The sequence below is a fragment of the Pteronotus mesoamericanus genome, unplaced genomic scaffold, assembly GCF_021234165.1.
Source record: "Pteronotus mesoamericanus isolate MK-2021 breed Mesoamerican mustached bat unplaced genomic scaffold, CSHL_Meso_final scaffold_167, whole genome shotgun sequence".
Classification (NCBI taxonomy): domain Eukaryota; kingdom Metazoa; phylum Chordata; class Mammalia; order Chiroptera; family Mormoopidae; genus Pteronotus; species Pteronotus mesoamericanus.
In genome coordinates, this window is record NW_026555308.1 from 29,435,197 (window position 1) to 29,579,375 (window position 144,179).

General features: G+C 34.8%; 1 protein-coding gene across 9 annotated transcripts; it reads right to left on the reverse strand.

Annotated features, from left to right (window-relative positions):
* Positions 1-3,009: 3,009 nt before the first annotated feature.
* On the reverse strand, positions 3,010-113,444 carry CSNK1G3 (casein kinase 1 gamma 3). 9 transcript variants are annotated; one of them, XM_054589890.1, is made up of 14 exons: positions 113,286-113,444; positions 83,931-84,356; positions 76,962-77,002; positions 64,633-64,702; positions 50,280-50,428; positions 48,521-48,755; positions 34,588-34,673; positions 34,379-34,463; positions 32,435-32,583; positions 30,887-30,982; positions 27,140-27,229; positions 15,215-15,321; positions 14,656-14,679; positions 3,010-5,797 (listed from the first exon to the last, which is right to left on the reverse strand). In XM_054589890.1, the coding sequence occupies exons 2-14, from the start codon at positions 84,106-84,108 to the stop codon at positions 5,743-5,745; spliced, it is 1,365 nt and encodes a 454-aa protein (XP_054445865.1). In that variant the 5' UTR covers positions 84,109-84,356; positions 113,286-113,444; the 3' UTR covers positions 3,010-5,742. The 9 variants fall into 9 exon arrangements, with proteins under 9 accessions (XP_054445865.1, XP_054445864.1, XP_054445863.1 ...); XM_054589889.1 differs by having other exon boundaries at positions 27,134-27,229; positions 32,435-32,580; positions 113,286-113,443; XM_054589888.1 differs by having other exon boundaries at positions 27,134-27,229; positions 113,286-113,443.
* Positions 113,445-144,179: the final 30,735 nt, after the last annotated feature.

Genomic DNA, 144,179 nt, shown 5'->3' on the forward strand with positions numbered 1-144,179 from the left:
TAGGTTAACATTACCAATACTGCCCAGTTTCTGTTTACTAGAAAAGTCAATGCTGAGTTTGAGGTGACTCAAGAATTAATTAGCCTCTGTGAATAGTCTTCATGGAACAACTACAAGAAAAAAATACTTTTAAAGAACTTGAGAAAACACCAATTCAGTGCAAACTGAAGTGGAATCTGCCAAGATGTGTTCCAGTTGAGGATGGTAAAAAATGTGTGTGGAGCAGGAAAATGTTTACTGGGCAAATTTACAAAACTTCTGAAAAAGTAAGATGATTAAAGTGAATACTTTATATTATTCAACACCAGGTATTTTGTGGAAAATATTTGAATTTGTCATGTTATTGAACTAGTTAAGTCAATGGTGAATTTCATTCATTCTAGTGGTCTTAGCCATCATCACTCCCCTTAAACTTTGTCAGAAACAGAAACTCAATATCCTAACTTGCCCAACTACAGAGCAGTTTAATGGCAGTGATAATTGAGCTCAACAAGAAGACTGACATTTTTCTGAATGAGAATCACCCTCACTGAATGGCTCTGGAAATTAGCTTTCGCTGCAGATTTGATGATGTTTCCCAATAAATTCAGCTCTAAAAAAGGCAGGCAAAACAAAACTTATATGTGAAAATTATACTGCAACAAAGTCATTTTGACGACATGTAATGCTATTTATATCACAAGTAATGTCAAGCTACTTTATAAACTTACCATGCTGGTGTCAAAACAAACAGCAAGATCTCCATTTTCCTGCACAAATGTGCAGTGGCTCTATTTTCCCAAATCAACTACAGTTCCAGCTGTATTTTTCAATCTCAATGCAAGTGCAAAGGAAATTTCCATATTTCAAAATCGAACTGTAAAAGTGAGGAGCACCAAACTATCTTTCAATAGGAAGTGATTATTCTGCAGTGGAATGAAATGCCAAACAGCAAATATCTAATGGAATTCTGTAAATACCTTCCAAATTATGAATATCCTCAATTAAAATCATGCACTGAAGGATTGATAACAGTATTTAGTAGTATCTATATCTGTGAAGACATTTTCAAAGATGAAACAATGTAAAATCATAACATAGATCAGCAAAACAAGTGAAATATTATCCCCTCAAAATAATTAAATTCTTATTGGCAGACCCATATTACAAAATTTGTACTCAAGTGTTAATATGTATTTTAAATTTCCTCAATTCAAAAATTAATCAGAATTTGCCCTGGCTGGTGTGGCTCAGTGGACTGAGTGCCAGGCTGCAAACAGAAAGGTCGCTTGTTCAACTCCCAGACAGGGGACAAGCCTGGTTTGTAGGGCCAGGTCCCCAGTTGGTGTTGTGCGAGGCAATCGATCAATATACCTCTCACACATCAATGTTCTCTCCCTTTCTCCCTCTCCCCCTGCCCCTCGTGTAAATAAATAAATAAATAAATAATTTTAAAAATTAATTGGAATTTTTCTTTCTCATTACTGAAGTATATTAAAGCCTCAATTTTGCCTTTGCACTACAGTTTCAACTTCACTAAAAAAAGTTTGCCAACCCCAAGCCTAGAGCAGTGGAGGAACGTTTTTCCATTTAAGTCAAGTCACAGTATGGTAAACATACCTATGAACAATTGTTCCAACAAAACCATTTTCATATCCCAGCAATATTACCTGCTAATTTTTCTATATGTAGTCCTTTCTTTGGTTATGATCCATGTAGTCTTTTGAAGTAAATTTCCTAAGAAAGTAACATGCAGCTCTTATTAGAGCTGGGCAGAAAAGAAACTAGTTATCCTGAACATCAGCAAAGCTTTGTAATTCAATTTATTTCTACTTTAGTCAAAAAATTAGCTTTTAACTCTACTAATTCAATTCTACCACAAAACCCTTAAAAACTAAACAAAAACATGTCAAATAAGGTACTTATAATCTCCATTCTTACCTAAGTCCGAAATATTTTTCAAATGTACTCAGTCACTGTGATTTCTCACAGGTTCAGACTTATAAAAGTCTCAATAATAATAATGGTTTATAAATTAAGGACAATTAGGTTTGCCTCTATGCTGTATTGTGCTTTCCTTATCATGATAAAGGATATCTATTGATTGTGCCTGTGCAGTATCCATTAACTCACCTTCTGATAATAATACTCTTCACTTCCTTTTGGGTAACATCCCTTCTACCTCATATCAGTCCAATGTGTCCTCCAAAGGTGGGACAACGGAGTTCCTTTGGCCACAGTAATTGGCTCAGGGATGGGCATATGAACCACTGAAGGAATGTTAGTCACAGGATTTCACTGAAACTGCTGACTTTGCCCCTTGTTCTAGCTGTAGAGAAGTCTGAAGCTGCTGGGTGGCTACTTTACCATCACACATGAAAAATATCTCCAACAATGAAAACAGCAGGGTAGAAAGCAAAACTGAGAGAAATGGAGAAACATAGATTCCTGACTTTGCACCAGGATCAAGCATTTCTGAAACCAGTTCTACCATTGGACTTTTCAGCTAACTGTACTATTGCATCAACCAACTCAGGTTTCTATCGTGAGCAATTCAAAGGGTGCTCACTAACGTAACTATGCAATCATTCAGATTGAATCTTTGATAAGATTTTTCTAGACAGGGCCTTTTAACCATTTCCTGAATGCTCAAGCTTGGTGTGGGTTGTTTTGCCTTATCTTATCTGTAACATCTTCTTGGTGTGTGTTGCTTAGCCTTATATTACCTCGAGCATCTTTTAGTAAACAGAACACCATTAATACACTTTGTGAAACCCCTTAAAGCATCCAGAATAATGATAAACTGTGAGATACTGTCACAGATACGTGCCCTCGATCTGCCACAATAGTAATTCACTTAAAGTTGGATTAGTAATTTCATTTCTATGACTATAACAGTATAACAATTCTTAAAAAGGAGTAAAATGAATCTGTTTCTCTTCTTTGGTTTATTAGTGGCATTCATTTTAATCAATTGCTCCATTAAGTAGTTCATAGAGATGTAAAAAAACTTTTTTCATACTTCCTGGCATGTGCTCTGTACAGGGGGGTTCCAACAAGGCAAAACAAACAAAAAAGTGTATTCCTACAGCTCCATTTCTCCCATATACTAAACTTAATGGACTAGATTTTTAAAATTCCTATCTCAAATTAGTGAGTGGCATTATTTTACCCATGATTAGAGGAATGGGGAAAGAGCAAGTTTAAAAAAACTACCTTTATTTTTATTTCTTTTTCAGTTACATACTTTTAAACAGGGATGTGTTTCATTATTCAGACATTCAGGCAATGTTGACTTCATTAGTGTTGACAGAAAAGAAGCATAAAAATGCAAAACCTTGTTGGCTTAACCTGAACATACCTGCATTACCTATTATTGACCAGTTTGTGTTGCCAAAAGATTTATTCCTTGGCATTAAAATGGAGCACTTAAAAATATTGCTAAAAAGCAAATGTCTACACACTGGTCTTTGCAGCAAATAAGGGTATTTATACCTTTAAAATATTTTAAGTCCATAATTGGATTAATATACACACCTTCTTATGTATAAGGAGTTCAGATCATATAAACACTGTACAGTCCAAAAACCCTACTGAGAATAAAACTAAATAGGCTTATGATAAGAAATACAGATATCGCATGTATTTACAAATATCATAGACACACAAATTTGGTCAAATACTGTAAAGAAAGAAGTGGTTTCACATTATAATGGCCAAAACATCCATCTGACGTTGCTCAAAGCAAACAAAAACAACAACTCAGTATGTGACTCCCGTAGTTTAAGACATCATGACAGTATACAAATAGATAGGATGGGAACTGTTGACCAAATTATACAGCAAATGTTTTCTAGGCTGAGGGTAGGTCTTTAAAATCAACAACTTAAAAAGATCATTCATAGGATTCAGAACAACAATAATAAACAATGTCCAGATTTCTGGTATTCATATGGGTGTCTAATTCATCAACAACGCATTGAACTTTTGGCTAATAAGAAAAAATAAATTACAAAGTACAATTAAATCCCTATAAATGCAATATAAAGTCAAAAATGTAAATTTATTTACTTTAATTACACATTTTAAATGTTACCTTGAGACAATAAAAATAAATAAGCATGCCTGGAGGCACGCACTTCAAGACAAAGAAGGGGTTGCATGGAAGGAGTAAGTAACAATTTTATACATGAAAGGTGAATATAAAATTTGAACAACATAATTCTCTTTCTAACCAGTCTTTTTGCTTTCACTCTTCTTGAAAATTCTGGCTGGAAGGATGTGACAAAAAAAATATGTATTTATGGCTTAAAACAAAGCATACTTGAAAAATGGAATGGGTTTCCTTTTACACAGAACCATAACTTTGTTCATATGCAGGCACTTTAAAAGACTATGGAGGCAAAGCACCTGACCCATCCTCTCCAACATACTTTTCAATCATCAAAAATATGCTAAAAAGTTAGGAAATTCTAGAGAACCAGCAAAGTTGAATCCAAGAGACTAATCTTCACAGAGGTCAATAAAGTAACCCCATTTTTATTGCTGGCATCTTTTTTGTCAAAGAGCAAATAATTAATAAACAGACACCATTGCATGGCACACGGAAGTTTTCTGCTTAAGAGAGAATATAATCATTCAGCAGTGGGTTTCAGTGGGATATCCTTTGACTTCAACCTTAAAATGTTACAGTAAGATTCACATTTATTTCTTCTCCTTAGTGTATTTAAAAAAAAATACTCCCACATATCTCATTTCTCAAAGTATTCATCTGTTGCTGTCTGACATACATAATCTGGAAGCATAAAGTTACTTTACACAAATATTTTGCATTTTTTAAAATAAGCGCTTTTGCCAATTCGGCAACACTGTAATTCACATAGTGGTGCAACAAAAACAGATCTCCTATTTACCACATTACTTGTGATTCATTTTACCACTACCATCTGCCAAACCCACAGACTCTATAGAGCTTTTCCTCAGTACCTCTGGGCAGTGACTGTACCATGATTTCACAGAGAGAATGTTAATATGACTCATGAAGCAGTACCATCAGTAATACTGATATCAATGCAGATGTCACACCAAAAATGAACTTCTTAAGGAATAACTTTTTTAAATATTTGGGCAACTCTGTTTTCTCTGTTGGGTTATCCACTGGGGAGAAAATTCCTATTTGATTATGCTCTTACTGAAGCTATAAAAAAACATATTTAAGTGTATAACTGGTTGACATTTAAGATACTGTACTGCTTTCTACAAAAGGAGAGCTTCTGAAAAATGTTCTACAGAACTGTTTTCATCAATACTACTTCATCCCTGGCTAGGTAGCTCAGTTGTTAGAGCATCTGTCCCGATACACCAAGGTCACGGGTTCGATCCCCAGTCAGGGCACATACAAGAATCAACCAATGAATACATAATTAAGTGGAGCAACAAATCAAAGTTTCTCTCTCCCCCCCGCCTTCCTTTCTCTCTCTAAAATTAATATTTTTTTAATTGAAAAAAAATACTACCTCATTGGTCCATTCCATTCACTGATGGGCAAAGCACTCATATTTTGACGAAACTTTAAAGCTTTCATAAGTTAAATTAAAAAAAATATGAATGTAAGACAACCACAAAATGAAGTATGAAAGCATGACATTTTCGTTTCTAATAGTGAGTCCTTGAAAATATATGTGGTCACTACAGAGATGATTTCAATCACAAGACTGAAGATGAACACGTAAGTAACTCCCCATGATCTGTCTGTGTCCAGAGTCATTTGTGACGCTGTATGGTTTTTCTTTTCCTTCGTTTGAAAAAACAGCAGCACCTGCAGATGGAGGGAAATACTTCTCTTATTATAAAAGTAATAAAATGTCACAAAATAAAGCTGACACTATCATATTAATTTAAATGGCCATAAAAAGCAAGAGACTAGTGCAAGATAAATAGTGAACATGCCAATGAAGCATAAATATTAGTGAAATTATGGCAGTTATTACTATTGTTCTATCAATGTGCCTTTTAGAAATAGCAAGACATTCTAAGCGATATTAAAGAGAGTCACTAAACTAACAGGCTTTGCACAAAGACTAACTGAGAAACTATGGGGTTCTGAATTCAAACTGGCCCACCACATTATTATTTTGGATACTCATTAATTTCTGGCCATGGCATGTTTTCAGAAAATTCATCTTATGTATTATCTCCCTTTCTTCTTTATATTTATATATAATTGTTGAAGCCATTGTTAGAAAAGCAATAACGATCCTAACACTGGTGATTTTGTTTTCACTAAGAATTACTTTTGATTCCAAAAACAAAAAAGGAAATCCCAAATACACTCTTCAGCAAACATTTTCCATCTCATTTACAAATTCGAAGAGAGAAAACACATTAAATAGACTAAGACTGTCAAGATTATCACTCTTAATTCTTTAAGTGTTAAAGAAGGTCAAGCTTATCCTAAGCTATTTTAATTAGAGTAAAAGTTACAGGTAACATTTAAAATAGCACAATCAAGGTGATTCAGTTTTGTATTTGAAAACTGACTCAGTTCTGTCGTCTGTGAAGGAAATACTGTACTGCTTTTTTTATTCCTAGGTGAAAGAAATCTAGAGATGGTCCCTGAGAGAACTAGTTTTTCTCACAGTAAAAATTACCCTAATCACAAGAAGGTGAAACACATGCAACACGTGGAGAGCAATGCTGAGGCCGATGCAAACTCGAAGTTCATAAGAATGAGAATCACTGATCAGCAATCAAGAAAACAAATACATACATTTTCAACTAAAAGTCAGGCATTCCTTTAAAGATCTACCTTTTTCCCATCTCACACTTAAAATAATTTCAATCTATCCAATCTATCGGAATATAAAGATGACAGGCACCACACAAAAAGTGGCTCCTTTGGTTTCCCCATTGAAGTTCAGTGTGTGTGTGCACGCGTGTGTAAATCACATTTTGTAATAAAAGCAAGACACAGTTATGTATATGGTGATCCCATCAACAAAATGCTGCCAATCCAAAGCCCTAGAATGGTAATCTTATGAAGATAATCCCTGTAAATCTTACCAGCCGACCTTCATAAAAGAATATTAACGTGACATGTTCAAGCTACACATAATAGAAACCATGTAGCTTCATGTGTCCTACCTGGCAAAAGGTTATGGAAGATGAAATAATTGCTAGAAATCTTTATATCTCTTTGTGAAATAAATGCAAACTAAAATCCACCCTGTCCAGTCAAATTATACAGTGTCTCTACCCACAATATTAACAATAATTTCAGATCTTTAGTCTGATTTATGCCACAATTATGAATCACTGTGGGGCATTCAAAACCAAATTACACATTCACAGAGCACAAAATGACTAGATTAGAAAAAGTGAGTAATTCAAAATTGTATGTATCACCTGCTAAAGATTCAGCTAGAAACATGTGTAATTGTTAATCTTTATGAATTTTACTTTTATTGAGGTGACTAGCAGAAATAACAGAAATAAATTACCCAAAGGCCTTCAAAAGAGCTACCACTATAAAAGAAGAATCTAGGTGCTATAGATTTTTCCTGGATTTAAAAAAATGAGTCAAGTTTATTTGTAACTGTCAGCTACCTAATACCTTCCCAAACCATTTATAAAAATAAAAAGCAAAACAAAAAGTTATTCAAGTCAAATACTCTCTATGAAATAAAATCCATTATTCCAAGAGAACCTTTCAATTAAAATTTGGAGTCAGAATATGTCCATACTGTAAAGAAAAAAAAATTATAAAATCGATATTTAGAAAAAACAGACCAAATACTTAGGATATTGTATAATAAAGAATATGATCATATTTCAACTAAAATTTATTGTTTAATATAAAGTCTACTGATAATGTTCACTGTTCCTAAACACTGTCACTTGACTATTCCAATTCCAAAACACATTCTTTTAAAAATTTCTACTGAAAATGTGTCTTAAGGTACATAAAAGCCTTTTAGAATGGGGAGTTTAAAGTAATACGTGTTCTGATGAACAAGTGCAAGTCCTAGATTTTTCATACTTGTGTTAGCAAGTCACCTTGCTTGCTTTATTTTTTGGTACCATTAATCCGCTTTCAGTTCTGAGAGCTGAGTTCTTCCCATTTCTTAGGTAACCATTCCTTCAATTGTGTAAGAATTATAGATCACAAAAAAACCACTCCCAAAATTTACTTGAGACTAAATAGGATTGTCAAATTAACTAAAATTGTACAAGGATTTTAAATTCAAAAGCAATCTAAAGAAGACATCTATTTTTCATAAACCAATCCTAATCCCACTGAGTACACCCTTGAAATAGAGTTGCAAAAGTAAAGTTGTCATGCTACTAAACTACCACCTGAGGGCAGCATTGCCTTATGCAATCATATGATTGCATCTACACAGAAAATGAGATGCTCTCAAGGTACACTTACAGAAGAGGAAAATCGATATTCAAACTTGCGGATGATTTCCTAGGATCATTACAAAAACAGCTGGTTTATAATCTTGGTGATTAAGAAGTTACGTATCATCTCAATTGTCTGCTGTCCCAGGGCACTCAATTACCTAAAACACACTGCTCCCATACCACACTCTGTCACATGACTTTTATTTTCCTGTCAGTACTTAGTACTAATCTGAATTAATTTTATTTATTTATTATCTGCCACCACATAGAATGTAAACTTCGTAAGATCTTGCTCACAGGTACATCTCACAATTGGACACAAAGTTGTAACTTATTAAATATTACTGAATAAATAAATGATTTGCCTCATAAGTGAAACTCCTAGAGTGAGAATCTAGTCAAGATTCTACAGCATTTTGTAAAGCTAGAGTTCTTACCCATGGGTCAGGTACCCTAGTGAAACCTCATAAAATGCAGATTTCAGTGCCTATGGAAGCTTTTCGGCGGTGGGGAGTGGGGAGAAATGGCTTGCACCATATTCTTAAAGGAGCCTGAATCTCAAGCAGTTCTGCTCTCCAGATGCAACTGCCAGGCCAGCACTCCTGCTTCTCCATTTCCAGGGAGGCCACGGTCTGGATGCAATGAGCTGAACATTGGACATACTGGGGGGACACTATGCCACCAATTTATATGAGTGCAGGCAAATAAGTAAAAAAAGACAATGTTATTTTAACACTTGGTACAATCGGAAGGGAAAAAAAGTTAGTGGTAATAACTGAAAATAACAAGATTTTTGGGAATTAGAGCATATATTAGTTCTCACAGATGATGTGGGCAAGTTATTTTTATCAATAAATTCAATTTTCCGGTCTTAGAAAAGTATTCACATCTTTAAAATGTTAAAATATATTTTCTGTCCTTAGCAGCTACATTTGCTTATCCATTAGTTCATTCCTCATTTGGGGTGGCTTCAGATCAAGACGACTGACAACTACCTTGGGGAAACTGATTAAGCTTACCAGACATGTAAATCATGTTCTTGTCAACACTTCTTTTTCTTGACTTTATGATTATTCCTTATGTGGTTTCAGTAAGCCAATTGGCTCTCACAAGTCAGGTTTATGCCGCCAACATGATCATTTGGTAGCTAGTCTGAAAGCTCTGAAGTCACACCTCTATTCTTAAATCCTTTGGAAGTAATGTTAAGTGCTGCTTCTCATGAATTCTAAGGTTGCTGCTTTAAATAGTGTTTTGGTAAGTAAACAGCGAACCATAATGAATCAAAGTCCTAAAATACGTAGAAAACACACTGGTAAGGGCCACGGCATTGCTGACATTACCCGACCATTTCTCCTTTAGTTATTATCTTTTTCTTCACTGAATTTGTCTTATTATCTTGGATTATGTTGTATACTTCTTCCTCACAACTGGGTATACTTCTACCCAGAAACTGAGCACATTTCTCTATTTGGATCTGAAGTTCTTACCTGTCCCTTCCACAATGACTCACTGGTTCATCCTTTGGTTGAGAGACTGTTGGTCACCTGCCAGAACCTACTCAGTCAGGACTCCAGAGTCTAGCCTTTCCTCATCTGAGTTGATGAGTATATGGAAAATACTTTTTATGGCATCTGATTTTAAATTCTTTGGCAAAGGATTTTTCCCCTTAAAATTTATACCTGATATGTAATTTCATATCTCTGGATCTCTTGATTTTTAAAAAGAGGAACTATTTAGTTAACCAAAAAGAGTTTAGATAAGAGAGCAAGACCATACACATAACTATTCCAACTAGGAACCTGCACAAACATCCTCGTCTTCAATTTCTTCCTCTCCATCCACATGCAATTAGTCCCTCGAGTCTGAAGTGACTTTCAAACTCTTCACATCGTTCATGCGCATTTAGTTTAGAACTTTATATCTCCACCAACGTTAAGAGCCTATTAAACTGACTTCCCAGTCTAAGTCTCCCCCTTCTCCAATCTGCCATCCAAAACTTCCCCATCATAAAAACAAGGCCGGGCCACAGTAGGTGTATAGTTTTAAGTATGCAAACACAGAGTTCATTCTTATATTATTATTTATTTATTGCGTTATTTTCCATATGAACATCTGTAACCCTACTTTTGCCCAATCCTGTATGGCCAAGTCCTTTTCTCTTAAATCTCAGCAACGGTTCTATACTAGAACATGGAAGGCCACACAGCTCTTAGAATTTGGTTCCAACCTTTTTTCACTCTCCTCTCAGTTTTATCATCCACGAGGCTTCCTTTCCAGGCGGCCTAAACTATGCAAGGAAGGAGGGAAGATTTTCTGCAATCTGGTGAATCCCAGGAAGTGACACAAGCCTCAAAATTGTTGCCAAATTAGTTTTCCTAAAATGCAATCTAATTATCATCACTTCTTGGCTTACCACATTCTTGCGCTGAGGAAGATAATGTCCAATTCTTTTTTAAACTGGCTATTAAGTCCCTTTAAGACTGGACACTTGCCCTATCCATCCCAGTTCCCATTAACATACTCCACACTGAATAGCCTCATGAGTTACTCCTCACACTTGCCCCATTCTTTTCTTGCTCCACATTGTTGTTCAACCTTTCCTCTCACTGCTACCCATCAACTTTGCCAAATCATTATTATCTTTAGTGCAAATATATCCTTACCCCTGAAGACTTCTCTTATCTTCTCAGCTACAAGTGAGTACTGCAGTCTCTGAACTACAACATCATTATATTCTATAGTGCTAATCTCTGTATTAGACTAATGATTCTCACTGCTGGCTGTTACTTAGAATCAGCTTAGAAGTTTTTAAAAAATATTGGTAACCAGATTCCACCACAGACCAATTAAATCAGAAACTCTGAGAGTGTGGCCTAAGTATTATTATATTTTTAAAACTCCCCAGAGGATTGTGAGATGTAGCCAAAGTACAGAACCACTATGTAAAAGTCACCAGTATACTATCTTCTCTAATGAAACATAAAGGCCTGAAATTCTCTTTATAATTATATTAAAAAACACACAATAACTGTTCACCAAATATTAGAAAGGGGAAAGAAAAATAAAGAAAAAAAAATGATTTCACACTATGTAAAAAACTCTATTAACGAAACTCAAGGAAGTCTTGTTTTAATTCCTGGGAGGAGTGATGAGGGTGCTATTATTTAACCTGCCTTGAAAAAAAATTCTCGGCTACAATAAAAAAAGGCAAAAATCTCATTACTAATAAAGGAGTCACTTTATTCTTGGGGGAAGAGAATATTTTCCATCATTCAGAAATTATATATTTACCCATGAGGTAGTATTCTAGAAAACTTAAGACTCTAATATCCACTGTGAAATACATTCTGATTAATGGGATGGAGTGAGAGGGATCTCTGCCAATCATAGGTAAAAAGAAAGAGAGGAAGTTGAAAACAGTTTCTGAAAGAGAATTCTAAGCTGGTTCCTAGCTACTTATAAAATGGTAGAAAAGAGAAGCATAAGATGCAATTTAGAACAAGAAATCATGCTCACATTTCTTAATCACAGACTAAAAGGATATGAAGAATGCAATAGTAACCTTGTAGGAATGTAAGAATAACCCTGATTAAAGGAAAAACAAAATTTTATGTTTAGTTTTCAACTAATGAAGAGTTAGGAAAGTTCTGAGGATTTCTGTAACCTATCTGGAATAAAGCTTTACTAAAGTCATGGACTGCTATCCATTTGTTTAAAAATCACTGCTTTAACCCTGGCCAGTGTGGCTTAGTGGATTGAGCAGCAGCCTGAGAAATAAAAGGTCACCATTTTGATTCCCAGTCAGGGAACATGCCTGGGTTGCAGGCTGGGTCCCTGGAGAGAGGCAACCAATCAATGTTTCTCTCCTTCTTTTTCTCCCTCTCTTCCCATCCCTCTAAAACTAAATAAATAAATATTTTTAAAAATCACTGTTTTATTAAGATATATTTCACATATCATAAAATTTGCCCTTTTAAAATGTATGATTCAGTGGTTTTTATATATTGCAGCTGTAATCACCACTATGTAACTTCAAAGCATTTTCATCACCTTATAAAGAAACCACACTGTCTATTAGCAGTCACCCCCATCCTCCTCTGCCCTGCGCTAGGCAATCGCTGTCAACTTTCTGTCTATATATATTTGCATATTCTGGACATTTCATATCAATACAATTATATAATATTTGGCTATCGTGTCTGCTTCTTTCTCTTAGTATAATGTTTTCAATTTCATTTTTTATACTGTAAATAGTCGGTTGTATGAATATACCACATATTTAAAGTCAATTATTTGGTAATAATTTATTGATACATACTGTTTTATGCACTGGGGATCTGAAAATGAAAAAGGCCTTGTTTTCAAGAAATTCAAAGCATTTCTAGAAGTGATAAATTGATAAAGAGAATAATATACTGATGGCAGAATGGAAGCAACAGAAGACAGATTTCAGAATGAAAAGTGGAGCTGGGACAGGCAGGGACCAGACTAGGAAAGATATGAAGGGCCTTGATGCCATCCCAGGCGATTTAGATTTATACTCCAAGTACCAGAGAACCTTTCCTTCAGGAATAACCTTCCCACCATTTACTTCCTTTTTTCTCATCTTCTGACGCCTACATAAAGAAACCCAAACCTATAAACATACATATAAACATACATCCACACCCATCTCAACTAAGTAAATTACTATGCCATTCTTCAAAGCCACCTCCATAAAGCATTCTCTGATTCCGTCAGTAAGTAATCTTTCTTTTTGTACCTTTTGCATAGTATTTATCATATACTGATATATGCTAATACAACCATCATCTTCCCTACTGGTGTACTTAAGAGTAAGGGTGGTATCACATACTTCTGAAATCCAAGCAGTAAAACTGCTGAATGAATAAATGGGAAAATGTAATAGATTTTGTTAAAAACAGGTATCTAGCAGGATGTGAACACAGAACAGCCAGTTTCAGTGAAGAGTTCTGAGTATGGAAACAAAATCATAGGAGAATGACAGAAACACAGCCTTGGAAGAACACAGATAAGAAAGGCCACAGGCAACTGGAAGTGGAGAGAGAAACGGGAGATAACAACTATGGAGTACCTGCCATCTGCCAGACAAAATACCAGTGTTTCATCACATTTAATTTTCTCAAACCTATGAGGTAGATATTATTAGCCTCATTTTACAGAAGAAACAAGCTTGAGAAAGGTAACAACTGAGCAAAAGTAGGATTCTACAACCTATATAACTGCAAAGGACACACACATTCCAATCTGCTACACTACCACCCTACTTCTGTAACTGTACTTAAGATGGCAGAAATTAGCATAAACTTTTTATTTTTGACATGAAAATGCATGAGGATGTAGTTGACTAATTATATCCTGCAATCCACTAAAGTTAAGTCATACTGTCAATAAATCCCAGAGTCGAAAGCAATTAAAATGGATACTTGATCATTGTTCTTTAAAAAGAAATATCCAAAAAAATTTCCTTATCATGCAGCCAGCAAAGGAAATTTAGGAAAATATGTAAGGTTCCTTTTAGATATGATTAGAACTTTCCAAAATTTATTAATCTAAGCAACTTTCTTTATTCACTCCAAGGCTGACTCAAAAATTGTCCAGAAACTGAGAGAAGCATTTTAGACACAGCATAACACTAAAGGCAAATGTCAGAAATGGTTAAATTCAACATTACTTCAACTACTAGAAATATTATCTTTCATAATATCTGCAATAAGCAGAAAATATTTAGATGAGGATTTTTCATAATACCCTTTCAACTATAGTTTATCATGAAATTTATCAATATATACTATATGTTACTCTGGCAATATTATTAGTTAATAAATGAAATAATGTTTTAGTGATACTACTGGGGTTGGGGTAAGGGGTTTACTATGTGTATTTAACAATTACAAAAAGGAAAAAAAAGGAAGTTTATCTCAAAAGCCTGCCTTTCTATCTAACGTAGCAAAAAGTCTCTGTATTACAAAGCAAATGCATAAGCACAAGCAGGGTTGATCTACTCAATTAAAAAGTGCCCCCATATCTATGTTACTTGAAGCAAAAGTTGCAGCAGGCAAAAGAGCTCCTCAAACAATTATTTCTTGCTTTTCAGAGCTAATGTAAATGATATAAAGTACTTTTGAACAACTTTAACAAATTATGTTTATGTTGAAAGGTATGTTTTTAAAAAACACGATATGGTGCTAAATCTTTGAAATTATAGTCAACGGAGCTATTTCTGCCTGCCTACACTTGAGAACTCACCACATGTTCAACACTTTCTGGCAGCTATTCACAAAAAAAAAAAAAAAAAAAAAAAAAAAAATACAAGGGGAAAAAGAGAGAAAGAGATCATCAGAAACAGCCCACATTGAAATTATCACAGTTTTTCATGCTTAATTTTTTTCCAAGCAGCATTATTATAATTTACTTTTACAGAAAACTAAATTAAAACTAATATTAATGCAAGCAGAATACTATAAAGTTAAAAATTATTTATTCTTATGCTTACAGAAAAAATAAGCATCCATAGTATAGCTATAACTTTCATGCATCCACACTCCTAAAAATAAAGAGCTAAAAATATGCTGTTGATTCTAAATAAGAATTTGATCATAGTTCTTAAATAACAAGTATTTTATATTAAGATATTTTTTAAAATAGCAGAATTCTAAACTTAGTGATTAAAATAAATATACCATTTATTTCACATGCACCTATTTCTTGAAAAAAATTCCTGAAATAATTATACATGACTATAAAATTTCAAACATGCACAGTTTAAAAACAAAAGATTACTAAAACAAGCAAAATGAATACATACTTGGTTTCATCCATCACTTCTACTTCCGTAGGGGCTGTGATGGGTGCATTTGAACGTCCTGCAGTAGGGTCATCTGTGTTTAACTCTCCATTTGTAGAACTTACAACCTGCAAAAACAAACAAAAAATTATATATACACAAAATAATAGTTTATATAATGATAAACATAATTAACCTAAAAATATTTAAATTAGAAAGTTAATATGAGGAACATAAAACAATATGGAGTTGTTCATAATGGAACACAGTAATAGGTCTAACACTTTAATAAAGATCAAGCTTATCTAATATTTGCTTTTTAACTTCCTTTTGATCTTGAAATTTCTGTTCTTCTGTCTCCTTCCCTTGGGTTTTTAGGACTAACTCTTACATTTTTCTCTCAAATGCTTTCCTCTTGTGTGCTCACTCTTTTGGTATCTTGCTTCATCATGAATTATGTCCCTTGCAAACTTCAATATTGCTTCTTTCAATTAATCCTTCATTTCAATGTAATCATGCTCAGGTCTCCTTCTTATATTGCCCATTCATTCACCTAGCTCTTGAAGGCCCAAATCCAAGAGTCATGGTGATTCCTCTCTTTGACTGAAATCCCTATCGAATCCATCAGGAAGTCCTTTTATATCATCTCCCAAAACACATTCTAAATCTAATTAGTTCTCCCCCTACTTTATTACTAACATTTCAGTCCAAGCCACCATTATCTCTTGTGTAAGAGCAAAAACCTATTAACCAGTCTTTTGCTTTTACATGTATGTCCTCCCCCATTAATCTATTAAACACACACATCAGCCAGGGTGCTCCTCTTAAAATGTAAATCAGATCATGCTTAAAATTCTTCAATTCTTGCACTTCACGTACAATAACGATCCATACTCTTTACACCAATTTACAAAGACCCATAAAAAAAATCTGACTCCTGCCTACCTCTCTGATATCATACCACTTTTCCTTTGCTCAGTAGCCTCCATTTAACAATGTCAAGCTTACTCCTACTTTTAGACCTTGGCATCACCTAGTCTCACTCCCTGCATAGTCTTCCTGTTTATTGGCTCTCTTCTTATCTTTTAGATTCTAAGAGAGTCTCTAAAACAGGGCTTTCTATCATACAATTTAAAACTTCGACACAGACCCTCTCTTGCATATCACATTCTATTTTTAATTATTTGTATAGCATTTATCCATATTTGTTTTTGATTTTCTTTCTTGACAACTGTGCCCACCTCCATTAAAATTAAGCATTACAATAGCAAGATCCTTGTGTTGTTTCTTGCTATATCTCCATATCTACCTGCAGCATACTAGCAACTAAACAAATACTTGTTGAAATAAATGCACACATGTATGAAATCCTAGAACAAGATAAAAAACATAACAGAATTCCCAAATTTGGTTGGTCCTATAAAGTCACCCTACTGTACTATTTCCTACCTTCCCCAAAATTTCTTGAAAACAAGTCTTAACTTCCCATTTCCATTTTTATAAAATTTTCTGTTCATTTACTCCTTAACTCCTTGCAATATGTACTCCATTCCTACAGCAGAACTCTTAAAAGTTTTCTTGAAGATTAACAATGATTCCTAGAAAATATATTCAGTAATATATTTGCTCAATCCTCATTTTCCTGTACATTTCTCATGACTTGGCACCAGTTGATAACTTTGGAGTAAAATATGTCTAGATTTAAAACCTAGCTCTACCACTTACCAACTACACATCCCTGGGAAAGATATCCTATCTCGCTAAATCTCAGTGTTCTCAACTATGAAATGGGAAACAGTATCTATTTACCAAGGTTGATGTGAGGATAAAATGAAATCAATATATAAAGTACAGTGACTGGCCTATAGTAAAGAACTCAATAAATGGTCGCCATTATTACTGTCAGTTTCACCTACAAGCATGGTTTCAACTATCACCCCTATGTAAAGGATTCCCTGAGCCTAACCAAGTTTGCCACCTCAAATTCAGTGTTTCCAAAACCAAAATTTATCATACTCTCTTAAATTTGTTATTCTTCTGATGTTTCCAACTTCTGTTAAAGCCCTACTATCTTCCCAGTCTTCCAGACTCAAAATCTAAGAATCATCTTTGATGCTTCCCCTCCCTGACCTTTTTATGAGAAAAACATGTTAACATCAAAAGTGTGGGCACCAGAATTGACAGCTGACAACTAAAGAGTACTATTTATAGAACCCCATATTTCTAAAACTTAATTAATTCAAAAGTTCTTACTTGAGAAGCTAAAAAAATGCCAATCGTCATTACAGGAACTTGGAATACTATAGTAAACAAGACAATCATCCCAGCTCTTGTGGATCTGATTTTCTAATGTAAAGAAATAGGCCCTTCTCTTCCCAACTTTAAGTAAAGTAACTAGAAATCAACCAATATACCTAGATTAATTCAAGAATTGTGGAAATTCAGCTTCCTACACCCTATGTGGAATAAGTACTTAGAAATGAACACTGCATTTCTGCCTACAGCTGAAAACACAAAAATCTTCTTGGATCATCTTTAAAGAGCCCAAGGAGAAGAACACTCCTACATTGAGGTCTACCTCTCTGCTTCTGGAGCACCTGCCTCCTCCTATCTGTCATTCTAGTGAGTTCTGTGTTGATTTTCTTTTCTCTTTATTTTTCCCTCATGCTGAAAATATTTGAAAATAATTATTTGGTCTAATTCTCAAACATAATTTGGTTCTTTAGTCTTAATTTTTTAAATGTCAGAGCCCCTACATTGAATTGGAAAGGAGCCGGAAAACAAAATTCTTACACTTTTGGATTCCCCATGAACTTTAACTAGCAGAGTATATTGCATGCAGTTGATCATCAAGACAGTTCACTGAACAATTTCCATTGCTGTTCCTTCCACATAATATTCAAACATCTTTTCTTCCTTTTTGTTCAACAGCCTTCGAGGATCTGAATGGCTCCAAGCTCAAATTGTAGGCAGCTCCTCTAATGTGTATTCTCTTACTTTAAGCAGCATAATTGAAATTTTAAAGCTCAGGTATTCTAAACTTCCAGCAAACAGCAACTATATATGCATTTAATATCATAATCTGATTTACTTCAGTTCATACACAGTCAAACTTCAATAAACTTCATTTTACTAAAATGTTTCAAATCCCATTCTACCTGGTTGACCAGAACCAGAACAAAAAGAAGTAAGAACTTCCATTATGTAATTTGCAAATGTAAATTTTCCCGGGCTTCCCAGATATTCTAAACCTTAGAGCAAAAGCCAATATCCCAGGGTCAGAATAAAATCAATGTGGAAACAGAGTTCTCCTGTAAAGTTAGCCTATTCAACACCAGTGACCTGAGATTGTATCATCACATTAAAATTGTTTTCACTTAAGAAAACTAGTAGTGTTTTTGCAAAGGGAATTTATAAATAACAGAGAAAATATTAAAAATAATGTATCATTATATTCCGGAAAACCTAAATCAAACAATTAATCAAAAAATATATACACGTAATTTTTATAAGTCAAATTCAAAAAAATGATTCCAGGGACTTCTGGCCAAGATGGAGACGTAGGTAGACACATTTTGTCTCCTCACACAACCAAAAGGACAGTAACAAATTTAAAAACAAAAAATAACCAGAACTGCCAGAAAACTAAACTGTATGGAAATCCGACAACCAAGGAGCTAAAGAAGAAACATTCATCCAGACCAGTAGGAGGGGTAGCCAGGGAGGAGAGGACACATAGCAAGGCAGCGGCTGGAGGGCTAAGCGGGCAAGGTAACAGCTGGTGGACCAGTTGGTCCCATATTTGCAGGAGGATAAACCATGAGGAACAACTGGGGAGAGAGACATAACGCGCAATCCAGGATTCCAGCACAGGGGAAATAAAGCCTTTAAACCTCTGGCTGCAAAAACCTGTGGGGGTTGCAGTGGCAGGAGAAACTCCCAGCCTCACAGGACTTGGAGAGACCCAAGGGGTCCTAGAACATACACAAACCCACCCACCAAGGAATCAGCACCAGAAGGACCCAATTTGCTTGCGGGTAGCAGAGGAAGTGACTGAAAGCCGGCAGAGAGCCAAGCAAGCAGCATTGCTCCCTCTCTAACCCCTCCTGCACACACAGCGTCACAACACAGTGACATGGGTTGCCCTGCCCCAGCAAATGCCTAAGGCTTCACCCCTCCCAGCATAACAGGTGCACTGAGACAAAGAAATATAGCCCAAATGAAAGAACAGATCAAAGTTCCAAAACTAGAACTAAACCATGAACAGAAAGCCACCTATCAGATGCACAGTTCAAAACACTGGTAATTTGGATGCTCATTAAATTGGTTGAATACGGTTGCAAAATGGAGGAAAAAGTGAAGGCTATGCAAAGTGAAATAAAGAAAAAAAATACAGGGAACCAACAGTGAAGGGAAGGAAATCGGGACTCAGATCAATGATTTGGAGAAGAAAGAAATAAACATTCAACCAGAACAGAATGAAGAAACAAGAATTCGAAAAAAATGAGGAGAGGCTTAGGAACTTTTGGGACAACTTTAAATGACCCAACATCCAAATCATAGGGGTGCCAAAAGGAGAAGAGGAAGAGCAAGAAATTGAAAACTTCTTTGAAAAAACAATGGAGACTTCCCCAATCTGGCCAAGGAAACAGACTTCCAGAAGATCCAGGAAGATCAGAGAGTCCCAAAGAAGTTGGACCCAAGGAAGCACACATTACCCAAGATTAAAGATAAGGAGAGAATCTTAAAAGCAGCAAGAGAAAAGGAGACAGTTACCTACAAAGGAGTTCCCATAAGATTAGATTTCTCAAAAGAAACCTTATAGGCAAGAAGGGGCTGGAAAGAAGTATTCAAAGTCTTGAAAGATAAGGACCTACCTCCAAGATTACTCTATCCAGCAAAGCTATCATTTAGAATGGAAAGGCAGATAAAGTGCTTCTCAGATAAGGTAAAGTTAGAAGAGTTCATTATCACCAAGCCCTTATTATATGAAATGTTAAAGGGACTTATCTAAGAAAAAGAAGATCAAAAACTATGAACAGTAAAACAGAGTGGAGGGGGAGGGAGAAGAATGGGGGAAAAGATACAAGGAATAAGCAGCATAAATAATAGGTAAAAATAGGCAGGGGGAGATTAAGAATAGTATAGGGAATGGAGAAGTCATAGAACTTATATGTACAACCCATGGACATGAACTAAGGGTCGGGGAGTGATGGGGAGTGGGGCGGTGCTGGGTGGGGGGGAATAAAGGACAAAAATAAAAGGGGGACAACTGTAATAGCATAATCAATAAAATATATATTAAAAATAAATAAATGAACAGGATATAAAAATACAAAAAAAAAAGAATGATTCCATTTAAGTGACATTTCTAGAATTATAACTCCAACTAGAACATAAAGATCTCTAAAACATTAGTATTCACCAGGCTGATTTCCTCAATGAAAATCTGTATAAATATGACAGAAGTTTGGGTTTACATTTCAAAAAATAATTCAGGCATTTTACAGGTTTTTTTGTTCTTGCTGTTCTTAATTTTCTCTCACTCTGGTAAGAAACAGTGTAGTTCTTATTTTAAGAGGTTAAAAAAAAAGGCAACCAGACTACAGTTTTACTGTTACTATATCAGAGTTTAAGGGAAGGGGATGGAGAAACAGCCTGCAGCTAAGTGCGGGAGAAAATGATGATTCATCTATTGGCTGCCTGCCCAATCTACTTCCAAAAGAAGTCATTCTCATAGGCTTTGAGTACAAAGATAACACATGGTATCTTTGTAGTCAATGATTTGAAAGGCCAACTAATATATTTCACAAATGCAATGAAGTCATACAAATTATTATACTAATTTCTATTTGCATTCTTGTAAGCATGTCACTAAGTGTTCAGTAGAGGCTCAATACACTGTTTAACCAGATCTCCATCTATCCAAAAAAATAGAAATATTAAAACATATATTTTACTTATAGACTCAGCTTTTCTAAAAGTCACCTATATAATAAGTCACACTAATAAATAAGATATAGTGAAAAGAGTAATTTCCAAAAAATGTATTAGATCTGTGCTAGGTTGCACATGTACTATAAAACCAACTTGCTTACATATTCTAAAAACTACAGATAAAGTTATAATTAATATTCTTGATACTCCCACTGAAGACCTGAAGGCATAAAACATTCTCATTCATTGTCTTTCAACAAATATAAACCAAAACAGATTTTCAGTCTAACTTTCACTTATGAAAGTATTAAGCAGAAAGTAATACAACATTTCGTATTTCTATCTTTCAAGATGTTACTGTAAATGTTACTATAAAAGAATATAAAAATAAATTCATAATACTGATTTGCCCCAATGATAACTAGACAAGGAATTTCCTAAACTAAGCCTATGGAAATGAGCTGGAAATTTCTTATGTAACAAAAGCATGTAACTACAGTAGTCTCCCCCTTCTCCACAGTTTTGTTTTTCACCATTTCAGTTTGAAAATATTAAATGGAAAATTCAAGAAATAAACAATTCAAAAGTTTTAAATTGCTTGCCATTCTAAATAGCATGATAAAATCTCCCCCCGTCCTGCACTGTCCACCCGGGGTATGAATCATCCCCTTTCCAGAGTATTCACACTGTATATGTTACCCATCTGCTTAGTCACTTAGCCATTTCAATATCCCATGCTCGTGGTCAAGTAGCCCTTATTTTATTTAATAATGGTCCCAAAGCACAAGAGTAGTGATGCTGGTAATGTGAACATGCCAAAGAGAAGTTATAAAGTGCTTCTTTAAGTGAAAAAGTGAACAGAATACAGTATTTTAAGACAAACCACATTCTCATAACTTTTTATTACAGTATAATTGTTCTATGTTATTATTAGCCATGTTTTTAATCTCTTACTGTGCCTAAGTTATAAATTAAACTTTATCATAGATATTTAAATATAAGAAAAAAATAGTGTATGTAGGGTTCAGTACTATCACGGTTTCAAGCATCCCCTGGGGGTTTTGGAATGTTTCCCGCTAAGTAATGGGGACTATTATACCCTCCTTTGACCTCCTTCACAATTTTTGGTACCCCAGAAAACTATGAAGAGAAAGATATGATTGTACTACTCATTAAATTTTTTTCCTTGTTAGTACCTTTGCAAAAATTTGATAGAGAAAACTGAAACTGTTCATTTGAAATGTTTTAGAAAGGTCAATATTAACAAGAATTAATATTAAGGTCAATATTAACAAGGATTAATATTAAGGTCAATATTAATGAAGAACCGGCTGAAAATAAGGCATCTATTACTCCTTTGACTTTTAACTACGTATTTTTTTTTATCATTTCAAGATACATTTGTCTAATTCCTTTTCTGTTATCGTCCTCTGATTTTGTTTCTGAAGATGTACTGACTAAAATATCAGACTGTTTATTAATGTTACTATTTTCATCAACAGTGCCTGGCTGCCCAACACGTCAGTACCATTTGTGATCCTGCCCTCTTTACCCCTAAGTGCTCAGAGTCATGTTATTACTTAAATGCAAACAAAAGATGCCCTGACTGGTGTGGTTCCATTGGTTGGGCATCAACCTGCAAAGCAAAAGGTCATTGGTTTGATTCCTAGTCAGGGCACATGCCTGGGTTGCAGGTTCAGTCCCCAGTCAGGGCGCATGTGAGAGAATACTGATTGGTGTTTCTCTCTCACATCAATGTTTCTCTCTCTCTTTCTCCCTCCCTTCCCCTCTCTCTAAAATAAATAATATCCTTTTTTTAAAGATATTATTTGTTTTATTTTTAGAGAAAGAAGGGGAGGAGAAAGAGAGGGAGAGAAACCTCAATGTGTGGTTGCCTCTCACGTGATCCCTACTGGGGACTTGGCCCACAACACAAGCATGTGCCCTGACTGGGAATCAAACCGGCGACCCTTTTATTCTCAGGTCGGTACTCAATCCACTGAACCACACCAACCATGGTTAAAATCTTTTTTAAAAAAATGCAAACCAAAGGCTGTACAACTACAGAGTTCCAAACAATTAGGAAGTATACCATACCATGTAAAGTAAATTTTCAGTAATTAGTATACTTAACATTTGTCTTCTTCCCTCTACTTGCAATTACCTCTCAGCTTTATAGGATCAGGTCTGCAGTTACCTTAGAGCTCAGTGGAGTTGTACAGTGGAATTAGCGATTAGCAATATCTCTTGCCAGTAGTACCTTTTAAAACTTAATTTTGGAGATCCTGATTTACCAGGTAGAAACATATCAAAAAGGGATAACTGAACCCTTCCTTTCCACTCAGCCCCCATATCCAACTAAATTATGTCTTCTTTATCTTTCATGTTCTTTTATTTCTTATCTCTACTACCCAGCATTTTTTCTCAGCTACAGACTTGATAGATGTGTCCCTGCCTTAGACTCACCTCCTTTTAGTCTAGTCTCCAGCAACAGAAATCTTTAGAAAACACTAATATAATCAAGTTAGTTCCCTATCTAATTCTCCTTACAACTTCCTAATATCCTCAGAATGAAGTCCAAATTAAATAACAAGACCTGTTAGGAACCTTCATAACTTACCTCCTGCCTACCTTTCAGTCTCCTTTCTCAGTGCACATCAGCTTAACTGAATTTCATTCAATTCTTCAATCTCTTTCTCTCCCCCTTAAGCTCTTCACTTATCACAATGCTTGTTCATTAGCCTTCCCCACTGACTGAAAAGTTCCATGGGAACAGGCACCATATATGTTATTCTTTCTTTTATTCAAAGAATCTAGCACAGTGCCTAGCCCCTAACAGAGAGATATATATTTATTCTGCTAAATAATGAATGGCCAGAAACTGAAAGTGGTAAGTCTCAGTTTCTCAACTATATTTATAACCAATGATTCTAAGGGGAGCAGAGAAGTCCACCCATGATTCCTCTAGGAGCTTTTTTGAAACATACACAAGTCAAGAACATATTCAAAATGAAGTCCTCAGATATCTGAATATTATTCTTAGTCTCTTGAGTGGGAAAAGTTTCTTGAATGTATAGCTGTATCATTCTAGGTCAGTAAATTAATGTGGTCACACTAAAGAGATGTCATTTAACAATGTTTTCTTTTGACTATACCGCTACAATTCTCTTCCTAGAGATCAATAAAAATACTAGTCAAGTTTCTTAACTTGTAAAAGCAATAGACGATTCTACTATTTAGTACTGCCTGTATATACTAATTCTAGAAAGACACGGAGCTCAAATTCACACTCCACGATTCAGTTCCTATTAAAATCACATCTGAAATAAAGACTATCAAAGGATCCTTCTGTAGATCAAAATGGCAAGGTTTCATCTTGCACGTCAACTGGAATCACCTTAGAGGTGATACATTGAGAGCAACTCTCATCAATTCCATGCAAAAGAGTGCAGTGATAGTACAAACTTCCAGGAATAAAATAATTGTCATGGGGATGTAATGTACAGCATCATGATTATAGTGAATAAATACCGAAAGTTATCAAGTGAGTAAATCTTAAAAGTTCTCATACAAGGAAAAAAATTTGTAACTTTATATGGTGACATATGGCAATGAGACTTACTGTGGTCATGTCTCAGTATATACAAATATCAAATCATTATGTTGTATACTCAAAATTAATGTTATATGTCAATTATATCTCAATTTAAAAAAAAAAAAGAGTGCAGTGACAGATAAGGGATGAATTCTACAGGCCCAAAATGGCACACTTCAGGTTACCATTGAGTATGCTTCTGAATGTCCTAAATCTGTACTATATTTTATTATCAGATAGCTATCTACTTATTATGGAAATGTCTTTCCTGAGAAATTATTTGATGAAATGCCTTTCATGTATTTGTTGCAGAAAACTTTTCCAGTCAATGTCTTAAATTTTGTCCAAAAGATGGTTCAATGACCATCACACAAAGAACCTCAAGGCAACTTCTCCTCATAGTTTTTTAATAGTAGAAAGGTTTTCCTCTCTTGAGCTCTAAGGCAATGAGAATGACAGAACACATTGTTTCCTTTCCTTTGTTCATTCAGAATCAAATACAATATTCAACTATTGTTATAAGAATCACATTAGCTTAGATTTTAGGCACTTTTCTGATTTTTTAAAAATTACAATGTCTTTAATCCAATTATACAAGTATCATAATTCTTCAAATCTGAAAGTGGGTAGGATATAAATTATAAATGTATTCAATATTTTGGGGTGGGGCAATATTCACGCATGATCTTGCTTAGGCTACTAGTAAATTTTTCATGACATTAAACAACTCAAACTTGTTTAATGTCCATCACATCAGGTTAGTTAATGTTGTAAAATATATTCAGGAAGCTAATGAATATAGTGTAATATTTATTGTTTTACCTATGTATTACTACAATTCTAGTAAGTAAAATTGATCACTTATTGAATATTAGAATGAAGCCAGGTATAGTTTTACAGGCAGAACAGTTTTAAAGAGATGAGGAGAAATTAGCAGAGTTAAAATACCTCTTTGGAAACATGTGAAAAAATAGAATATAAAGTGCTGAAATGATGAGCCAATATAACCAAACTCATTCACTCTTTGAGAATCCAAAGAGATCCCATAAGCTCCACTGGGACTTCCATAGAGCAAGAAGAGGTTGTTTTTGTGGTAATAGTACCAAAGGAGTAGGAAAGCTTTCCAATAGCATCTTAATTGCTGCAGATTTCCCTAAACACCCAGCAACACACTTGCTATAATATACAACAGTTAGGATCATGTAAATGTATACAGATACATACACAATACAGCTTCTGTTTTGCAAATTAAATATAATTTACTCAAATAACTTTTCCAATAATAGGAATTGGGATCATTAAAAGTTTTACAATTCAGGCAACCTTGCCTCTAAATCCCTCACTTTAAAGTTTTATAGAACTATTCAAATACTTCTATTACACATGACTGAAAATTCCAGAGACTACAAAGTCCTATAAAAACACTTGGTTATATAATTTAAATTACCTCTAAAATTTAATGGTGAAAAAAACATGAGAACTTATAAGACTTAATCAAGAAAGAATAAAATAGATTCAGTAGATTTAAAAATATATATATATATAAATAAAATTGTTCAGTAGAAATATGTGGAGGAAAAGATCCAAAATTTTTTTAAGTTTCTAAATTAAAATGGACTGAAATAACACTTATGATCTCAATTACTTTAAACCAGCATTTAGATGACCTTAAATCAACATTTAAAAAGAAATAAGAGACTGGATCCTTCCCTACTTTTACAATACATATAAAAGACTAAAATTTAGGAGACAAGAGAGGACAGAACATAGTAGCTATCTCTAAGTGTATAGAAAAGGGAAAGAACCACATCAAAAAATAAGAGACTGCTTTAAATTTTCATAAATACCTAGAAAATTGAGTAGAATAATAAATACTTGTTCTTGAAAATAAATTCCATCTGATATTTTCTACAAGTACAAACAAGATATACTTTTATAAAAATTAAAGTCATGCTTATTTGACTAATCAAAAAGTACATTATGAATATTTAGGATAAGAAAAGTTATATACCTACTTAACTGACTTAAGTTTGAAGGAGGCATGTCAATGAAAAGGAAAAGATATAAAAATATTCTATTACTTAAAGCTATTTAAAAAGATTAAGTTTATTGTTGGAAAAATCAAGTTTAACACATATTTCAAGTAATAGTTTGTTTTTCTAACCTGTTGTACGACTTAAATACTGTTCAATGTACTTGCAAAAATGAACAAAGGCAAAATCTTAGTATCCCTGCTGGTCTTTCTAGGCTATGTTAATTTTGCTTTATTGTTAAATACAAAGGAATAGAATTATGGAGAGTTCAGCAACAAGTTTTTCAGTAGGATATGAAATCATGCCATGAGTTCCAAAAAAGTGTTAGTTGTATAAATCTGGGAAATAATCACTCATGCAAAAATCAGAAAATACCTGTACCGAGCCACCATGTCTGTCTGCTGCAAGGTGAGCTCTCAAATGGTGGGGATTTGCCTGCTGGGAGTCCCAAGCTGCCCTGTGGTCTGCCGACTGCCATTTATTTAATGCATGTGGCATGGATGGAAGAAGAAAAACCCAATATGTTAAACATCTCATCCTTATAATATAGAAAACAAACGTATAAAAGGAATTTTAAAAATACCCTTACTATTCTGAGTCACAGATGCAATGATACTGCATGGGGATAGATTTTCATTAAATTGCTACAATTATGTAATGATCAACCATAAAATAAAATACAACCACAGAATTTCAGAAGTGAAAAAAACTTTAGGTATCACAGACTCCACCCTCTAACTTTATAAAGGAAGTAAACAAAGAACTAGGAAGGTAAAAATGATGTGTCCAAGGAAGCACTCCAAAGCAATCATGGGTGAACTAAAAAGACATCTACTGTATTTTCTGTAGTCTATAGAAGTCTCCATTGGTTTTCTGATGAGGAATAACTTCTATCAAGATAAGAAGAAAAAAAATAGTCCTTAAATAGCTATTCTTAAGATGTCAGAAAAAACTTTTCTCTTTTGGTTACTACCCTGTTTCTGATTGTGAGGGTAATATGAGAAAACAGAAAAGTTCTTTGAAAAGTAAAAAGTACTATATAGAATACTATGAGAATACGATAATATTTTTAAAGTAACAATTCTATGTATATATGGATCTCTTGACTTGCTTGATCTCTATCTGGTTCAAATTAAGGAACCCATTTTTCTGAAATAGGCTAATTCTTGGTGCTTTTAGCTAACGTGGCAAATTTGCATAGCAATAAGTACACATTAAAAGTAATCTACCAGCAGAATTAGAAGGGGTCAATTTCCACATTTCAGGAAAAGGTAGACAGCACTAATACAAAGAATGGTAAGAAATAACAATATTTACGTTTCTATGGCATGTTTGGTTATGCATAGGTGCTTCATATGTGTTATCTCATTCTGAGATAGATAGTATTATCCTCAATTTACTGATGAAGACACTGAGATGTTCAACACCTCCCTAACTCACAGAAGTATCAAGGAGTATAGCAGAGATTCAAACTCAGAGATTACTGCTCCTCCAATAACACTACCTAACTCCTTACCACAATTACCTGTGTTCTAAAGCCTTTAGTGCTCTTTACTTTCTTTTTTAACCAAAGTCAAGAAAATCTTGCCATGGAGGGGCAAGCATGTTGACTTATAGGGAGCCTAAGCATTTCAGTGGCCAGAGCACTCCTTTGGGGAAGAGATATTAAATTCAAATAGACACAATGAATAAAATAAAAGTTCAGGCACTAAGCTCCCTAAATTATAAACTGTACAATGCAAAATTACATATTGTGTGCCATGAAATATGTCATCAAAACAATTATGATAGTTTTATAGTCTTTTCAATAAACCCTCTGAACTCATCACCAGAATTTAGCAGATATGTAGTTTAATTAAATAAATTAGGTGAGATCAAATCTAAACAGGCTGTAAGAATGAAAATGATGCTAAAATTGAGACAAGTATGTAAATGATGCCTAGGATAACAGGTAACATTTGGGGGTTGTGGACCTCTTTAAGGAGATAGTGAAAGCTTTGCAACCTCTCCTCAGAATAAACATTTAAATGCATCTAACACTTTCTATAAACTTATCAGGATCCACTAAACTTCAACCATTGATTCTAGGTTACAAATTGTTTATCTTGGGACATAGCAAAGGTTTTAGTCATTTAAAGAATTAAGTTTTCTTCTTTTAGGATTGTAAACTATAGGTTTTTCATACAACTTAAAACTGTTTACTGCTTCACTGATACTTGATAATTTTTTCTAGATAAACAACTTTTCTATTATGATGATAGTTTGCATATCTGGTTTCAAATTTAGTACATAAGCTATCTTAAAGAATTTCCTGGAAAAAAATTGACTGCCTACACTTAGTGCAACAAGGACTATATGAATGAAATATGATTCCCGCCCTCAATGAGTTCACAATCTAGCTAGTTAAGACATGTCCGAAACACGTAGAAATTAAACTCTATAATATTAATATTTAAATTAAATTTAAATTCAGCAATAAAAGAAGTTTTACTTACTAGAATACCTAAGGGCTCAAGTGGGAATTGTCAAAGAACATGAATTATTGATTTTCTTCCAAAGTACATTTGAGAAATTAACTCTGATTTAAAAATCCAAGCTCTGAGTCTTGACTTCTGAGGCATTTCTTTCTATACACAGTGTCTTCTCAGAGTGCTGAAGACATCAACTAGTTATAATTTATACTTTGGATTCATTCACATACAAGACACTTTATTGTCCCAATTTTTCTAAGGCAAAAATTCTAAAACTAAACTTTTTAAATTGGCTGTACTGTAAGGAATACTGTTAAACATCCCCTAAATGTAGCATTTTATTTTGCAATGATTTTTAATGAGCCATGTTCTTTCCTCTGATTTTTGATCTCTTATTTACCCCCAATCAAACTCTGATGGGATAAAAGATATAAAAGTAAAAAGAGATATTGTACTATCCTCTAAAAATGGTTATAATTAAAAATACTAAAGACACTTTTTAACTCAGGGTGATAGCAACATTTTTTATTTCAAAGATGGCTTCAATAAAGCTTCTTTTTACAAAAAAAGAGAAAAGTGAAAACACTGCTCAAAAATTTCAACAGCCCTCAATTATCATACCTAGGAAATACAAACTCTTCACTCTCAATATAACTTCTACATGTTGTCTTGAACCTACTCTCTGCTCCAAGCAAACTGAACTGCTTGCTATTCCTCAAATTCTACATTTTTAAAATTCTGCTTCATATTTTACACTGTTCACTTTCCTTAAAAAACCCTTACTCCTTTATTTGCCTTTAAAAATTTCATTCATTCTTCAGGCTCATCTCAAAAACCACCTTCTCCATAGGAAAATCTTTATAGTTCCCACATATTCCAATGATCTTCCATGGCACTTACTACTAACATGCTTCATTCAACAGAACTTACTCTGCTTTGTAATGTAGTTATTTGTGAATTTATTACAATAATCATGATAGCAATATCGCCCACGAGAGTTGAGATTTACTGAAGGCTTACTATATGCTAGGAATTAGCATGCATTATTTCTATCCTATAAAAGAGAGACTGAGGCTTTGAGACATTAAGTACTTTGCCCAGGGTTTAACCATATCCAGGTGTGAATGATACCAGAGACTGAGGGAGCTCCTAGCCACTCATTACAAAATCATTTCTTATAGCTTATATTGTTTTTCTTATTTCTGCAATGTGTAGAATAGTAGCTTTCTAATACCAGAAACTAAGTAAATAATGTATTAAACTAGACTATAGTCTGAAAGAGCAACTGCTATTACAATTCATTCCAACAGGGTATTCAAATACTTCTAATAGAATGTCAAATGTTGCTCAAAATTATACTAATTTATAGCACTATATTATAAATTTATGATTAAACTAATTAGTTAACATAATGGGGAAATATGTATTTTCAATTGTTAGCATGTGTGGATATAATCTACTTTATCTATTGAGGGAAAATATGTAATTCATATTTTTAATATGTATATAGATGTGTATGTATACACTCACACACATGCAAATACACATACACATAAAGCAGTCATCTGGTCATCATAAAACACCAATACATTTATATACAGTCAGAAGGTAATACAGAAGCAAACTAAGACATTTCTTATCTAAAAGGGCAGCAAACCTGGTTTTTAGATTGTTGCATCTTATCTCTGTGTTGATGTGCTTCTCTGTTTGACGATAGAGCAGGATCTTGCTGAACTGCCCCTACTGGAGTAGGCTACAATACAATAACAATTAGCATCAACACAATCTATTTCAGAAATCTTATTTAATAACATTTAGCTGTTTAAAACAATCATGGAAAAAATAAACGACTGGAATAAAGTAAGGCCTTAAGAAAAGATGACATTCTCAAAATATGAAAGCTGACACGTTAGAGCAAAGGAAACATATCTACTCTTTATACTGTTTTCAAAATACGGGGTCTGGCACAAATAACACCATTTTTTTATTACAAAATCTTTTTATTACAAAATCTTAAGCATGTAATTCTGTAATATAACAATATCACACTCTAGCACACCATATGACATTTTAGGTGAAATGTTCAAATTAAAACTATAAATTATTACACCCATATCACTACCCTACCAACCACATTCAAGCAGGCCTTGCTTCTCCTGGACCCTATATTTAAATGCTTTATCAAGTATTTATTTTTATATCAGCAAAGACCTTCTAATAGTGGCATTATTTTTAAATTACTTTTTCATAACAAAAAAATGAAGTGTATCTGTTCATGTTTCTCATTTTCAAAGCTAAGGTATAAACAGAATAAATTATTTTTAAAAATTAAGGGAATGATTTTTATATAAGCTAATAAAATTGCTTACTGCCATTCAGAAGAGGCTTATAAAATTTTTAATTTTCAAATACAATTCAAAATATAATTACTTTATTCAAAGTTTATTTAAATTTGCATCATAGATACCATATATATTCAAATTACTTTGGATATATGAAAAATATAGCTTAATTGCTTTAAGTCTATTGTTCAAATATACCTGAATCTGAGGGTTCAGTGATTCTACACATGGGTAAAAATTCACTACCTGTGAGACACAACTAAAGAAAAATTTTGCAAAACAGTCTTACTTATTAAAAAAAGAATAGTGAGAATATTTGATCTTTCGCAAGTCATTGCTTCAAAGAAAAAATATATATAATGAGGTCTCTTAAGTGATGATCACCAATCCTGCAGTTATAATAAAGATACATTATGAAAACTTAAGTACAGTTTTGAAAACCTAAATACACTCCAAGTATCAATCTATTCTAAGAGATAACTTAAAACTGCTACAATAATTAAGATTTTTAAATTACAAATGTTCTTGAAAGATGAATAAATTAAACACGAAGCAAAACCAGCTGATCTTTTAAAGTAATCACTAGAATATTATACCAAAAAAAAAAGTATATTCAACATTAAGAATTAAATCAGGAATGAAAAGTTCAAAATAACTTATCATTCTAAAAAACAGTCCAAATGCAGGGTTGTTATAAAATTCAATGATTATTAATGTAGTGTGTAACCTGAAATACCACTAAAAAGGAAATTAAATGAACCCTTTTTGAAAAAGTATTTGTTCTCAACTATTTTCAGTTGAAGAAACTATCCTATGGAAAAGAAACACGATAAAATCTTTATTATATTTAATAGAGTACCCACCAGCTGTTTACCAATCCAGTCATATTCATAATCAAACATATATCCTTTTCGATCAAACAAGTCAGTAAATAGCTTTCTTAGGTAGTCATAGTCTGGTTTTTCAAAAAAATCTAGCCTTCTTACATAACGAAGATATGTTGCCATTTCTTCTAGAAAGGAAATAAAAATTATTCTGATTATACTTTCCTATATACTCATTAATAATAAAATTACTTAAATGTCTAAATGTACATAGGATTATAAAAACAGGAACAAGAAAATTCTATTAAAATTTAAAATTGTATAAATATAATTACAATGAATTTTTTTAAAAAGGTAAAGGTAGGAAAGGAAATAGAAACAAAGGGAAATGAAGGGTTTAATTTAACAGACATTATTTTTGCTTCATTTCAGTAAGAAAGGCTACAATTTTTATTTTACAATTTTTTAGATAAAAACTCGCAAGTGTTAAAGGTTGAATTAACAAATTAATGCATAATCATTTAATCACAAAGCACCATACTCAGCTCATTAGTTTTAAAAATTATTTAAAATATTGGTGGGAACTGATTTATATATATGAAAGCACATCATTAGTTTGCTGGACTCCTAAAGATTCAGTGACATAAACTGACTAATAGAAGATTCAAGTTCCTAATTGTGGCTATGTGAAGCATTCAAACCAAATGCCCTAGCAAAATAAATCTAAAACAAATCTCAGAAATATAACATAGAAGCTCAGTTTATTTTTTCTTTTAATTCCTGGTCATATATTTAACAATCATGCATGCCATTAAAATTTCCAAATGTAGTATATATTTTAAAAGGTCGTAATTTCCAGAGTGAAAAAGCCATAAAAATTAATAAGCAAAATGGTGATCAAAACAGTGTTTCACCGTAAGAGCACAAAAAATAGCACTGCAGTAAGAAATAGTAATTTACACCTAACTGCCTTCCTGATCCAATTCATTCATGGTCGCTAACAAGAACAGGATCACACACAGCCCAATGGGGAATGAAAAGTGGCACCCAGTAATCTTCCTCACGATTCCAATTTCTAGCCAATTATCTGGTTAATTTACTTAAGCACCACCATTTTTCCTGCAGAAATTTGTGTAGGCTTCATAACATGCACTCAATCTGCCTACACCTAAGCTCCTAATTCTAGTCTAAGAAAGAAAAACATATAATCAAAGTTTTCTGACAAAGAATAATATAGCAAACTTGAGAAAAAACTAGCAGAGACTACACTGCTGATAGTACAATAGTAATGCCAATATTGTACAGGAGAACCTCTGAGTATCGAAGTGAGATATAAATTCAGTCATCTATCTTCAAGTGTGGTTTTCTTTTTACTCAATGTTATTACACAAGTCACAGCAGGCATTTTTATACATTAGCAATACATTATTCTTAACTTTATTTTTATTTTTTAATTCATTTAGAAATCTTAAGTAAATTGCTGTTGGTTTAATTTGAGTTGCCAAAAATCTACATGAAAAGAAAACTATTTTCAAAAAGCTCCCGAATATAAAATTAGCCTAAAGGTAATAAGGGTAGTAATATTTTACTGTACTTTGAAAATCAGACGAAATCATACATCACATATCTACTTTGAGTTTGACAATGAGATTCAAATGACTAACATTATACACCAAAACTTTACAGTTGGTATTTTTTAGCAAGTATCTTAACTTACTTAAAGTACATCATTGAAAAAAATAAAACTTCAGCTAATAATGTCAACATTATCAAAGAATGGTCTTTTTTTCTATACCATCTTAACAAAGCAAATATACAAATTGTCCCTGTGGTCTGTGCATCAAAAGCTGACATCTTTTAAATCATATTTTTAGCTCGATTTTTTTAAAAACATGAAAAAAGTATTTATAGACTTAAACAATGATTAACATTTCTGGTCTTCTGTGTGTGAGCATAGGTATGAATGTGGCATTTATTCATTACCAGGAAAATTTTCACATAACACTTCTATGGGTGTAGCTCGTTTTGTATCTCCAATTTTCTGATACCTCTCTTTTAATGTGTCAGCCTAAAACAGGAGGGAAAAAAAAAACCTTGAGAAAGTGGTAATTTCAAAATTAAATACTTGCAAGAGAGGATCTTAATACATTAACAATTTATGAACTTCAATAAAGAAATACAAAAACAATTACCTTTAAACCTTGCCAAGGAAGACTGCCTCTAAGAAAATACATGAACATATGACCCAAAGCCTCTAAATCATCTCTTCTACTTTGTTCTGAAATACAAGAAAAACAAAATTTCACTTTTCTCTCCCAGTTAGGAATAAAAAATGGAGAACTGATTCTTTTGTTATGTATCAATTAATTCCCCAAAGTTCAGTATATAAATACAAAAATACAGATCTAGTGCTTATAAGCAACACGATTATGTCTAGTTAAACAATCATGATGTTACACTGAAATTATCGTGCATCTTTAATATATGCCACTACGTCTCTTGAGATGCTATTCACAATTTATTTCTCTCCTTAGATATCTATTCATGGAAGTATAAGGCAAGGGGGAAATGGTTCCATAATCAAATAGAGTCACTGGGTACTATAGCTCTGTCTTAAAGATTCAGAACATAGCCCTGACCATCCTGGCTCAGCTGGTTTAGTGTCGTCCCACACTACAAAAGGTCACCAGTTCAATTTCCAGTCAGGGCACATGCCCGGGGTTGCGGGACCGGTCCCCAGTTGGGGGGGTTTTCTAGGGGGTGTCCATTGGGATCTATGTTTCCCTCACACATCAATGTTTCTTTCCCTCTCTTTCTCCCTCCCTTCCCCTCTCTCTAAAAATAAATAAATAAAATCTTTAAAGATTCAGAATGTAACATATTAAAGATTCTGGACAAAAAAAACCCAAACTTGTTTTTCCCTATAAGGTTAACTATAAACATTAAACCCTAAAAATGTTTAACTTCATTTAATCCTGCATTTCCTAAACTTGTATGAGCACAAAATTTCTACCCTACAAACTTTTCATTAACATTAAACAAAAGCAGTATTTTGTGTAATATAATTTTAAAAAACATTCCTGTTTGACACATACCAATATTAATAACCCCTCCAAAAATATGCTGCTAGAACAAATTGTCACTTTCAAGCTATTATTGCTTTAGTAACAAAATAACATACAGCACATAACTGAGTGACAATCACAGACTAAGACTCAAGGAGGTATTTCTTTTTGCTGAGTGGATTTTTTTCCACTTTTGTCACTGAAGTTAAATGTTTAAGATTTTTTAGTATTTTAAATTAACACAAAAATGCTAACAATAAAAGGAAAAAATAATACATTAATGAAAAGATGTTCCTGTCCAAGATGTTTTATACAAATGAATAATCATACTATCCAAGCAGTACTGAATGCTTTTGAAAAGCAAACTTCAAAGCACGAAACTTAACTAGGGTTAAACCTCAGAAAAGGGTTTAATTTTTACTATGTAAACTCGTAACACTCTATAACTGTCTTCTGTAACAATGTGCTACAGTTTAAAAATGTTTGTTTATTATTTAATCAATATCTATATTCCCACCAAATAGCAAGTCACAGGAAGCCAGAGCGCTCTTTGAAACTCATTATCCTTAGTACCTTGTATAATGGCTACTACAGAGCAGGTGCTCAACAAATACTATTTAAATGCCTAAATGACTATTTGGAAATACGTAATACCAGATATATGCCCCTTTTCTATAATTATAGAAAAATATCTAAAAAAGCATGCATCAAATAGTAATCAGGGGTACGATTCTGGTGGGCTAGACAGGACATTTACATTTCTCATTTCTTATACCCACAAAATTGGGGTATAGTAGGAATTTGTTTTCTTCTACCTAACAATGTAAGCATACACTATTGAAAACAGCAAACTTTCAAAATAAGTAAAATACACTTAAAGTTCTTTTTAAAGCCATTAATGAAAGTGAGACATGAATATCATGGAAAAAAATCAGTAATGCCTTTTATTACTAAAATTACATTTTATGAGATCCTGGGAGTATTAAGAAAGTCATGCAAAAAAAAATTATGTCTTAAGTCCTGTTGAGAATCTGAATAAACCTGTGAATATTTTAAAAACCTTTAATACACAGGTCTAATACCAGAGACTGATTCTTTGGGTATGGCATGAGGTAAAAGAATAGACATTTTATAAAGTTTAGTAAATAATTCTGAAGTAGAGCCAGGTTTTATAGGCACTAAAAAAGAAAATTCTTTCATTTAAGTATAATTAACATATAATAAAATACACCCTTTATAAGGGAACATTTTGATGAACTTTTACAACACCCAAACCTAAGTACCACCACAATCAACAAGTATTTCCAACACTCCAAAACGTTCCCTTATGCCCCTTGTCTGTCACTCTCCCACTCTCCCGGCCTCACCACGTATCTGCCTTTTGTCACTCTATATAAAATGTGACTTCTTTAATAGAGGTTCACATGAATGGGATCATGCAGCATAGACCCTTGTGTCTTTATCTTTTGCCTCAGCATAATGTTTTCAAGATTCACCCATGTTGTTGCATGCATTGATAATCTTTCGCTACTTTTTATAAATATATAGTATACCACAATATTTTTATCCATTCACCTAATGAAGGACCTTTCTGAGTAACTTCCAGTTTGGGGCTATTGTAAATAAAATTGTTATAAATATTCTTATACAAGTATTTGTGTGGACATATGTTTTCATCTCTCCTGAGTAAATATCTAAGAGTAGCTTACTGTGTTATATTGAAAGCATAAGTTTAACTTTGTAAAAAACTTTTGGACTGTTCTCTCAAGGGGTAGTGCCATTTTAGATTTCAACCAGCAAAGTATGAGAGTTTCCAGTTGCTCCAGGCCTGTTCAACTATGGTCAGTCTTTTAAATTTTAGCCGTGCCAGCATACATGAAGTATTAGTTCACTGTGATTAAATTTCAATTTTACCAGTAATCAATATTTTTGAACACCATTTCATGTGTTACTGGTAATTCACAGATCTTTTTGTTAAGTGTCTCTTCAAATATTAAATTCTACTCTTTGTCTTATTAAAAAGTTTTAAGAATTGCTTGTATATTCAGATATAAATTTTAAAAATACTTTCTCCCACCCTGGTAAATTAAGCTTTTGTCAAAATGTAAACTTCTGTTCTTTGAAAGAAGCCCAATTTATCAAGGTTTTAAAATTTTTATTATTAATGTTTTTTTGTCCTATCTAGAAAATCTTTGACTACCCTAAGGTCACAACATTTTTTTCTCCCACTTTTTCAAGAAATTGTGTAGTTCTGACCTTACATTTAAATCTACAATTCATTTGAAATAAACTTTTTCATTTAATTTTCATGTGGGGTAAGGATTTAGATTGATTTTTTTTCAACATTGATATTTAGTTATTCTCACAGTTTCTTTACAAAACTATCCTTTCCTACCTTGAATCACTTTTGTGCCATTCTCAAAAATCAATTGAGTTTTTATATTTGGGTATAACAAAAGTAAGCAAAATTGAAGTTTAAGACCAAATATATTAAAATATACACCACTTTAAGAACAGTGTATATTAATATACAGCTACAACAATCAAGAGAACACGGTATTGGCAAAAGAATAGACAAATAGATCAATGAACTCAATAGATAGCCTAGTAATAGGTCCATATAAAACTATAGTCAATTCGCCCTGGCTGGTGTGGCTCAGTGGACTGAGTGCCAACCTGTGGACCAAAGGGTCACTGGTTCAATTCCCAGTCAGGGCACATGTCTGGGTTGCAGACCTGGCCCCCAGTTCCCAATTAGGGGGTGTCCAAAAGACAACCCCACACTGATGTTTCTCTCCCTCTCTTTCTCCCTCCTTTCCTCTCTCTCTAAAAATAAATAACTAAAATCTTTTAAACATACACACACACGCACACACACATACACAGTCAACTGATGTTTGACAAAAGAGCAAAGGCAATACAATTAAGCAAATGTAAGTAATTTCAACAAATGGTACTCTTATCATACAATCCAGCATTAAGTTCCTTGGTATTTACCCAAAAAAGTAAGAAACTTACGTCCACACAAAAACCCATACACATGTTTAGAGTAGCATTAGTCTTAATTGCTAAAACTTGGAAACAATGAAGATGTTCTTCAGTAGGGGATTAATTAATCTATAGTACTTCCAGAGAGCAGACTATATTACTCAGCATTACAATGAAATGAGCTATCAAGTCATGAAAAAACATAGAGGAATCTTAAATGCATATTACTATGTGAACTAAGCCAGTATGAAAGGCTACACAGTATATGATTCCAACTACATGGAATCTGGAAAAGGAAAAACTATGGAAACAGTAAAAAGACCAGTGGTTACCAAGGACTGGAGAGAAAAAGGGTGAATTAGATGAAGCTTAGAGGAAGTAAAACTATTCTGCGTGATACTATAATGGTGATACACATTATCATAAATTTGTCCAAAACCACAGAATATACAACACCAAGAGTGAACCTAAAGTAAACTAGGTGACAATGACATGTCAATGTATGTATATCAGCTTATAAAAAATGTATCCTTCTGATGGGGAATGTAGGTAATGTATGTGTGGGGACAGGGGTATTCAAAAGAAAGAAAACTCTGTACCTTCCATATAATTTTGCTGTGAATCTGAAACTCCTCTAAAAAATAATGTCTATTTTAAAAATAAATTACTATTTAAATGCATTTTCTCTTAACCTATTTAGATCAAATTATACACCCCAGCGCTGACTTTGAAGATATCATCATATAAAATAGTAATCATACAAAAATTATGACCCATAACATCAAGAAAATATCAATTATGCTCATCACACTTTGTTTAAGAAAGCATGTAATCATGCAATACATTTCTAAACTGTTAATACGTAAATACATGTCTAAGCGGTTAAAAGGCTCTCTGGGAGGCTTAAAGAGCAGGCCTCAGAAATTTGGGCATTAACCTAGAAATTATATTATATAAATCCATCACAGGATGATAGCACAGAAAGAAAACATTTTTGTAACAGCATACATCTGTGATTCCTTTTCTCCTATTCAGAGGGCTCACGACTTAGAGGCTTGAAATACCATTCTTCCATGGAACACAGATTTTTATTAACACAGAGCAACTGGCAATGTTTTCCTCACATCCTAGTCTCTTTATTCATGAATACTCAATAATAGAGACGGTACTCCTATAAGTGGGAAAAAGTGACCCAAAGGAATATTATAAAATAAGGTTCAAAGCAGTTAACAAAAAATGTCTTTAAAAAGAGAATAAAAAGAAGACACCTGATGGTACACAACTGAAAGAAAATTCAACATAACAATACTATAGAAAGCTCCCATTAAAGCAGACCAAGGAAACCTACATTTGTCACACATTACTTTATTGAGATTTCATCTTGAACAGTGACTTTAGCAGGTATGAAAAAGGTATACAAGTGAATCACTACATCTGCCTTCTGAACATAAATTGTCTAGTTAGGATCAATAGATTTATATAACACAGACATAAAGATGCTAAATTCCATGATGTGACTTTACACTATTCTTCCCTATTATTATATTAGGAACAATTTTTTCCTTTTTAACATCTGATAGAGTGTCAGTCTCCACAAAAAAAATTAAAAAATACTTATAAACCTGTACAAAGATTCCTCTAAATCAAATTATCTATTTTAAAAAGTTCATGTGAGTAAAAGTCTTTGGATGTACAGAATAAATGAATAAGTAAAAAAAAAGCTTTGAAAGTAATCACCAACATCCAGGCATAGCAGGGAAGGAAGAATATATGTATGTGCACAAATGACAATTACCACTAAAAGGCACATTGTACTGCTCCTTTTTCTCTTTTATCTATTCCAGATTCCTAAAAAAGTCAAGTGCTCTAACTCAAATCACCACCAAATATGCCATGTTTACAGCTGTCTCAAACTTATAGAATGTTTTAACTCGTCAGCACTCAAACTTGCATTACTTTATCTTACTCTTAATTTTTTAAGAGCTGGAATTCATGTAATCTGGCAAACAATATTTTTCCCTGTTGATATTATCCACCTATTCCCAGGTTCCACATCAACACTGAGAGGGAAGGCTTTTATTGTATAAAAGGAAAAAAGTAAGGATTAAATCTTTTGATCTTTGAAATACTTGCCAAAGAAATTTTTTGTTTTCTTCCTCAACGAGAAGTAAAAGGAGATTAATGCAATAGTTTAATGTCATTTCCCAAGTTCTGAAGGCTTTTTCTAGGAAGGACAATTATATCAGACTCACTTTTCCATTTCGACAAATAGAATGCTATTGTATTTACCACTGTTCTGATAAAGAACACTAGACTGTAAGAAAGTTGTGACTTCCTCACAATAAAATGGTGGTGAACCTCTGTTAGTTGTTATAAAACAGTCTGTTAACAACTTCCATGAAATGAAAAGTTCTCACACTGTTCATGTAAATAAAGGTGTGCCTAGTTTTAATAGAAGACACAATCTTGAAGTTGTGTATTTACCCAATCATACTTTCAACCTATCAGAAAAGTGAGATATTGAAAGGCACTTCCTCCAAATACTACCTGAACACAACTTGTGCTTTATAATTTTAGAAGTTTGAAGCTTACTTTCCTTAAAGAAAGGTAAATTTACAACACCAAATTTTGTCAAGAATATGAAAAAAACAGAACTTTTATTCATTGCTGGTGGAAATAGAAAACGGTATAAATGTTTCAGGGAACTGATTGGCAGCTTCCTATGAGTTAAAAAGTATCTACCATATGACCCAACAATTTCAACCTTAGGTATTGACACAAAAGAACTGTAAAACATAAGCCCAATAAAAGATTTACAAGAAAGCCATGGCATTTTTATTCATAATAGTGAAAAAACTGTTAATTATCAAAATATTCATCAACATTAGAATGTATAAGTAATTTCCAAAATATTTATGCAATGGAATACTAACAGATTTAAAAAGGAACAAAGTCCTAATACTTGCAATAACATAAGTGAATCTCATACATATTATACTGAGCAAAAGAAGTCAGATGATTTCATTTGTATGAAGCAATAGAACCAGCAAAACTAATCTATGGTGATAGAAATCAGAGATCAGATCAGTAGTTGCTATTGGAAAAGAAAGGGATTGACTGAGAAATAGCAACAAGGCAATCTAAGGGATGAGGACCATATTCTAAATCTTGAGAGGGTTGTGGGTTACACAAAAGTGTACATCTGTCAATTCCCACAAATTACACATCCAAATATTGCATATTTTACTCAATGTAGATTTTACTTCAATTAAAAAAGAGCTCCTCAGGAGATTCAAGATGACAGAGGAGTAAGTGGAAGTCAAACTGACCTCCTCCCAAGACCAATCTGGAATTACAACTAAACTATGGAGAAATCACCTGGAACAAACAACTGAACAATAGCGAGAGAAGAGCCTTATAACCTCAGAGACAGAAGGAGCAGCTGTAGCACAACCCAAATGATAAGGAGTTCAGTAGAGACTCAAGAACGTGGGTGGGGCACCCACAGGCAGCAGCACCAGAAGGACACTGAAAGTGCTAGTTGGATCCCCCTGAGAAGAGCGAGGTCTAAACCAAAAGCAGGGATCTACAGCCTACAGCACCAGAGCCCAAAAAGTACACAGAAAACAGTCAGTGCAAAAAGTGGCAGGATTGCTCTCTGCCAGAGACAGGCGGATGGAGACACAAAGAGCCATTTAAAGGATCAACACATAAATTTTTATTTGCAGCCACTTACCCTGGTCTCTGGCAAAGACAAGGGAAGAGTGGGTTCAATACGCTGGAAGAGAGACTTGGGAAGGAGACTTGGGGAGAGAACTGAGAGAGTAGCCGGAGGGATCACGGTGCTTATTCCTTCCCCATATGGCAGCAGCCATATTGCTCTGGCAGAGACCACTCCCCTGAGCTGCAACAGCGTGAGAGGACCCAATAACCCAAACCTCAAGAGGGACTCCGCCCCACCTTGAGCTATCAAAGCCAGCCTGCTGAGTGCAGAGTGACTAGATTAACCACTGAAGAAGACAGCCACAGACAATAGATTCCTGGAAGTCTGGAATAGGCTGCCTAAGGTCAGACAGAGTCAACAGCTGACATCATCAGAGGCAGATCCAGAAAGAAAACACAGCAGTCTCCTACCATAGAAGTTCACACCACAAAGTCAGGAAATCAAGACAGGTCAATTTAAGAAACAGAAGCCAAAAAGAAGAGTCTCACAAATAAGGGGAGGACAAAGAAACACCCCCAGGCGAAGGGAAAGGAGGAATCTCCAGAAAGAGAACTAAAAGAAATAGAGGTAAGTAAACTATCAGATATTGAGTTTAAAACAACGGTTCTAAGGAAGCTCAATGAGCTCAGCGAGTTCAGAGAGAATTACAAAAAAACTACAGGGAAACAGAGGAACTTATTGCAAACTATATCAGCATGGGAAAGGACATAGAAACTATCAATAATAGAGAAGGGGAAATGAAGAACACAATTTCTAAATTAAAGAACACAGTAGAAGGAAGCAAAAGCAGGTCTGATGAAGCAGAGGAACGAATCAGTGAGCTGAAGGACAAGGTAGAAAAAAGCTCCCAGAAAGAGCAAGAAAATGAAAAAAAAGCTCCAAAAGAGAACTGCAGGGCAACCTGAAACCTAATAATATCTGTATAATAGGGATACCAGAAGGAGAAGAAGAGGAGGAAGGGATAGAGAATCTGTTTAAAAAATAATGATGGAAAACTTCCCTAACTGGAGAAGAGAAAAAGCCACACAAGTCCAGGAAGCACAGAGAGTCCCATTCAAGAGGAACCCAACGAGGCCCACTCCAAGACACATCATCATTAAAATGGTAAACAGCAAAGACAAATAGAATCCTAAAGTAAGCAAAGGAGAAACAGTAGTAACATATAAGGGGGCCCAGATACAGCTAGCATCTGACTTCTCAACAGAAACACTACAAGCCAGAAGGGAATGGCAAGAAATATTCCAAGTCATGAAAAGCAAAGGCCTGCAACCAAGACTGCTCTACCGAGCAAGGCTCTCAATTAAAATGGAAGGTGAAATAAGAAGTTCCCCAGACAAAAGGCTAAAAGAATACACCCCCACCAAACCAGCACTGAAAGCTATGCTAAAGGGACTGCTTTAAGATGAAGAAAAAGAGTCTATGAATACCCAGTTCCTTTCACAGTTGCCAATACTTGATATTACCAATATTTTTAATATATATTAATCTGATTGTGACAACGATTTTTTTTTTTGAATGTTCATAGCAGCTTTATTTGGAATAGCCAAAAACTGGGAACCACCTCCATGACCTTAACTGGAACAATGAGCATTCATCATGGAATACCATGCAACCATCAGAAGGGATGAACAACCAACACACACCAACAACCTGGATCAATCTCCAGGGTACATGCTGAGCAAAGCCAATCCAAAATGGTTGCACATTATACGATCCCATTTATACAACATTCTTAAAATAAAATTATAGAGATGACAAACAGATCAGTGGTTACCAGCGATTAGGGATGGTGGCCAGACGGGGTGGGTGTGACCCTAAAAGTAGTTGGAGGGAGACCCTGATGTTGATGGGACAGTTGTATCTAGATTGTAGGGGTGGTTACACAAAGCTACACGTGAGGTGATAATATAACTATACACCCTCACTGTCCAGTGTCTTGATTCCTGGCTTGATACTGTATTATAACTAAGAAAGATGTAACCATTGAGGAAAACAGGGTGAAAGGTACCTCTACCTTTGCAACTTCCTATGAATCTATAAGTATTTCAAAACAAAGAGACAAAAAAATAATAGCTCTAAATGCAAATTGGTATCCTCGATTGATTCTGCGACTGAAAAAAGCCCATTAGAAAAATTGGTAAAATCCAAATAAAGTGTGATTTATTTTTGTACCAATGTTAATCTCTTGTTTTGCTAAAAGTACCAAGGTGATGTAAGATGTTAATATTAGGGAAAGCTAGATGAAAGGTAGGTACATGGAACTCTTCTATGACTCTAAAATTATTTTTAAAAATAAAATCCTGATGCTAAATAATGGCGTGGGCCCAGGTCTCAGTGTTTTTAACTTGCCAGGTGATTCTCATGTGCAGCCAAGGCGAAGAACCACTGTTCTGGAGAAACAGGATTTTAAAGTACAGTAAGTCCTCACTTACTGTCAAATAGGTTCTGCAACTTTTAAGTGAGCAGACTACAATGTAGCTACTTTTACCATAGACTGACTGATAGAAGCAAGAGTGAAGTTCCTAGGGCATCTCATCCAATTAGGAGGAGACATTTTTCAAGGACCTGCTGTATCTGTTTCCCACTTGGGATTTTGCTCTTGGAGTAAATTCCTTGAGAACAACTTCTCAGCAAGCACGGCACTGTTGTTTGACCTTCATTTCCACTGATCCCAGATAAGGACCCAAATTCCTTTGAGAAATTTTCCAGAAATCCTTCTCTCCCCCTACCAATCTAAGATCCTAGGTCCCTAAGATCCTAGGCACTGTGATGCCCCAGTTTCTACAGAGCTGAAGAACTGTGGGCGGTAAATAAAGGTAAACCAGAAGAAAAAGACAAGTGCCTTCTTGTTCCCGATTCTCTAAAACCCCATAGCTCAGGACAGGAAACAGGCAAAAAGCTTAAAATGTTTCAGAGATACAGAAAAACTATGATTTCATGTTTGTTTGCTTTTTTAAAGAAAGGTGATAGTGATCCGCCTAGTCCTCATCCAACCCTTCCCTCCCTCCGCTGCCTTCCACGCACTCACAGACACACGGTCCCCCACCGAGGGCCAGGACGGTGTGAAAGTGGTCCAATACTTGGTTACTCTCCTTGGATCTGACAAGGAAGGAAGGATTAGGTGTAGCAGAAGAGCCCTTCCTCTCATACGTGACCTCTTGGTAAAACACAAAGTGACAATACTGTTAATGGTCACTAGTACAGTAGGAAGAGCAGGCCGCCTCAGTCCCCCAGGGGGCCAGCTGGCTTGCTTAGGGCTCTGTAAGGGTCACAAAAGCCACCTCCACAGGAGGAAGCGGACAAGTGGCACAAACTTGCGAAGAATTTTAATTGTTCCTTTATTATTTGTTGAAACGAAACCTGTTTTTCTGTATTTCTTGCCTACTTCTATTATTTTGAAAAAGCTTTAAATGACTTTTTGGTATTCTTCATCCATTTATTGATTAAATGCTTATAGATCTTTTTTCCCCTAAAACAAACAAAAAAAAAAACAAACTATTAACCGTTTTTTAGGTGTGTGGCAAATATTTTCCCATTCTATTACTTGTCCTTTAACTTTTTTTTATATATTACTGTATCATCTTAAATGTTTAATATAGTCATATTGCCAATATTTTACTTTATAGCTTCTGGGTTTGAGTATTTTACCTCAGGGTAAGAAAAATATTATTTTGTATTTTCTCCTAAAACTCCTTAGATTCTACATATTGATTTTTAACTCACCTGAGTATTTCTTGTATAATGTATGAAATAGAGCTCTATATTTGTTTTACTTCAAGTAATAGTGATCCATGCATTTTATTTGTTGAATAAACCTTATTTTCCCCATTGATTTGAAATATCAATTTAATCATATATTACATTGTTAGATAGATATGTATGTTTGTTTCTAGAATGCTCATTTTATTTCATTGATCTACTTGATTATTTCTGTGCTGGTGTCATGCTGTTTTAATTGCTGAGACTTTATAATGGTTTTAAATTTTTTAATATTTTATAATTGACTTTGACATTTAAAAATAAATAAAATCAAGCTGCATTTAAAAAAGAAAGGAAGGAAGGAAGGGAGGGAGGAAGGGAGGGAAAGAGAGAGAGATGGAACTCCTACCTTTTGTGACAACATGAATGGAACTGGATAATATTATGCTAAGGGAAATAAGCCAGTTGGTGAAAGACAAATACCATATGATCTCACCTATAAGTGGAATCTATTCAACAAAATAAACTAAGGAAGAGAATAAACCACAGAAATGGAAACATGGAGCAGACTGAAAGTGACCAGACGGGATGGGGAAAGAACAATGGTGGAAAGAAGGGAAATGGTCTAGACAAAGAACATGTATGAATGACCCATGGACGTGGACAACAGAGTGGGAATTGACTGTGGGAGCAGGGGGTGGGAGTGGGATGGGCGGAGGGGGGCAAAGGGTGAAAATTGAGAGAATTGTAATAGAAAAAACATGACTTAAAAATTTTTTTAAATGTAAAAAAATGAAAATAATAAAAACAAAAAGAGCTCCTCAATTAGGAATTACAAATACTGCAAATCTAGTAAGCTTGCTTTACTATGTGTTATCAGTTACTAATTCTGAAACTATTGATTTTAATTCTAAAATCAATAAATATATTTTTAAACTCCAGCAATTGTTAATATAACAAGTACGGTTTGTGAGACATCAATGTAATCTTGCAGCCAAGGAGAGTGGACTAGAATGCATATATGTGAACGATGACAACTTCACTGTACTATTCAGTGAGGGTGCTAAACACCGTTGAATGAGCATATGAATTAAGTGACCATCACATTCAAAATGACTGAAAGAGTAGAGCAAAGAATCTGCATCAAATTTTGTGTTAAGCTTGAACATTCCTCCACAGAAACTACTGGCATGACCCAGAAGGTTGCAGATATGGGCAACCGGTGATTGACAGGGCCATCATGACAACACACGCACTCATGTATCACATCTCGTGCAGAGCTTTTTAGTGAAACATCAAATCATCCAGGTGATTCAATTCCCCTACAGCCTAGAATTGGCACTCTATGACTTCTGGCTTTTCCAAAAACTTAAATCACCTTTGAAAGGGAAGAGATTTCAGGCTGTCAAATGAGATTTAGGAAAACACAACAGGGCAGCTGATAGCAATTAGGGGAACTATATGAGGTCCCAAAGTGCCTACCGTGAAGGGGACTGAAGTGTCACTGTCCTATGTGCAATGTTTCTTTTATCTTGTATCTTCTTAAATAAATGTCTCTATTTTTCATATTACATGGCCAGATACTTATATTCAGTAAGATAAGAATCCATGAGGCCATATTGATATGCCAGTAAATGCAGGAAGGGAAAGCTTTTGCTTATAGTAGAGCATCAGCTAACTACATAATGGAGAGAGTTAGAAAATCATCAATGGATGCTAAATCTATTTGGTAAAAATTTGATGTGGAACAACATATTTATATAATCTCAAAATCTACTTACAAACCACTTTTTAATTTCAAAGGGAACATAAGAAACTTTTAAGTGGAGAAATTTAGCAGGCACTACCCTAAACAAATGATCAAAGCTACCTAGAGCCAAGTGACATCATGTACCTCCTGACTTGATGCACTTAGAACATATCACTTCTGTGATTTTTGTGCTAAAAAGGCTACCTAATGATAATCATAAAGAAATATCAGATAGACCTAAATTGAGGGCATTCTACAAAACAGTCTGTACTCCAGAAAAATATGAAGGTGATGAACCATAAAGAAATGTGAGAAAATGTTCCAGAAAAAAAGAAACTAAAGACATACGACAAATAAATAAAATGTTTGGTCCTGGACCGGGAAAAAAAAAGTTATAAGAAACCTGGTGAAGCTGATATTATTTTATCCTTTTTACAAATAAGGAAACCAAAATGATATAAAACAGTACCACGAAGATATATACTCTTAGCATTAAATGTATTAGGCAGTTTGCTATCTCCCTGGCTAACTGTATCAAAGAACTATAGTCTCAATCAAAAATCTCTATGGACACTAAATTCAATTAGAATTAAGTATTCTGTCATATCCTTTAAAGAAATAATCAAATCCATCAACCTAACTGTAACAAAGCTGAACACTTCAAGTTATATTAAAAAAAGACATAGTGAATTAGTGAATGCAAGGATATCTGATATTCATTTACTTCAAAGCAACTTATTTTTAAAATGTTTTATTAAATATAAAGTAAACTCTAACTGGATATGATAAATATAAATTATAATAGATGTAATTGTAACCTACAAAAATTGAACCATAATAACAAATAAAAACTCACACCGTTAGCACACTTACTGCATGAAAACAAAAGGTACACATACCTTTCCCTAAATGTGTATTTATGCTCATATATCTAGCTGTTCCCGTAAGGCTCTTGTGTTCTCTATATGGTATGTGTTTCTTTGTCTCTGGATCAATATATTCCTTTGCCAAACCAAAATCTATAATATGAATAACTTGCTGGGTTTTATTTCCTGGTCGTCCTATTAAGAAGTTCTCAGGTTTTACATCTCTGTATATCAAGTTCTTTGAATGAACGTATTCCATGCGCGAAATCTTGATTAAAAAAAAAAAGATAAATTTGATATTAGGTTTTGACTAGCATAAAAAAGCATGATTAGAGGCAACACAACTTTGACAATAAAAACAACATAAAGAAAAAAAATCAGAAATTGTTTCAACCCTTTAAGAGTAACACATCAGTCAATATTTTCTCAAATATATCTCTAATTACGATTAAAAATATTTGCTTTTACTATTATGGTCACTTATAAATAACTTGAATTTTATGAATTCCTCGCATATCAGTAAGTCTGATTCAATTAATACTTTCAGATGATGCTAGATTATAAAGTCAAAAAGCTTTATCAATACTAAATCTTGAATTCAAAAGTATAAACAGACATATTCACAAAGTTGCAATTTATTCTTCCTCATCAGTTCTATAATCAAGCAACTTTTATATTTTAAACACTTAGAGTCTAAACTGTTAAATAAAAAACAATTAACAGAGCACTCCTTTGTATATCTTTTTTTTTGTAACTTGTTTACTTTCTTCCTTCTGTGTGAAACATTTTAAAATATCTTGAAACTACAAAATTTTCAAATATAACTCTAATGATGCAGTACATTTTTATTATTTTACACATTCTCCAATAATGTCACTGGTACAAACTGTCATAAAATAGAACATTACAAATAAGAAAATAAAAATTCCATAATTTAGCGATAATAATGGTTGACAATGCAATGCAAACAGTCACTCAGGCCATTTTAACTTTTTAACAAGTTTTGGATCATACACAGTATTCTATGACCTATAGTTCTAATTAATGACATATGAGTATTTTCCAAATGATGAAAACTTTCTTTTAATACATAATTTGTATTAAAAAATATGTAGTACTTTAAATGTTACTATTTTATGGCTATTAACTTATTCAACTAATCCTATTATTTCTGTATATTTGGGTTGTTTTCCATTCTATAGTAAGTATTCTTGCACAGAAAGCTTTAAGTATATCTAAATAGTTCCACAGGATAAACTTACAGAATTGTAATTAATAGGTCAATGAACAAAAAAAAATTTAAGGCTTCTGCAGCCTACTTCTATTGGCATTTGTTTCAAAACTGCCTTAAAATCATCCTCTAAGTTGCTTCCCCATAGGTTCCCTATAACTTAAATAATTTAGGAGACTCTCTCATTAGTTTGTTTCCTCTTTGTCTCAGCTATTAAAATTTATTACCAACATTCAGAATCCATGTGCCTGATTGAGGGTTCTCTTTTCTCAAGTATTCATCTTCTAAATGAAAAGTGCTGGAAACAACTTAATTCTCAAACTGTGCTAGCATTTGGATCTGAAAGCAGTAAGATATTAATTCTTTCATATAAATAAAATATACCTACTTCAGTTATTTTAAGTTATATGCATCCTAAAAAGACATTAGTAAGAAAAGCAGAAACATTTTTAAGTTGAATGCTCTGCAAGATAACATACAATAACTTGAAACTTTTAAGTAAATATGTGACCAAAACCACACAACTGTTGAAACTACTTCAAAACATCCTGCTTTACTTACCAATTGGATAGCTATCATGAGAACTGTTTTAAGGGAAAATGTTCGGTCACACAAATCAAATAAATCTTCCAAACTAGGTCCCAGCAGTTCCAGCACCATAGCGTTGTATTTACCACAAGGGCCAAAATAGTAAACTTGAGGTATACCATCTGGGGGAAAAGAAAAAAAGAATTTTAATAATGTCCTCATCTTCAATATCAAACTTTATTTCCTAGAAAATTCAATATATTTTTTTAATTTTTTAGTTTGAAAAACTGCAGCAGTAGTTTTACATTTCCTATATACATAATAAACTTTTCTGGACTCAGCTTTCTTCTACTGAATAGTATAGCCTGGTTACACCTCTGTTGCAGCTGTATGATTAAACTGTATTACGAACAGTGCTTCATTGTTGGTTTCTCTTTATAGACAGGAACTAGGCATTTTAGCCTCGTATTTCCATGACCTAGAGAACTGCTCGGCACATAGGGAAGATTTGCTTTTTACTGAACAAAAGAGTCACTGTTCTCTTTAATAACCCTATGGTAGGCATAATGCTATGATCAATTTCCAGTATTCTCATCCTCTGGTATATACATCCTGCATAATCTCCTCCTGCTAAGTGTGGTCAAAATCCCCATATTTCACTTATGATTAGGTTATGTTATATAGCAAAGGTGACAGAATACCCCTGTTAGTGGACTCTAATCAAAACAGAGAGTATTTTGGTGGGCTTGACTTCATCAGGTAAATCCTTTAAAAACACAGTATAGAAGTCAGAGACATTCAGATTCAAAGCATCAGAGAAGCTTTCTTGTTAGCTTTAAATAAGCAAACTGCCATGTTGTGGAGCAAGTTGCAGGCCAGGGAACGGGGGGCGGGCTCTAGGAACTGAAGAACTTATTCCCATAGTCATGAAGAACTGAAATTTAGGAATGACCAGTGAACTTGGAAGAGGACTGAGCCTCAGGTAAGATTACAATCTGGGCATACACCTTGATTTCAGCCTGATTAGACCCTCAAGAGAAGTTCTTGCTATGCATGGACCCCTGACCCATGTTGGGAGATAATAAAGTCTCCTGTTCTATGCCACTAATTACTAAATAATTCATTATTCAACAATACAAAACAACCAAACTCCAAGTATAATGTCTAAGTGAACATAAATCATCTGCATTTTATTTTCAGAATTAAGAGACTCCCAATAAACAAACATAAGTAGGTGATCAATTTATCTTAACATTGCATTTGTCTATGTACGCCTCATGAGGAAATGAACTTCCATCTTAAATTTCTGTTTTTCTTACAAGTGGTTTGTTTTCAGAAGGGAAAAAATTCTTTCAAATAAAACCTTCCCACTCTTTTTAAAATAAAGAGTTTGGGAAACAAGTTTATTCTTGTTTATCATTTTGAATATTATTGATTGCAGGGGGAGAATAGAAAACATTAAAGTAGAAGCAAGGAAAACTAGGTTCTTAGTTTTTCCTAATATTAACTATTCAACCTCTCAAGTAGGCTTGCATTGGCTTATCTATAGTATTACTCATTTGGGTAAGACCAGTTTTTCTCAATGTGAATATCAGCAAGGCAGCAGAGCATATGAAGATAAGGAGGTAAGATAATATAATCATGGTAGGGGTGAGGGAAGGCGGACAAGTTCAAATTGCATACACGGTACCCTCCCCAAAAAAAGAGATTGTTATAACACCTGGCTGGTGTGGCTCAGTGGATTGAGTGCTGGCCTGTGAACCAAAGGGTCACCGGTTCAATTCCCAGTCAGGGTACATGCCTGAGTTGCAGGCCAGGTAAGGTCCTCACTAGGGAGCACGAACGAGAGAGGCAACCACACACTGATGTTTCTTTCCCTTCTCTCTCCTCTCTAAAAATAAATAAAATCTTTTTTTTTAAAAAAGAGATTGTCACATACCTCCATGTGTATATGTGTAAGCACCCGCCTCTCTCTCTCTCTCTCTCTCTCTCTCTGTCTCTCTTACACACACACACACATACACACACACCCCGCCCCCCCTTGCCACTGGGAATCACTATCTTAGTGTAAGCCACTCTTACCAAGGCTACTTTTACCATACGTGTGTCAGATCTACTCTTTACACGTGTAAAAGTTGATGAGAGGCTCACTAAAGTTTACTCCAACTTTGAAATACTGCTTTTACTAAGCTATATAAATTAAGAGCCTAGAGTAGCAATTAAAACTTACCAATAGTCCTCAGTTACTAAGCTTTTAAAATTATTTCTACAATGACTCTTTCCCCTCTATACCACGGAGTTTTTAATTTTAAGGTCTTAATTTGGCAATCTCTAATAACTCATTTCCACTCTTTAGTCTGTTGCTTCTGATCTGGGTACAAGGAAACCAGATCATCAAGCTTGTTAGAACTATGTATAGAATGTAAAAATAAACAGGTTCTTAAGTGCTTCAATGGAAGGATTGTCAAAGAGCTTTTCTACTTTCTTCTGAGTCACCAGCTATATTTCTAATAGTTGATGTTATTGTGAAATGATCACTGAATAAAGTAACAATATATTTTGGTTTATTAAATGATTCATTTTTTTTCAAATGTTTTCAAAAATGGAAAATCACTTAAGAAATTTCAGTGTCTTAATTATTCAATGAATGCTTTTTGAACTTCCACTATTATCTTTTCAGGACCGGGTTGGACATTACAACTTAAGTGTGAACAGGAGGCCAAGATCAAGAATGTAAATTTAACCCAGGTATGCAAGTTTTGGTTACCATTCGGAAACCCACCAATGTACTTCACCATAATAACAAATAAATGTTAAAAAACATACTCTTCATAGAAAAGCATCTATCATAGCTCACAGCAAATGTGGAACAAAAGGTAACTTCCTCAGACTGGTAAAGGGCATCTAAGAAAAACTCACAGCTAACATCATACCTGAAGGTGAAAAACTGAATGCTTTCTATTTATGACTAGGAGCAAGAGAAGGATGTCCACTTTCACCTCTTCTATTCAACAATGCAATACAGCAAAATAAATCAATAGATAGATAAAAACATTTTAAAAAAGGATAAAAGTCATTCTCAAAAATGAAAATCTGTTAATTTAAGAAAAACTATTTGTTTTTCCTATTTGTTTCTAACAATAAAATAAAATTCACTCTTTCAAGTAAAAATTAAAATATTTGCAAAATTTATACCTGCCAGGATGGACTTAATAGCTTCCCAATACTTAAACAAACAAACAAACTTTCCCTGATGAAATTGGGATGATATTAGCTATTACAATTTAATTTTGGGTATGAAATATGTCAGCATCTGCATTTGAAATATCTGCCTAACTTACTGAGCCAGCATTTTCCAGCCACCAATGCATATATTTACAAAGTCATGTACAGATAATTGATCTATTAAAGTATGATATTTTATTGTAAGAGAGACCAGGAAAAGTTTTATTTTGATATGGTTTCTAATTCTACACTGCAACTGATCTTTAAGAAACACCCAGCTGTCAAGTATTGGCATAGTATCAAAAATATTCATAATTTAAAAATTAACTTATTAGTCAAGGTTTACAAAATTGTGAGTTAAAATCTTGCTGGAGAGGCTGTAAACTGATACATTTTTGGAGGAAAATCGCCCTATTCTTTTCAAAGGAAGCAAAAGAATACATACAGTGATGTTGAAGCTGTACTGACTGTAACAGTAAAAAACAATAGAGAACCATCTAAACATGCATTAACCCTAGACTAATTAGGCAAATTATGTCATATCCATCTTGGAAACACAGGTGATTCCTACTTTCTCTTTTACAGTTTTTAAACTTCTCCAATTTTTTATGAAAAATACATGCTATTTTTGCAATCAGGAATTAAATGCACACTATTAAAATTCTCTAGGACAACAAAGAAAAACCTGAATTAGAAGAAAATTACAGCATATTTCTTTAATTCATGTATTAACTAGCTCAGGCTAGTATTTCTTAAACACTCCCTCTAATTTTCAAAGTTATATAGCCTTACCTCTACTCTTAACTATTAACTTCATTTTGGAGTTCCTAGAAACAAAGCAAAGTATACTATTCAGACTCTGTAATATAAGTTTGGCTTCCCCTCCCTTCTCACCAAACCTAACTGAAGGAATAAAGAGATCCACTTTAAGGCTTAGATTTACTCTCCCCCACTTGGTTTGAGCTCTTCTAAGGTTGCATTTCAAAAAATTTCTACCCTAGTTCTGCCACCCAAGTTATCAAACTTTTCTTTTTATCCAACCTTCAAGTCTCCTTTTTTCAAACTATATTAAGCATGACCCAAATTCATATTTATTCACACAGAATTTCTCATAGTCAAGGAAAGGTATTTTTAAGTAAATCTGCTCTGTTATACTTCATGTAAGCCAACTCATTGTTGGGTAGAGAATGTGTACCTAAACTAACATGTATATTCAGTCAAGCGATATATATATACTGTGTATACCTTTGGGTTTCTAAAATAACACCATGAAAAAAAAATCAGTAAAGAGACAAAAGGAACTATTACAATTTTCTCCAAAATTCCTTTCCTTAACAGTTTCCAAGTGTCTCAAAATTATGTATTCTTTGTTATCCAAGATAGTTAAATTTCAAAAATGGCATTACATTTCATTGAGTAAATTAAATAGACATTTAGTCTCCAGTATGAATAAAAATACCTGAGCTTTATCATGCAACATAATTTTACCTTAAAATATTACTCAGTACAAATCTTTGGTGAATAAAAGATGATCTAACTCTGAACGAATCCTTGAGATACATACTATTTTGTGAGTCAATGAATAAAGAAACTTCTTGGATAACTATTAATAATATATTTCAACACAACTTTTATGTTATTGATATATATAATCAAGAGTTATAAAATTTTTTAAAATCAAGAATGTAAAGCAAATACATAAAGACCAAACTGGGCTTTTATATCCAAGGACAAGTCTGGGTAGTTTTCTAAAACTGAGCAAACAAATTAAATTGTTAAGAGTTAGGAAAGTTTACAACTAACAAACAGGGACTAGAGAGTATGCTAAGCAAAAACAAAACAAAACAACCACAGCAATATAAATATGGTAGTCAAAACCACAAAGAGGAGTATTTTCAGAAGTAGGAGAAGTGAGGGGGGGAAAGGATTAAAAGAGAAGAGAAAGGCTCAGAAAGAAGGCTTAGAAAGAAGAGTAATGAAGGTGTTAAGTTACTAGCTCTGTCTCTTGATCAAAGTACCTGGCTACAGAAGTGCATGGATGCAATCAAACTCATGGGCAAAAGCAAGCTTTTGTATTTGTTCTTATATCCAATGAATTTTCAGCTATAAACTTCTACACCACCCAGTTCCTATTGTTCTGAAATTATTTTTCAAACCACTATAAAAAGCCACTCATTGTGACTCATCGAAGTTCTGATAATTTCCAACATCAGTATTTTTCAGGGATGCTTATTGGCATCCCTAATTTTCTCTTTTTTTTTTTTTTAAGTTCACCCAAGGACATGCTTATTGATTTTTAGAGAGAGGGGAAGAGAGGGAAAAGGAGAGAAACCAGTATGAGACAGAAACATCAACTGGTTGCCTCTCATACACACTCCAACCAGGGACTGAACCCACAACCCAGGTATGTGCCCCCACCAGGAATCAAACCCATGACTTTCAGTCCATGGGACGATATTCCAACCATCTAAGCCACATTGGCCATGGCACAGCATCCCTAATTTTCAGGACAAGTATATTTTTCCCCCAAGCAAAACTCAAGGATGGGCAAGAATACAAAATTCACATATTACTGGAAAATACAATCTTACACTTATTGTGCCCAAATTAATTTTAGAAAACATTTCCTTTTATATTTCAGCATTCTATTTAAGTGACCAGACAACATTAATTAATTTAAGTCACAAAACATTAGGAGGTCTAACATTCTTAAAAGAGTGCTTAGTACTTTGTGCCAGGTATTGAAATACTTCAATTCCTTATAAGTAGGCAAGAGTTAAGCATATCTTTAAAGAAATAATAGGTTTCTTTCCATTTTCACATTAAGTAGTATTCATATAGGAGATATTAGAACAAAAGAATTAATAATCTTGTTGGGAAATTTAAATTTTACAGATCTAGTGAAGAAAATCTAAAATTTGATTACAAATATGAAGTACAGAATTATCACATAGCCTTTTTTTTTTTCCAAGGCAGTTTTACTTTAAGGCATTCTTAACCTTTAGCACAAATGCTTATACTCCTAGCTCAGCAGTTCTCAACATGTGGTCTGGAGGTAACTGGGGACAGGGGTAGACAGTCCATGAGACCCTTTCAGGTCAGTGACATCAAATTATTTTTAAAGTAACACCAAGATGTTTTTTTACCTTTTTTGCTCTGTTCTTGCACAAGTGAATAGTCAAGCTTTCCAGAGGCTACATGACATAATCTGGCAATGGACTGGATGCAAAAGAAGATGAGAATCTAGCTGTTTTCTATTAAGCCAGACATTAAAAAGATGACCAAAATATGTAAAAAACAATGCCACTTTTCTCACAAATTTTTGATTTGGAACATACAGTAAGTTGTGATTTTAAAATATTATTATTGCTAAATTTAAATAAATGTAGCAATACTTCTATGTTTCTATTTTAATTTCTCAAATGGTAAGTATCAACAGCCATAACCTACAACAAAAAAAGTTCTCTGGGATCCTCAAAAAGTTTTAAGAGTATAAAACGACCCCAAGACCAAAAATTTGAGAACTGTTGTCCTAGCTGAATAGTAAGCTCTATTTTACACAGGTAAAATGAGTTCTAAAGTTGGTAACAGTTATTCCATTAAAATACCACAGCACTCACATTTAGTAGTAAAATTTTACCAATTAACCCCAATTAGATACAAAAATAAAGCCACCCCATTGTAAAAAAGAAGCAACAGTTCTTTCTATAATAATCCCATTTATAAATTTAGAAAATTATTCTAAATTTTAAACAATATTAAAAAATAACATTCCAAGTATTCTTTATTACAATGAATATTCAATGAATATAATGTGAATGTTACATTATATTATTCATTATTTGAGTCATCCCCTTTCAGCCTAAATAATTAAGAAAACAATGATTCTATCATTTTTACCACTAAGCTTCAAGCTTACAAACTTTTTCTTCTACCAATGTGCCACCTTATATTTAAATTTAAAAAAATGAAATATAAAATCAATATATTGTTTTTCATGGCTTTTTGTTTTCTATCTTTTTATTGTTAAATAGGAAACTACATAAACGATGCTGTATTTTTAGAAAATGAAATCCTTCCTCTCCATTTAGACATATCTTATTCAAAAAGTAAGGTTACTTTTTGTTTATGATTCTTATGTGATTAATTAATCACTAAATATAATTACCACATAACACACAACTATCCTAATATCTACCCCATATAAACAAAATGAATTTATTTAAAGAATGCATACCCAAAGCATTCCTTAAGTGTACACATTCTCCATAAAGTATAACTTTAATAGAAAAACCTTGCACACTTTCATCTACTAGTACCAGTACACATATAAATTAGTACCAGTTCAGCACATAACTTACAGAAATTCTCATACAGAAGAATCCTTATAAAGGATTAGAAGTGATACATATTCTTAAGATGCCTCCTAAAAGCAATTAAGCTAAGACAGAAAAGGGCACTCTAAGAATCTACTGCACAAATTGTTGGTTATCTGGGCTGAGATTAAGTCTATAGTAACCACCAACCACATAGTGTTCTTCATTATTTTTGTTGATACCAAAATATAGTAGGTAATATTCTAATTAGTTTATTCACTTAACTTTCATGATTTTTACAGTATTTTCTTTCAGTTTTCTCAAACAGACATTTCTAAATAAAGACAGCAGAATGTCTTTAATTTGGTAAGACATGATCAGAGAAAAATCTAATCCGGCAACTCAGTGAATAAAAGGAAATTTAGATATTACTGAATTTGTACACCCATGTTTAAAAGACTAATACTGTTACACACAACTTTTCTCAACAATGAACAGTATCATAAATTTCCCATCCATTATGGAATTACCAACACTCATTTAGCTGACAGAGCTAAATAATATTGAAAAGAATGTGAAAATAAGGGCATGTATAAATCAGAGCAAAACACACAGAGAACACATAAATCCTGACTTTTTAACAAAGCACAAGCCAAGAACGCAGAGGAATCAGTTAAGAAAGGAAGAAAAGCTCTTTTAACAGCTCTTAGAAGGCAATGCTATACAGAGGTATAATTTTAGAAACAGCCACTGCTGCTATTATCAAATTACATATTATTTAGAACATCACAGTTCAGGGAACATAAAAAAGTCAAGCCACTCATTTAAGAAACAATGCTTTAATATACGCATGGTCTCAAATAGTATATTTGAGTACAGTTAGAGATTTGCCATGAAAAATAATTTGACAGAAAAGATTATTTTACTTCCTTTGATAAGTAATAATTTATGACGCAAAAAAAGTTATTTTACTTTCTGTGGTAAAGATATCGGCCTGATAAAGAAATTCCAAGAAATAATTGCAAAGTTCCCTCAAGTATCACTTACTTAAAACCATCCAATGTTAAGGATATAATTTAACATAAAGAAGCATTACCCAGAAACAGAGGTCTTCAAAGAAAATTTTCCATAAATTTCAAAATATGTTCCAAGTTCTAAAGTATCAACAGTTCAACTATATATTTTTAAAGTAAACAAAAAAACTGAATTAATTCTAATAATTAAAACCTATCCTACTCTGGAAAGTGATTATTTTTAGATGACTGAATTGTACAGTTCAGTTAATTAACCATTTTTTCATATCTCTTTGCTTTACCATTTCCATTAATTTAAAAATATTACTTGGAGGTAGAAGAAGGTGTAAGGGGGATAAATGCTAATGGAAAAAATACAATATAAAACAAATTATTAAATATATATATATTACTGATTTTTTCCTTCCATTTCTAGATCTCTAAAATGAGAAATTAAATTTACCTAGTCATAGGATAATAAAAAAATTAAATAAATAGAATTTTTTGAAATTATATGACTGTGTCAGACAAACTCAAAATTTAATAACAATTTTGTAAAATATGAAAATCAAACTGTAAACATACAATCACAGAAGTTAAAAAGCTTTAGGAAATTTTGGAAATAAATAATTTGGAAATTATTTATATTTGCTTATAAATATTATAAGCAAATGATAGCATTATGATACGATAAAAGAAAAATAAAGATATATTCAAAATAATTTCAGATCAAAGAAGAGGCTTTTCTGGCGCGAAATTCAGGAAATGCATTGCAAAAGAGGTGACATTTAGCCGGGCCTGAAGAAATAAGGAATTCATTGAGAAAGGCATTCCAAAAAAAGAATACACACATGAAAATCTATTTACACACATGAAGATCTATTCAAGGAACAATAAGTTTAATGCAACTAAAAAGTGAGTCAGTAAAAAGAGAAAGAAATTTGAACTTTATGCTAAATGATAACTCTCTATGAAGAATGGAAGGTAAGAAAGAAGTGAGATGCACAACCTAAGGCCCAATTCAAAGAAAAGGAACAAGGAGACTGACAGAAGAGACAGAGCTGACAGAATTTTCTGACTATCCCAAAAGGCCAAAATCAAAGGTTACTAACATTTTCATCTTTAAGGGGCGTGCCACAAATGGACTGAGATAATCCAGAAGAGAAAGGTCTTTTGAAAGAAAGAAAAATTACTGGAAAAATAAGGGGAAAAGAAGGTAGGGAGCATAATTCTAAATATATTAGAATCTCTGATTCCAGTAGGGATATACATGTTTGACTAGATTTTAAGAATGGAGACAAGAGATAAAGAATTGGATGTTGTCTTTATATAGCTTATAATTTCATCCTTTCCTCCTTTCCCCCTGGTACAAAATATTCAGGACCATAAAGATAAAAGCCACATACTAAAAATAGGAGCAGGAAGTTGGAGAGAGCCTGATTCCTTACTTTTGAGTCACTAGCCGAATCTTACATTGTCCACCTCAGAACTCCTTGTTATTTTTCCTCACATCTCTTTACTTGTTTAAGCTATTGCTGCCAGGATTTTTGTTACTGACAGTCAAATTCATTCCTACCCAATGCAGTGGTCAGCACAGTTCTGTCTTTTCCTCTTCCCTCGTATGCTCTGTATTTCCCCTGGGAGATCATATCCATTCCCTTAGCTTGAAAAACCACCTATGTACTGATGACTCCTAAATCTAAATCTTCGTTTTATTCAGAAAATACTGAGTGGATATGACAACATAAGATTAGTAAATACATTAAATTTTTGCTACCACAGAAAATGACAATAGTATAAAACAGTATTCCAATCCTATGGGAAGCTAAGAAATATAAAGAGCCAGACCCTCATATTCACAGTGCAATAAAGTTGTACAATCCCTACTGTATGTACGTAACAGTTTCAGTGAACAAAGAAAGAAAGAAAAGAGGGATATTGTCAGGGGCATTTAAGAAAAAGAAAGACATGGATCAAAATTCACACAGGTAGAACTAGATAAATTGTGTATTTTTTCAAAAATATCTCATTAAATAACTGAAAATAAATCTATTTTTAATTTATGTTTTCATTGTATAAAATATGCATTATTTAAAATTATCACTTTAACCATTTTTAAGTGCCTGGTTCAGTAGCATTAGGTATATTCACATTGTTGTGCAACCATCAGCACTATCCATCCCATTAAACACTTATTTCCTATTCTCCTCTCCCCTCAATCCCTAGCAAACAACATCCTTCTTTATACCTCTATGAATCTGACTATTTGGGGTACCTGAAATAAGTGGAATCAGAGAGTATTTGTCCTTTTGTGACTAGCTTATTTCATTTAGCATAATGTCCTTAAGGTTCATCAATATTGCACTATGTATCAAAATTTCCTTCCTTTTAAAAGGCTAAATAATATTCCATTGTATATGTACCACAATTTGTCTATCGATTCATCCATCAATGGACACTTGCTTTGCTTCGACCTTTTGGCTATTGCAAAAAGTCAGCTATGGGATGTTCAAGTATCTGCTTGACGTCCTGCTTTCAAATTCTTTTGTGTATATGACCAGAAGCGAAACTGCTGGATCAAATAATAATTCTATGTTTAAATTTTTGAGGAACAGTTACACTGTTTTCCATAGCAGTTGTACCATTTTACATTCCCACCAGCAATGCACAAAGATTCCAATTTTTGCATACTCATACCAACACATGTTAATTGGTTTCGGTTTGTTTTTTGTTTGAGAACAGTAATCTTAATGGATGTGAAGTGGTATGTTTTTGTGGTTCTGATTTACATTTCCCTAATGATTAGTGATACTGAGCATCTTTTCATGAGCTTATTGACCATTTGTATGTCTTCTTTGGAGAAATGTTTATTCACATCCTTTGTCCAGATATGAATGGGATTGTTTGTAATTCTCTGTTGAGTTTTAGAAATTCTTTATATATTCCAGATATTGATTAAATATATCCATTTTTAAATAGAACACTAACAAGAAAGTTGCTACTTAAATGATACTTAAAATACAGTAAAATACAGTTAAATTATCTTGAATGGCCTTTTTATGATTAAGAGTCGTCTGAAACATAATCCTTTCAAATATGAATTCCAAAAATCAAATTATTTTAAAGTCTTTCCCCAAACAATTAAACTCCCTTTTTTCCCCACAAATCTCATGTGGGTATTCAAAAATGTTTTTAAAATTCATTAATGATAATGTTAACAAGTAACGAAAATTCACATGATTTATATGAAATACTCAAGGATATCCACACTTGTCAGTGTTTCAGAGTTACCACAATGCACACCTCAGGCAATACCACTCATATTCCAATTCATGTGAATGCTAGGCCATGAAACAGAGGGGCGCACCCTGGTATATGTAGGCTACCAGGTAAACGGTGGTCCCTGGAGCTGTGTAATACTGCAGCCCTATGGCATTCAAGTAGTAAAAGATGTATGTTTAATTTTTATTACTCTCTCTGACATAATTTTTAAAAATAAAAAAGGCAAAGAATATAATTATAAAAGTGCACCTTTGAAATTCAATATAATGACTCCCTAAGTTCTAAATTGACTTATTAATTCATATCCAATTACAGTACTCATGCCTAGTTTTCCAAAACACAGTTTTATTACTTAAATAAAAAGTGCTCTTGTCTTTATCTCCCAGCATCCAATCTTCTTTCTTTTGATAACACCTCAATTTCCCATTAGGCAACTTCCTCCCCCAATTCTCAGTCCCTGAGTTTCAAGAAGCGCAGGCTCTAAATCTGGACAATCACAAATTAACAGTGATTAAATGAAGGAAAGGCATGGGACACAAAATAAGACAAGCTTCAGTACTAGAACTTTTGCTGGGGTTTTTGGTAAAGAGGTGCTTTTTCCACTACTAAGCTATTGGTAACCACCCCTGCTATCTCTTAAGAAGGGCTATTCAGAGAATGAAGCTTACACACACGCACACACCCACACAAAACAGCAGAATATGGAGACAAATTTAAGACTGTCCTGATGATATGGCTTACATATAGGTCCTTTCCCTAAATTTCTAGTATATAAGCCAATAAACTTTTTTCCATTTAGCTTTTTAGGGCTTTCTGTCACTTGCTAGTCCTAATATGCAGAGGTTTCACATATAATTAGTTTTATCTACCTGTCCTTTTTTTAATTTTATTTTTTACTGAATTTATTGGGGTGACAATGGTTAATAAAATTATATAGGTTTCAGGTATACAGTTCCACAAGACATCATCTGTACATTTTTTGTGTGTGTTTACCACCCCAAGTCAAATCTCCTTCCTCTATCCTTTAACTCTCTGTTGTCAATGATAATTTTGGTAACTCCTGAAGGCCTGTCTGCGTTATAAGAAGCTTACAATGATAAAAAACATTAATATATAAATGTTGACTTATTGGCCCCACACTGACTTAGAAAAAAAAGAATGCAAAATTGGTAATGTATCAAGATACGAAGTCTCCCAGCCCGTAGACATGCACTTACAAAAAGACACAGGAAAAAAATGACATTTTATTAGATCTCAGTTAACAAAATATCCCTGCCTAGTGAGAAACTGTACATATGAAATCATTACAGTCAGTAGAATGGGAGTAAACAGAAAAAGTAGTGCTGTGAGAAGTTTTAATTTTAAGGGAATGCAACATAAACAGGATTTTTCTCATTCATTCTTTTCTCATGGCACAAAATATCCATTCTCACTTAGATTTAGAGTTTATAAAAAACATACCTGTATTAGTTTCCTACAGCACTATAATTACCACATACGTGTGGCTCAAAACAACAAAAATGTATTTTCTCACTGTTCTGGGGACCAGAAATCTGAGGTCAGTTTCACTAGGTTGAATCAAGGTGGGGGCAGCATAACACTCCCTCTGGCATTACTAAGAGCAAATCTAGAAGCTTCTTTCAGTGGCTACCAGCATTCCTTGGCTTATGGATACATCACTCCCATCTCTGCATCCTTAGCCACTTTGTCTTCTTCTTTTCTGCGTATGTAAAATGTCCCTCTGCCTCTCATTTACAAGGACATTTGTGATTATACAGGGTACAGCACAAATAATGCCTCTTTTTTATTACAATATATTTTATTACAAAATCATAAGCATGTAATTCTGCAACATAACAGTATCACATTCAAGCACACCATCTGACATTTTAGGTGAAATGTTCAAACTGCTGTCCATCTTGTGCAAGACATTCAAATACCCTACCAACCACACTCATGTAAGCCTGCCTTCTGCTAAACCCTGTATTTAGGGGCCACTCCAATAATCCAGAATAATCTCCCATCTCAAGATCCTTAATTTACTAGTACCTGCAAAGACTCTGCTCTAAGGTGTTATTTGCAGGTTCCAGGGATTATTATACAGATACCTTTTATGGGACCATTTTTTCAGCATGTAATAATTTCATAAGTCATTTCAATAACTATATATCTTAAAAGGTTTAATTTGAAACTGTAAAATACATATGGAGAATATAAGAGAATATAAGAAGTTATGCACTATAAGATACTATAAGAGACTAAAAGATGCATAACTTCTTATATTCTCTTATATTCTCCATATGCATCTTATAGTCTCAAATAAAAATTTTTCACTAAGTTCTCTACTCATATTAATACCGACACAAAAGCTCCAAAAAGGTCCCATTTAAAACAAAGAGGGAACATTAAGATTCTGGTAAGAAAATATCTAGTAAGTATAGCTTTAAGAAGTGATTCACTTTAACTAAATTTAAATACTATTCTTTGAAACCAAGAGTTATTATGACAATCCATTTTATTACAAATTTAAAAATTAATATAAAACTTTACCTCCAGATCCTAACTGCTTATAGAATCTATATTCCAAATGTAGCTGTGGTGCTCTGGATTTCATGGGTTCCTAATTAAAAAACAAACAACAACAAGTTATTAAAAGATCATTAGGCCCCAATTCCAAATGCTATAAATCTTGGTGTCAGCTCCTATATAATCTAATATTTTACTAGGCATCTTTGACTCTCTAAGGTTAGATCAACTGTACATTTATTTCAATGTAAAATAAATTAATGTCATAAATGTACACAAGTTTAAGTGGCTATCAAGTCAAGAATTAAAGAAATTTTTATGTTTGACTCTGACCCTGTGAGAAAAATCTACTCCAAACATTCATGATGAGGGAAATGGTGACCCTTACTCTGTTTCTCTTTTTCCCAAGAATTCACCTCTGAACTGTGTATTTATTATGTAAAAGTTCTAAGCTAAAGTGAAGTCACAGAAAAGTAAAAGAGAAGAAATATGAAGATGATGAAAATTTTGACAGTAACAATTTTTTTTTTAATTTTAGTTGGGATATAAAAAACAATTCATAAGCATTAGGTCCAAGGGCTTTTGTTAAGTGTATATACCCCAACTGTCACCTCAGAAAACCTTTAGAACATTTTCATCATCCTTCCCTCAGAGGTAATTACTTTTTGAATTATCACCTTCAGATTAGTTTTGTCTGTATTGTATTTCATATAAATGACATTATACAGTATATGTTTTATATGTCATGTCTGGCTTTTTTCATTAACATAATGTTTTTGAGTTTGACATATAGATACACATACACAGAGACAACATAAACAGAAAAAACAAAAATTATAGATATAAGAAATAAATATTAAATGTGTGCAAATATCTGTATGAAACAGTAAACTATAAAAGGGTAACAGGAAATTCGAACAAGATCCAACAGAAAAGTATGACAAGGTAAGAAAATTTAAACAAAATCAAGAGGACTTAAAGAAATTTAAAAAACAAACCAATAACCAAAATTTAAAACTCAGTTTGCCAGCAGATTAGCACAAAAGAAGAGAAAATTTGGACACTAGAAGATAGACAGAAAAATGTCTACAAAATTAGAAAATTATGTAGAATGCATCAATATAGGTAATACAAAATGTATTATGAAGAAAGAAAAAAGGGAAATATAGAAAAAAAGATTAGTGATCGCCTGAGAAGGTCTAACATGCATTTGATAAAAGTCTCAGGAGGAAAGGAGGCAGAAAAGTGAGCAGAAACAAAAGATGAAAAATAATAGCTATAAATATTCAAGAATTAATGAAAGGAAAGCCACAGACTTATGAAGAATGTGAATCCCAAACAGAATAACTAAAAAAATATTCATACCAACATATATCATAATAAAACCATGACCAACAAAAGAAACTTCAGGCAAGGAACTAGTAAAATCTCACTGGAAAAACTGTAATCATAAAGATTATTATTAAAGAAAATAATCAGCTTAGTTCTTAGGAGGCAGCACAGCGAGTAGTTAAAAGCACAGACAACGAAACAAATTGTTCAGAGTTTGAATCCAAAATCTGCTATATTTATTAACAGTGTGACTTTGGCAAATTACTTAACCTTTCTATACTTTTCAATATCCTCAACTATAAAAGAGGTAAATGTTATCTTTTCCACATATGTTTATATATTACATAATACATATTAAATAATATATAAATACATATATAATAAATAGTTACAGTAATGATATGGCATGAAGATAAACTAAAAAGATATACCCGAGTATATCTCATATATAAACATATAAATGATTTAAAACAGTACCACATAGTGAGTGCTATATTAACTATAACTCTTCAGTTAACAACATGAAAGTACAAAACTGTAAGACGTAATAAAAGATGCCCACTTATGTAATCACAAATGAAATCAAATACATAACTTATTCAATCACTAATATACCCAAAGTTAATACAGAAACCAGATGTAACTTAATTAAGTTAATTTAACTTGATTCCAATACTTTACTAGCAGGAAAACTTTATTATACCACTATATAACACAAGTCAACTCACCACATGATAACATTTTCATTATTCATAAAATATAGTTTATTATATAGGTGCAAACAAGATATGAGAGTGGTGGCTGAGGTCAAATTAAAAAACCACCCTGGCACAAATTATAAATCTGCACTAGGGTAACATTAAATAAATGCAAAATCCTTTATAAGAGATAGCAAAGCTGAAAGTAGTAACTGAAATCTGCTCTGTAAACACCATTATCAAACAATGCCTTTATTTGTACCAAAAATCAGCCAGCACTGAAGGTATACAGATATAACATTTTCAACTGACTACTTTTAAGGCAGGTTGTGAACAAAACTTAGTAAACTAAGTACCAAACTGTGATCCAACCATTTGTGTGAAAAATCTTCCATCCTGCCAATATATTTTTGGATGAATTTCAGGCAAACATGACTCTATACCTCAATTCAACCTTAAAATATTAGACACAGATACAAATATTTTCCAGTCCTCCCAAAGAACAATGTATAACCACAATTATTATATGTAGTGCTGATCGCTGTGCTTTAAAAAGGCAAACAGAGGAAGAATGTTAAAAAAGGAGAGAGAAATAATTAAGGGGATATGCTATAGCAGGAATAGCAACTAAAAAGATATGTGTATACATAATAAGGATGAAAAATGACATAATAAATGTTTACTAAGGCATCAATGGTGTCAACAGGATAAGTAAGTTCCAAATCTGAAAATCACAGGACCTAAGGGGAACCACTTAATGACTGAAATAGACAAGGAAAGGTCAGCCCCGTGCAGTGACTCCTGTTTTGACACAATGGTTTATTTGCCTTAACATATCAGTAAAATATCATTCACATGCTCCAGTGAGTAGGTCTGCTCACTACAGGCTGTTTCATCGATAACACAGTATATGGTTGTTACCACACTTCTGTTTTTCTTCTATTTTCTTCTCTTTTTTCTATTTTTATTCTTTTTTTCCTATTTTTTTATTACTTAACTATTTTTATTGTTATTCTATTGCGGTTGTCCCAAGTTTTCCCCCTTTGCCTTCCTCCTCCCATCCCACCCCTGCTTCCACAGTAGATTCCCACAGCACTGTCCATGTCCATTGGGTTATTCATACGTGTTCCTTGTCTAGTCCCTTTCTCCTTATTTCCACCACTATCTCCCCCCTCCACCACCTACCCTCTGGTTACTTTCAGTCTGCTCTGTGTTTCCATGTCTGTGGTTCTACTTTGTTCACTAGTTTATTTTGTTCATTAGATTCCTCTCAGAGGTGATATCAAATGGCATTTGTCTTTCACTGACTGGCTTATTTCACTAGGCATAATACTCTCCAATTCCATCCATTCTGTCACAAAAGGTAGGAGTCCCTTCTTTCTTTCTGCTGCATACTATTCCACTGTGTAAATGAACCAAGGTTTTTTGATCCACTCATTTACTGATGAGCATTTAAGCTGGTTCCAGCACCTGGTTATTGTAAATAGCACTGCTATTAACATAGGGGTGCCTAAGTTCTTTTGAATTGATGATCAGGATTGTTAGGGTTTATTTCCAGCGGTGGAATCGCTGGGTCGAAAAGCAGTTCCATTTTTAGTTTTTTAAGAAAATTCCATACTGTTTTCGCCAGTGGGTACACCAGTCTGCATTCCAACCAACAGTGCACTGTGATTCCCTTTTCTCCACATCCTCACCAGCACTTATTCATTGATTTACTAATGATGACCATTCTGACAAGTGTAAAGTAATTATCTTATTGTAGTTTTAATTTGCACCTCTCTGATAGCTGGTGATGCTGAGCATCTTTTCATATGTCTATGGGTCACCTATATGATCTCCTTGGAGAAGCGTCTATTCAGGTCCTTTGCTTATTTCTTAATTGGACTGTTTGTCTTCCTGGTGTTGAGTCATATGAGTTCTTCACATACTTTGGAAATCAAATCCTTGTCCAATGTTTCATTGGCAAATATGTTCTCCATGTGGTCAGTTTCCTTTTCATTTTGATGATGGTTTCTTTAGCCTTGCAGAAGCTTTTTAGTTTGATGTGGTCCTGTTTATTTTTTTCCTTGTTTCCCTTGTCCTAAGTGATGTATGGGCAAAAATATTGCAACAAGGGATACCTGAAATTTCCCTATGTTTTCCTCTAGAATATTTGGTGTCACAACTCATATTTAAGTATTTTATCCATTTTGAGTTTATTCTGGTGTATGATGTAAGATGGTGGTCTAGTTTCAGTTTTTTGCATATACCAGTCCACATCTCCTAACATTTATTGAAGAGGCTATCTTTACTCCATTATACGCTCATGCCCCCTTTGTCAAATAAACCCGAGTTTATTTGGGTTTATTTCTGGATTATGGATTCTGTTCCACTGAGCTATGTGTCTGTTTTTTATGCCAGTACCAAAATGTTTTTACGTCAGTACCAAACTGTTTTGATTACAGTGGCCTTGTATATAGTTTGATATTGGGTATTGTGCCCTCTACTTTGCTGTTCTTTCTCAAGATTGCTGAGGCTATTCAGAGTCTTTTTTTGGTTCCATACAAATTTTTGAAATTTTTCTAGATATGTGAAATATGCCATTGGTATTTTGACAGGAATTGCACTGGACCTATAGATTGCTTTGGGTAGTGTGGAAATTTTAATGTTAATTCTTCCAATGCATGAACACTGTATATGCTTCCATTTATTTGTATCTTCCTTAATGTCTTTCCACAGTGTTCCACAGGTTTCTGAGTACAGGTCTTTCACCTCCTTGATTAAATTTATTCCTAGGTATTTTATTTTTCTCATTGCTATAGTAAATGGGATTTTTTCCCCTAGTTTCTCTTTTTGATATTTCATTGTTAGTGTACAAAAATGACATCAATGTCTGAATATTGACTTTGTATCCCACTATTCTGCCAAATTCACTCATTGCATTGAGTAGATTTTTGGTGGAGACTATACAGCTTTCTATGTACACTATCATGTCCTCTGCAAATGACAGTTTTACTTCCTCTTTTCCAATTTGAATGTCTTTTATTTATTTTTCTTGTCTAACTGCTGTGGCTAGAACTTCCAGTGCTATGTTGAATAAGAGTAGTAAAAGCAGACACCCTTATCTTGTTCCTGATCTTAAGGGGAAAGCTTTTAGTTTTTGCCTGCTGAGTATAATGTTGGCTGTAGGTTTCTCGTGTGTGGCTTTTATTATGTTGAGTTATGCTCCCTCCATTCCCACTTTGCTGAGTGTTTTTATCATAAATGGGTACTGGATTTTATCAAATGCTTTTTCCGCACCTATTGATATGATTATGTAATTTCTGTCCATTTTGTTTATATGATGTATTACATTTACTGATTTGCAAATATTATACCATCCTTACATCCCTGGGATGAATCCCACTTGCTCATGGTATATAACCTTTTTAATATATTTCTGAATCTGGACTGCCAATATTTTGTTGAGGATTTTGGCATCTATGTTCCTCAGAGATATTGACTCGTAGTTTCTTTCCTTGTTGTGTCTTTACCTGATTTGGGAGTTAGGATGATGCTGGCCCTGTAAAAAGAGTTTGGGAGTCTTCCCTCTTGAATTTTTGGGAATAATATGAGAAGGACAGGAGTTAGTTCATCCTTAAATGTTTGGTAAAATTCACCTATGAAGCCATCTATTCCTGGGTTTTTGTGTGCCAGGAGTATTTTTGATTACTTCTTCAATTCCACTACTTGTTATAGGTCTATTCAGGCTTTCTGCTTCTTGATTCAGTTTTGGAAGATTGTATGTTTCTAGAAATTTGTCCATTTCACCCAGGTTGTCCAATTTCTTGGCATATAGTTGTTCATAGTAATTTCTTACAATTCTATTTCTGTGGTATCAGTTGTAACTTCTAGTCTTTCATTTTTATTTATTTGGGTCCTCTCTTTTTTCTTGATGAGACTGGTTTAAGGTTTGTCAAATTTGTTTATCTTTTCAAAGAACCAGCTCCTGGGTTTATTGATCCTTTGTATTGTTCTTTTATAGTCTCTATGTCATTTAATTCTGCCCTGATCTTGATTATTTTCTTCTTCCTATTCGCTGTAGGTTTTGTTTGTTGTTGTTCCTCTAGTTCTTTCAGATGTAGGCTTAGGTTGTTTATTTGAGATTTCTCCATTTTCTCTCGGTAGGCCTGTATTGCTATGAACTTACCTCTCAGGACTGCCTTCACTGTGTCCCAAAGGTTTGGGGTTGTTGTGTGTTCATTTTTATTTTTTTCCAGATACTTTTTGTTTCCTTCCTTGATCTTATTGTTAACTCATTCTTTATTTAATAAAATGTTATTCAGTCTCCATATATTTGAATGTTTTGAGTTTTTTTTTCCTTGAGGTTGGTTTCTAGTTTCAATCCATTGTGATCTGAGCACATGTTTGGTATGATTTCAATTTTTTTTTTTTAATTTGTTGAGGTCTGTTTTATGTCCCACCATGTGGTCTATCTTTGAAAATGTCCATGTGCATTTGAAAAGAATGTGTATTTTGCTTCTTAGGGTGAAAGGTTCAGTATATATCAATTAAGTATATTGCATCTACAGTGTTGTTCAGCACCATATATCCTTGTTGATTCTTTGTTCAGAAGATCTATCCACTGTTGACAGTGAAGTGCTGAAATCCCCTACGATGACTGCATTGTTGTCAGTATCTTTCTTGAAGTTCTCCAAGATTTCCTTTATATATACAAATGCTCCTATGTTGGGTGCATGTATAAGGATTATATCCTCTTTTGGACTATTCCCTTAAGTATTATGTAGTGACCTTCTTTTTCTCTTTTAAGGCTTTTGTTTTGAAGTCTGTTCTGTCTAAGTATTGTTACCCCAGCTTTCTTTTTGTGTCCATTTTCTTGGGATATTTTTTACTCCATCCCTTCATTTTCTGCCTGAGTAGATCTTTTATTCTGAGGTGGGTATCTTGTAGACAGCATATATGTGGGTTGTGTTTTCTTATCCATTCAGTAACCATATGTCTTTTGATTAGAGAATTGAACCCATTTACATTTGAGGTTATTACTGATAGGTACTTATTCGTTGCCATTTTTTCCATACTTGTGTTTCTCTCTCATGCTCTCTCTGTTCTCCTTTTTATAGCAGTCCCTTAAGCAACTCTTGCAATGCTGAGTTTGTGGAGATGTACTCTTTTAGCCTTCTTTTGCTTGGTAAACCCTTATTTCACCTTCCATTTTAACTGAGAGCCTTGCTGGATATAGTCTTGGTTATAGGTCTTTGCTTTTCATTACCTGGAATATTTTGTACCAATCCCTACTGGCTTGTAGTGTTTCTGTTGAGAAAACAGCTGATAGCCTTACTGGAGCTCCCTTGTATGTTACTAGCTGTTTCTCCCTTGCTGCCTTTAAGATTTTCTTTGTCTTTAAAATTTGCCATTTTATATGATGTGTCTTGTAGTAGGCCTCTTTGGGTTCCTCTTGATTTGCACCCTCTGTGCTTCCTGAACTTGCAGGAGTTTCTACATCACCAAGTTAGGGAAGTTTTCTATCATTAATTTTTCAAACAGGTTTCTTAACCCTTGCTCCTTTTTTTCTCTTTCTGATATTCCCATGATGCAAATGTTGTTATATTTCATGTTGTCCTGAAGCTCCCTTAAACTATCCTCATTCTTTTAGAATCTTTTTTCTTTTGTTGCTCTGAGTATTACTTTCTCTATTGTTTTCCAGCTCACTGATTTTGTCCTGTGCTTCATCTAGCTTGCTTTTAATTCCTTGTAGTGTATTTTTCATTTCAGATACTGTATTCTTCATTTCCTCCTGGTTCTTATTCATAATTTCTATGTCCTTTTTCATGCTGCTGTAGTTCTTGCTAAGTTCCTTGAGCATCCTTATAACAATTATTTTGAATTCTATGTCTGAGAGATTCCTTGCCTCAATTTCATTTAGCTCTTTTCCAGGATATTCCTCCTTTCCTTTCGATTGGGGATTACTTCTTTGTCTCCCCATCTTAGGTGACCCCTTTTTGACTGTTTGTACATGTCAGATTGCTCTGCTTTGCTTGCCTGTCTTCCTGGGGTAGACTTCTATAGTAGGAGTTCTGTGGGATTGTGTGGTACATCCTCTTTGATCTCCTGATCTGGTTGCTCTAGGGTTGCCCTTTATTCAGTTTATGTGGGCTATCTTGTTGTACTCTAGCTTTGATTATTGATGATTCATTCATTTGTGAGTTCTCCCCTCCAGCTGGCTGACTGTGACTCACAACCCCCGCCACGTCTTGTATACTGTTGTACACATGCTGGCAAAACAAAGCAAAACTACCCAGAAAACCAAATCTGTTCCAGCAGAAATAGCCCCCTACCAGATCAGCAATATTAATAGCAATTAAGCAAAGACTAACAGTGGAGAGAAATTAAATATAAGTTAGGAAAAAGGGAATATGAGATGACCAAAAGAGAGAAAATGATTTTGAGTGGGAAGAAAGAAGAAATAGTAAGAGTAGGGAATAGAAACAAGGTGAAGAAAGGAAGAAAATAAAATTTAAAACCTAAGTAAAACAGCAAAGGGCAATGGCAAAATGGAATAAGAAAAGGGAAGAGTAATATGTGAGGTTTGAAATAAATTAAAAATGTAGTGAACCCAATGGAGCAAAATTACAAACACACACACACACACACACACACACACACACACACTCTCTCACACACACCAGGAAGAGCTGAGCAAAGATGAATAAAAGTGGAGAAGAATAAGAAACACAAAAGAGTACATGAGATGCCTACAGTAAAGAAAAAATGATTTTGAAATGAAAGAGGGAGGAGAAATAATAAGAGTAAGGAATAGAATCCAAGCTAAGAAAGGGAAAAAATAAAATTCCAAACTCAAATAATCAAGGGCAGGAAGAAAGCAAAATGGAATAAGACAGGGGAAGAATATGTTATGAGAACTGAAATACAAAAAAATATAGTGAACAAATAGGAATACAGTTGAAAAGAATAGCAATGGCCATTAATATCCAGGTCAAACAAGCCACACCTTATAAAAGTGGAAAGAAAATAAGAAAATTATAAGTAGGGGAAAAAGAATGTGATCTGAGTAAAGGAAGGTAGAATGATATTGAGAGGATAGAGTGAGGAGAAATAGTAAGGAATAGGAAAGAGGCGTAGCAAGGGTGAAAATGAAATTTACACTGAAAATAAGAAAGTTCAGTAAGAAGGCAAAATGGAGTAAGACAAGGAGAGGGTGCAAAGTGAGATTTGAAATAAAAGTAAAATAAAATAAAAATCTAAATAAAAAGAATAAAAAATAAAAGACAATAGTGAATTAGTTGGAATACAACTGTAGCAAAAGAATAAATATTAAAAGGCTATGCAAAAGGAAAAAATAACACAAATTCTGAAGAGTAACAAGGTGGAATTCATCTCAGCAGAGTTTGGTGTTTGCCTTCTGTCTTCTCTTACTGGATCTGTCTCTGACTTTTTATCAGCTCAAGATCCTAGAGTGTGATCCTCCAACTTCCGGCAGCACTGCCTACATCCCCTTCACCTGCCTCTAGAGGCGGCTTCTGTTGCAATCTGGAGAGTGGGATCCCTGGGAAGCACTGTTCCGTCTTCTGGGAAAATTGTGGGTGCTTTTCCTGCCCATGCACCACCTGTCTTCGTCTGCTCCAGCTTATTTCCAGTAATGTAAAGTTTCTGATGAATTAGCTCTCTGTTTCAAGGGAGAGGCCAATCTGTGTAAGAGGGTCAGCTCTTTCCTACTTGGTGCTAATGGAAGCTCTGTGTGTCAGCTGAGGCTGGAGAGGATGCTGATTTCTGATCTCCCTGCTTTGCTGGCCTCAGTGGAATAGGGCCTTAGGAACGAGTATCTTTTGTTTTCCTAAGCAGTTCAAAATGGGACCTTTAGGTGTTTCTCTTTATGTCTTTCTCTTGCAGATATGCACCCTGCAGAGGATTCTTGAGCCTCTCTCCTGCCTGTTCTGCAAGAGGTAGGGGCTAGGTGCATCCTTCCCTTGCCAGAGGATCAATCTCCACTGAGATAGATCTCAGTGTAAATAATGGGGAAGGGGGCTCTCTCTGGCTCTAAATATCAGGCACTCCACTCCCACCTATCCAGTTCCCAGCCCACTGCCTTCACAGCAGACCCAGATCCAAACTCTCCACTCTGCACAGCCTCTGGGCTGCTAGCCATACCAGAATAGGTCTAAGAAATCCCTTGCTATGCACCTTTCTGATTTCTCTGCCCAGCTGCACTCAGTGGGCTCAATTCACACCCTCAGTGCTTTCCCCCTGCTGCACACAAGGCCCAGCACACCTCAACTCCCCTTTAAAAAGTCTCTCTGGGCATTCCCACTTGCAGCACCAAGTCACTGTTCCACTTTCTGTACACACCACCTCTCTAAAAAGCCAAAAATCTCTCACTGTCATGGCTGGCTACAGCCTGCCTCCTCCACCTGACCTAGGGACAGAGAGAATCCCTCTCTCTCTGGCACTCTCCCAGTTGGCGTTTGCCACTGAAGCTATGTGCATGCTGCTCACAGTATGTGTGTGTAGTCAGCATCTCCTGGACTTTGTGTATTCAAGTCACTCCTGGCCCAGGTCTGGGGGTGCTCTGCTCTGGGAGGGGAGGGAGCAGCAAAGCTGCGATTTCTGTCCACGCTGGCAATGTGTAGGATGGCGCCCACATGGCACAGGTGCCCCTTCACCCTATATAACCTCCTTACCACCTGTTGTGAGACATCTTCTGTAGTCCTTGGCTTCCAAACTTCATATTAGTTAAGATTCTGTTGCATGTTCAGTTTATTTTTTGGAATGTCAGCCAAGTATCCATGTTGGGGGCAAGGGCAAATGGACTCAGCTTCCACCTACTTAATCACCATCTTCTCAGTCTCCCATGCTTCTATTCTTGTGTGCCACCCCCATTCCTAACACCATACAATATCTAGATTCTAGACAACTGGCATAGACCATGGAAAAAGGAAGAATCCCAAAGAAACAAAAGCCAGTAATGCCCATTCAAACACTGTCCAGTACCTGCCTTCTGAGCCTCCCCACTGTGGTTCATACAAACTAACTCCTCTTGTCCTGATTTCATGTTCATGAAGGAAGCTTGTCAATCTAACTGGGCTTTCTATGTAAATCAGCCTACAGAAAAATAACATTATTTAAACTGATTTAGGCATTCTGAACCTGTAATAGTAAAAAACTTCATTATAAAATTAGAAATTAACTCTTCCTAAATTTTCTGAGAACTTGACTGATTTTGTGAATTGATTGAATTTACCTCTGATTAACAGTGACAATCCTAATGAGATGACTAACCAGAGTTTTTGACATAAAGCCAAGGACCAGACCTTAAAACAAAGATGAACTCCTCTAGATAAAGTCCAGTCCAAATCCACATGTCAGCCAGCCAGTCTTTGTGGCACCACAACCCTACTGTACATCTTATTTCTCAGTGAAAATAAACATTTGTTGCAGTGAAACTTGGTCTATACTCACAAATATGCTCAAAATTAGGTGGTACAGTTTCAAGCTTATCCCAAAAGGTTTTCTATTTCTCCCACTTGCTTTTTCCTCTAATCATCTCTCTTTATGTATTAATCTCATATTACCTTAATACAGTGGTTATCTTGGCAGGGACAAGATTGACAATGGCAGGCAGACTGGAAAAACCAAGCCACACTTTAACCTCTTGGAAACCTGGCTGGCAAACCAGATAGAAAAGATGTGCCGAAGAAAGTTATATCTTATAAAAATTCCCAGATCCCAACTCTTCCAAAAAAGAGAGATGCCTTAGAGCTGTCATACCAGGCACATTTAGTACCACAAGACAGTCCCATGGGAGTTTGCTTTTCCTTGCTATCCTCCACCCATACCAAGTATTTCTGAATCCCTGAAGGTCAAGCAATAGTCAGCTTTACCATATATAAAATATCAATACAAGAGGAGATTTCAGAAGATACCTGGAAATAGTTTCAAAGAATATAATCCTAAATACAAAGGGCACTTTTGTTCAAATGCTTGAATCAGAAAGAGAAATCATGCTAATTTTTTACCTAATTAAAAATGGCTATATGCCAGCTTCCTTAAATTAAAAATAGTGTCAAAATTCAAAAATTCAATTCTATAATGCCGTCAAAGTAAAGGGGTTGAGTTTTCATGGCACAGGAATATACAAACATCCTAAACATTCCCATATTCTTTAGAAGCCTGATGACACTAGGAGATTAATAACTGAAGATTAGTTTTGTATATCACTTTCCCAATAAACACTCGTTATAAATGATGTGAAATTTTAAAAAGTAAAGTTTAAGTTAATCATTAAAGAAATAACAAGGAATTAAGAAAAAATAAGGTACATGAACTTACCAGTTTAATTGCCACATATTCATTTGTATATAAATTTTTCCCTTAAAAAAAGAAAGAAAAAATGTCAGATTCTACCAGTAACTAATTTTTAAAGGTATATTATATAAAACTGTTCTCTAGGTGAAAAAAGTAAAGAGCACATAGTACATTTAGAGAAAGCATAGGTTGCTTCCAACTACTTAACAAAAACCTCAATGATGAGGAAATACTAATCAGTTCAATGACATATTTAGTGTTTCACCTGGACTCAGAATAGAAAGTGATATTAATAAATATAGCAGCCCACTTACAAAAATAGAAAGCTTCTTATTTTGTTGAAATATTGTACACAACTCATAAAGTAATCAAGAGTCAAACACATGCTAAACTAAATTTCAAAACCAGAACTCCTATATAAAAACAGAAATATAAATTCCTCTCCCAATTACCATCTCATTTTAAAACTATTATTACAGGATGTGATCTTATTGGGATTCATATGTAATCCAGTAAATAGAATAAATACATGGAAAAATCAGTAATAAATTAAAAATAAAATAAAATAGTACTATTCAATTATTAGCTCTGGTAAACTAGCTAACCACTTTGCAGGAAAAAAGTTATTAGCACCTCAATGTATAAACAAATTAAATTCCAAATATTTTGAGTTATATACAAGGCACAAAACAAGAATATTTTTATTATTTTTAAATTTATTTTTCAACTACAATCGACAGACAATATTATATTAGTTCCAGTTGTACAACACAGTTGATTGCACATTTATATACCTTAGAAAGTTATCCTCCCATAAGCCTAGTACCTTCTGACACCATGCATAGGTATTATAACATTCACAGCTAATTCCCTATGCTATGATTTATAGCCCTATTACTATTTTTATAACTACCAATTTATACTTCTTAATCCCTTCACTTTTTTCCCACCCATCCCCCAACCCCACTTCCCAATCTGGAACCATCAATTTGTTCTCTGTATCTATGAGTTTGTTTCTGTTTTCTTTGTTCACTTGTTTTCTAGATACCACATATAAGTAAAATCATATGGTATTTGTCTTTCTCTGACTTATTTCACTTAGAATAATAACTTCTATGTCCATCCATATCATTGCAAATGGCAAGTTTTCATTCTTTTTTATGGCTGAGCAATAATCCATAGTACATATATGTACCACATCTTCTTTATCTGTTCTTCAATCAGTGAACACTGAGGTTTTTCCCATATCATGGCTATTGTAAATAATGCTGCAATGAACGTAGGGGTGCATATATCTAAGAAAAATATTTATCAGACCAAAAATATATGGAAGCTTTTCTAAGTATTAAGAATGGGAAAAAATTAAAAGGTCAGAAGATTTTATACAGAATTGATTGCATAAAATATTTTAAGCTTCTGGATGTTAAAAAATATCAAAAATATCTACCACATACAAAGACAGGTAAATAACAAGCCAGAATAAACATTTAATACCATTAATATGTAAACAATTCAAATGAATTACAGTAATCTTTATAATAGCAAATTGAAAATAATCTAAAAAGGCCCAATGGGTAAACCATCTGTAGCCCAAGTACAGTACTATGGAGAATTTTAAAAGCAGTTAAGTACATGAAGAAAATCTGATATAAAATTAATACTTCTTTACAAGTATAGTAAAAAGAATGAAAATATGTGATTTCTGAATTTCTAGTATTTTTCCATAAGCATATATAACTTTTACTAAAAAAAAAAAAAACCAAAAAAACAGAACTATGATAGGTTCATTTTTTTTTTTTAACAACTGTGATAATAACTGGCCCTGGTCACACTGGATACTGAACACAGAACAGACAAGCATCAACTTTCACACACGTGATTTTTCCAGCATAACCCACCTAATTTCCTTTTATAAAGCAGCTGATCAATGGTAATAAAACTTATAGACAAAATCTCAAGTCTTAGATATGTTGCCACCACTGTACAGCAGTTTGTTCACACAAATACTATAATGCTTTTGCAAATTTTATCCTTTTTTATAAAAACAAATGATAAAAGAAAAAAGCATTCATACTAATAATAAATAAGTCTCATAAACCCATTATAATTAGCAGAAAGACAGAACTCAATAGGAGTAACAAAAGTGGTGACTATTAGGCTGTATTCAGATACTCATTGAGCCTATATTTTAAAAAATTAGAAATCATTTATTTTTAGTCAATTAGTTTAGCATTTAGCTGTGCTTTCATACACATTTTCAAGAATATTTTATGTATGAAAGTTTAGGCTTCCTCTAAAAACTGTATAGTGAATAATTTAATCTTGAAAAACTGATGCCTAACAAACAATTCAATTTTGAGTTCAAAGATGGAATTTTTTATTTTAGCAAGAAATTATCTTTTCATAATTATTCTGCATATATTTATTTACATATACATGAGGAGTAAATATTCATAGGACAAGAAATGAGGTTTAATACTGATTCTACAGAATCAAAATATACCCAATACTCCTAAAACTATTTTTTAGTATTTATATGGTCAAATGTCTATTTTTATATCACAGCAGAAAGCCCTAAATCCTAAAAGCACCATCTTTTCTTGAACACTAGAGATTTTGCTGAACTTTGAGGTTATATTTACAAACATGAACAATGACTAAACAATACTACCAATGCATTTTTGCAACCTAGCTTAGGCATAGGCCTCATATAGTTGGCTTTTAATCAATATTTGTTATATACATCACCAAATGATGCACAAACTACGTGTGTGTGTACAGTATGAGTGAGAGAGGAGCATATGTGTAGAGCGAAACCAGTTAAGAGAAGGCTCCAAGTAGACTGGTTCCAGCTAACTGATGTTTTAATCCAATTTTAGAAGATATTCCTAATAGAACTCTGTGTTATATTAAACTTAAAAAGAGGCTTTTACCGATTTTGTAGTATATGGATGGTAATTATAGGAAACCATGTTTTACAAAAACAATATATATGTTTATAGCACAACTGGTGGGTACCCAACAATACCCATGCTCTCTCTTCTATAATAGAATGCCCAGATTTTTAAATGGTTATCCAGCTAGAAACTACATTTTTAGCCTCTATTTCTACTGTGTGGCCATGTGATTAAGTTCTGGATATGAGGTATATCACTCCCCAGTCCCAAGAAAAAGGGCTCTCCTGGTCCTTTTTCTTCTTGCTGGCTGGGAGATAGCAACAACTGAAGCAAAGACCTTACACACAGAGGCTGAAGCCACATACTGAGGATGCAGAGGTACCCTGACAGCCCTGGGTGATCTTCATCTGGTTTGTATTATAAAGGAAAAAGTAAACTATTTTGCTTCACACCATTTTGCTATAGCATCAGTCTATTCCTTATTATTATATTTTTCAGATAAGTTTTATAATATGCTTCAGTTAGGAACAGTAGAGAAATCAATAAACAAAAATGATGAATCCACTCAAATCTGCGTATTTATTTAATATATAACATAAAGCCTGCAGAAGTTCCAACAATTCTTAAATAAAAACAATAAAATAAAAAGTTATGAGCTATATAGGAATAAGAAGAAACAAAAATAAAAGAAGTTATGAAAATGCCTGTGGCATACTTTATTACATCAAAAGTTTACAATATTTTATTTCAGATATGGTAATTCATAAAGTAATATGACACCCTTGTGCTGTTTTTTAATGTGATGGTCAGTCAGATGCAGCCACAAGAAGGGACAAAAAAGAGGCTCAGGAAAACTGTGTTATGCTTACAGGTCCTACAGGACGGATCACGGGAAGCATAATATTTTGGTCAGGAAGTAGAAGACAGAAGCAAGGAAAGAGCTTAGGCCAAGGCCTTTAGTTTCCATGGGAAAAGCTCATCTGCAGGATAAACAGTTTATAATTGGCTAGTTTGAATAATTCTGGTGGACTCTGGACTTTATAGGCGGTCTCTTGTACCTGGGCATGGGATGATTAGGAAAAAAGACTGCCTCCCAGTATAAAAGCCAGGTAGAGGAGGCATGGATCTGGACTGTTTAGTTGGTAGATCAAAGGCATGCTCCCAAGTGAGGACTGGCTAGCCCCAGGAAGAGCAATATGTCCTCAGCCAGAAAGGTTTGGCAAGATGTCAAAACATTTAAAACATATACAGAATGTACAAAACATATACAAAATATATAAAACATGCAGAAAACATAAAATATATATATATATATATATATATAGTATAACTCTGTATTTTAGCTAGCTATATTTGGTCTCATTCAATGCCCGTTAAAAACATTTCTAGGGGCTTCAGTGACTGTCTAAGCTAGAAATACATCTACTAACATGAAGAATGCAAGCCTTACTACCAATACATATAAATATAAAGATACAATGAAACCAAAGTACATTAATTCATCACTTTACAATAAGAATACAGATTAAATGATAGCAAAAATTTACCTAAAATTAATTTGAGTATTGTTTAAAATGTTTACCTATTTTTTAAAAATCTCAAGGCCAATTTTTTATGCCTAACTTTATTTTTGAAAATAATTATCCATAAGAGTAGTTTCAACAGCGAGTAGTACTGTCTCTTCTTGTGTGTCTGAGGTTGTGTGTAGAGGTGCAACTCCTATTTAGTGTCTAAGCAGTTTGGACACCAGGCTGTGGAACAATCCTCTAAAAAATAAAAAATAAAAATACCTGTCCAGCCAAAAGTGCCAAAAGCAATTTTGTTGAAAACCACTTACCTACAATATGTATAGCTTATATTCTTTCTTACACAAAAAATAATCACAAAAGTTACAGTGCCAGAAATCAAATGTTTGAGATGTGTCTATAAATGTGATTTTTAAAAAGGCACTTTAAGAATCTAAACCAACTTTTAACATAAGCATGCTTATCCAGGTATTAAAAGAATGATGCTTATAATAACTTTTTCTGTACAGAGAAATCATTTGGGGCCTTAAAAAAAGGAGTAAAATGTCCCTTTATTTAGTAATTGCTCAAGGGCCAACAGTATATTATAAATATACATAAAACAGATATACATATAAATATAGATAATGCACTTAAATAAACATATATAAATATACAATAAATATCCACGGATAAAATAGATACCAATAGAGAGGTAGGTAATGGATGGATGGGTTAACAAATCACCTTATTCCTATTCCTGCTTATTCAGAGACTGCAAAGGAAAGGGGTATTTAACTACTTTTTCAGCATTTAGCATATATAGTTTCAGTATATGGTACGTATAGTTTCTCATGTTGCACTGGTCAAAATGGTTCACTAGATTTTTTTGTATATATACACACGCACACACACACACAGTATATAGATATAGATATATGTAGTTATTTTGAAATGAATCCTATGAAACCAATTTCAAATAAAAATGGCTAAAGTACTATATAGTATTTTAGTCATATACACAATAGATATAGTACAAATATATATAACAATATATAGCTGTAGAGCTAATTTGTGTAAGTTTAAAACTATATACATACAACATGCCATAATTTTAATTTTTAAAAAGAACTATCTTGGTACCATCTTTTGAAGGAAAAGAATCATCAGTTACCTAAAATATGCAGGCACAGTGCTAATTTTTTATATTTCCATCTAAATGTAATTTTTGCAATAACCTAGAAAGTGGAAATAATCTCACTTTAAAATTGAGGAATTTGAGGCCCTGTATGGTTAAGTGACTTATGTGTTCGATAATGGCAGGGGCAATTATTGTATTTTTCAGTATATTATCAGTGCCTAATCATACCTCACATATGATAAATATGCAATAAATTCTGAATGGATGGATGATGGTGCTTAAAGTTGGACAAGTAAATAAACTGGTTTTTCTAACTCCCAAATCAGAAACAGTTTAAGAAATTCAAAATATCTAATTCAATATCCTTCAAAAAATATCAGTCACCCTTTAAAAGGTGACTCCCTACTAAAATGCAAAAGAGTATGCCAGACATATCATATTACAGCTATGTACAATATATATCATTACCTTTTACTAGGCTGCTTCTATTTAAAGATTTAACGTACATTACACCAACACTAATAAAATGAAAAACTAACTACAATTTAGGGTGTTTTACAAGATGAAAGGAAAAGTAGTTGAGTACATAAACACACAATTGAACTTATTTCTAACAAGTAGAGCTGGATCTAAGAAAATGTGTGAAGCCAAGTCTTTCCTGTTCAATCCCTAAATTTCTACTTTTGGTGGTCTACTGACCAGATCCCTCAAGGTACCTCAACATTGACTGCCACATAACCATGCTTTCCTCCTTCTTTCTGTCCAGTAAACATGACCATATCTCTAATGTGAATTAAAACCTAGATTTTGGTTCTGAGTCTACCATTAAATTGCTGTGTGACATTTGGCAGGTAACCTTGCCTGAGTTTCAATTTCTTTAAATGTGGAGTTTGGAGGTTTAATTGTACCAATGTTTCTCAAACATGCTTGATTATAAGAATAAACTGAATCAGTACTTTGTGTCTCCCACTCTGAGCCCCATCCTGGATATACTCTGGGGGGTCGGGGGTGGAGGGATAAACTACAACAATGTAAATTGTACTGATTTTTATGGAGTTTCAGTATATTACCTTGACTTTAAGCCATATATATCCTCCAAAAGTGATCAGTTACTAAATTTCAAATCTGAGAAAGTAGCCTAAACACAGTATCATTCCTAAGGAATGCACTGCAAAGGCTTCTCTGGCACCTATTTCAGACTTCTGTGACTTTTTAATTTACTTTCTTTTTTCTCATATGCTGCATGGTTAATTTCAAGCAAACAGGTATTCCTGTGTTAGAGAACTCTTCACAAATGGATATTCAAGTATGTAAAAAATTTCCAACATCTAGATTCTTTAAAATTACTACAACAAACTAAACAATTAAATGACTAAATCATTCTCATTAGAAAGTGTCCTTCATTAAAAATAATACTTCCAACATAAAAGAATAAACAAAAGAATCTTACCTAATCGTAGTTCTCCAAAATTGCCACATCCAATTTTTTTTCCAACTCTAAAATTAGGTCCAACCATTAAAACTCCAGAGGATGAAGACCCAGTTCCTCGAGTGTTGTGTCCCGATCGACCACTAGGTCGTGGCATTCTATCATCTGATTTGTCCTTGTCTTTCTTTTTATTATCCATATCAAGTTTGCGGTACTCCACTTTGAATTCTTTAATCAAGACAAGTACACTGAAATAGGGTATTGTGAGAACAGGTACATCACTAGGAAACTGTACCAGGTGGGAAATGTTAACATTCAAATTGCAGTGGGTAGTCAATTAACTGGTATGTGTTCATCCCATTCGTAAAATTTTTCTCAGTTGTCTTTTCAGCAAAACATGTCTTCAAAATTTTCTTTTCAATGATGCGCGCTGATAATGATAGGGAGCTAAAACATTAAAAAAGAAAATTAGTCACCTTAGAGAATTTAAAATATTTATGTTGGGGAAGTTAATAACAAAACTCAGACAATGTATTATTGCTATTTACTGACGCCTACTAAAATCAAGCCACAGCAAACTCTTAAATTAACTATGATCCTTTATTCCTATACTTTAATACAGAGAGATCACAAAAAAGAAATCAAAGATTCAGCTATACGTCTTAAAAATAAAAAACAAAAACATACTGAGTGTTTCATAAGCCAATATACATTCACTAAACTAGACCTTTCAACCTAAAATCATTTCAATTTTAAAAAATACTAAAAATAATCCAATAAACAATAAAAGAATTTCAGTTAAAGAGCAGAAAAAGAGAGTACTTGCAAATTAGTAAAATCTTACTAAAAATACCTTCCACATGTTCATTGTTCATATACTTCATTTTCAAATATACATTCCCGTTTGATCTTAATTTATTCAAATATTTATTACCCACCAGCTGTACATGGGAATGGTGTTCAGAACTGATAATACAAAGATCGGTCTTGCTGTCTATCAAAAGAAATTAATTCTTATGTAACGTTTAAACTAGGCTTTAAAAAATAAATGTAATTTTGCAATCAGACAAGAAGAAATAAAAGGCATCCAAACTGGACAGAAAGAAGTAAAACTGTCATTATTTGCAGATGATGTAACACTGTATATAGAGAACCCTAAAGATTCCAATAAAAAAAATTACCAGAACTGATAAATGAATTCAGTAAAGCAGCAGGATAAAAAATAAATATCCAGAAATGCACTGCATTTTTATACACCAATAATGAAATATCAGAAAGGAAACTAAGAAAACACTCCCAACCACAATTCCTTCAAAAAGAATAAAGTACCTAGGAATAAATTAACCAAGGATGTAAAAGACTTACTCAGAAAATTTTAAGACACTGAAGAAAAAAATTTGAAGATACAAATAAGTGCAAGCATATACTATGTTCATGGACAGGAAGAATTAACACTATATAAATGTCCGCATTAACCAAAGCTATCTATATATTCAATGCAATTTCTATCACACGACTAGAACAGATATTCCAAAAATTTATATGCAACCACAAAAGACCCCAAATATCCACAGCAATCTTGAGAGAGAAAAACAAAATAGGAGGAATCATGCTACCTGATGTCAAACTATATTACAAGGCCACAGTAATCAAAACAGCATGGTACTGGCATAAAAAACAGACATATAGATCACTGAAACAGAACAGAGTCCAGAAATAAACCCATACCCTTAGAGTAAATTAATATTTGACAAAGGAGGCAAAAACATACAATAAGGTAAAGACACCCTATTCAATAAATGGTGTTGGGAATATTAGATATATGTGCAAAAAAAAAATGAAAATAGACCACCTTCCTTTACCATACACAAGAATAAACTCAAAGTGGATTAAAGACTTCAATGTTAGACTCAAAACCATAAAAATCCTAGACAACAACATGGGCAGTAAAATGACACACATTTCTCATAGCAATATTTTTTCTGATACAGCTCCTTGGGCAAGGGGAACAAGATATAAACAAATGGGACTTCATCAAACTAAAAAGTATTTGTATAGCAAAATAAACCATCTACAAAATAAAAAGACAACCCACTAGATGGGAGAACATATTCACCAATATATCTAATAAGGGATTAATATCCAAAACTTATAAATAATTTATAAAACTCAACTCCAAAAAAACAGACAATCAATTAAAAAATGGGCAATGGACCTGAATAGACATTTCTTCAAAGAGGACATACACATGGCCAATACACATAAGAAAAGATGTTCAATTTCACTAAAAGTATCAAAGGTAAGCAATGGAAGTAGTAAACATAACTAGCCAAACATTTAAAGACAGAATTGGAACAGGACTATATGAGTTAAAAATTTCATTTCTCTCGCCCTGGCCAGGCAGCTCAGTTGGATGGAGCATCGCCCCACGCACCAAAAGGCTTCATTTCCAGTTGGGGTGCATAGAGGTGATATATTTTCATTCTCTTTCTCTCTCTCTCCTCCCCAACCCCCCACCAATCAATAAAAACATATCCTCAGGTGATGAGTTTTTAAAAATCTCATTACCCTTAGGTATAGAATTAAAACATAATGCATCCACAAGGACTATTTTAGTTCTTCCTTTCCAATTTGCATAACTTTTACTTGCTTTTCTTGCCTAATTGAACTGGCTAGAACTCTAAGTACTATGATGAATAAAGTGGTAAGAATGGGCATCCTTGTCTTGTTCCTGATTTTAGGGGAAAAGTTTTCAACTTTTTGTGGTTGAGTATAATGTTAGCTGTGGACTTGTCATAGGCAACCATTATTTTGAGGTTCAATCCTTCTATACCAAATATATTGAGAGTTTTATTATGAAAAGATGTTGAATTTTGCCAAATGTTTTTTTCTGGACCTATTCAGATGATCATACAATTTTTATTCTTCATTATGTTAATGTGGTGTATCACACTGATATTTTTTTTAATACTAAACCAGCCTTGCAGAGCAGGGATAAATCCCACTTAATCACAGTGTATGGTTATTAAATATTCTTCTAAACTCAGTGTGCTAGTATTTTGTTTAGGATTTTTACAACTATATTCTTCAGGAATATTGGACTGTAATATTCTTTTCTTGTAGCACCCTTATATGGCTTTGTTATCACGAAATGAGTTTAGGAATATTCCCTCCTCTTCAATTTTTCTCAAAGAATTCATGTCACATTGGTGTTAATTCTTTAAATGTTCGGTAAAATTCACCAGTAAAGCCATCTGGTCCTGAGCTTGCCTCTGTTCAGAGATTTTTTTTATTACTAATTCAATTTCCTTAGTAATTATATGTCCATTCAGATTTTCTATTTCTTCCTGATTTGGTCTGCACAGACGGCATGTTTCTAGGACTCTACCTTTTTCTTCTAGATTATTTGATTTGTTGGCATATAATTACTCATAGTAGTCTCTTATGATCCTTGGTATTTCTGTAGTACAGTTATAAAATGTCCTCTTTTCTGATTTTATTTGCTCAAATAAATGGCTTTTTATTCTTTATTACAGCATAAACCATTTTTTGGTTGACATTGCTAACAATGAATTCTCTAAAAGAAAAATTATAAAAGTAATCCCATTTGCAATAGTATCAAAAAGGATAAAATACTTAGGAGTGAATTTAATCAAGAGGCAAAAGATCTGCACACTGAAAACTGTAAGACAAAAATGAAAGAAAGTAAAAAAAGTGCAAACACATTGAGAGACATCCCATGTTCTTGGACTGGAATAATTGATATTGTTAAAATATCTATACTATCCAAAGTGATCTACAAATTCATTGGAATCCTTATTGAAATTCCCATAGCTTTTTTCAGAGAAACAAACAAAAAATGTTTGTAGAGCACCACTAAATACTCCAAAAATCCAAAGCAATCTTGAGAAAAAAGAACAAAGATGAAAGTATCACATTTCCTGATTTCTATCTATATTACATAACTATAATAATCAAAACAGTATGCTCTTGCCATGAAAACAAACACACAGATCAATGGAGCAGAATAGAGATCCCAGAAATAAATCCATGCATATATGATCAGGTAATGGAGAACTAAGAACACACAATTGAGGAGGACTTCCTCTTCAATAAATGATGTATGGAAAAATAAATATCCACATGCAAAAGAATGGAAATGGACACCTATCTTACATCACTCACAGTAATTAACTTGTAATGGCTTAAAGACTTGAAGGGGAGTAGAAGACTTAAAGAGGAGTAATACTTGGAATCTCCTAGAAGGAAACATAGAGGAGAAAGTTTCTTATTTTTATTATACTTTATTGATTATGCTATTACAGCAGTCCCAATTTTTCTCCCTTTGCCCTCCTTCACCCAGCACAACCCACTCCCTCCAGCAACCACCTCATATGTTCATGTCCATGGGTTATGCATTTAAGTTCTTTGACAACTCCATGTCCTACACTGTTCTTAGCATCCCCCTGTCTATTCTTTAACTACCAATTTATACTTCTTAATCCCTTCACTTTTCCCCCATTTCCCCAAACCCACCTCCCAGCTGGAAACCATCCAAATGTTCTCCATATCTATGATTCTGTTTCTGTTCTGCTTCTTTGCAGTTTGTTTTTTAGATTCAATTGTTGGTAGTTATGTATTTATTGTCATTTTAATGTTCATAGTTTTAATCATCTTTTTCTTAAATAAGTCCCATTAACATTTCATATAATAATGGTTTGATGATGATGAACTCCTTTAGCTTTACCTTGTCTGGAAAGCATTTTATCTGTCCTTCAATTCTAAAAGATAGCTTGGCTGGGTAGAGCAATCTTGATTGTAGGTCCTTGCTTTTCATCACTTTGAATACTTCTCACCAATCCCTTCTAGCCTGCAAAGTCTCTTCTGAGAAATCAGCTGACAGTCTTATAGGGACTCCTCTGTAGATAACTATCTGCTTTTCTCTTGCTGCTTTTAAGTTCTCCCTTTATCTTTTACCTTTGGGATTTTAATTATGATGTGTCTTGGTGTGGTCCTCTTTGTGTCCATCTTGTTTGGGACTCTATGTGCCTCCTGGACTTGTATGTCTATTTCCTTCACCAATTTAGGGAAATTTTCTTTCCTTATTTTTTCAAGTAGGTTTTCAATTTCTTGCTCTTTCTCTTCTCCTTCTGGCATCCGTATGATGTAAATGTTGGACCTCTTAAAATGGTCCCAGAGTCTTCCTATACTATCCTCGTTGTTTTGTTTTTTTATTATTATTTTTTTTCTTCTTGCTGTTCTGATTGGATGTCTTTTACTTCCTTATGTTCCAAATCACTGATTTCATTCTCAGCTTCATCCACTCCACTGTTGATTCCCTGTAAATTGTTTATATTTCAATTAGTGTATCTTTCATTTCTGATTAGATAACTTCATGCTGTTGAAGTACCGAGTTCCTTGAGCATCCCTGAACTCTGAATCTGATAGATTGCTTATCTCTATTTTGTTTAGTTTTTTTTCTGGAGTTTTGTTCTGTTATTTCATTTGGCCTATATTCCTTTGTCTCTTCATTTTGGCAGTCTCTCTGTATTTGTTTCTATGCATTAAGCAGAGCTGCTTTGACTCCCTGTCTTGGCTGCAGGGCCTAATGTACTAGGTGTCCTGCAAGGTTCAGTGACACAGCCTCTCTTACCCCCAAAGCTGGGTACTCAAGGAGCTCCCTCCATGTGGGCTGAGTATTCCTTCCTCTTGTAGTTGAGTCTTGACTGCTGTCAGCAGGTCACTGGGAGGGATTTACTCAGGCAGTCAGCTGGTGGAACTGACTGTGACCACTGGTCACCAACTACCTCTCCCCATGGCTTGTGGAGATGGTTGGGTGGTTGTGTTCCGACGTGGTCTGTAATTGTCTACTAGGTACAGACTCTCAGGTTTCCCAGGTGATACAGGCCCAAGTTAACCACCACCTGTGTTCTGTCTGGGGCCACTTGGCATAAGCTATAAAGCAATCTGCAGATGACTGCTGTTAGTGCTGGGCCTGGGGCCACTTACCAAGAGTATGTAAGGGGCTGGGCTCAGCTGTTACATGTTTGAGCAGGTTTAGGAAGGTCTGAGGCCTGTGCCAAGCCATTCACATGGAAAAGACACTGTTAACAGCTTGGGGGGGCCCATAAGTTGAATGGGGCAGAGCCTAGAGCCTTAGGTAATCACCAGGGTGAGGCAAACCATGTAAGCTAGATTTATGAAGTCTCAGATACGGTGCAACCACACTGTGGCTATGTGTTGGCGGCGGCGGGGGGGGGGGGGGGGCACGGGGGGGGTGCTCAGAATAGGTACGATGGTCCCTGACTACAGTTCTGTCGAGGAGAAAGCTGTCCCCCGCAGCTCTCACCATGATGCCACACACTTCAGTTCCTCTCTGTATGCCACTGGTGCCCTCAAGATGCTGCCCCAGGGCTGGAGCCCAGATGGTGTGAGTCTGAACAAGTCCATGTGCAGGGCCCTTTAAGAGGAGATGTCTGGGAATACCACAGTCTCTGCCTCCAATCCAATGCCCACTGGGTTTCACAACCATAAGTTATGGGGGCTTATCTTCCTGGCACTAAAACCCTGGGATGGTGGTCTGGTAGCGAGCTGGGATCCCTCTTGAGATATCCCTCACGATTTTTATCCACCCTTCCTTGGTGTGGGACCAGTCCATTCTGCGTCTCCTTGTCTCTACATCTCCCTTCTTCTGCCCCTCCTACCCATCTGGATGAATGTCTTTGATTTCTTAGTTGTCAGACTTCCATACAGCTCGATCTACTGACAGTTCTGAGTGATAGTTCTATAGTTTAGGTGTAATTTAGCGGTGCTTGTGCAAGGAAGCAAGCTGTGTTTACCTACACCTCTATCTTGACCAGTAGTCAGGGAAAAAAGCTTCATGACATTGGTCTTGACAATGATTTTTAAGTTACAATATCACAAGCAGAGACAATAAAAGTGAAAATAAACAACTAGGTCTTCTGTACTAAAATGAAACTATCAACAACATTAAACAGCAAACTACAGAATGGAGGAAATTATTTGCAAATCATGTTTCTGATAAGGGGTTAATATCTAAAATATATAAGCAACTAATATAATTAAGAGCAAAAAATAATAATAGTAATGTTGATTTGAAAAAAGGCAAAGGCACTCTGGTTGGACAGTTCAGTTGTTTGAAGCATCATCCCATATACCAAAATGTTGCAGTTCAATCTCTGGTCAAGGCACACGGCTAGGTGACAGGTTCAGTCCTAGTCAGGAAGCATACAGAAGGCAAATTATCAATGTTTCTCTCTCACATCAATGTTTCTTTCTCTTTCACTCTCTCCCCCACCTCCTCTCTCTTTAAACAATAAATATATCCTCCAATGAGGATTTTAAAAATAAATAAGTGAAGGATCTGAACATTTTTCCAAAGAAGATACACAAATAGCAAATATGAAACAGTGCTCAACATCACTGATCACCAGGGAAATGCAAATCAAAATCACAATGAGATATCACTTTACACCTGTTACAATGGCTATTATCAAAAAGATAAAGAGATAACAAATGTTGGCAGGAATATGGAGAAAAGGGAACCCTTGTGCACTGTTGGTGGGAATATAAATTGGTACAGCTGTTATGCAAAAAAGGATGGGTGTTCATCCAAAAATTAAAAATATAACTCCTCTATGATCCAGCTATCCCATTTCTGGGTATATATCTAAAGGAAACAAAAGAAAAGTATCTTAAAGAGATGTCTGCACTCCCTTATCCATTGCAACTTTATTTACAATAGCCAAGATATGGAAACAATCTAAATGTTTGTCAACCGACAAAATCAATAAAGAAAACATGGTGGAATATTATTCAGCCATAAAAAGAAGGAAGTTTTGCCATTGATAGGACATCAATGAACCTGGAGGGCATTATTCTAAGTGAAATAAGCTAAAGACAAATACTGTATGGTATCATATATTTGTGGAGTCTAAAACAAAAAAAAAAAAGAGAGACTCATACAAACAGAATAGAATGGTGGTTACTAGAGGCTGGGAGACACGGGGAAATGTTGGTTAAAGGACACACACTTTAGATATAGATAGTAAGTTCTAAGAATCTTAATGTACAGTATGGTGACTATAGTTAATAATACTGTATTGTATACTTGAAATTTGCTTAGAGAATATATATTAACTGTTCTCACCATTTAAAAAAGTAATTATGTGAGGTGATGAATGTGTTAATGAACTTGATGGTAGTGACCATTTGACAATGTATGTATGTCAAATCATGACACTGTAAACTTTAAATATATACAATTTTATTTGTCAATTATGTCTCAATAAAACTGGGGAAAAGAAAATTTTAAAAAATAATGAGAAGTATGACACAGAACAGAGACAACTGTATAAACATTATATTAAACTATAAAAGTAACCACTGAAGCATTTAATACTAAAATAATTAAAAGTGGTTTTGAACATCTTCAGACTCAGAGAAAAAATAGACATGAGAGAGTTTATAATCTCTAAGATTAACTATTAAAGTTTGTGAATACTTAATAAATTCCTTCTTGGCTTCAGAGTACTCCTTACTGAAAAATATCAAAATGATCATTTCTTTAAACATCAGATTTTTTTTCTAGATAGGATCCTGATTAAAAGTTCCTAATGGAATCTTCTTTTCTCCTTTAATGGCCTGATAACAGACTTTAAGTTGTTCTTCAAAAAAAAAAAAAAAAAGGAGTGGTTTTATCTATTAAAAATTTCAAAGACTGGAGATATGAGACTTATCCATATTTCTGTATTATTTTAATATTTTACTATATATGCATTAATTTAATAAAATATTAATTCTATAAACAAACTGATAATTTTTATCCTAAAATAAATATTTTAAAATGCTGTCAAACCTTAATAAAAATATTTCAAATGATTGAATATAAAAGTATTAAGTAACTTTACAAATCAGTTTTTGTTTTGATTTGATTTGCTTTGTTTTGAATGAAAATAAAGTCACCAATATTGAAGATAGTTTTGGAGTTCTTAACCTGAAATCCATGGATCTTCTGAGCATTTTCTTAAGAGAAAATCCATAGCTTTCAACAAATTGTCAAAATATTATATGATCCTAAAAAAAGTAAAGAACTACTGAAAAGCATATTGCTATTTTCTCACTAAATTACTATATACCACATGCTTAGAAATAATCTATTCTAAAACCAAAATAATATCTGTACTTTATTTAAAAGCCAACCTTGTTATAGAAAAGTATTTAGGGCAGTTTATAACAGACATACTCACTACCAAAGGACTGAGAGAAGTTTTAAGTATAGAAATTAGGAAGTAATGTTAGAAATAAAACTATGTAATACTAACTTACAAAATGAATACCATGAAGTTCAGCACCTTCACTTAACAAGATTATTTTTCTGTCTTCTAGTAGTCAAGCAAAAAAAAAAACAGAAATATAAATAGGTGCAAGATTCAGTATCCATTAAAATTACACCAATTACTAAAAAATCCACAAATCATCCTAGTATTGTATTATACCAAATACAGTCAACAATAATAACTACAAACAGCCCTGGCTGGTGTGGCTGCATGGACTGAGTGCCAACCTGTGAACCAAAGGGTTGCTGGTTTGATTCCCAGTTTAGGGCACATACCTTGAGTTGCAGACCAGGTTCCCTCCCAGTATGGGGCGTTTGAGAGATAACCACACATTGGTGTCTCCCTCTCTCCCTCCCTTTCCCTCTCTAAAAATAAATAAATAGATAAATAGATAAATAAATGACACACAAAACAATAACTACAAATTTCTCTCAGAAGTTTTAAATTCCTAACTTACAAGGAAGAAAATGAAAAAAAATGCCACTTGTCAACTTAAAAATTAGGCATCCACAGAAATAAAAACTACTGAGAAAAGAAAGTTTCATGCCTCACTTACAATGTCTTATAACACAATAAAATAATGATTATTTGACTTAAGGAAATTTGACTTTTTATAAGACATACTACCAGTTAACGTAAACCTTAAATGGTCTACAACCAAAAAGAATGGACATGTATTTAGTCAATAGGCATAAAACTACACAAATGTACAAAAATAGTAGCAAAACATTTATAAATTATGTTTGCACCTATAATTATTCTCAGCATGACATTAAAGTATATATTAAAAAGACTAAATTTATTTAAAGGATGCATTTTTAAATTATCCTGAGAATAGATGAATGAATATGAATAATCAATCAACTGCTTTGCTTTCATAAACAATTACAATTTTGCTGTAGTAACATCCACTAATAAAGATAAAAATGGGCTGCTAAACACAAAAAACATTAGACATAATCTGATTATATGAGTAGAATGTAGGCCACTGGCGTACTTCTAATTTGATGATCACTGATGAATCTTCAAAACATAAAATAGAAAATCAGATTTTCTAATCTGCATGGTCTAATAATTTAGGATATTACAGAGCCAAATGACCTCCTTTAGGTTGCAACTACATTAAACAGAGTAAATAGTTAGAGAATATCAGTATAGTATGTTCTACCTCTTATAAAACCACCCAGACCTAGCTAAAGCTTTCAAGTCAACACTAATGAGCAGTTCTAAATTTAAATATATATGTATATCTCAATACTCTACCTAGCTTCTCAACTATTGCTGCAATAAACACAGAATTGTTCTGTGTACCCATTACGATAAGTATTAAAAGTTTCTGTAGGTATCTTTTCATGTTCAGCATGTCATTCAATGTTCTTTGCAAATACAAAATTACAAGGAATGAAAATTTTAAAATTAATTTCCTTCACATGTTACTTGTCAAAGCACTGATTTCTCAATGCTTTGTTATCTTAAATGAAAAAGTTCATATTTAGTATATGAAATGACCCCTTCATTGTTTCAAATGCCTTATTCAGTTTCTATAAACATTACATTACAATACATGTCCCTAGGATTCTCCTAAATTTAAATGAGTAAGGATATTTGTGATGTGATGGCTAGCTGTTACATCACATGCTTCTATTAGCAGCAAGTGTCCCAGTTACTGGTTTCTGGCACGAGCTCAACTGTGGTTGTCTAAGAAAAGACTAAACACTTATTTTTAAAAGGCTCAATCATTAACTATAATGTCAAAAATGGAGATCAATTTCTCTAATTACATGCTACAGAAACTTGCCTCAAAAATATTTAGTAACTATCATTACAACACTTTACATTTTTGAAACCTGATTTGAGTAATGTCCTTTGTATATTCCTATTAAGATCCAGGATATTGTAGCTTTTAAAAATTACCACCAATTCAATTAGAGCAGTGTTCTCCAAACTGTGGATCATGACCCATTAGTGGGTCATTAAACCAATTTAATAGGTCCCAAGCAGCAGTTTTTTCCAATGAAATAGTTTCAAATAGAAAAGAAAATGGAATGCACATATATAATACGAACACTTCTGTTTAATGAGATTTTCTTTTGGTTCTGTATATGAATGTGAACGTATCACTGGGTCACAATGTAAAATACGTATCTGCAGGTTGTGGTAGATTTACTTCCTAGAATTGTGGTCAACTAATATTTTTAAGTTTGAAAAAAACTTAATATAAGATTGTCAAAAATTATATGTTATAATCGGTTATAACTAAATCTATTTTGAAATGAGAACTTTTATTAAAATCTAAATTTCCTTAATATACATAAATATTACTGGGAGTCTAATTAAATAAATTTTCTAATTACTCAGGTCTAACTGTTCTCCAGTAATTAGGATGATTATTTCAAAGGTCCTCGAAGTGTCTTTTGTGCCTCCTCTTTTCAATTTCACAGGTAAATTTATATTCCCATTAATAATACTCCTTTCATAGTTAATGAAGTCTCAATAGTTGAAAGAAGGAATGTTTCATTTGAAAATGTCTACTAGCCCCCTAATCATTTATTGTAGTATGTACACCAAGCAAAGCACAGATCACCCTCATCTCTTGCTCTTTAAGTATAAATGGAGTCAAAAATCAAGTAGACTCCATACTAAATTTATATTACTTAAATATTCACCATATCAATCTCTATGAGCAGGTCATCTCACTATCTATAAACATAAATTTGGTTACAAACCCCAAGCGCAAGAATAATATTAAATTTAAACTCCAAGAAACAAAAGAAAGGCATGTTCCTTTGGGGGCACTTACTTTCATTCAACAAATACTGAGTATCTTCCCTGTACCAGAAACAGTCCAAGGTGCTGGAGATACAGCAATAAACTTACTCCAGAAAAGGTCTCACCAAGCCTCTTAATGGCTACATCCAAGACTGCAGCTTTCTGTAACATATTTTTTTATCAGTAAATAAAAGTCTATTCTTATGATCTCAGCAAAACCAAAAACTGTTGATTCTCAATAGATAGATTCCATAAAGTTGTTGCAAACACTGAAAGCCAAAACTGAGCCACTGCTCTTAGGAAAAATACAGAGTTAGTGTCCTGTAAGCCTCTGGTCACATTTTCACAGGCTAATCAATACACAATCTTGTTTTAATGTATGTTTCTGTTTAAAGACACCTTATTTAATATATATTGCTGAGTAATTAAAATTAAACTCACATCCAAGAGCGTTATAACTCATGCCTGAACCAAGCTCATCTAACACACATATTTTCTCCATAAAGCACATCACAGCCTCCTTGAGTTTAGGAACACTAAACAGGACTTCAGGACTGTGTTTGGATGCAATTTTAAACAGCAAAATTACCCCCCCAAAAGCACTAAATAGCCCCAAAATTAAAACTAGAAGGCGAAACCTCATTACCTTGTTCAACTTTAACTGGGAACGTGCTCTCAAATTTTTGCCATTCCATGCATGCACATGTCTGTTTGTGAATGACTGGGAAAGCACTAGGAATATAAATTTTAGCAGGTAGGCAATTTACAAATATGGAATTCGGGAATGATGATGACCAACTCTAATAAGGAGTATGTGATGTGTTCTTTAAATATATTCCATCAAATAAGAAATTATACAATTCAAATATAATCATTATGCAATGCCTAATGAATTACGGGAACTAGGCAAGGATCCTCAATTGCTGCTAACATCACAAAAAGACAAAACTTTGATCTTCCTGACAGAAGAACAAAAATTGAAATTGAATCTGATCAAACTGTTACATCTCACTACTAATTTACAGGAAAGACAAGGGAAAATGTTTTTACTCTTTAAAATAGCCCATTTTTTAAAATTTGATGTCCTCAAGGTCAGGCAGCATATTTTATTCTACTGTCTTCCCATTATATTTTATAATCCACAGCACACAACAGACACTGGTTAAAAGTTTACTGAATAAATGAACAAGTAAATAAATGAATGAACAAATGAACTACTTCTTGGAAGTTTAAGAATGTTAATTTGTATGATCATCCCTTTTTCAAATAAAGAAAAGAAAAAGGATGCCAGACAGGCAATTCATAGCTCTAAGAAATATTACAAGCGGAATAACACCTCACAAAGCAAAAGTCATTTATTCTGTAATTTCAACTCTCCAAAACATAGCTATGAGCCATAAGAAAAAAATTTACTAAAAGGTCACAAAATGCACATTCTGTTCATTAAACAGTAAGAGCTCCTAAGCTCCACCTTAATTTTAAAATAACCCCAGTAAGTTTATAATAGAAATCAAACCTAAATGAAAAAATTGAGATCAGTAGTAAAAATCTGACAGAAAACAAGGAAGACGATCTATATAGCTCAATAAATTCACAGACATCCCCACGCATAACAGCACTTTATCACTGATGTTCAGAATGAGAGCTCTGAATCATCAAGAAAAGACCTGGGTGTGTTTAGAAAGCACTGAGAAAACAAAACTATATTATAAAGTTTATCACTTAAAAAATAAGAAAATATTTCAGTATAAATTCAATCTTCTAATTTATCTAACAGCTCATTCCATGATAATGCCAGATAATTGAGAAAGTATCTCAAAAAAGTCAATACTATTTCACACATAGTTCTTATTTTTAAAAAAGTTACAGTCTTTCTTAACTATAGTGCTAATTTCCTAATTTATAAAAATAAATAATTACAAATAACAGTCTAGTATAGGCAAAGATCAGAAATTTAAAAGGTTCATTCAAGGCTATTAACAATTGGGGATTTTAATTATAACAATATTGTCAGCTCTCATCATTAAAGGACTTAGTAGTAAAACAACAGTAAATCATAAATAACCTATCTGACTTATACAAAATTCTAAAATGAAACATGAAACAATTGATAGAAACAAGCTCTCCAGAAAAAGTGTTTCCTTCTGCCCGGTCTAAACCAAGAGAATCCTTCCCAATTAAGTGCTGTAGACAGAAGACAGACAAACAGAATAAATCCAAAAGCATATAATCCCCAAAATGAGCACCACGGTTAAAGGCCTAGTCTGTTTTATTATTTTTGTTAAGTTTTCTTTTTTAAAAAAAATAATATTTTAGCAATGCTATTACAGTTGTCCCATTTTTATCCTCCCCTTTATTCCCCTCCACCCTGGAGCTCGCTCCCACCAGCACTCCCCGCCACCTTAGTTCATGTCCATGGGTCCTATATTTAAGTTCTTTAGCTCTTCCTTTTCCTATACTATTCTTAACCTCCCACTGTCTCTTTTCTACCTACCATTTATGTTTCTTATTCCCTGTACCTTTTCGCCCATTTTCCCACCTCCCCCTCATCACTGATAACCCTCCATGTGATCTCCATTTCTGTGATTCTGTTGTTTTCTAGTTGTTTGCTTAGTTTATGTTTTTGTTTTCTAGGTTCAGTTGTTGATGTTGTGAGTTTGTTGTCCTTTTACTGTTCATAGTTTTGATCTTTTTCTTAGATAAATCACTTTAACATTTCATATAATAAGAACTTGGTGATGACGAACTCCTTTAACTTTACCTTATCTTGGAAGCACTTTATCTCCCTTCCATTCTAAATGATAGCTTTGCTGGATTGAGTAATCGTAGATGTAGGTCATTGCCTTTGATGACTTGGAATACTTCTTTCAAGCCCCTTCTGGCCTGCAAGGTTCCTATTGAGAAATCAGCTGATAGTCTTACGGGAACTTGTTTGTAGATAACTGTCTCCTTTTCTCTTGCTGCTTTTAAGATTCTCTCCTTATCTTTAATCTTGGTTAACCTAATTATGATGTGCCTTGGTGTGTGCTTCCTTGGGCCCAACTTCTTTTGAACTCTCTGAGATTCCTGAATCTCCTGGAAGTCTATTTCCTTGGCTAGACTGAGAAAGTTATCCTTCATTAATTTTTTCAAAGAAGTTTTCAATTTCTTGCTCTTCCTCTTCCCCTTTTGGCCACTCCTATGATTCAGATGTTGGAACATTTAAAGTTGTCCCGGAGGTTCCTAAGTCTCTCCTAATTTTTTTGAATTCTTGTTTTTTCATTCTGTTCTCATTGAATGTTTATTTCTTCCTTCTGCTCCAAATCATTGATTTGAGTCCTAGTTTCCCTCCCTTTACTCTGTTTCCTGTATATTTTTCTTTATTTCACTTTGCATAGCCCTTACTTTTCCCCTATTTTGCAACCATACTCAACCATTTCTGTGAGCATCCTGATTACCAATGTTTTGAACTGTGCACCTGAAAGACTGGCTATCTCTTCGTCACTTAGTTCTTTTTTTAGAGTTTTGACCTGTTCTTTCAGGTGGTCCATATTTCTTTGTCACAGTGCACATATTACATTGGAAGCAGCGAAGGCTTAGATATTCACCAGGGCAGGGCAACCCATGTCTCTACATTGTGGCATTGTATGTCAGAGAGGGAACAACGCTGCTTGCTTGGCTCTGAGCCAGCTTACAGTTGCTTCCCCTGCTACCCACAAGCAATTTGGGCCCTTCTGGTCCTCATTCCCCCATGGGTGGATCTGTGTATGTTCTAGGACCCCATGGGTCTGTCCAAAGGACTCTCCTGTGAGACTGGGAGTTTCTCTCACCTCCACAACTCCCACAGGTTTACACAGGCGGAGGTTTTGAGGCTTTCTTTTCCCATGCTGGAACCCTGGGTTGCACAGTCTCTCTCGCTTCCCTAGTGTTCTTCCCGGTTTATCTGCATGCAAAAGCTGGACCACCAGCCACCATCTCACCTGCTCACCTGGCCTTCCAGCCTCCGCCTTGCCATAAGTCCTCTCCACCTGGTTGCCCATCTCCATCCATCCTACTGGTCTGGACGAATGTTTCTTCTTTAACTTTTTGATTGTCATACTTCCATACAGTTCAATTTTCTAACAGTTCTCATTGTTTTTGCTTTTAAATTTGTTGTCCTTCTTCTGGCTGTCCAAGGAGGCAAAGTGTATCTACCTAAACCTCCATCTTGGCCTGAAGTCTCTAGTCTGTTTTTATATATGTAGAACATTCCAGGTTGCATTACCCAAGCAAGAAATAATACTTCCAAAGCATACTGAAGACTGCAGTCACTAAAAAGTGAGGCTCCCCTAAACTACTATCTCCATCTAACAGACCTCCAACAATAAGAACATCATGTTCAAAATTAATGTTATTCTCATGATAATCCAGTGTGCAAACTAACAAACTAATTACTAAAAAGACATTCAACATAGCCCTTTAAATTTTAGGAACAGCTTACTACTGGAATTGTTCTACATAGCTGGTAGGAATACAAAATGGCACAGCTGCTTTGGAAAAGAGTTTGGCAGTTTCTTATAAAATTAAACATATACTTGCTGTATGACCCAAAAATTCCAATCCTAGAAATTTACCCAAGAGAAATGAACACTTAAAATTCACCAAAAAAGAAAAAAAAGAAAATTGCACACAAACGTGTTTGTGGCTGCCTTATTTATAATAGCCAAAAGCAGTAAACAATGCTTCAACTGGTGACTAGATAAACATGCTGAGGTACATCCCTGGATAAACATGCTGAGGTACATCCATATACTGGAATACTGCTCAGCAGCAAAAACAAAGTACTGATATACACTACAACATGGATGAATCTTAAATGCATTCTGTGAAATGGAAGAAGCTACATACAACGTGATTCAATTTATGATATTCCAGAAAAGGCAAAATTACAGGACAGAGAAGAGATCAGAGATTGCTAAGGACTAGGAGGAGGAGAAAGGGTTGACTACAAATGGGCAGCATGAGGGAATATTTTGGGGAGATGGAACTGTTTTATATCTTGATTATGGAAGTAATGATTTAATGTGTGAAAATTTTAAATGGAAAAAAGAGAAAAGCTTTAAAAATGTTTCACAATAAAATCATAACTGAAATGCTCAAAAATGGAATATTTCCTCTAATTAAATTGTCTAGCCAGCCCATAAGTGCATTTAATTTCAACTTCTGCCATTAAAAAAAAAAAAAAAAACCTTTCTGTAATTATTTCTTTACTTTTAAACCTACGTAACTATGTCTGATGCTTGTGTTTATTATTTTATTTAAATTAGGACCAATTTTTTTGTTTGAAATTTGTCTCATACAATGTGATGATGCAAACTAAATTGGTCTGGGTGAACACGGTACCCCAGAGGAATTTAATCAAGATTGTTCCATGTCAAAATTCTCCCAGATAAAAAAGTAATAAAATGATTAATCCATGCATTCAACAAACAAATAATCATCAGAGGCCAAACACAGGAAATAAAATGGCAAAGAAGATAATCACAATCCCTAACATCACATAACTTAAACAGTAATATAAAGTGTAATACGTACTACAATTACAGTATTTTCAGAACACACAGCAAGTGTACATACATAACCTAACCACGTGACTTCTAAGTCTCACATTAGAATCTATACCTTAAAGTGCCTAGTATCTTGGTGAACTCAAAAACTCAGGTCAAAAAGCTCACCACCATATCATCCTTCAGTGTTTAAGGATACAAAGAAAGCAAAGACCACATACACAGAAAACGATACCTCCACGAGCAATACAATAATCACTACCCAACAGTAAGCTCCTCTTCAGGGAAATATGAGAATATGCAGCTTTACTTCTGTAACTTTTTCAACAAGTGAGACATTTTTCTGATACAGAATACCATGTTATGAACTTTTTGTGGAATATTATTTTAAAAGGTGGGGTGGGGGATGATAAAGATAAGAAAAGGATGGAGGGAGGGAAACTGAAGTAGGTATAAAAATTCCTGCAGTGAGGTCTTAAAAACAAATTAAGGAAGTTTAAGGAAACTAAAACAGAAGCATTGAACTACACCCTTGCTTCCTTCTCTGAAAAAGGAAGCCAAGATAAGTAAAAAGAGAGCAGACTGCAGGTGTTTTGGCATGAAGTTACCATGTACAAAGGTAAAATTATATAACTCCAAGGATTAAAGGACAGTGTGTGATGAATACTCAGCTATGTCAAAGTTACCCAAAACATTTGCCATCTCAAGCATCCTAATTATACAATGCTTCTGGGACCACAATGGGGCTCAAAAGTACGAAGGTTAATAACTTGCTGTCAAAAAGAGAGAAAAGCTTTCAATAGCTATTAAAGAAACAAACCCATAAAAATAAAGTGCCTCATGGTATGTATATATTTATAAGGGAATAAAAGCAAAAGAAATTTACCAGCATTTTACTGAAACTCCATCTCAGAGGAGCAAGACGCTGAATAGTTTCCATGAAGACACAGGGGTAGAAGCAAATTAATGTGTTCCACCGTTCCTTTTCCAAAGTTTTTGCAGTAAAACATGTTTTGGAACTCAGAATTTTAGGGGTTTTCACAGGTGATACAATGTGCATAGACCATGTATTTTGTAAAACCCTTAGAGAAGGCAGAGATGGAACACAGAAGTCTGGGACAATACAGTATAATCACATACTTACTATTTCTGCAGTAAAACCTACAAATATATGAAATAAAGACACAACATTTCACAACAGGCTTTGTGAAAAAGTCAATTTGTCCCCGCCCCCCAAAAAAAACTGTTCTTCAGAGCATTTTCAGTGTTAGAATTGTTGATAAGGAATTATGGTCCTGTAAAACAATACCCATTACTCCATTACTAATTTTATGTGCCAATTGTTCCTAGTAACTTCTTCGTCATGGTACTGACTTTATTGTGGTACTTTGGTGAACTCAAATTATTCAATACTTCTAAAGGTCTTCCACAGGTTCACACGTAACATGTCCTCTAACTCTAACCACTCAAATTTGTCTACTATAAAGTCTCCTACTAAGGCAGTTTGCAGAAATATAACCTTTGAAATTTATAGAACTGCCAAATCCCATTTCACCACCATGCAAAAAATGTTCATTTAATAAAATTTAACATATTGAACTCAAGTAATGGCTTGCTCTCATTTTATCACACACAAAAAAATGCTCTAACTAGTAAGGGTATTCCTGACCTATGAAGTAACATCAAATGAGTCAAAAAATGACCCTGACTTGTCATAAGTGACAAGATACAATAACCATAAAACCCTAGTATCATAGTGCATTAATATGTAAACATTCACTGGCTATGTACAATATACACAGTATTTCCACTAAGGGGAAAAGCATACATAGTTCCTTGTCAACAATGGTAGAAAGAGAACAAAGGAGTAGAAGTAGAGTTAAACTTAAAACCATTAAGGCCCCTTCTGTCCTTATGTTACATGAAAAATACAACTCAATGAGACTGTATATATGACAACTATAACCTAAAACTAAAAACTTTTCAATAGCAATAATTCTTGCCTTCTTATAACTCACAGGATATAATTATTTTTATCACTTAAGTTTCTTCAGATTTTCAGAGTCATCTGAATTGATGTCTTCATTTATTCTTGATAAATTCCCCTTTAACAAATGTTCCAAACGTCAAAAATCCTCTAATGTTGGCACTATGCTTATCAAAAACTGCTAATGAGCAATAAATATAGTGACCTCACTAAGGATTCTGGGTATGAAACTATGAGGAGAAATCACTTCATTAACCTGACCCTCTTGCAAATATTTTTTTAGGCATTACTTGTCTCATCTTCAAGACCCCCTCATTCCTAATTGAAAGGAGAACATGGAAGTAAAGGAAAGTCATTTTTCAAAAAAGAGCTAACGTGTGTATAAAGAAGAGAAATCAGTCATTTTCAACCCTGGAAGCACCTGTGAAAATCCTAAAATATATCATTAGTGCCCTGGCCCCATCCCCAGATTCAAATATAAATTAACATGAGTAGAAGCCCAGTACCTATCATTTTTTTAACTTCCCCAGAAAAAAAAAATAATGATTTCATGTCAGTACTGAGAATCCCTGGCACAAGCTGCTATCTCCATAAGCCTTTTTCTCTTACTTTTTAGTAAGTGGTAGCAATTCCAGCCCTACAAGAAGGACTGCAAGATTATATTTAAAATTGTCCATTTTTCTCCTCTCATTTCCTCTGTCACAGAAAATTATTACTTTTCATTTGGAGAACTGTATACAAGTGCACATAATAAAACATATTTTAGCTTATTTAATTATCTCATTACCAATATTCAGAATTTTATTTTTCAGTTTTTCAAAAGACAACCTTCATTAGTAGGGTATTTAGATAAACAGCAGAGAATACAATAAGCACTCAATATGCATTCCAATTACAAACTTTCCAGAGGTTATCAGAAAATAAAAGAATTATTTTTAAAAACTGATTACATTTTGGTACTTGAGTATCTACAAATATTTTCAGAATCTCAAATATATTTAACAATTAGCCACAATATGCCCTCACACTCATATAACAGAAAAAGGACTCAGTAAATAATCTACCATACTTAAATGAAAACTACCATTACAAGAATCCACATCTTTAAGAGTTACAGTTTTCAGATCCCTGGAATAAAAGAAAATAAAACAATCTCTAATGAAAAAATGCATCTATAAACACCACTCTGTTGTTTGTTTTAATGTCACCAACTACTGATACCTACTAGTTTCACTTCTAAAACAATACTAGGCTATTTTTGCATGCCAAATTAGGATTTTTTTAAAAGGCCTTGTAGTCCTGTATTTGCTCACCATAAGACTAGTGGAATACCAGGAATCTTCTCTCTTCTCTCCCTCCTTATTACATTACATACTTATCTGCCTGCCATTTTAAAGTATTCAGTATTAGAATATAAAAATAATTTTTTCACAGAAATAGAAAATAAACATAACACAGACTGGGTGTAAGGGAAAAACCTTTTTCACTTCCCTTTTTACTAAAGGAAACTCTGACTGTAACTTTGACTCTAACATACCGCACTCTAATACACTGCCAAGTACACTTACTACCTCAAGTAAAAACCAAACGGGTTTAAAAAATAGATTAATTAATAATTACAAAATATTCAGAACTCCACCCCCTTTATAAAGTACATTTGTATGAAAAGATATTATATGGCCAATTTCAACTTTAAATTTTAAAGTAAATATTTTAATAAGCCCAATTTTAAAAATAAAGGCAATTACAAAGTACCTGTATATTTGAGACACATTTTATTCAAGGTAATATTAAAGACAACAGAATTATATGTTAAAATCTAAACTGCTAGAAAACATCTCACATTCCAGGATTCCACTTTCTATCCTCAAAAAAAAAATTACTATTTTTCCTGATGGTAAAATAATACATGATGAAACCTCAAACTCCCAACAATACAGAGAAGTACAAAAAGTATAAAAGTAAAAATCATCCCAAATCTCACTATTTACAAATAACTGTCGTTAACAAAAATATCCTTCTAGGGGATGGATGGATTTATTCTGCATATTTAGAACAATAATCACAACAACTATAAGAATTACAATTATACAATAATTCTATATATTTATTGTGTATATATACACACATATCTCCATATGTATATGCACATACATACACACAAATACATATACTCTTTTACAAATCCTGAAAGCAGAGAAATCTTTTCAATAACAACTTTCATGAAAAAAAATACATATATTGGTCCAAGCACTCACTCTGTTTCTTCATTTTCATTTAAGCAAGCCATGTTTGAGATTACTTTGTGTTTGTGTGGCGGCGGCGGCGGTGGTGGTGGTGGTGGTGCTGCTGGTGCTGGTGGTGGTGGTGGTGGTGGTGGTGGTGACTGCTTAGAAGATTAAAGACTTAATCTATTTACTTGTTTTACTTTAAAAAATAAATACACCATCTGGCTACAATTTTATATAGCCTGAAAACACAGATATCTGCTCTAAAGGTAACTGGCTGACTGATTTAAAGAACTAACCCATGATCCTAAGCAAAAGAACAAGTAAACAATACATGTTCAAGGCCTCCCACCACTTGGTCAGAAAGAGCACACACGTCTCTAGCAATTAGGATATGAGAGATCTACCTTCCCATGATTCATCTCAATTCTAAAATTCTGTGATTCCCTGGCTCCCATTCTCCACCATTCATGTCATTCATTAATTTATTTTGCTGCTCTCAAGATCTGTAAAAACCTTACTCTCCCTCCTTTCTGATCGAGGTTCCATGATTCAAAATAAACTCTTCCTCTGATTGACAAATTCCTCATGCACTTATTCTGCTCTAGATGTGATAAAGAAAGAAATCTGATAAAAATCAAAGGTGTGGACAATTTTTGGTGAGGAGGGAGGGCAGCAACTCAAAAAAATTTAAATAAATTTACAGATACAAATTTTTAATTTAAAGTTAACATAGCGTTATGAGTTCCATGGAAAACATGTATAATCTTACAACTTAGAAAATGGATTTAATAATTCAAATTTAGTCATTGAGAAAATTAGTGTTTTTAGCTCCTAAAATATTCATACCTGAGCATATTTAAGATAGTAACATAGAAGCAACTTTCTAATCTCTCATATTTTACATCTGTACAATGCTTTAAAGTTCAAAGTGCACTTATATGCACTTATTCTCACTCTAAAGCAAACAGATATAGTGGTCAACTATTGATTGTCTCTCAAACATCCACTTCCCCCATATTTTTTCCTTCCCACCACTTTTTAAATATCCTCCCTCCATTATGTACTTCAGGGAAATGTAATGCCATCCCCAAATGCAGAAGATATACCCTAATTAGTAAAAACCAACCATGATAACTCCTGTCCCTTTGTTATACCTGACTGGGAAGTGTATGTGACCTAATTCTGGTCACTAAAACATGAAGAGAAAAGTATGCTGGTGGGCTTATACAAAAGATTTCTTGTCCAATACACGTCTAAATATGATCTTGCTATATCGGCCTGAGGATGAATCCAACACACAGGGAAGAGTCAAGCCAATAAAATCAGAGAGATGTGAAACAAAACTCTGAAAACCAGCCCTACTTCCATAATTCAGTATTCCATTGCAATAGACACTGTAATATGATGACACCAAAATAAATAGAATATGCCATCTACCTTTCCTTCTCCAACCTGGACTTCCTTTCCTTACACCTAAAAGTTCTACTTTCCACTTGGGCTGAGGTAGGTAGGCAGACAAGGAGGATGGCTACTACGAGCTGTTACACCAACATGCTTTGCAACAAGCCCGAGTACTCCTGGTACACATCAAGGGTATGGTATTTCCTCTTCAAAGGGACCATTTCCTCTACCAATTCATTCTAACAGTACCTACTCAGGTTGAGAAGACACTGGAATTATAAAACAGCTTTTCTCCAACCCTGATGCTGTATAAAGGCTGAAAGATAGCATACAATATCAGATGAGGAACCGATATCAGATGAGGAACCGTATCAAGAAATATGTGAGCGCCAGAGATCAATCATGTGACAAGGTAACTGAACAATTCACCCCAAGGTATGAATGACTATAGGGTCAGGGCACGTACAGGAGACAACTGATCAATCTCTCTCTCTCTTTCTCTCTCTCTTTCTCTCTCTCCCCATTCCTCTCTCTCTAAAATCAATAAACATATCCTTGTGAGGATTAAGAAAAATAAAAAAGAGGATGCTATCAAGTAAATCTCTAAGAGAAACTATATCCATTTAGATGATATTTTAGAAGCATTTCTCTATTATATTTTTATTAACAGCTCTTAAGATAAAAACGGGAACCATTTAAAAATCTACATACCTTAAAAATGTTATTGCAACTAAAACCTAAAAACATACATTCACAAGACAATCTTTTAATGCAAGGCCACAACCTTTTCTTTAAGTAAGAGTATATGGACTGTAGTCGTATTTTACCTTTTTCTAACACCTCATCCATAGTTCATCACCTGTGATTTCCAATTTCTGTTTCTAAACATGAAAAGACATCTCACAAACACTTAAAAGTAATCTTACTGCAGAATCTTTTTAGAATTTTTAGGGGTTTTCCCCCTAATTGTTTAAAGTTATTTCACTTTATTTCAACTGTTAATTTAGCTACTCAACCTGTTTTCAATGTGGCAACTGGTTCTCATACAAATACCTTTTTTGCCTTCAAGGTTCACTGAATAACATTACGTTAAACTATGTAATTACAACATCAAGTACAACTGCCATTAAAAATTTGTTGGTTATAAACACAGATAAGTCTTAGTAAGTATACAATAACTGGTTGGAATAAAAGTTCAAGAACAAACTATAGGGGTAGTCTACTGCTATTCAGTGATATAGCATGAGCTTCAAGCAGTAAATGAATGAAGAGAATCACTTAACCTTTGGAGTGAGTTAAAGAGATTCATCTATAAAAGGCTATTCCTAAAAGTCTTTGTTTATTCTACCCAACAATCAACCCTGTAACAACCCATACATATCAGCAACTTCTGAATCTGATTCTAAGATTTATACAGTGCCTACTATGTCCCAGGTATCAATCACACCTTGGAACTTTACATGAATTTTCTCAAGCTTGATGAAGAGGATAATCATAGAATAACTCTCTCCTTTTATTTAATTTTAAAAAATTGTTGGGTTTTGTATGTGTACGTGTGTTGCTGTTGAATTGTTCTTGAGATGGATACACACCAGACACAATAGCCTCACAGTAAATAAAGTAGTTCAACACAAATCAGCTAAATTAAGGTAAAGATTCTGAATACAGTTAAAAGTCTGACATTATCTCACTATAGGAAAAAAAGCATTAGAAGTTTAAGAAGAGTATCTATCATGAGATTTTACCTAATTCCAGTGAAAGCTATAAAAAATGTGGATATGACTTAGCCAGATGTGGCCATAACTTAGCTATAGATTTTCATTAAATTAAATTATAACTGTGATATACCATTAGTAAAGAAAATGACCAAAATGTGTACAGTCTTGGATGCCAAACATATAAATGCTTCAAGTTCATTGTTAAGAATTCTTTCTAATAACTAAGATGATGAGCAGTGAGTGGTGTAAGAGAATATAACCAATCACTTAAAATAGTTTTTTTTATTTTTATTTATTGATGACAGAGAGAGAAAGAGAGAGACAGAGACAGAGACACAGATCTGTTTTTCCACTTATCTATGAACTCACTGGTTGAATCCTGTATGTGCCTTGACCAGAAATCAAACCCACAATTTTGGTGTATCGGGACAATACTCCAAGCAACCAAGCCACCCAGCCAGGGAAATCACTTAACTATAGTTCAGGAACAAATCACTACATACCTTCCTAATGTCCCACAATAGGAGGGAACACAAACATTTATAGTTTCTAAGTCTCATCTTTGAAAAGGGAGCTGAGAAAACACAGCTGAACAGCAGCCTCCACTGTGTCTCTAAAATTTATCTGTCCCCGTATACCTCTCTTATACCACATTTTTTGAGTAGTTCAAAGGCTCTCCATATTAATGGACAGTATCCATATTAATAGATAATATACACTTTATTTCTACACATTAAGAATCCTAAGTATAGTTCTGTCCTGCAGACGAGCACAAAAGTGCTTTGAAGTAGCTTAAGTTACTAAAACCATACTGTCTGCTCCTACTGAATCTCTACAATTAGAGAACTTCAGATACCCCCAAACTGAAGAACCAAAATCCAGACACATACTAACAATACCAATCAATACCAGGAAGTGTTAACTGCTTGAGAAAAGACGCAGACAAAGAACAAGGAGAAGAAGAAAGATTAGAAAAACAGGTCATCAGTGGTAGTTTCATATTTTGAAGCTAGAAATGTAAAACTAACTTAAATTGCACTGTACTACTTCTGAGATATAAAACTGCTTGCTTAAACTCTACAAGATTGTTTCCTATGGTCAAAGTGAAGAGTTATACCACCTACCTCAAAGAGCTGTCTGAGCAGTAGCATTTATGGTCCCTATACAAAGTAGTTACCTAATACATTGTAACAGGTATGTTGTTACTGGGAGGTTCAAAATAACACAAGTTCAGTTATGATGTAAGTTCTTTTGAAGACTAAAAGGAAAATAGCAAAAACCACCAAAGAATCTTCCCTGTAACATGATTCTACACGTCCTTAAATACCAGTGTTTGGGAGGGCGACATTTTTCTAAGCACTCTTATACGTTTGAAGTTAAATTATTTTAGAGTTATCTGGATGACCAAAAACCTTACATTATTCATCTGGAACTGTGTAAGTTTCTCATTTTATCATCTCACTATTATAGTCAATTCTCTTTATATGAAGATTCCTTATATTTCACTTTATCCACAGTAAATCACCTTCAAATATATTAACAATAATGTAACTATCCAATGAACTGTACCTTGTTTTGTTTTTTTAATATTTTAGCATGCCCTCTATTTAGTTAGATATACTCTTTTGGCAAGCCCTTTGAAACTAAAACACCACCTGTTCTAGTCTGAAAAAACTGAACAAATAAACTACACCAAAATAATAGCCCAGTCCCAGCATGGAGGGGATTACAGAGGGGACACAGAAAAGTAAATGGACTGCTACTTTCCATTTATTCCTGCATCACATTTTTACAGTCTGGATTTGTATCATGTAAAATCAATTATCAGATTACCAGACATACCCATATTCAAACGAAAGGAAGGAAATATGGCAAGCAATGTATGAACTGTTTTCATTTTTATACTTTTCTGTTTTCCTCCATTAGCATGAATGATAACAAGTTGACTATTCTGCTATAATTTATTTCCTTCACTTTATTATTCTTATTTGCCTTACCTACTCTCCAACAGCATAGAAGCTATATACTTGGACTTTCATACCTCAAACTGACTCATTTTTAAATACAAGACATTCTGTACTTTCCTGGCCTGATCTCCACCTACTTCACAGCTTCCTCTCCCACAAAGACCTCCTGGCACAGCAGCCTTATGTTCAGGTCAACAGGCCCCACAATACCAAACCCACATGCCTGTGTTCAAGCTGTGCCCTTCACCTAGACTACTACGCCCATATACACACAGCCCCCATTTTGCCTGTTAAAATATATTAAGACCCAAAGGGAGTATTACCAGGTGTAAACTCATTCATAATTCCCCAGTCAAAAATTAGTAAAACACACTTACACACATACACAATAAAGCCCACAGGAGTTTTGTGTTACAATTATATCTGTGCAAGTCTGCTTCTCCCTTGAAGGCAGTTACTGGATCTCATTCATCTTCCTATTCTACCTACCCTTCCAGCCTCACCACATAGTAAAACTCTTGTACATATTAAAGGCCCAGGCTGAACTAAACTATCCTTGATTCTAATCCCAGTCTGTTTATTTGAAGGAATACAACTTTCATGTATTCAAGATTTTGTTAATAGTTAATGCTCGCAAATATCATGATGAAAATATCAATAGCTACATAACACATTATTTTTTAGGTTGGTTATTGCAGAAGAGGTCAATCAGTACAATAAATTACCAGTAAAGATAATCATTTTCCAGAAGCTCCCCCCAAAAAAGTCTCATACATGTCAACATTAAAATTAATCTTTCTGTCCCCCCATTCTAATAAGTACTTGCACCTAATGTATATCCAGAACTGCAAACTCCCTAAAGCAAAAACTGTCTATATACTCTACTAAGAATCTATGTCAAAGCCAGTCAGTTGATTTGATAACATCTTTCCTCCAATGCCCATATAGTTTTCATCTTTTGTGCAACTACAGAGGCTAATGTATACAAAATATGAAGACAATTTATCTTAGCTTAGAATACAGTTGGGGCAAAGTTTAGAAATAATTATAAATACACTAAGCACATCTCTCCATCCCCACCCCTTCAAAAGGCTACTAAGATTGCCACAAACCAGATCTGATTATTGCTGGAAAATGTTTTCTTAAAAACTGGCCTCTTACCTAATTTTAAATCATTATTATAATTTTTGTGATTCTTCCACAATATATTTATTTATAGAGAAAGCAAACATTCTTCAAATATATATGGCTTTAAAAATTATATATTTTTAATTTTAAAAAGCATTCCAACGTATGGTCCAACTATTTACTATCTGTGAGTAAATGTCATTCATAAGAATTGCAAAACTAAAAGAATACTGACTTATTTTCTCAGATTATTAAAAATCAATAGGTTTAAAATTTTTCAATTCAAGTCGGTGTTCTAAAACAAAAGGATAAAAACAGGTCACTTACTGACCAGCCTTAGTACTCATTACAACAGTTAAAACTAACTCTCACAGTGTAGCAACAGTAGCCATCTCCCGCACAGACACACACTCTCTTTCTCTCCCACCCATTAACTTTTCCTCCTTCCCTGAGAGAACTGGAATAATAACACAGGCCTGACTACCCCTACCCCACCAGAACACATACATCTCCATCACCATCCCACAGAAAAGAAATGTGGGGGCTGTGGACCAAAAGAACCGGCGCTTCTATGTGTCACTTCCCCTACATGTGGGATAAACAAACCAGCAGCATAACTAACCATCAGAGTAATTTTGTTACTCCGACTAAATGCCTTGGTTAAGTTTTGAGCTAAGTCAAAAGCTCTATCAAAAGTGCTATCAAATACGTAAGTCCCTGTCCCCTTGCCTTAAAACAAACACCCCTTGGCTTAAAACAAATGCCCCAACGGGAAGTTTACCCCTGAAATGAATGCTGGCCCAAGCCTCCTTCCAGCAGAACGATGTCTTCCTCCTACCCAAAACCCCCATCCCTAAGGTAATTGTCTGGACACAACCAAGGAGTGCTGGAAACTACACTCCCGACCTCAAAAACCTCCCAAAAGAAGTCTCTGCATTTTCCCAGCTCCCCCACCTCCCTCCAGTCCCCACTCGACGCGCACCACTCGGGCAACTTCTGCTGCCAGCCCGGCCAGCCGCCCCTGGCCCCCTCCCAGACCACCGAGCTCTCAGTGCCCTCGACTCCGGGCCGCGGCCCCCTCCCTCGCGCTCCTCAGCGCCTCCCGCCCCGGTCCTCGCCCACCCCTCCTCGGAGGCCCCAGCCCTCGGCGCAGCCCCCACCGCACCCCACCCCACCCCACTCAGCCTGGGACCCCAGACCACCCAGCCCCACCCGGGAAGAGAAGAGCCGGGACCATCAAGAGCCTGCTGCTGGGCCATACGGCCCGGCGCCAACACGTAGGGGGCTTTACCTCAGAGGCGCGGTCGGGAGCAGGGGGGTCGGTCCTGGGCGCGGGCGGCGCCCCCAGCTCCGTCAGTCAGCGGTGGCGGGGGCAGTGGCGGCGGCACATCTCACCGCCAGCGGCCGAAGGAGGAAAGCGAGCCACGCAGGGCGGGAGCGAGCGAGGTAGGGGTGGGGGGAGGAACGAGCGAGGAAGGTAACGCAGCTCCGCTTGGACTGGGTCCCTGCACTACTGCTGGTGCCTCCTACCGCCGCCCCTGGCTGGAGAGTCGCTGCCGGACTGCTGTTGTCGCCACCGATGCAGCCGGGAATGAATGCACAGCAACGCCTCACTTATCCGGAGGTCAAACATCCTTCTGCCTCGGGCATCCGGATCGGCACCGGACCCGGAAGTGAACACACGGAGAAAAAACAAAAAAAAGGAAAGCGTCTCTCCACCGGAGTCGGCAGTGGAGGCTGAACCCCACGCTGCCCGCAACAGCGAAAAGAGCCGAGTGAAGCCGAAGATTACACCGGCTAGCTCGGATTGGTTGTCTGGCCGACCGGAAGGAAGGCGGCACACTCATTGGCTGGCAAGGAGTATAAAGACCAAACCACTCTTTCCTGCCCACTTTAAGAGCGGTGCATGAGAAGATCATGGATTGGTAGTTCTTCTCTGGTTAAGAGGCTTGGTGAGGTCTGTGGAAAGAACGGGAAGAAAAACACCCATAGTTCGAGAAAGCTATTAAAAATTCTGTGGCTTTAGTGAGCACAGAGCCTAAGGGTGTCATTGTGCCGAACGTACCTAGCACAGCCCTCCAAGTGCCAAGGATTTAGGACCTGGTCAAAGGGAGTGACAGCACTAGATCGAACTCTCCCCCGTTTTTTGGTAACCCGAGTGCTATAACAGGTATTACACTACTTCGTTTGTGAGTTTAGGTAATCCTCCGAACTATACAGGATCCGGCAGAAGTAACACGATTGAATGTAATTGGTAGGGTACATCAATGTCTCCACTAGATGGACAGTAGTTTGAACATTTCACCTAAAATGTTATATGGTGTGCTTGAGGGTAATATGCTATAGGATTACATGCTTATGATTTTATAATAAAATACTTGGTATAGATTACCACAATATAAAATAGGGGCATTATTTGGGCCGGACCCTGTATATGCTTTGTTACTATTACCTCAGTTTTTCAAATGAACCTCCTGTAGTTCCAAAAGACCAAACCACTCAAGTCATCAAGTTGGAGAACTCAAACTGAATCTGATGTTTTGTGCTTCCGCTCTCTAGTCTTTTCTGCCTGCAAAGAAAGGACAGATTACATTCTTCCTCTTTCTCATAGGCGGTTAATTGAAATGCATGTCTCTTTGAAGACCTTTATGGGAATAGAGCCATCATGAAGATATTGCAGAGGAGTCTGAAACTTTAATTTTTGAAAAATCATTATTCTTAATATTACTTATATCTAAAGTTCTTTCAAAAGTCAGGCATTAAGGTGTGCATGAAGAAAAACCATAGCCTGGTGCTTTGTTTAAAGATTAATTGATCATTTTTATATTTTGATACATTCACTTTATCAAGAAACTTGAGTCTCTCTTTCACACACACACACACCCACACACACACTGACAGAGACAAACCATAAAGTTTTCAATGAACTGAATACTCTTTAAAGTAATTAAGGATTTGCCTTATTTTCCCTCTCTGCCTTACCAGACTCATGGCAGGGTTAATGTGTAACCCTCAGAGATGTAATTAGTATGAAAAGATGCTGGTTTTGTTTTTGTAATACAACAGTGCCTTTTTTTTTTTTAACCTCTCTTCTCACACTTTTTTCCAAACTGAATGTTAAGAAGAGACTGGTATTACCAGTCTTAGAAGAATAGTGATATTAAAAGCACTGCTTCTGTATTTATCACACCACCATTATTCTGTTAGAAACTCAAAAGCAACTAAGATTTATACATGCTCAGATGTAGGCATAATTTGCCTAATCAAATGACATCCCAAAGTTTCTCATCTATCCCAGAACCCAACACTGCACACAAAACATAGTTAATCCTACCTCACTAAATTGAAAAGAAATGTCTGCAATACAGGGAACTCGAAATATTGTCATCAACAACCAACAAACCATTTTATACTCCGCCTCAAAAAGCACAGTTTGAATCAAAAACATCTCCTATCCACCCCCTTAAAGTTCTAATAAATGGTTAAGAGATACATATATAAATATATGATCAAATCACATTTTTAAATTACATATGGACTGAAGCAAATGTTTACATTTTAATCACCTGAGTAAAGATTTTTGTTGTTGTTGTTAAAAATTGTCCTAGAAGCACCTATAGATTAAAATTGGCAAGTAATCTAGGTAGAAAGCCAATACATTTTTCATATCAATCTATTGTAAGAAGAAAATGTCAGTATCAAAACAGCTTACCTTAATAAAGAAAAAAAAACCTAACTACAGGCATCTCAACCAAAGCTCTGTTTTGTAGCATGATGTCTCAATATATGCAAACAGATCATGTTTTCAACTGCTATCTCATATATCAAATAGAGTTACATTTGTGTCACCCTATGATTCATAGCATTACCATCATTCTTTGGATATTTATATTCTACTAATATTTCTTATGTTTTCCAAAGCAATTTTACATTTATTTCCCAGAACTTAATTCTGTTGAATTTATATCTTTATAGATATAAGTAAATATTCTACCATTTAGGTATGCAATGCTGTAATAATTAATATTTTTTAAAAAAAAACAGAAGCTGTACCTATATATTTCTATTAAAGTGAGGGGAGAAAGTTACTTCAAAATAACTTTTTGTTTAAGAGTATTATGAATTTCTTAGGGGAAAAAAACAGAATTTATCAAGTGGGAACTTGAGGAGAGTAAAAACAGAAAGCAAAATATCTGGGTAACTTTAATTTCACAGCTGAGAAAGTGTAAATGTTCCAATATCTCACTTACATCTTTGACTCTTTTTGTATACAAACTATTTGTAAAAATCATTTCTCTTCCTCTCACCCCTCGGAACTCTCACCTTGGCTATCCAGCCTCACCAACACATGCACACACAACCATACAAACTCGAGATAGTGTAGTACTAAGGTCATCAATTAGAATTGTAAGCAGAAAAACTATTCCATTTCCTTCTTTCTCCCACTTGAAGTCTTAATTGCTTACAGAAAAGGGAAAACGGCCAGCTTTACTTTCCACAAAATGTATCTACCATTCTCTTTCAAGTAAAGCACTTGTAGGAGATGAAATGAAAGCATTTTGCCCAAAAAGAAATTTGCTAGTGCAAGTTTCCAGGGTACCATTACAAATTATGAGAACACTAACATACAGATTTGTGCTATAATCATCTTCTCCCCAGGCCCCTTGTTGATACTATTAAAATACTGTCCTTGCCAAACTTGTTTTGTGCAAATTGATCAAGAAATATCCCCAAAATACACACCAAAGATTAGTCTAGCACAGTGATTTTCAACAATTGTGCCACACGAACTTTTAAAACATGCACTAACTGACTATTTAGTCAGGAGCACTGACCTCTTTTCTCAAATGAAAAATCGACAACAGCCAACAGCAATAGGCATCCAGTATGAATGAACCAAAATTATAATTATTTTTCAGTCAGGTCAGCAAAAAAATATGTTTTTTAGTGTGCTACAGAATTTTAGTAATTGGTTTATGTTTACCATGACACAAAAAAGGTTAAAAATTGCTGATCTAGCACTCTACTTTGATACAGTGTATCAGCAATGAGGCCAATCTGACTGAATTAAAAACAGGTAGATATTTCCCAACTAACAATGTAAAAACTAATATTTGTATAAACTCTATATTATTGCATCTGATACTGACAACAACTCTAAGAAGTAATATACCAGCTTTATTATTTTTCCCCTGTTAAGAATGAGGAATTATGGCCTCATGGCGTTTAATTATCCTGCCCAAGACAATGTGATTAAGTGATAACCTGTTAAATATTAAGTACAAAATTTTGAGATTGAGATATTTACAAAAACCTTTCAAAATCAACACAGAGGAAACATTTTCTTCCAAATATTTTGTTTAACTGCAAAGGTAAACCTATAATGGAGATTTACTGGGTGACTTAGGGTAAGCCTGAGGCATAACCAAACAACTTCTTTCTTCTTCAATATTAACCTTAAAGTAAACTGGAAGAAAGATATAATTAAGAAAAACTAAATGGTCAAGTAGGAACAGGAAGAATGCAAAATGGGACCTTGTGATAGCAGACAGAGCCTGGAAGCAGAGCAACATATTTTACTGCAATCAGGAAAATAACCTCTTCCCCAGTCATGTCTGCAGTCAGGGGGAGGAAAAGGAAGGATCCTGGGAGAAAGCCAGTCAGAATGCAGATACATCAGGTTTTGGGGAAGCCGTCACTTAGCAGCCCTTCCTTCACATTGTTACATGAGTACAGCTAGAAAGGGTCAGAACTCTGGTTTATACATTTCTGAAAAGATGATTTTAAGTATTTTGTAGGTGCAAAAATGAAAGTACAAGAATCACAAAACTTTCTGAGAGGCTTTATTGTATTTTACAATAATAATCTTAAATAATGTTTAATAAAATTACATCTTAAAGATTTCTTGTCTTAGCTCAGCTGACATAACAAAATACCATGGACTGGCTTAAACAACAGAAGTTTGTTTTCTCATATTCTGGAGGCTAGAAATCTGAAATCAGGGTGGAGGCATGGATGATTCTGGTGAGAACAATCTTTCAGGTTTTCAGATGGCCTTACTTGATGCATACAACCTCTCTCTCTCTCTTTCTCTCTCTCCCCTCCCCCCATTTACTTAAAAGGGCACTAATTCATTATGAGGGCCCCAACTTCATGACCTCTTATAAACCTAATTATATCCAAAAGGCCTCATTTCTAAATATCATCACATTAGGGGGTAGAATGCCATCAGATAAAGTTTTGGGGATACAGTTCAGTCCATAGCACTCTTCAAAAGAATACTTTATATGTAGAAAATACAACATCTATAAATAAAAGAGCAGGTAAAGTTTAGACAGGGTGTCAATAAAAAACGACAACTGTGGACAGCAAAATGATAAAGCCTCATAGAAGAATACATTCTTAAAGTGCTTCAATGAAGAAAATTGTCTATAGAGAAAAGCTATAAACACTATGAAAAATGTAAAGGCGTCTTGAAAAAAAGAATGGCTATCTCCTGCTAGGCAATTTAATTTTTTTTCCATTAGCAGGCCTGAATTTTGGCAGCTTTTAAGCAAGTTTGGTTATCTGAAGAATGCTTTTTGTGGTAAATACAAGAGTTAGCAAAAGCTGTGATTTTTTTTTGTCATGGTTTCAAGAATAGCTTGAATTTTGGGTAACATAGATCTAAGGTTTAGAGATGGTCATAATGATATGTTTCTGCTCCATATTTTCCCTCCCCTGGTCTTCTTCTGCTCCCTATAATTATATTTTCCTAATATCACCCCACAGGAACTCATCTCAGCCTATGAGCCCAAGACTAAGCGTCTCATCAATCCCCACTCATAAGAATCATACAGTTTTAGAATGCAGGTACCAAATGCCAAGCAAGAGCTCTGGATTAGATTGTAAACTTCCAACTGTGCCACTCTTCTATCTATTATCCCCTATAATGTTTCCCAGTCTACAGCACTGGACTTCTCCTTTGGTTTCCTTTTCTAATTGAAACAATAGCCTCTCCCAGAACCCCATCCAATGTGAACAAGTTATAAGCCTGGTTTAGATCATTGTTCACTAGTCCCAGTTTCTGACTAGACCTTAAACTGCTGACTAAGCTTACAGGATTACTATATTCTTCTGGATAGGCCCACATTTGGTGCCAAAGCTTGTCTAAACCATGTCTGAATTTCATGTGCCCTTTGGATAGTGAACAGAGGACTACCTTGTGGGGTTCAGCATCTGTGTCTGGTTATGTTTCTTCAGTCTTTGTCATGCTTGGTCATGCCTGATCTTCATCCCTTTCTTCACCAACCACAACTGCTAAATTCTGGACACGTCTCTATCCTACTTGTTCTTATTATGCTGTTGATCGTATCTGACTGAACACGATCACAAGGTCAGCAGAAGATAAAATTGATGCAGGGAGATACTTTAGAGCCCTCATTTCCATTTAGTTCTCATTCTACTTCTCGTATAATCAGTTTCTTTCTATTTTCTTTCCTTGAACAATTGAAGTAATCTGAATCTCAGTTGACTCATCTGTAAATTGAGTCGTAACACCTACATCATATCAATGTCAGGAAGATTAAATACAATGATGTATTTTTAATGCACTTACCCCTGTGTCTGGAATATAGTAAGCACTAAATTTATATTCTTTGTTAGCTACCATATGACTCCTAAGAACTTGCATTTCCTAATCCAACATGAATGGTAATCAAAAGTTGAAAATATCAGGTCCCAAGCTATTCCCCAGCTTTAAAAGTCCAAGGCTCACAGAACTAGATTTATGGTCCTAAGGCAAAACATTGTTTAAATTTGCTCCAGGGGCTATTTTTCTTGATTTTACCACATATATTTGGACATTTATGGAGTATTGGTTGTCTAGCATCTGTTTACCCTTTCTTAATAGCATCCAGATTGCCTTCTTATGAAATTATTCCAAATCGCTATATTCTGTGACCAGGGGTTCTGCCTTCCTCTAGGTGTGGTGTGAGGTGGGGGAGGAGTACCAGGGGACACATGGCCTAAACAATGCAAAATGGGTGCTCTCTCCTTAGATTTGAATCTTGAGCAGAGGGGCAGGCATTCTAAAAACAATGGAAATGGCACTCCATCCTAAAAGCTCCGCCCTGACCACATATTTCTTGCTGTAGGATAGTGATTCTGATCCTACCTTCTAGCCTTTGGAACATTTGGATTCTGCCCAAACCAGGACCTCCAGCTTCCCGCCAATTCTGTGAGACATTCCCCCACCTAACTGCCTTTCACTTAATTCTGTTTTGCTTGCATTACCATAGTAAATTTCTGTTGTTTGTAACTGAAAAATCCTGATCGCTTTCATTTCTGACTTTTGGTTCAGTTTACTGTTGTTTCTTCTATGTGTGCCCTTTCTTGTGTGGCCTGACTCTGTGTCCATGTGAACACTTCAATTTCAAGCTGTGGCTTAGTCCTGCTTCATTTCTATGGCTTCACCCTAATATAATCTCTGTCTCACTGTTGTTATGAGGCTCCCTGGCTTCAGGCTTCTATTCTCTTAATTGACAAAGCTAGCCACACCCTGCCAAAGCTTTGTATTTCAGTGCAGCTGCCTTCAGTCACCAGGCTGCCCTACCTCAGCTTCTGGCTGAAACCCTGCCAATTGCAGACCTAACCCTTTGGACTGTGACTTAATGCTCTGTGTTCTGCCAGCTTGGGTGAACTGATCTAACTGAGAAGAAACCTCAATGAAATGCCAGTACTTGATGCTTTCTAGAACTGTTATTGTGATACATATTAGAGAATGTTTGTCAATGTATATTCATGATAATGAAAGCCAATGTTGTCCTATATCTCATTTCCTTTCCTTCTGTTACCTGTGTTCCTCTGATCCTGACTCACATCAGCAAAGAGAAATCAACTTGGTCTGTTTACAATGGAATAAATTCTGTATTCTAAAGTTACTATAGCTATTTGAGTACTTAGCGATGGGATAGCTCTTGTTTTTGCAAGCTGTCTAAGCAACTTAGTCCTGGTGTTGGAACATTAAAGAGAATCTAGTTGCGCAGTTGGACTATAAACCAAAGCTGCAGTCCTCAACTTCCTCCTGCATGCCTTGAAAATAGACATTAACATCTCAGTGGAAATCTATCAGTGTTGTTGAATAGACTATGGAGTCCTGACCAGGGCTGGAAAATAAAAAATAGATGCTGGCTTTAGAATTCATTTGCAGATATCAGAAAACCCAAGTGTACATGACTGCTACAATAAATGTTAGTTATTAATATTATTAAACTCGGTAGACTTAAACTTGTCCAAGCAATAAAAATAATTATATAGCAGATACAGGAAGATGATTGGTAAACAGAGGGAAAGAATCATGATTTTACCCTATACATGTAAAATGATTTTTTAACAGATTGTAATTTCAAGTGACTTTAAAATATAGTAGTTTGACTGTCTATCCCCCACAGAATATATTCTACCAGCAAAACAATTACAAAAAAATTACTTTTTAGTAATCATTATTGGTGGTGGTGATATTGATGCTGTGTTTCTGAGACCTGGGATAAAGCAAAATGAGTAATTATGGTAAATTCTAATCTGTCTTCCCTGATGTTGATACAGATGAAAAAAGAGGCCAACTAAATAGCTTATCATCCTGAATTTGAAACATGATCATGAACTCACAGGTGTTTATTTTATATACGTATTTCTTAGTTCTGTCTACTGAAAAGGCCCAGAAACAAGCCCAACTTAGTCACAAGGAGTATGTATAGCCTCACACTTTACAAATAACAGAGCCTTTGGAAGAAAGACAAGCAGAAAACAGCACAATGTTAGTTTGCTATTGCTGCTGTAACAAATTACTATAAATGCAGTGGCTTAATACAACACAAATTTATCATTTTATAGGCCGGGAGGTAGGAAGTCCAAAATGTTCTCAGTGAGCTAAAATCTTGGTGTTGGCAGGGCTGTGGTCCTTCTGGAGGCCTTAGGGGAGGATCAATTTCCTTGTGTTTTCCATATTCCAGAGGCTTCCTGCATTCCCTGTCTCATGGCCCCTCTCTACCTTCAAAGCCAGCATCACATCATATTGATTGCTGTTTCTATCATCACATCTCCTCTGATTCTCACCTCCTGACTTCCTCTTTTACTTATAAGAACTCCTGTGGTTTCACTGAGTCCACTGGATATAATCCAGGATAATCTCTATCTCAAAAATCTTTAACTTAATTTTAATGCAAAGTCCCTTTTGCTATGTAAAATAATATAACCACAGGTTCTGAGGATTAGTGTTTGGACATCTTGAGGACCATTATTCTAACACCGGTACCTAGTCAAATAGAAGGGTTTGAGTTTTTTATAAAGGGATAGAGCCTAATCTCAGTTGCTGAGATAAGGACCCAATACTTAGAAATGTCACTCAGAGAATAATTTCACCAGTATTGCCTACAAACCATTTATAATAGTAAATGAGATAGAGTGAAACTAACAACTACTGATTGCTTAAAGAGTATCAGGCACTTTCTAGAAAAAATCTTTATAAATTTAATTTTTTTATCATCATTCAAGAAAAATTTTTTTATTGCTATTTAGAGAGAGAGGAAGGGAGACAAAGAAACATCGATGTGAGAGAGAGAAACATTGATTGGTTGCCTCCCTTATGCACCCTGATCAGGGAATGTGCATGACTGGTCCAGGGATCAAACCCGCAACTCATTAATGTGCCCTGACAGGGAATTGAATCCACAACCCTTCAGTTACAGGATGACGCCCAACCAAATGACCACCACACTGGCCAGGGAAATATTTTTAAATTATTATAGGTAGGGGTTTTTTTCCTACATGGGAAGGGAAAATAAGACTCAGTGAGAGTTGGAGCAAAGTGTTCAGGTCACTCAGCCACTGAATGGCAGAGCTAGGATTTAAATACAGAAATATCACCAAAGTCACAGAATTTGTGCCACCTTTCATGATGTAGCAGCAGAGGAAAGTAGGAGACCCTGGCACATACAATCAGACCACAGGATTACTTATAACTGCAATACTACTACTCTCAATTGAACCTGTTTACGCAAAGAAAGAATGAGGGAAGAAAGAAGAGAGAGAAGAAGAAAGGGGAAGAGAGAGGAAGAAAGGGGAAATCACTAATCCTAAATTAGTGATTTATACCAAGCGGAATCAAAGTAACTGGAAACATGTATATGGAAGGGGAATGGAGAAGGACAGGCAGGAGGAAAACTCCAAAACCTTGCTCTAAACACAGCTTCAAGGACTCTAGCACTCACAGGAAGCAGCACCAGTCAGAGAATCACTGTGGTCTGCAGTCAGATACTTCTTAATCAACTCTTATTCCAAATGTCGAGTCCCAAAGAATAAGAAGAACTTTAAATTAAAAAACCTATGTTTATTTGTGCACAATTGGTTTAGTGTTCTATATTGGTCTTTTCAGCCACATGTGTACATAAATAGTTGTTGATAATTACTTAAGTAAACATACTCCAGCTTTCTACGGTTTATTATTCTATGTATCAGGTACTCTTTTCAACTAGTTTATCTTTAAGGACTCAATAGGAAGTTGCCTTTGTTTGAAATCAGATAATATCTGTTCTTATATCTTCCGTTAGGTTTAGAATTGATAAGAAGATATCAATCTAAATAGTGGATCTGCCATTAACTAGCAAGAAAGGTGTTTGTTTGAGAGTGTGACTTTAAATTGTCTTGATGCATAATACCAAAAATTCATTTACAAATGTTTTGGAGAATTTTCTAAAAAATATTCAGTCCAATTTCTACAGATACTCAAATTTATTTTTGGGTGTAGTCAGATATATCTGGCCAAAATTATTTTGTGCCTCCTCCATAACCCCCAAAACACATCTTCTTCGACTTGCTTTACCAAACAGTTCCTTTCCGATATGACATTACTTACATGGAGGGACATTATTAAAAAGAGCTCTATGAAACTCATTATAGGAATTACTGTAGGAATACTATTAAGGATATTTACTACATTACATCATGTTTCCTACATGAAGACCCAAGAAACACATTTATTTTAAGTTACAATTCCAGGAAGAGCTCTGCTTCTTTTAAACAGCTATGTTGTTTTCATCTGAGAAATGCCATCTTAGAGTATAGAAAAAATGTGAAAAAATTAAAATCAAGATGGCAGAGGAGTGAATGGATGTCATGGTGACCTCCTCCCAGGACCAATCTGGACTTACAACAAAATTGTGGCGAAATCACCTGAAACAGACAACTGCACAATGCCAAGAAAGTAGCCTTATAACCTCAGACAGAAGAATCAGCTTTAGAACAACCTAACTGGTAAGGAGTGTGGTAGAGACTCGAGAAGGTGGGCATGGTGCTCACAGTGGCAGCACCAGAAGGATATTGAAATGGCCAGTTGGACCCCCCTGAGAAGCATGGGGTCTAAACCATAGGTGAGGATCTCCAGCCAGCACCAGAGCCCAAAAAGTACACAGATAACAACAAGCTGTGAAAAGCAGTAGGGTTGCTCTCTGCCAGAGATGGGCAGCTGAAGACACAAAGAGCCTTTTAAAGGGCCAATGCATAAATTTTTATTTGGAGCCACTTACCCTGGACTCTGGCAAAGTGGAGATAATATAGGCTGAAGACTCCTGAGGAGAGACAGGGAAGGAGGCTTTGGGGAGAGAACTGAGAGAGTGGCCAGTAGGATCTTGTTGCTGACTCATCCCCCATATGGTAGCAGCCATCTTGCTCAGGCAGACCACTCCCCTGAGTGGCAACAGCGTGACAGGGCACAATAGCCACGCCTCCAGGAGGGACTTGGCCCTGGCCTGGTGGTGCTAAAGCCCAATTGCAGAGTACAGTGTGGCAGCCATGGATAGTAGATTCCTGGATAAAGGGGGTGCAGAGTGGTCTAGAGGCACTTGAGGAGAGACTGGAGATGGAGGCTTGGGGAGAGAACTGAGGATGGCTGGCAGGATCCTGGTGCTGACTCCTCCCCCATACGGCAGCAGCCATCTGGCTAAGGCAGGCCACTCCCCTGAGCAGCAACAAGAGCGTGAGAGGACCCAATGACCCCACCACCAGGAGGGACTCTGCCCCGCCCTGTGTGTCTGAGCCTGACTGCTGAGTGCAGAGTGACTAGATTGACAACTGAAGAAGACAGCCGCAGACAGTAGATCCCTGGAAGTCGGGAACAGGCTGCCTAAGGTCAGACAGGGTCAACAGCTGACATCATCAGAGGCAGATCCAGAAAGAAAACACAGCAGTCTCCTACCATAGAAGTTCACACCACAAAGTCAGGAAATCAAGACAGGTCAATTTAAGAAGCAGAAGCCAAAAAGAAGAGTCTCACAAATAAGGGGAAGACAAAGAAACACCCCCAGTCAGAGGGAAAGGAGGAATCCCCAGAAAGAGAACTAAATGAAATAGAGGCAAGTAAACTACCAGATACTGAGTACAAAACAACAGTTCCAAGGAAGCTCGATGAGCTCAGTGAGCTCAGAGAGAATTATCAAAAGCTACAGGGAAACTACGAGGAACTTACTGCAAACTATATCAGCATGAAAAAGGACATAGAAACTATCAGTAAGAGACAAGAGGAAATGAAGAATACAATTTCTGAATTGAAGAACACAGTAGAAGGAATCCGAAGCAGGCTAGTGGAAGCAGAGGAGCGAGTCAGCGAGCTGCAGGATGAGGCAGAAAAACACTCCCAGAAAGAGCAAGAAAATGAAAAAATTTATCCATTTTTTGATTGGATATTTGTAGAAGCTTTTCCCTAAAAAAAACCCCAAAACCTGTTAACCCTCTTTTAGATGTGTTGCAAATACTTTTCTATTACTTGTCCTTTAACTTTTTTTATATGTATGTTACTGTATAGTCTTAAATGTTTAATATAGTCATATTGTCAAGATTTTACTTTAGAGCTTCTGGGTTTGAATATTTTACTTCAGGGTAAGAAAAATACTTTGTATTTTCTCTTAAAACTCCTTAGATTTTACATATTGATTTTTAACTCACCTAATATTTCTTGTATAATGTGTGAAATAGGACTCTACATTTTTTTATTTCCAGTAATAATGATCCATGTACCTTATTTGCTGAATAAGCCTTATTTTCCCCATTGATTTGAAATATCAATTTAATCATAGATTACATTATTAGATATATACATTTGTTTCTAGAATGTTCATCTTATTTCATTAATCTACTTGATTATGTCTGTGCTGGTGTAATGTTGTTTTAATTGCTGAGACTTTATAATGGATTTAAATTTTTTAATATTTTATCATGGATTTTGATAAATAAATAAATAAATAAAATCTGCATTAAAATAAAAGAAAAGAACTCCTACCTTTTGCGACAACATGGATGGAACTGGAGAATATTATGCTAAGTGAATAAGACAGTTGGTGAAAGACAAACACCATATGATCTCACCTGTAAGTGGAATCTATTCAACAAAATAAAGTAGCGAACAAAATAAACCACAGGCATGGAAACATGGAGCAGACTGAAAGTGACCAGAAGGGATGGGGAAGTAGGACAATGATGGAAAGAAGAGGAAGGGACTAGATTAAAAACATGTAAGAATGACCCATGGACATGGACAACAGAGTGGGAACTGACTATGGGAGAGGGGGGCAGTACGGGATGGGTGGAGGGGGGCAAAGGGGGAAAAACTGAAACAACTGCAATAGAATAAACATGATTTAAATTAAAAGAAAATATGTGAAAAAATTAATGTTGTCTATTTATTTAGCACATTCCATAAAAAGTGTTAGTCCCCCGGCCCAAATTTGGAGAGTATATTTGGGTTAGTTTGCCCTAAATGTTACAGTCCTGAATTTCCTTCTAGGTTTTCCAGAGGGGCCCCCCAAGGAGAAATGCATTCATCTACTGGAGCAGTCAAACTCAGGTACAAGGAGTCCCATATGCCATTATCATAAGGTATTTTGCTCAGAAAAAAACAAATATTTTTTTCAAATATAAACCCAAGTTGAAAAGAAGCAAGGGCAGGTGATCATTTGCATATGGAGCTGCTTTTTACTTGGGCACTTTATATCTATATTGCTCCAAGATGTGTAGTACATGTGTCATAAGCAGGGACTTATTTATTTAGCATTGGCTAATGATTCTCCCAAACAATATCAACTGAGCAGTCACTAGCAATTGAAAAATAATTGTCAACTCATTATACATTGAATAAATATAATAATAGCAATGGACACTTACTGAGTGCCTGCTATGGACCAAGTATTGTACTTTTCACATTTAATTTTCAGAGGTACCCATAAGTGTGTACTTTGTTAAATTCATTTTACAAATGAGAAATGTAAAGGAAAGCCATGAGAGGATGTAAGGAGAAGCTTGACATAATCTGATTTACATCTGAAGATCTCTCTGGCTGCTGTGAAGAGATTAGACTATAAGGACAACTGGTTAGAAGGCTATTGTAATAGTTGATGTACAACATGGTAGCTAGAACCAGAGAGGTAATAATCCAGAGAGGTAATAATGGAGGTGTTGAGAGGAGTTAGATTCAGAATAGACTTTAATTAGTGTGTGTGTGTGTGTTTGAGTGTGTGTTATGGTTCACCACTTTTCTTTCTCAAAGCCAATAGCCTTTTAGTAGGCTAAATGAAGGTTATCAAATGTCAAGCGATCAAAATTTGAAGTTCCTCTGTAATTCTAGTTCATGCTGAGGGTGAAAATCAGGGCCTTTTTGTTTTCTGATGATTCAGTGCTACCCATCTAGACTGCCTTCCAAACAAGGGGTGTGATTTAGTTGTGGGGAGTGAGAGAAAAGTGCCACCTTCCTTTTTCTGCCCCCTTTTGCTGAACGCCACATCAGTTCTCCTTGGAGCAGATCATCATACCCACTGTGTTGAGGAACACAAGGGACATGTGTCAAGGGGCCAAAAACTTGGAAGTAAATTAGGATCCCAAGATTTCTTAGTTATTTCCTGCCTCTTCACTTCTATATGCCTTCCCTCACTTAACACAGAGTTTTAATTTATAAAGTTACTAAAGAGGCAGGGATTCTAATAGCCAGGAAAGCCCAAGGTAAAAATGTGAAAATCAGTTTAAATTTTTGTCAGTTCTCAGACCTAGGGAAGGAATCTAAAGTGAATTAATTGTGGGTTACCACACCCATATTCCCAAAAAACAAAATGTTTCAAAATGGCCTAGCATGATATAGACATTCCCGCCCCACCGAAGTTCTATTTCTTACACTCTTTTTCTGGCCTCAAACACATTTTCTCCCTTTATGATCTCTTTTTTGTGGTTTCACTAATAGGAGTTTCCCATATGTCTCTCTACTGTCGGCAAGTAGATTATATGCTTTATGGATTCTGTAATGTGACGTGAGACTGCCAACCATACAATTGGGCTAGCCTGGCCAAGATCCAAGATAGGGTGGAGCAGTCATAAAGGGTGCCGGTATAGTTTGTAGCTATCTTCACTCTAAAGGTGTATGTAATATAACAAGCCTTTAGATATAGTGTATATCATAAGTTATAGAGTATATATAATATATGTATATGTATACAAATATGTTTATGTATATAATACATAAGATAGGTAGTTGTTTTATTGTGGATACAGTTGTTTTACATGTTATCCATTCACCACAACAATACACAGATACGTATGGACACACACACACTTTTAGTGACATTGACTCTATATTGCCTCATCTGAGCAAACAAATTCAACCTCATTAACCTTCAAAATCTCCCGGATCCAGGTCCTTTTCAGAGTAAAGTTTTGAGGATCTCTGGTGATGTAAATTAATTTTTTCACCTTTAATTCCATCTCTTTTTTTAAACTGTAGACTCTTAGACTGGCTTGGTAAAGCATAGAAAGCAAAGCTACCTTTGTTTTTGGAAGCTAAATCAAATCTAAGTGTTTGAAACTAATTCAACTTTAATTCTACCTTTAGAACCTGAGCTAATGCCAAGATTACACTTCGGTTCAAATTATCCTCAACAGGGATCTTTCCACCTATATTAGAAGGAAGTCTCTAATTTCTCCCTGAGCTCCTTATTCACCTTTCCTATTCTCCAAATCAACCCGCCCCAATACCCACAAAAACCACCCAATTAACTAGAACTATATTAATTGCTAAGACGACCCTTGAATAAAGTTAGCTCTCTAAATATCTGTAAGGTTGGAGTAGAAGCAGCTTCCTACAATTCTGATTTCTAGATATCACTTTCCCTATCTTCTCCTCCAAGTTTTATAATACTTCCATTTAAAAAAAAAAAAAAACCTTCATCAAATCACCTATGTTTGAAATACCTAGAATGGTTTCTGTTTTCCTGACTGGGCGTTGACCAACAGAGGTCTAAAGCACCACCTGAAATGAATGCAACTCCCTGGAGCTAAACTGACATTCAAAATTGGAATTATTTTACTTGGTAGCTTTGCTTTTTTGCACAATTCCTAGTCCTTCTTTTGATATTATAATTTCTCCTCTGGACAATTCATGACTTAGGTACCTGATTGCATCTTATTGTTTCCTGGTTGCTTGGGACAGCTTCACCCACTATTGGAGCAGTAGTTCAAGCTTACACACTCTTCAAACCCAAATTTCCCAATCCAGACCAACTTAGTCTGTATGCCCAACTAAGTACACTTTTCCTTCTGAAACATGACATAGCAGAAGATATTATGAAGTTAGAGATAGAAGACCTAAATTTATCAGTTCCACCATTGTTGTGTAACCCTGAACAATATATTAAATCCACACCTGTTAAATGAGAGTAATAATAAGGCCTACTTTCTAGGATTTTTGTAAAAATCAAATGACACCAACCATATTGAGAACTCTGTAAACTATTCAAGACTACATAAAGCAATTTATCATACATTTTAAAGTCACAGGTCACTATCAGTCTTTCTAGATACAAGTCTCTAACAGTGGCTTAATGATTATTGTGGGAAAGTAGTTAAAAAGTTATTTTGAGATAGGTAGGACCTTCCTCAGTTCCTTCTCTCAAAATCACAAATGTAAGAGGCCACTTATTCTACCAAGATGAATTAAATCCAGTGAAACACTGGTAAATGTTTAATAACTGGCTCTCTGGGGAAGAGAAGGGAACAATAATGTATAGAATTCACTAATTTCTATGGTGTAAATATCCCCACCATGGCCAATTTCAAGCTAACAAAGTGACATTAACCATCATACAAAATTCCTCAGTATTTAACAATTGGCTGTCCAGTATACAACTGTTTCAATCTGCATTGTTACCATTACCATACTAAGAGCATTTCTTGGTGTTAATACAGGTGCTAGAAAAAGAATTCTGTATATTGATGTTGGCCAAGATTAATTTTTTTCCTTTACTCTTAATCAATTAAGGATCATAAAATACTCTTTAATAACATCCTTTTTGCTAGGAAACATTCTAAAAGTAAAACGCTCTTTTTGTTTTCCTGATTAGTGAAATTGTTATCTGATTCTGGGGATACCATATAATTTTAATTTAATTAACTCTCAAGAGTTTAAAGGCCAATAAGTACATTACGGAAACATTAACAGCCAATACAATGAACTTTAAAAGTCAAAATAGCAACAGATCTTACAATGCATAAAAAATTAGTATCAACTACAAAATATCTAATATTAGTATGTACTTTTAAAATATTAACTAAGGTCTCTGCCTTTCGGATCTTGGAGCATCCCTTTGCATTTGCTGTGCCTTTCATGGGCTGGTGGTTCTCTTATGGTTGATGTTATAACAAGATGATCACTATGGAGAGATTGCATTGGCAACATGCCCATTGCTCCAATTACACACATGCTTCTGAGAATTGATCTGGTTTCCACTGACTCTCGGAGGTGGGAGTGCCAGGGGAATTCTGGCTGACTCAGACCATTTCCAAATTGAAGGGCAATTCTGGGCGTGTAATTTCTGGTCTGCTTATGGGTTTGAATTAACTCCACTGCATTTTATACATTAATTTATTATTGTTGTCATTGTTTTAAGATCCTTACTGCCACCCTAGACCTACTTCAAATTAAACTTAAACAATTAAATAAGTTTCTAGAAACTAGGGATGAACGAGGTCAGAACCCCAGAACTAAGCCCCAAGGAAATCACCTTTACTACATCACGGTAAAAACCATATTGACATACCAAGCCTTTAGCATACTGTCAGGCATAAGTTTATTTGTGGTCTGAGCAGTTCTATACAGTTATCATCCATAGAAAAAAATGTTAGCACAAATTGACATTTTAATCTATTCCCTTTCAGCTCTCTTCCAGTTCATACCAAGGGAGACTACAGAAGATAATGTATTATACCAGAAATTCATGTTTGAAAATTGCTTATAAGAAGACTATGATGTGCTAAAAGGTACATTGGACAAGTGTTATTTTGTATATCTTCAAATGATTTATATTACACATTTCTTACAATGACCTTAATTAGTATAAAAAAGGATAAAGTTGGCAGTATAGATAGCTTAATGACTCAATGTATATCATGACCCATTCAGCACAGAAATGGAAAATAGCTCTGGTATATGGCTATGCTCTTATAATTTATACTTTTATTAAAAATTATATTTTCTTTGGAACGTAAAATTTAAATACAATGAGATTATTCCTTGTAAATTAGAAATATTTGGAAAAACTTGACTTATACAGAAGTTTTTCCCTCAAAACATCTTAAAAAATGCCAGTCATTGACGTTATTAAAGATATCAGCCAATTTCCAGATACTATATTAAATCTCTGTCAGAGGGACCAAAGAACATTTTTGGAAGAGCATGAATTTCCTTAAAGCTTAAGTGTAGTGATGAGTATCCTAATTACCTAGGGGAATCCCTATGGACTCACCTATATACAATTATCTCAAATTATTTTATTCTGTCTATGCTTTCCAGCTTCTGAAATTAGACCAATAAGGTCTATATATTTGCAACTACCCTCCTTTTAATTGCCCTAAATTTATCAGCTTCAAGCTTCAAGGAATAATGCTGACTTTCACTTCTAATTGAAATAGTTATTGAAATAGAGGCCCCTGTACACTATTCCCAGTTTACCCCAGGTGATAGCATTTTGCTAAATTATAATACCAGGAAATTGACATTAATAAAACCTACCCATTTTATTCAGATTTTTCCATTTTTACTTGTATTCATTTGTGTGTGTGTGTGTGTGTGTGTGTGTGTGTGTGTGTTTGAAGTTCTATACAATATTATCACTTCTGTAGGTTCATATATCCACCATCGTTATGAAAATGAATGCTACCAGGATTATCCTGTTTGTTTTGTTTAAAAACAAGTTATCCTTTTATAACCACGCTCACCTCCCTCCCACTTCCCCCTTCAAAATTACCCTCCTAACCTCACTATTAATCAGTCCTCTACTTCTAAAAATTTGTTATTTCAAAAGTGTTGTATCATATAGTATGTAATCCTTTAGGACTGGCCTGTTTTGCTCAGCACAGTTTCTTGGTACTTCATCGAAGCTGTTGCATACATCAATAGTTTATGTATTTTTTTAAATTATTGAGTAGGATTCCATGCTATATATTTACCACAGTTTATTTAGCCACACACCTACTGAAAGACATCGGGGCTGATTCCAGCTTTTAGTTATTGTGAATAAAGCTGCTATGAACACTTGAGCACAGGTTTTTGTGTAAACATGAGTTTTCATTTTTCTGGGATTAATGCCCAGAAATGCAATTGCTGAGTTGTATGGTACTTATAAGTTTAATTTTTTAAAGAAATTGCTAAACTATTTTTCAGAGTGGCTGAACCATTTTACATTTCCAGCAGCAATGTATAAGTGATCCAGTTTCTCCACTTCCTCACCATCATTTGGTATTGTCACTATTTTTATTTTCATGATTCCAATAGATATGTAGTAACATCTCATTTTTGTTTTAATTTTCATTTCCATAAAAGTTAATGATTTTGAATATGTGATAACCATCCATATACTCTCTTTGGTGAAATATCTTTTCATGTCTTTTGTTTATTTTCTAACTGAATTGTTTGTTTTTTTACTATTGAGCTTTGAGAGTTCTTTATGTATTCTACATATCGATCCTTTGTCAGATGTGTGGTTTGCAATTGTTTTCTCCTAGCTCTACATTGTCTTTTCATTTTCTTAACAGAATCTTTCTCTGAGCAAATTTTAAAATGCCAATGAAGGTCAGTTTATTAACTTATTTTGTATAGAAAGTGCTTTGGTGTCAAGTATTGAAGTTTTTGTCTAGCTTGAAATCCCAGAGATTTCTCCTGATTTTTTAAATAAAAGTTTTACAGTTCTATATTTACATTTAAGCTATGATTCATTTTGAGTTAATTTTTGTATATATATGAAGTTTAGTTTGTTTGTTTGTTTTTTGCTTATTCAGTTGCTTATTCAGCTGCTTTAGCACTACTAGTTGAAAAGTCTACCATATCTCCTTTGAATTGGTTTTGCCCTTTTGTCAAATACCAGTAGAGCATATGTTTGTAGGTCTATTTCTGGACTTTCTATTCCATTGACTTATGTATGTTTTCCTCTACCAATAACATATTTTTTGTTACTGTAGCTATACAATAGGCCTTAATATTAGGTAGAGTAATCCTTCCTACTTTATTATTTTTTTGTCATGATTTTTAAGCTATTCTAAGGCCCGTGACTTTTCACATGTATCTTAAAATAAGCTTGTCTATGTCTTGACAGAAATCCTTGCTGAAATTTTGATAAGAATTGCATTAAATTTATAGATTAATTTGAAAAGAATTAAAAACTTTACTCAATTGAGTCTTCTTATTTATAATATGGTATGTCTCTTCATGTAGTTAGGTCTTCTTTGATTTTCTTCAAAAGCATTTTATAATTTTCAACACATGGTTTTATATACATCTTTTCTCAAGTGTATGCCTGAGCATTTAATTTTTTGGAGCAATTATAAATGGTATTGTGTTTTTAACTATGATTTCTGCATGTTCATTTTTGGCATATAGAAATGTGTGTTGATCTTATACACAGTGATCTTGTTGAATTCTCCTAGTACTGGGAATTTATGAGAGTTTTACTTTATAGATTTCTTGGTATTTTCTGTGTCAAAAATCATGCCATTTGCCCATAGAAATTAGTTTATTTCTTCCTTTCCAAACTATATGCCTTTTATTTCTTTTTCTTGCCTTATCTTAGTGGTTTGAACTTCTAGTACTATGTTGATTAAGGTGGTAAAAATAGACACATTTACCTTGACCTTAGCTTTCCACCATTAAGTATGATATTAGTTGTAGGGGTTTTTTTCATAGATGCCATTTATCAAGTTATGTTAATTACCTACTATTCATAATTTGCTGAGAGCTATGACCATGAACAGGTATTAACTGGATTTTGTAGCCAATTGCTTTTTCTCCAACAGTTGATATGACACTATGATTTTTATTCTTTAGCTTGTTGATACAGTAGATTACATTGATTGATTTTTAAATATTTAACTAGCTTTGCATATAGAATAAATCCCATTTGGTCATGGTGTATATTTTTTTAACATATTATTGGAATTGTTTTTCTAATATTATGTGAGAATTTTTATATCTATATTCATGAGAAATATTGGCCTTTATATTTGTTGTTACGCTTATTTGTGTTGTTTTTTTAGTGCTGCCTGTGTCTCGTTTCGGTATCAGGGTAACACTGGTATCATGAAGTGAGTTGGTAAGCTTCCTCTCTTCTTCTATTATCTGGAAGAGAGAGTGTAGAATTAGTATTAATTTATCTTTAAAAGAGCTACCACTACCTTTCACCACCCCACACTTCTACATGCTGCCCTGTTGTTTCTGGGAAAGGGAAGAGAGTTTCAGGCCTGTGGGGACAAAGAGGCTTCCCAGAGAAGGCTACAGTGTCTCTCCTGCCAACTCTGCCTGCCTACCTCAGTATCTCTTGGTGGAAAATGGGAGTCTCAGACCCAGCAAAGATATACAGTTCCCAATCCATTCCCCTTGTTGGTGGTGTCAGGCTCACCTACCTGATGTTGTCAGAAGGACTCCAGTGCAATTCAGGAAAGAAATGAGCCTACCTAGGCTGTCTTCTTTTGCTATGTTGAAAGTCAAAAACTTCTGGGTCTGGATGCCCTTCCTCTGTTGGGTAGGAGCACTTAAGATACCCTGAGAAGGTGTTGTTCCTATAGTCTTAGGGTCTCAAACCACCTTGCATTTGTCTAACCATATAACCATATTTCACATTTCTCTTTTGGTTGTCATTTCTCTTCTGTATCATTTCCACAGTTTATAGTTGTACTTAGCAGGACAATGCAGGGGAAAATCCTTGCAAAACTATCTTGTCCTATTAAGCAGTGACCTTCACTTTTAATCACAAATACATGAGGACTGACTCAGTTCCAAAAAGTCTTGAATTACTTGAATTCTGCATAAGCAGACAAGGATTTAATATGAAGATGAGGAAGAATAGGAGACAGAACCACTCATCATTGGAATTGACCTCAAGCTGATATAGCACAAATGGACAAAAGGGAAAAACCAAACCAACAACATGCAATAAGAAAGAAAGTTCTTTTCTTTGTAATGACAGCTTCCTAGCTTGTCTTTCTTGGCATATACCTATTTGCTTCATGTTTTTAATGTACAGCAAAGTTTAAAAAATATTTAACATTGTATTATGTGGATTTTGAAGAATTTGTGAAACTTGAAAAGCAACTAGTGTTCAATCAGACAGTTAATTCAAAAAGAACTTTAGCTCAAACTATTGGGGAAGCACAGAACATTTTATCATTCATTAGCCATAAATTAAATGAGACACCAGGGTGGTGATTAACATTAACATGTGTTTGTGTATTATCTTACTACCTCCTCTTCCTTCTTTTCTTTTTAATCATGACCTATAGAAAAGCCATGCTTCTTCCTTAAAAAGCATTACATGGATATCATTTCCTTTAAAAGACATTTGGGTTAAAGTGGACTGCATTGAAATAATAGGAAAAATGATTTTAGACATAGCTTGTATCCTCTGCTTGTTATTTTTTTAAAAAACCCAGTTACTACATCAATGATAATGTTCAAATTCCTTTTTGGTGTATACTAACTTACTTTTGAGGATGATCCACACACTTCAGGGTAGGTGCTTTCACTTGCAAAAGTAACATGGAAAAGGGAAATTATTTTAATCAATTTTGTAAAGTTATGCTATGCAAATAATTGTTATGATACCCAATTCAGTGTGATCTCAGAAGTACCTTAGAATCATAAAAACATACCACATATTCCCAAAACTGTTAAGGAGCAAATCTAAATCACTACAAGAGCCAACTGAATTTTAAGTAATATTTACTGCTGAATTTTACTACTCTTATAAAAGCTCATAATAGCAACTGCATTTTGGTTCTAAAAATAGTACTCTCCCACTCAGGAAATACTCGCAGCAGCAGTAGAAATTCAACTGGAAATCCTGAAAAACGATGTTTCTGTTATGAAAGATCTTCAAGTTCTTTAGTGCTATATTAAATTTACTTAAGTAGTACACATTAGATATTGTGCTGTACTTACCAGATTATCATTTTTAATCACAGAAGAATGTTTCTATTTTTAAATGATATCAGGAGGAGCCATAAACAGTTACTGGAATTTGTGAAGTGAAAATCACAGCTAAAACCTATCTAATATTGAGTATATGTTATTTGTCAGTTTCTTAAAAATGACTGGATTGTTTTATTTCTTATAGTCAATATTAATATATTTAGGTAACCTAAAATAGTCAATATTTCTATACTCATGAATTAACTTTCTAATTTCTATATAACCATACTTTCTATTTCAGATGAAATAGAAATATAACTTTGGACAGACAGAAGAATCAGCTTTAGCACAATCTATCTGGTAAAGAGTGTGAGAGATTCGAGAAGACAGGTGGGGCACCCTTGGGCAGCAGTGACAGAGGGATAATGAAACGGCCAGTTGGATCCCCCTGAGAAAAGCAGGATCTAAACATAGGAGGGGATCTCCAGCCTAGAGCACCAGAGCCCAAAAATTACAGACATAAAAACAAAGTGTGAAAAGCAGTAGGGTTGCTCTCTGCCAGAGACAGGTGGATAGAGATGCAAAGAGCCTTTTAAAGGACAAATGAATAATTTTTTATTTGGAGCCACTTACCCTGGTCTCTGGCAAAGGCGGGGTTAGAGTGGGCTGGAGATGCCTGAGGAGAGAGTGAGGAAGGAGGTTTTGGGGAGAGAACTGAGAGAGTAGCTGGCAGGATCCTGGTGCTGACTCCTCCCCCATACGGCAGCAGCCATCTGGCTAAGGCAGGCCACTCCCCTGAGCAGCAACAAGAGCGTGAGAGGACCCAATGACCCCACCACCAGGAGGGACTCTGCCCCGCCCTGTGTGTCTGAGCCTGACTGCTGAGTGCAGAGTGACTAGATTGACAACTGAAGAAGACAGCCGCAGACAGTAGATCCCTGGAAGTCGGGAACAGGCTGCCTAAGGTCAGACAGGGTCAACAGCTGACATCATCAGAGGCAGATCCAGAAAGAAAACACAGCAGTCTCCTACCATAGAAGTTCACACCACAAAGTCAGGAAATCAAGACAGGTCAATTTAAGAAGCAGAAGCCAAAAAGAAGAGTCTCACAAATAAGGGGAAGACAAAGAAACACCCCCAGTCAGAGGGAAAGGAGGAATCCCCAGAAAGAGAACTAAATGAAATAGAGGCAAGTAAACTACCAGATACTGAGTACAAAACAACAGTTCCAAGGAAGCTCGATGAGCTCAGTGAGCTCAGAGAGAATTATCAAAAGCTACAGGGAAACTACGAGGAACTTACTGCAAACTATATCAGCATGAAAAAGGACATAGAAACTATCAGTAAGAGACAAGAGGAAATGAAGAATACAATTTCTGAATTGAAGAACACAGTAGAAGGAATCCAAAGCAGGCTAGTTGAAGCAGAGGAGCGAGTCAGCGAGCTGCAGCATGAGGCAGAAAAACACTCCCAGAAAGAGCAAGAAAATGAAAAAAGACTCGAAAAGAATGAAGAGGTGTTTACTGAAACCTAATAATATCCTTATCATAGGGATACCAGAAGGCAAAGAGGATGAGGAAGGGATAGAGTACCTGTTTGAAAAAGTAATGATGGAAAACTTCCCTAATTGGAGGAGGGAAAAAGTCACACAAGTCCAGGAAGCACAGAGGGTGCCACTCAAGAGGAACCCAAAGAGGCCCACTCCAAGACACATCATCATTAAAATGGCAACTATCAAAGACAAAGAGAGAATCCTAAAGGCAGCAAGGGAGAAAGAGGTAGTAACATACAAGGGAGCCCTGGTACCGCTAGCAGCTGATTTCTCAACAGAAACACTACAAGCCAGGAGGGAATGGCTGGAAATATTCCAAGTGATGAAAAGCAAAGGCCTGCAACCAACGCTGCTCTACCCAGCAAGCTTCTCAATTAAAATGGAAGGTGAAATAAGGAGTTTCCCAGGCAAAAGAAGGCTGAAAGAATACACCTCCACCAAACCAGTATTGCAAGATTTGCTAAAGGGACTGCTTTAAGAAGATGAAGAAAAAGAGTCTATGAATACTTGGTTCCATTCACAGTCGCCAATACTTTTATATACTTATTACAATATTTTTAATACTTATTAATCTGATAGGGACAATGATGTTATTTTAATCGTTACTTTATTATTTGTTGAAACCAAACCTGTTTTTGTATATTTCTTCCCTATAGCTATTATTTAAAAAAACTTAAATGACTTTTTGGTATTCTTTATCCATTTTTTGATTGGATATTTGTAGAAGCTTTTCCCTAAAAAACCCCCAAAACCTGTTAACCCTCTTTTAGATGTGTTGCAAATACTTTTCTATTACTTGTCCTTTAACTTTTTTTATATGTATGTTACTGTATAGTCTTAAATGTTTAATATAGTCATATTGTCAAGATTTTACTTTAGAGCTTCTGGGTTTGAATATTTTACTTCAGGGTAAGAAAAATACTTTGTATTTTCTCTTAAAACTCCTTAGATTTTACATATTGATTTTTAACTCACCTAATATTTCTTGTATAATGTGTGAAATAGGACTCTACATTTTTTTTATTTCCAATAATAATGATCCATGTACCTTATTTGCTGAATAAGCCTTATTTTCCCCATTGATTTGAAATATCAATTTAATCATAGATTACATTATTAGATATATACATTTGTTTCTAGAATGTTCATCTTATTTCATTAATCTACTTGATTATGTCTGTGCTGGTGTAATGTTGTTTTAATTGCTGAGACTTTATAATGGATTTTATATTTTAATATTATAATGGATTTTGACATTTTAAAAAATAAATAACAGTCTGCATAAGAAAGAAAGAAAGAAAGAAAGAAAGAAAGAAAGAAAAGAAAGAGAAGAAAGAAAGAAAGAAACTCCTATCTTTTGTGACAACATCGATGAAACTGGAGAATACTATGTTAAGTGTAATAAGCCAGTCGTTGAAAGACAAATACCATATGATCTCACCTATAAGTGGCATCTATTCAACAAAATACCAGATAGTATAAAACATCATTCTTTTTAAAATTTTCTTATCCCAGGAAAAAAAACTGTGATTTAAATAAGATGTCTTCTCCCCGCTTCCCCAACTTTTACCATCCTTACTACATCTTCTGTAACACATGAGAATCCTTCCCATCTTACCAACCCCAGACAAATGCTCTCATACTCCCAGGGCAATGGTCCATGCTCCAAAATTATCTCCCTCTCTTAATTCTCATTAAGCTTCAATTTCTTTAGGTGTAAGGTAAAACAATTCAACAGTAATAATAACATAATACGTTACTGCTTTGAAGGATATTTTCAACTTATATCATGGCACAACTCCTCACACTCCTTGCCTCTAAGAATCTCTCCAGGAGGAATTTCAAGGGGAAGAGATACCAAAAGGTGGGTGAAAATTTTGTTGCAGACAAATCTCCCCAGAACCTCTGGCATCAAACTCCAAAAGTGATTGTTCCCATAGCCTCCACAAATGAATTTCCTGGCATGCCAAATTGTCTTTTTCTTAAAAGTATTATCTCTTCCTAGAGTCTTGTCTTTTTCCTGTAGTACTCCCATTGGATAATCCTCTTCTTGTCAGAGCCCCTATATTTTCAAATACTTTTTTATATTTAAAAAGTTGTTATTTGATTGGTGGTTCTTCTGTGATGGCTGTTTAATTTTCAGATTGCTCTTTTCTCTACTACGCTTAACTTAGTTATAATTATCCTCACTTAAAAGTGACTCCTAGATTCAAATTGCTTTCAAGTGTGTTTTTATCTTCACCACCCCCAAAACAAGTAGGTTTCACTTTCTTAAGCCCTTTAAACATGCAGAACTGATAACAGAAGAAAGATGAAACACACTATGCTAAAAAGCCTAGAAATTCTTCTTTGTAAGAATGATATATTTTGGAATTTACTCATCAAAATGTCAGTTAGCTTACTACTTAGTCATACAAAACCAACCCCAGTTGACTGAATCCTAAAATCAGGAAACTGGAATTGAGTTGAGTTAGTAAGGTCCAAACAGCGTTTTGGAAAAAAAAAAGTTACAGTACCTCAAGCTGCTGACATGTGACTGGCCAGATCTAGTTTGAGCTGGTGAGGGCTGGACAAAGGACTATTTCCGACTCTTAAAATGAGCCAGAATTAGACAGGGTTCTAGGTTACTGACCCTTGCTTAATGCATGTGGGCGGATACGCAGTCTGTGTGCAATTGTTTTACGCTCATAAGCTTTACCACTGTTTTCCCCTGCATTGTAATCACTAATGTGTTTGCCGCTTAGCTGCCTGCATTTAGGACATCCTTTCCTGCTCGCTACCCACACACAGAAATACGGCTCTTTCAATACTCTGAGTTGTTCAGCCACTGCAGAATCAACCCACGCACAGTAACAGTTATTATGTCTTCCTTAGAATCTATGTTAAGTTCTGCTGTTTTTCTTAATCTAATACAACATTTTGCATACTTATAGACTTTTTACTAAACTGGATTTTAAAAGACTTTTAATGGTCTTTGCAAGACATCACAATTGTTAAACTTTTCAGTAATTTTTATTGCTGGCAGAATAGGGTTTCTTTTAATAAAAAGAAAAACTAGTAGTATAAAAAACCAGGGAATTTTAGATGTGGGTGGCAATTCACTTGGAAATACCCATTTAAGCTGAAATTAACTAACTTTTGGGTGTGATTTTGTTTGCCAACATTTATAGAGCATTCCCCACACTCATAGTGTATAGCACACTGGGGGCGGAGAACATGGGGTGTAGGTGGGGTGGGAAGGAGAGTCAGTGTTCCCATTAAGAGCTCCTGCTCACTGTTTCATGCTGAATACATTCTCCGTGCCCACTCAAAAACACACAAGGCCAGCCTGAAACAGAGAATCAGAATTGGAGAGTAGATAGTGTTAGAATAATAACACAGAATTTTGAAATACAGGCCAAGGGCTTTTATTTATACAAAAAGCTAATTTGACACGATCGCATGCTTCCATGAATAGTGTGTGCAAATTTGATTATTGGTTCTTTTTAAGTAACAAAGCAACAGTATTAAAGCTAGTTTCTTTGCACATGTAATACTTAAATGCTATTTTTAGATCAAAGTTATGGTAAGAAAGGCTGTGCGGGCTCTACCCTGCCTCTACATCTTTAATGAACCTGACATATATTGAACATTACTAAGAGTTGGTCACCATGCTGAGTTGGGGGAGATAAGATAAGCAAAGCAAGGAAGAACCTTAGATTTGGGGGGGGTCTGTCTAGAATGAAGGGAGGTGTTTAAACAAATAATAAACTTCTAGCATGTAAATTCTAATAATTGAGACATGTACTCAAGGAAAGACTGACTCACAAAGAAAACGACTTAATAAGCTGTTGTAAACACTGGTGTTAAGACTGGAGAGATGTTTAAACGGGATCAGTGTTTAAGGGGTCAGGTTAGGCATGAATAATTTCCTGTTATGATATCTTTAGTTCCTTATGTAACCTTGTAACTTAGGGGTGTGGATAATGAATTCTCAAATACTGTAGCCCTCTGTATATCCTTGTTTTCAGCAGTCAGGACCCCTAGGTCCCAGTTGGCTCTACTGTAAGGCCAATCTTGTATTCTATTGAAAGGGATTTAAGGATCTCTGATTCAACTACCAAAGAACAGCCTACCTCAGAACAACCTGCTTAAGTAGGTTGGTTATAGCCATGGAGAGTAGGCATAAGAGGAGTGACAGAGTGTAAGACACTCACTGAGAGCATTCAGATAAAGGAAGTACATTTCTACTTATGGAGTACTAACTATGTTGTCATCTAGTTTAAACATCTGAGGTTTAAATCATAGTTCAGAGGTAAGTAACCTATTTAAGATCACACAGGCATATTAGAGCTGAGATCCTAGAAGAGTTTCCTTGACTTCAAAGATGCGATGGGCCCATTCTAACCAGTCAGGTAGAGTTACTTTAAGAGAGAGTGATATTGCATCCTGTTTCTTAAACTGGGTGATATTTACATTAGATATATTATTTGGTGTTTCTTTTATGTATATGTATATGTACAATCATTAAGATTTTATATCTATTTAATATTTACTAAACTAAATTTAAAGGTAGAGGTAAATGAGAATATTAGATGATCAAGAACTGTATAACAAGGGGTTTTTGCATATAAAAAAAGAGAAAGTTTGGTGGACATTCATTGGGCATCAGCAGGATCTCACCAAGAATATCAAAGGTGTTCTGATGAAAGTAGCACCACTGGGAAATCAAGAAGCAATCAGACAGACAGCCCCAGAGGAGTTTGATGGCAGGGAACAAGGAAACAGGTACCCACTGGAAGTGAAGGAAAGCATCCAAGCCTATGGTGGTAATAAGGGACTAGCAAGAAGCAAAGCAGGGTCCTAATCCCATTCAGATCCAGGAACTAAGACAAGGTCATGATCACGAGAACTAGAATCTCAGAAACAAGAAGACTGGGTCTCAAGAACAAGGCAGAGCCATGACCACTGTAGCTCAGCTGGTTTGGTGTCATCCTGCAAAGTGAATGGTCACCAGTTCGATTCCCAGTCAGGACATATGCCCGCATGTGCCAGAGGCAACCAATCAATGTTTCTCTCACACCAAAGTTTCCCTCCCTTTCTTTCTCCCTCCCTTTCCCTCTCTCTCTCTAAAAATAAATAGATAAATAAATAAATAAGTTAAAAAAACAAACAAGGCAAAACCTGTGTTAGAACTAAACCAAAGGCTGGGCTCCACAATGCATGGTCCCCTCAAAACTGAAATAGTTTTAAAATCCTCTCTTTGAAGTGATCCAATAATGGAAACAGTGGGGAAGTTTTGAGGATTGTGTCAAGAGTATAGGACTATGGAGAGAGCAGATAGTATCAAGAATGTAGGGCTATGGTAAAAGGAAGGTATTGGGACAATAAATATGTTAAGGCCTAAAATGTTAGAGCGAGAAAATAATGACTATAGGGTATATTTGGGTTTTTTTCTTACCATTCTTCTGGTAATAGCTTCATAGTTTCCTTTTGAGACCTCTCCCTATACCCATTGAATAAAGGTATAGTCCTATGTCCATCAAAGAGTCTTGCCCACCCTAGGTCCAGGGCCCTAACTAGGTAAGTTGTTCTCAATTTGAATCTCAAAGGAAAGAAATAAGGGATAGAAAATAACTGATGTTTCATTCGTTAGCCTGGACTTCAATGAATACCTAGATCACCAAAGCTGTTCTGGTTCCAGCACAGAAGTCCGTGTCGTCAGTACTTACTAGATATTAGAAGTATCCATATCTCTGTAGTGAATTACTTCTTTCTCTTAAATTAGCTAAGTTCGTTTCTGTTGCCTGCAGCCAATGTATCATAAATGATTCAGCATCAAAGATGACAGCGATATTCCAGTTCTTTTCATAATCAGCCTTCCCAAAGGTAGAATCAGGATCAATGTTCCTGAGTCTGCAGTTTGGACAGCCCCAAAGAGCTGCCATCTATCTGCAGAATCATATTTTTCCAGGAACCTACTAAGCCAGGCAGATTCCTCCCACTCCACTTTCTGACTCCACTTTAGGTAATGAGTACATTTTCCTAAACCCCAAAATACTTAGAGTCTGACCTAGTTCTCCGTGATTTCTCTAAAATTTAAAACATTTTTGAGTTGATGGATTTGCTAAATATTTTCTTTCATACTCAAAGTTTGAAAGAAATGTCAGATCTAAAATAAATACCTTGTC

What these genes read in the sequence shown, in the direction of transcription:
- CSNK1G3 (XM_054589888.1), bottom strand. Translation starts at nt 84,108, where the DNA reads ATGGATAATAAAAAGAAAGACAAGGACAAATCAGATGATAGAATGCCA. An exon ending in AAATACACATTTAGGGAAAG is followed by an intron (nt 34,674 to 48,520) that starts GTATGTGTACCT and finishes CTTGTATTTCAG; the next exon opens with AACAAAGTAGAAGAGATGAT. An exon ending in TTCCTTGGCAAGGTTTAAAG is followed by an intron (nt 34,464 to 34,587) that starts GTAATTGTTTTT and finishes CTCCTGTTTTAG; the next exon opens with GCTGACACATTAAAAGAGAG.